Source organism: Setaria viridis, chromosome 1, assembly GCF_005286985.2.
Source record: "Setaria viridis chromosome 1, Setaria_viridis_v4.0, whole genome shotgun sequence".
NCBI lineage: Eukaryota > Viridiplantae > Streptophyta > Magnoliopsida > Poales > Poaceae > Setaria > Setaria viridis.
Genome location: NC_048263.2, coordinates 31396228 through 31533678, shown reverse-complemented (window position 1 = coordinate 31533678; position 137451 = coordinate 31396228). Strand labels below are relative to the sequence as shown.

Genomic DNA, 137451 nt, shown 5'->3' with positions numbered 1-137451 from the left:
TAATGCCATCCGTGTGTAGGCCAAACGGGCACCATGTGTATAAAACAATAAAAACTGGGCCGTACCCATCTTGTTTTGGCCCAAACCGAGAACGCCATGATAGTGTTGATGCCACCATCACCAGGTGTCCAGGTCCATTTGGAATGGATCGTTTCCCCTGTTTCGCAGCAGGTTCCCTCGGTACGGACGGAGATGACGATGCTGTGATAAAAACACGCCTTCGTTTTCGAAGGCACGCGGGATTTTCTATTCCGAGGCGGTGAGAATCCGTGCGGAATACGGTAAGAGAGCAAAAGAAAGAAAGAATAATCCGCGTAGCAGTTGAGGACAACCGGGCAGAGCCGGAACGCAGTTTGACACGGCAGCGCTGAGCCGAGGCCCGAGCGAACCGACCTACCAGCCCCTGATAAGAACTCCACGATCGCTCGGCGGCATCTATCGCGAAACGCACGTCTCCTCTCCGTCGCCGTCGGCTGCTGCTGCTGGGAGGAGGAGGGCCTGGGGCTCGAAGATGATCGAGGTGGTGCTGAACGACCGGCTGGGGAAGAAGGTGCGCGTCAAGTGCAACGAGGACGACACCATCGGCGACCTCAAGCGGCTGGTGGCGGCGCAGACGGGCACGCGCGCCGAGAAGATCCGGATCCAGAAGTGGTACACCATCTACAAGGACCACATCACCCTCGCCGACTACGAGATCCACGACGGCATGGGGCTCGAGCTCTACTACAACTAGTACTAGTATGGCAGCGATCTCCTCGATCCGGACCGATCCGAAGGGTTAGGGATCGCCGGATCATCGTTCCTCTCATAAGTTTCTAATTTTCTAATCTTAATTTGCTGCTTATTGATGGATTCTTCCGTCTCCAATCGCTTCGTTGTTCAAGTTATTTCTGATTTCTGCATGTTTTTTAATCGGGCCGAAGGCTTCCTGGATACGAAGAAGGATCGTACAAGAACACTCGTAAAGGAAAATGGATGATTGTTCATGATCTAGCTTGGCGAGATGGGGAAAGTGTCATCCTAAGACGAGTTCATGGTCCGCTTTTTATTGAAAGATTTTGTTTTGATGAGTTGCCTTTTAGGCCCGGCCTATAAAACTGCTGGCCCAGTCAATAAGGAGGATTTCAGTACTATACCCAGCCCATATAGGGCCTCTTACAGCAGGCCGAATTCCCAGCCCCATCTTTGGTGCCCACTCGTAAGCCATCGATGTTTCCATTTTGCCCAGTTTTGAACTGAAAGTTTTCACAAAAAATGAACTGAAGCCACGCCTTCGTGTGTTATACAAATTGCTCAGTATTTTTTTTCTGCGAAGAATTGCTCTACTACAGCGCTTGGCAGTGCACTCCCAGCTCCTTTGAAGCTCCGCCACGGCGCCACCTCGGGACCCTACGTCCCTACCTATGTGTTCATCGGCACTCCGCAGAACCACACCGCCTGGTGACACTGAGAACAGTAACTCAGTAGACAGTACTCCAATCCACTCACCAGAGCTCATGGGTGAGTTAGTATTAATCATCAATCATTGCTGTTGCGCGGCCCCACCAGTCAGCCACAGGCACACCAAACACATGCCCAGCAAACCTGGGATTCCTCCGTGGATTGACCACCTCCCTGATCCCGCGACTCCGCACGACAGCAGTGGAGAGAGCACCGATGCCCGAGGGCGCTCGTGGACGCACAGCTCAACAGGAAAGGAATAGACCTCTCCATTCCACTCCACCCTGCCCCCACACAAGTCCATGTCGCCATCCAACGGTCCAATTAAAATCCAAACCGAGGCGAAGCTTTGACCGTGCGGAACCTCAAAAACAAACCACAAGAGACGCCGTCCCCGGGAACACAAAACCCCGGAAAGCCGGCACGGGAGAAAGTGCCGGCGGGTTTCGCTGGCCGGCGCGGCGAGCTAGCCCGTCCCGGCCGGCGGGTCAAACAGACGTGACGAAACTAGCGGGGCCAAAACCTAGCCTCATCTGGAAGAAAATTAACCCGGTATGGCGGGCGGGCAGACAGGGCAGGCGTCGGGATTGGGGTCACATCGCCGATTGATTATGCTGCCTCCCCGGGCAGCTGTGGCTGTGTGTGCTTTGCCTTGCCCTGGGCACTGAAAGCAAGGAGATTTTCTTTCTCGCGTTATTGGCTGCCGTGCGAGTTGCGAGTACTAATAGCGGGAAATTTGGTGGCGTTTCTTGTTTCGGACGCGTACGCACGTGAGACGAGTCTGTATTCCACTGTGCTCCGCGTCTGTCTCGAGGAGGACGTGACGTGATCACGGGAGGAGGGCCTTGTCCGTTGAAGTTTCTCACTAGTACGTAGTCAGTAACTCAGTATGCAGCCCATGCTTGTCGCAAAAACGCTTAAAGTTCGAAACATGTCAGCGTCATGTTGTTTAACGAATTCATTTTCTCAGATGAATCCCCACTTCTTTTCAGTTCTTCCTTCGTCTCAGTTTCATTTCATCATCCTCACGTAGCATGCTGCTACCTGAAGGCCGCGCGGGAAGGCTGCCATGTGCCATCTCGAAAGGCAAAAAGGTGAGCACGCAAGTGGCCGCCGGCGGTGCCCCGCGGCGGCCGGCGCTGCCGTCACCGCGGAGGAATCACCCGCACGGACGGACGGGCGCGCATTGTTGCGTTCTCGATCTCTGCGCTATCATACTCTACTACTACCACTACTAAACAAATGGCACCTGCAATTATGCGATGCGTGGAGCCCGCGGTGGCGCTAACGCAGGGCAGGGAGACAGGCAGGCGAGCGGGGCCGGGGGGCAGGGCGGCATGTTGCAGCGTGCCACGCCGTGCGGCCGTGCCCACCGCAACGGGGACGGAACACGGAAGGGTGTGCTCTCGCTTCATTTGCCGCGCTCTGACCTCATTAACCCCGCTGCCGCCGCTGACTCTTCCCACCGCTCCGCGCTTCAGGTTCACCGGATCAGGGTGCCGCGACCGTCCTGATCGCTGCTGGCAGACTGCCAGGCTGCTCCGCTCCGGCGCCAATGCGCCATGCACCCGATTTTTTTTAATTTTAACCTTTTCAAATAATATTTTTAAAATAACCCCTCCATACTAATATTTCCATCTCATGACCTCTTGTTCGTGCCGGTCCGCGTGGCGCGACGTGACAAATCTGCCACGCCGGCCGAGGGAGGTGAGGTGGATTCTCTTGTCGTGCCGTGCGACGAGAGGCGTCCAATTTAACTTACTCACTTTGAACATCCAAATAAAATATTATTTGAACATTAAACATTATGAAACTTGGCATGTGCAACGTATAAGATGTAAACATTCCGTTTTTAGTAATATGCACGAGGCTAAGCGCCGCATATTATGAAATTTATAATTTCAAAATAGGCTATTTATTATCCCTCCATCCCACTTAGGGCTCCGGTTAAAACTTAACTACTTTGGACCATATCAATGAAATAGTATTTGAACTTTAAATACCACGGATAAGATTACTTCATATCCGTTGATCTAATTTAAAAATCAAATAAGATTAATTGTATAATAATTGACCTGAATATAGTTAAAAGAAACACATATATTTTATGATGTAGCCTTATTAGTGTTTGAAAATATTTAGAACTAACTAAATAATTAAATTGAAGTTGAAAAGAGATGAAGTGGAATTATTTTTTAACGCCCTTTTAAGGATATAGGATGATACATAGCTTACTTTGAAATTATATATTTCAAAATATATAGCATTTGACCTTGGGTACGTTGCTAAAATGGAATGTTCACACTACGCGTGCCAAGTTCCGTGGTATTTAAAGTTCAAATACCATTTCATTGATATGGTCCAAAGTAGTTAAGTTTTAACCGGAGCTAAATGGGATAGAGGGATAATAAATAGTCTACTTTGAAATTATAAATTTCACAATATGCAGCACTTAGCTTTGTGCATATTACTAAAACGGAATGTATACACATTATACATTGCACATGTTAAGTTTCATAATATTTAAAGTTCAAATACTATTTTATTTGGATAGTGCAAAATGGGTAAATTAAATTGGACGCCTCTCGTTGCGCCACCCAAATTGGCGAAAACTACATTATCGCTCCACTACATGTGGCGTCACAAGAGGAATCCACCTCACCTCCCCATCAGCGTGGCAGGTTTGTCACGCCGGTGTATGTGGCGCGACAATGTTATTCTGTCGTACCACGCGGACCGGCACGATCAAAAGGGTCATGAGATGGAAATATTTGTCCGGAGGGATTATTTTTAAAATATTACTTTAAAAAGGTTAAAATTAAAAAAAAATCCATGCATCCCCTCCCTCCTCGCCCCACAATTCCTCCTGGAGCATTTTCGCGTGGCTTCCGGATTTGTACGCCCCATGCCTTAACGGTCAAACGACCCGTCGCGTGATCACAGAAGCAAAGACGAGAGACGAGGCCAGGCAGGGCCATGCCTGGGGGTGAAGGGTGGTGGTCCACTGGTCCGTCTAGGCGAGCATTGCCACAAGGCGCAAATGCCCTAGACTAGTGGGGCGCCCTGCGCCCCTGCCTCCCTTCACCGTGCATCACGACACGGCTGAATTCAGAATCGTATGTGCCCAGCTAGCTGCTACGCAATCTCAGCACTGTGCGTGGTGCCGCAGCTAGCTTGGCAGCTCAGACGCTCTGCTCTGGGCTCTGGCGGTCGCCATGGCGCCATGCTACGATGCCGCCCATACACAACTACACATGCCATGCGTCGCCCGCCTTGTTTAAAGCGTGCTGTACTTGTCGAGCTACCAGCAGTTGCACTCGCGAGTCGCGACACGGGTAGTAGACCACACAACGAGCCTGGAGGGTGGCGTCAGTCGCCTGTCGGTATGATTTTTCCTTTTGAAACGGACCAGGATGAGTCACCAGATGCTGGCGCCTCCATTCCTTTTCCGAGAAGGTGAAAAGGGGAAAGGCCAAAGGGGCTGAGCTTGTGGCCGTGCCGCGGCCGCCGACAAGCCAGCCGCAATCATGGACATCTGAAGCTAGGCGAAAAGGCTGCGGAAAGGTGTCACGGATCAGTGCGCAGCCCATGATCCGATTCCGATCGCCACACACGAACTCTGAAATCCAGCAAACGGCACTACCAGCAAAGGTGGAGAAATGTTTCGCTCTGCGACGGTGCAATTATCGGCGCGTCGACCACAGGCAAAATTCTGACTTTCAGAGCATTAATGATTTTTCCAGGCGACCAATCAAGTGGACAACGTGGTTTTAGCAAAGACTTGGCCCCCAAATTAAAGCTAGACTTGGTCGGTCACGCATCAGATCTAGTACAACCCCCCACATTAGAAAAGAAGCCCAAGTGTCTTAAGCTAATCCCCCCGTACGCTTCGACAGGCAGGTTCCGACGATCCCAATAACATGCAGCACAATTAAGACGGTGCTGAGAAATTCCCAGCTCCCGCGCGGCACTGACCGAGCATGGCAACTTGCCGCGGCATCTCAGGGTCCCAAAACCAGCAGTGCCAGAGCCTGTCCTTTGACTCGACACTGTTCTCGCACGATTGATCGTTGCCAATTCCAGAAAGGCCCTGTCCAATCCTTTTACTATCAAGCAAGCACGCCTGTTCAAAAAATCCTTTTTACCAAACGCCGCCATCATTAATCTGTGTAGTTAAACATGCGCATCCGTCTGACTCACCACGCGGCACGCTCACGGCACCGTCGCGCGAAACGCAGCGCAGGGACAGCGACGCCTCCGGCGAGCCCGAGCGTGCGGCCGCGGCCACACGCTCACAATCTCACCCCCATCTAGCACCCTCCCCTCTCCCTGTCATGCGCGGGCGCAACATTCTCCCAGCGCAGCAGCTGCGCACGGGGACAAACGCCCCGTGACTGCGACCGCGACCGCGGCCGGAAATGATTCCGCCGGGGCGCCGGGCACTGCATCTCCCTCCCTCCACTCCGACGACAAAGCGCTGCCAGCCGTACGAAGCAGAAACCCGCAACCGAACAAAGCTGGTGAGGGACCGCGCGTCGCGACCACCATCGGTCCAGTAAAACGACTCGGGGAGAAGAAGATATGGTCTCCCGTCCTCTCCTATCTCGGTCTCCAGCTCGCATTGACGACATCTTAGCAGATCTCGCTCTCGGCCGCGAGCGCGGTGATAATGGGCGACAGCAACAGCCGGGCAAGCGTCCAAGGCCCCATGTAGCAATGGGGGGAGTAAGGATACAACGGACTGGCGCAAGGCAACGACGGAGCTCGGCGTCAGGGCGCGGTGGACCGACGGCGACGCGCATGTGAGGCAGCACCAAGCGGAGTCGCGAGCTGATCCGGGCGCTGCGCTGTGTGGCGTCGGCCTCGGGTAGCAGGGCCACCCGGGCAGGGCCAGGCCTATCCCATTTTCAGCTAGGCAAACCAGACATGGCAATTATTTCCCCGGCTGGGCGCGCGGGCAGGCACCCTGGGCTGTGGACTGGAGCATTCATGCCCCCGAAAGGCAGCGGGATACGCGGCACGATGCTCCGCGATCTCTTGGGTGACCTCACCTCACTCACCACCATCATCAGGCAGGACAGCCCGGCAGGGCAGGCTGCAGTGCAGCACGGCTGCACGGGCAGGCTAGAGAACAACCAAGCTGCCTGGAGCTTGAGGCCGCGGAGCAGAGAGCAGTGATGCCGGCAGCTGCAGCACCAGCACATTGATGCCGCTCCCGCTCAGACCTCAGATGCAAGGGGCATTCAACGCGCCGATGAGTGGTCACAGGGTTTGCAAACCGTTCCATCATGTGATCGAGCCAATACGTGCATCGGAATGGCCAAGGATACACAGAGATGGAGCAAGATGAGTACTAGGGTTACCCCCACGTTTTACATTTGATAGGGATACACTGGGGAGAGAGAAGGGGAGAAGTGCCTAATGATTGTGGCATTGCTTACGAGCTGCCACGGGGAGATCTCTCTTCAGAGCTGGAATCTAACGGAGATGAACAAAACCTCGCGGGTTCACCTGTACATGCTAGCAGTACCAATAACAGAATGCTCGCGGCTGGGATTGGTTTTACTGCTCCTCGTTTAGCTCCCTAGGTTGTCGCTCCCAGCGTCGGTTAGAATGGTGATCCTCCGTGCCGACTTGACGAAAACGCTGAAATGGCAGGGCAATGTGCATCAGCACGTATGATCCTTTACATTGTAGTATCAGTTGTCGAATTCAAAAGCATGTCGATGTGATTTTTACCTGAACGGCTCATCGCCGGCGTGCTTCACGTCGCCGGCGGCGCCGCGGTAGAGCACGCGGCTCCGCAGCTCCGCGCTGTCGATACAGAACATCTCGGACAGGCGGCCGTAGAGCTCGTCGAACGATCCCAGCGCCGAGAGGTCGAGGTTGCGGCCGACCGTGTCGGACTCGACGAACACCTTGCACTGCCCGGGCTCCAGCCCGGCAAGCTCGGTGAACCACGGAGGCCGCTCCGACGACGACGCGTTCTTGGTCGGGCTGTTCTGGATGACGCCGGAGCCCGAGCCCTCCGAGGCGTTGGGGCCCTTGTCGGCGTTCCAGTTCATGTAGCCGTTCCCGGTCGCCGCCGGAGAGGTCGCGCCGGCGGAGCCGCTGAGGCTCATCTGCTGCTCGGTCAGTATGGTTCGCCCGAACAGCACTAGCCCCGCCGGCTTGGCGCCGCCGGGCTGCTTCTTGTCGGCGCCGATGGACAGCGCGCACGACATGTCGTCGCGCGCCGGCGCGCCGCCGATGGTCAGGTCGGTGCTGATTCTTGCCGGGATGGGAGCCGCCCGACCGACGTGATCGGGACGGCGGAGGCCGGGGTACAGCAGGCTCGACTGCAGGTGGGTAAGGTGGAGATCTGATAAAGGTGGAACAAATTGCGCATGCCTGGCTCCCTGTATGGCTGCAGGAGCACTGCCGTCCGGGAACGGGAAGAAGGACGGGTGGGTGTGGAGGTAGTGGTGGCCGTGGTGGCCGTGCGACAGTGGGGTGGGCGGGAATGCCGGGTTGAGGAGCTGTCCCTCGAAGGGGAACTCCGGGTACGCCGGGATGCGTGGCTTCTTCCGCGGCGGCGAGAAGGAGGCGAGGTGGATGGCCGGAATGCTCGAGACGAGCTCCACCAGCCACGGGCTCACCCGCTTCACGTTCTGCAGGAGGTCCGGCTCGTCCCAGGTCACCTGCAGCGCGGTCGCCAATTCAACAGCTGAGCAGTGAGCACCGAGCGCTAAAGATTTGTGTTGGAGTAGCTGAGAAGTGGTAGCTGCTGCGTACCTGAAGGAGGCGCCATGGCGACTGAGGCCAGCGGATGGGGTCAGCGACCTGGACGCCGGCGACGGTGCCCATGAACCAGCTGATCCGGGTGGAGTCCTCGGTCTCGAACGCCATCTTGAACCGCATCCCCGGCGACCACTGAACCCGCATCGCCGCGCGGACCGACGCGACGCGCACGCAGAACTCCGGCGTGCTCGCGCGCGGGTAGTACACCACCTCGAACGGCTGGCCGGCGCTCGCCAGCCTCGCTGCCTCAGCCACGTCTTCCGGGCGGACCTTGCCCCGCGCCTTGGCGGACCCGCACGGGCTCACATTGCCTCGCATCATGCCCGCGTAGTGGTCCCACCCGGGCATCGGGAGTGCTTCCTCGCCTCCGCCCCCGCCCCCGCCGGCGCCGCAGAACCCACGCTTGGCGCGGCGGATGCCGACGTGGAGGTCCCCGCCGTCGCCGCGGAGGAACACGATGGAGTCGCCCGCGACGAGCTTCTTCTGGTTGACGAACGTGCTCCACCCCGTGGTGAGCAGGTGCCGGCGCGGCGTGCCACGGTAGATGTGGCGGAACTTCCACGCGGCCCCGTGCACGTCCTTGGCGACGACGGTCTGCACAGGCGGGTCGGCGGCGTAGTCGAGCCGCGGGAAGATGGTCTCCGCGCAGTACCTCGGCACGGAGAAGCCGCCGCCGTTGTTGGCGTCGGACTGCGTCAGCGTCTTGGCGAACGACGCCGGCTTCTCCTGCTCGTCGTCCGCGGCGGGGTCGTCCTCGAGGCCGGCGTCCGCCTCCCCGGCGCGGAGCGGGACGAGGCGGATCCTGGCGAAGACCTCGTCGGTGTCCTGGTCGGCCATGTATCGCACGGCGGCGACGCGGCAGGGGACCAGCGCCGGGATGCGAGCCGCGGAGAGGTCGGCCGCACCGGCGAGGCCGAGCGCATGCTCCGCGTGGCCCTGCGGGAAGTAGTAGACGCTGGCGCCCACGGGAGGCACGGTGCACATCCCGCCCGCGCAGGCCAGCCACAGCTGCCGGTCCACGCATCGGTCGGCGCCGGCCGCGGCCGGCTCCGTCAGGTCTGCGAACGTGATCATCGGGGACGCACGCACCGCGGCGAGGGAGAGCCGGTGGAGGAGGCTGAGCGGGGTACGGAGGTGGAGGAGACGAAGACGGGCGGGTCGGTGTCGTGTGTAACTGGCGCCTGTTCTCACGGTAACGAGCAGGAGTAAACCGACCCCGTTCCGGCTTATAAGTGCCCCGTTCGGCGAGCGGGAAGTGGGAGACAGGGCGCCGGGATAGCGTGAAGGGGCTCGTGTAGGGGACAGCGTCGAGATCCAGTTGTTGAGCGGCGCGTGGAGCTGCATCACGTGTGACAGGGTGTGAAGCCCGTGAGTTTCGGTGCGTGCTGTTGCGGGCTTGGTGCATGGTGATCGAGGAACTCCCGTGAGGAACACCGATCGGTGTTGTGGGGTTTTTGGTCCGTGCAAGTGTGGAACGGGATCTCACATAAATGCTTCGTATCCACTCAAAAAGGAGAAAATAATGCTTGACATCTCAACCTCCGTCTCAAAAAAAAGTTCGATATCTGGAAATGAGTGGCAGGATGCCAAGAAGTGAGGTGCTCCGCTAGTACGCCAAGATTTCTAACGTTAGATATATTTATAAGGTGTGCCGGCTTTAGCGGTTAGATATACATGAAATGAACGGTAGGATGCTAAGAATCAGAGTGCTACGCTAAGGGTATGTACAACGGCCGTCTGCAGCTCGTCTATTTGTAGACATGCTGACAAATTCATATGACGTGGCGATCATTTAACGAAGGGAGAGGATGGCGTCGTCGCCTCATGAGAGGACGGTAGGAGCTCGTGCTCCCAGGTTGAATCGCCCGCTCGCGCTCCGTTGTACGGCCAGTTCCTAGAGACGATGGCGCAGAGTGATCTTGTGCGGCGAGGCTTCCCGGAGATTTGGCGCGGAAGGGTGTGAGGTTGGCTCGGGAGCGGAAGGGGCCAGCATCGGCACGGGAGCGGAAGGCCACGGCTGCTGCGTCGAGGGACAATGGCGTGGCAGCGGCACTGCAGAGAAGGGCAAATGCAGCACGGCAGCCATGGCGGAGCTGCAGGGTGCAGGAACGGCGGAAGGTGCTGCCCCCTTTCAGCCCGGGTCCTGCTTCACTGGTGTCCCCACCTCAATCAGCCGTTTTCCACCAGCGATTCAACCTCATGGAGCTTGCTGAGGCCAAGGTGGTAGTCCGATGTCTCATTCATGGATGAATCCTCAAGCTTTGGATCCAACGACATGGTAAGAAATTATTGTCAATGTATTCTGAATTTGCTCTGAAAAATCAGAGATTACATTCAAATTAGAACCGATTCATTTTCTGAGATTGCAAAATGCTTGCTGGAGACCTCAAATCGCTTGGCCCCCAAAATGCTTGCATTCAAATTATTGTCGTGCATGTTCAAGTTCATTCTTGTCATAGATAAATAGTATCCCCTTGTGTATGTTTTGAGGCAGAACTGAAATTAGAACTTAGTCCTATTGTTCACTGGTCATCAAGAAGACACTCTGAAGTTCAGTTTTACACGTGATATGCAGACTCAACTAACAGGACAAATTACTTCTTGTGGAGTCACTAGGTCTTTGTAGTCATATGGCCCTTGTTTACTTCCCTCCAAACTCCCAACTTTGACACTATGCAAAAAGAAGATTCCCCATCACATCAAACTTGCGGTACATGCATGGAGTACTAAATGTAGACGAAATCAAAAACTAATTGCACAGTTTTGTTGTACTTTGCGAGACGAATCTTTTGAGCCTAATTAGTCAATATTTGGACAATAATTCACAAATACAAACGAAACGCTACAGTGTCGCATTTATGGTAAAATGCCAATTTTGCAACTCCCAACTTGGGAAGTAAACAAGGCCGTCGCACCTTTCTTACAGTTCTTGGCTTGTTATAGTTGTTACTCTTTGCTTTTGCTGTGTGTCAATGGCTTGCATCTCACTTTTTTATGAAACTATTTATGCGAGGTAAATTAGAACTTCAGACTGCAGTTAGGACTAATGTCAGGCTGATCATGCAGTACAATGAAGTTTTTGAAGAAGAAATTATTTGCTGAATAAACTTAAGGTATGTTAATATATATATCTGAATTTACTTAGTTAAAGTTAGTTTACTGAGGTTGTAAAATTCAGAGAACTTACTGATGGTGTATCCTTGCCAGGCTCTTGATGGAGTTACCTAAGGATCTTGATATGGCAGCTTGAGCTCGCTTTGGATGTAAGCTGAATTTAATCAGCTTTATAAAGTACAGTTCTATTTTAGTTTATTTGGACCTATCTAGTTTATTTAGACGGATATTTTAGGGGGTGTTTGGATACTGAGTGCTAAACTTTAGTAGTGTCACATCAGATGTTCGGATGCTAATTAGGAGGACTAAACATGAGCTAATTATAAAACTAATTGCAGAACCCCTATGCTAATTCACGAGGTGAATCTATTAAGCCTAATTAATCCGTCATTAGCAAATAGTTACTGTAGCACCACATTGTCAAATCATGGACTAATTAGGTTTAATAGATTCGTCTCGCGAATTAGACTCCATCTGTGTAATTAGTTTTGTGATTAACCTATATTTAATACTCTTAATTAGCATCCAAACATCCGATGTGACAGGTGCTAAACTTTAGTACGAGGTATCCAATAAACTTTAGCACACCCCCTTAGTTTATTTGGTACTGGACTATCTATATCTGGTCTGTCATGCTGTGAACCCGTGGTGTACCGGTCTATCTAAATATCTAGACTATCTGGAGGTGTTTGGATACTAGGTGCTAAACTTTAGCAGTGTCACATTGGATATTCGGATGCTAATTAGGAGGAATAAATATGAGCTAATTACAAAACTAATTGCAGAACCCCTGTGCTAATTCGTAAGACGAATCTATTAAGCCTAATTAATCCATCATTAGCAAATGGTTACTGTAGCACCACATGGTCAAATCATGGACTAATTAGGCTTAATAGATGCGTCTTGCGAATTAGACTTCATTTGTGCAATTAGTTTTGTAATTAACCTATGTTTAATACTTCTATTTAGCATCTAAACATTCGATGTGACAGGTGCTAAATTTTAGCGGGGTGTATCAAACACAAATATTTTGCTATCTCAACTTTACTGCTCATTCAGAGTTTACTTGTGCTTTCTGGTGTGAATAGATTGAACATAGGCTTGTCGTGTCAACGTGTGTGAAGTTGTGCCTGCTATTGCAGTATAAAAAATTTGCCACGGTTGGTACCAGGCATTGCTATTGCAGTATAAATTCATGGTCTTATTTGACCGGCAACCGTACATGAAATTCGTTTAATTTCCTATGATCCGATCCATCGTTTGCTTTTACGTTGCTTGAAACGTCGTTTGCTTCACTTTGCCACCGGACATTGTTAACGCGACACTCCATTTGGAACCTAGGATGCTTGTTTAAGACCGGCCGAGTACGTCTTCTTCCATCTAAATGGAGCGGTTGTTCAAGGTCAAGTACATTATGTTTAGATTAGATGGATGCCCTTGCGTCATTTCCTTGCGGCAAGCACAAGCACAGAGGGACAGGCCGGGTCGACGGGGTGATGTGGTGACAGTTTAACAAGTCGGGTGGCTGCTAAAAAAAAAACTCATGGTGGAAAGAACTTAAAAGGATGCATTGACTTTGATAATGCAACATGCTCATCATAAAAAGGTTTCAGAGTTGCCGTGTCTTCCACATGACGCGCGCGACACATACTTTCCCTTCCGCGAGATCTGCTTTCTTTTCTTTATCCGAGGACCCCTTGCATGATGTTTATTCGTTTCACTGGAAAATCCCCAATCACAGGCATGTGGCGAGTCAACCCGTTTCCCCCCTTGGCCCAGCTATACCGGGTTCCTAGTTCCTAGTTTCCTACCACCGTCGCGAGCGGCGGATCCCGTACCGGCGCCGTCAGCAACGGAGGAGGGAGGCCCGGCCCCGCTTGCGCTAGCGTGCGCGCCCGCGCGCCTCACGAGCCCACGCGGCTCGGCGGCGGCGGCGGCGAGGTGTGTGGCGGAGCCGTGGACGAAGCCAGCAGCCACAGGAGCGAGGAGGGCCCGATACCAGCGAGCGGCGGGGCCCGTGGGGGTCTGTGGACAGCAACCAGACAAGGCGGGCGGGCAGGCACGGCGCGGAGACGCCGCTGACGTGCGCCGGGGACGGGGCCGCGCCGGGTCGAGCCAAAGCCAAGGCGAGGCAGGCGTGCGCCCGCGCCTCGTCACGCGCGCGCGGATGGGCGTCCTTCCATTTCTCCTTTTGTCGCCGGCGATGCGTGCCGCGGGCAGTCGGCGTCGCCTTCTGCTGCCGCCGGGGCCCGCCCGCCTCCGATCCACCCACTGTTCGTGCTCGGATCGTAGTAGTAACGCAAATCGGAAAGGAATGTGCGCGCCGGTGATCTTGGTGGCCAAAACGCCTCTACCTCGCGGGCAAATCTTGGTGGGAAACGAAGGCGAATTCGCTGCTTATTATTGCCGTTTTTTTAGTGGACAGATTATAGTGTCTTCACTAGTACGAGATATGATACGATAAGTCTGCATCGTATCTCCTGCTCATCTAACAGCTCAACTGCTGCTCTTGGGCAAAGGGACGCAACGACCGGTGCCGAGCGCTTCTTCCCCCCGTGTGAACGTGACGTAACTTGAACACCGCAGCAGGAACACCAGTCGCCCGTGTCTTAATAAAACCCCGGGAGGGTCTAAAATAATCCAACTGCCTCATGTGACGTGATGAGCAGAAAATAGAAAAGGGAGACGTAAAACAATTCCCCGGCCCTTATTTTTTTGTTCAACAAGACTCGGCCCTTATTTACCCCTGTCCGTTGGTTGGCACTTCGCTCTCCAGATCGTCGTCGTCTTGCTCCCTCTCGAGCCTTTTTCATTGCGCTACATACCCTGAAGAGATCAAGAAGAGGATATGATCGATGGGGCAACAGACGCTGGAAAAAAGGCGTCTTTTTTGAGACACGGAGCATCTGCCAGATTGATGTCGTAGATTCGGACAGGCGAGCTCGCAGGGGTTTTGTTTGCCAGCCAGTGCATGCACCCTGGCCCCTGGGGGTGGGCGCGCAGGCTCACCATTAACACAGGAGCAGGACAGGGTGCTGCCCAGTTCTGTCGCCGGAGCTTTGGCTCCCTCTGGCCGGTGGCCCTACCTGCCGCTGCCGGCCTGGTCTGTTCTGCCCCCATCGCGCTTGTAGCCTTGCGCCTACACGCGGTGTGCGCTGGGTCAGTGCCGCAGCGCGTCACACCACCGTCCCCTTGGACCTCATCCGCCACACCGGATAAAAACAGTTGCTGCAAATGTTCGCGTATGCGATCGCTTGTACCGCGTCAGTGCGTTCCTGATGGGGAAGGGGATAAAAATGATGTCATGAGTGGATCGTGGATGTGTATAGTCTAGTCAACCACGCGCACGGGATGCGGATAAGCTGGCCCTGTCCACCTACAAAAGTAGCAAGTATCAACGAAAGAGCAGTGAGCAGCAGTAGAGGCTTGAAAGGTTTACCTCGATTTTTCTGCTCCGGGTGACACTGCAAGTTACCCTAAACCTAGGAGCTAGCAGGCGTAGTAAACGGGAGGGAGGGCCGGAGCCACACTGGCTTCGTCGCATGAACCGCGGAGCGAAGACCGCCGCATCGGGATCAGCCGTGCCTCAGGACCAGCGCAAACAACGCCAGAAACCACTTCGCTGCGCCCTCCTCGCCTAGCCTCTCAGTTCCAACACCCAGGTTTGACTTGCAGATACCAAGAAGCTGCAGCTGGGTCGCGTCATAGAGAATAACAAAGCATGGATGTGGAAACGAAGCCGGATTTTTATACAGCTGATGAAAACGAAGCGTATGCGTGCGTGGACGCGCGGGGCATTAACAAGTCTCTCATTTGGGGTGCGAGTACGATCGCCGGAGCGGGTTGCGGTGGATCATGTCGGCCTCGGAACAAAGATTCCGGGGGCCAGAGCATGGAAACGTGTATTCCGCCTGTCCCACGTGACCAGCACGAAGAGCGCCCCGCGCCGGCTCGCCGGCTGCTCCCACATGCCCGTGCCGTGCCTCTCCCTCCGCGCTCCGCCCCGCCCCGCCGCGCGCGCCACCCGCTGCCAGCCAGCCAGCCCAGCCCAGCTGCGGGATCCGAGCACGCACCCCGGCCGGCGGCGATCCATATGGGAACCATGCGATCAGTGCGGCGCGCGCCAGGAGTGTGGCTGACCTGCCGTTTTGTTTATGCGAGCAACGCCATGGCGGCATGGGATCGGAGGTCGTTCATGATGCGAGCTGGGAGGAGTGGTGATGCGTCGAGCACGCGGCGCGGGGATTGATGCACATGTTGATGCTGGGTGTGCTTGGGCACAAGTCAAACCTGCAAGTTAAGCAAAAGCGAATACGAGCCATGATGGGGATGACATCAAACGCCATGTGATCTTTCATTGGGATCTTGAGCGTGTAGCTGCGTCGATGCTAAGCTGTCCGTGTGCGTGTGCGTGTGCGAAGCGTGCTACTAGTTGTCTGTGTTCTGTATCATGCCATTGCCATCATGCTACGTGTAGCGTCATGGTGGTTCAACTCATGTCTTCATAAATTTTTCATTTGCAGATAAAATATTTATGTCAAGAACGGAGGCAGGACTGAAACAAGAGAGAATCGGGCAAATTATATCATACAAGTTTGTTAGAAATAAGGGCTAAACTAAATTTTGATCCAAACCAAATGAAATATAGTGGAAAATGTTTGAGCACTGGGGTCGTGGCCCCTACCAGCCCCTCCCTGCTCCGTCCTTGTGTGTTCTTTGTCGGTCGGCCTTTGCATGCATACTTACCATTATCTTTAGAATCCTGACAATGCAGATAAAAATATTTGGATTTTTTCTATAATCATTCGTTTTTGCTAGTACTATTGTTTTGGTGCTAGAGTGTTCTCAGCCATCCAACTTCAAGATCTATGGATGAGGTCAAATCTAACTTAGTGCTAAGGAAAAAAATCAAGTGTTTTTTTAGGGAAATCTAAACTGCACTCAAGTGTTTTAGGGAGACTGAGCATTCCATTTTCTCCCATCAGCCCGTGCTACTTACGTTGTCCGAGACCAGCGTCTTCCTCGTCTCCAACGGAACTCCGCCGGACTTGGTTAGGGTTGGGGGCTAGGGGTTGGGTTTGGGGCTGGGGGGGTTCATCTGTTTTTGGCAGGTTTAGAGGAGAGGGCCGGCGGCGACAGGCTGGCTCGACGGTGGTGGCGGGCATAGGGCGGCGAGGCAAGGTGGCAGTGATGCCGCCGGTGGGGCGGTGGAGGACATCCGGCGGACATGGTCGGGGCGGGAGCGACAACAACGACCATGGTAGTGGTAGGAAGCGGCGGCGGGAGGGGCGGCGAGGAGGCTGCCGCGGACGGGGTAGGGTCTTGCCGGTAGCCGGCGGCGAGGCTTTTTGTCGAGACTCTACCCCGTCGGGGCAGGGGAGGGGCACGCAAGGTGGGGGCGTGAGCAAGGCAGCAAGAACAGATTATAAATCGATCTGCTATGAGCTTGAAGGAGCAGAACATACAGAGGAAAAGAAATACCGTGGGCTTTGGATGGAAGATCAACAGCTTAGAAAAACCAAGTGTCCAGCCCCAGTGAAACGCTCAAGCGACGCATAGACAACCCCATTTTAGAGGTTGCTAACCCACGCATAGCGCAAGGCAAACTATGAGGCAAAAAAATCAATTGTTATGGAAGGTTATAGCACCCTATTTTTGTATGACAGCACATGTTCAAAAAACTAGCAAGGTGGCCCGCGCTAATAGCGTGCCTAGATTAGCTCTGTTTTTCATATTAACATTTGAACAATGTTTTTTCAAAAAAAAATTAGGCCAGTACAGTCCTTCATTTAGTGGAGGCGTAGAACTAAGACAAAAGAATATGTGTTATAAGAAACAATTTTATAAGAAAATAATAACAATCTTTGAAGTCTACATGCTGTGATTCTTTTGATGAGCAGAGTAATTTAGCATAGTTTTGTGAAGTCAAGACAGTGTAATTATTTTGGCCCGTTTGTTTTACTGCTCTCTTTGCCGAGGATGCTTTTGACGTTGTCTTCTCCCATTATGCTGAAGAGATCTCTGGCATGATTTATCCAGCTTATCTTTGCCGCCTTGCATTGTTTGAGTCATTTATCCACTGTATTTGTCCCATGATGTTTAATTTGTTATGCACCAAGAGTATTCTGTATAGCTCCTCACTGGAAACTGGAATACTAACAATCATTAAACTTTGGCTAAGCAGCCACCATAAATATGAACATTTTGTTGAACAATCGTTCCCGTTCCAGTAGTTGCAGGTCCGTCCGTCCAAGATCTTTCCCTTTATGTGTCTATAGGGGAATCCTCTTTCGCAATTTCAAAATTTTAAGGAGAAGTGCTACAGCAGATCTCCTTTCCCCTTCTTCTCTCTTGATATATGGGACCCACCTGTCAATGGGCAAAATCCTTTATTCTTCCTCCCTCCCTCTCTCTTCTCTATCTCCCTTCTCTCTTTGTGCTCGTGGAGGCAAGCCCGCAGCGACAGAGCTGCGCGGCGGTCAGGCGCAGCACATGGACGGCGCGAAGGAAGGCCGGTAGCAGGGGCACTCAACTGGGCCGGCGGTAGGGGCGTTCGACTGCGTCGGCAGGGGCACGCGGCTGGCAACAGCAATGGACGGCGCGAAGGAAGGCCGGTAGCAGGGGCACTCAACTGGGCCGGTAGCAGGGGTACTCAACTGGGCCGGCGGTAGGGGCGCTCGACTGCGTCGACAGGGGGGCGCGGCTGGCAGCAGCAATGGCGTGTAGCAAGCAGCGGTGCGGGGTGGGGAGCCAGTGGACAATGGTGTGCAGATGAGCAGCAGGCGACCGGCCGGCCGGCGGTGGCGCACGTGGAGGGTGGTCGTCGTCGCTAGGCCGGCGGTGCGCTCTGAGGGAGGCCGGCATGGACGCCGCCGCAAAGCCAATAGCACGTGCGAGATCGCCAATGGCCGACGGTGTGCACGGAGGACGGATGGATGTCGGGGGTGGCCGGCGGTGGCGCGGTGGCTGGCGGGGCGGATCGGGCGGCCAAGAAATCCCATGGTGCACAGACCGTGCGGCAGGAGAGGAAGGGAAGGAAAGGAAGAGGGGTGCCTTGGGGAGATGGGGTGGAAGAGAGGGGATTGAGATAAAAATAAAGAGGAATGTGAAGTGAATCTACTGGAACTGGTTTTTTCTCACTAAATCCTTTTATGGCTGAAAAGAAGAAAGGAGAAAGAACATCTACTGGATATGCTTTAATACAAGTTTTGAGATTCAAGTGCACGCCATGACGATAGCTTTCATAAGCCATAGCGAGTGCTTTTTTTCGAGATTCAAATACTTGCCATCAGTATTGGATTAAATTTATAATGTTTAATTCTAGATTTTGGTATATTTGTTTTTATACTTTCAATTTTATCTGTGTATTTTTATAATTGTAATCTTGATTTAGCTATTGCCTATAGTTATCAACAATGTAGATTCTTTTTTATTAATATGGTCAATTTTAGGCCTCATCAATGAACATGTGGTTTGTTTTAACACTGTTACTAAGATATAAATTACAAAAATAATGATTTAAAATACATTTCTGGACATAGTTAGGGGGAGTTATGATATGAAAGATTTCTTCATTGCTTTTGTTAATATTACGCTCATAGTTTGTCCAAGCATTTAAAAAGCTTTTTAAGGATTTGGGATCAATATAATAATCACTTGAGTACGGTGCTCAAGCCAACCAAAGAAAGAAAAATTGAAAAGAAGATTGCTTGGCTCGTTGGCAAACGAAAAAATGTTGATTTGGCTTTGCACTCTCTCGCTACTCTTTTCGTGACACTTTGGCCCCCTTGCCATGTACACAGCTTTGATGCGTGCTAATTTGCCACATCCACTCAGTTTCCCTACTTGTGGCTACAGGTCAACTTCATCATATCTCTACGTGCTTTTTTTTTAACGAGCCAGCAGGAGAGCTGCTACTTTATTAATAGAGAAGAATGCCCGACGGGCGTAACAAGACAGGAAACTTTACGTGCTGTACACTGTGAACATGGCTAGCAACCTGAAAAAAGGGACAAACACCCCTATGTACACTCAACTACGCCTTGCGGCGTCAAGGAACCGCTCCAGGTGCTTAGCACCTGCCGCCACCCACGTGATTGCCTCATCCTTTATCCGGGCCACTAAGCAAGGGAGGGATTGTTCCTGATGGCGGAAAACCCGCGCATTGCGTTCTTTCCATACCTCCCACAACACTAAGATGATAAGAGATCTCAAGCCTTTTTATCAACGGCTTGCGCGCCCGCTAATGAAGTCCACCAGTCATGCAGGGTGTCATGTGAGATCCAGCATTCCGGGTCTATGGCTGGACACCTAGTCCATGCACTTAATTGAGTCCAAACATTCCTTGTATAATTGCATTCAGTGAACAAATGCAGTCCTGTCTCTTGAGTTGCTTCGCAGATGACACAATTTGGATTGCTTGACCATCCCGACGCTGCAATCGGTCAGCTGTCCAAATTCATCTCTCTGCGTGCTTCTCCTCTATTCTCTCTTCCTACTCTTCTCATGTACTCAAAGCGGAGCAAGCGTGCATCCATTGCCCAACATGAGAGTGTGTCTTCCTGCTACGGTTGTTCGATGCAGAGCGCAAGCTCTAGCTAGATTTTTTTCAATGTAGCCTAGCTCGTCATCACCGGCCCAATCGACAGCCGTCTCGTTGAGGAGCATCACGTGCACTTGAGCTTTGGCATGGACGTCAGCAGGAAAAGGGCAGGAGTTGACGAAAAGTAAATTATTGCTCTTGATCATGTGTTAAAAACTGGAAACTCTTGTTGGTTGATTGCCACCGACTTTGAGGATAGACAGTGCCAAACTACGTCCCTAAGAATTTAGTTACGCTAGCAAGGCTTAATTTTTTGCCGATGTGCTTCAATTCCATGCGGAGGCTGTTAATTCTAACGCCATGAATGGATATTTTCGTTGCACCCCTCTACCATCGGTTTCTTCTTGTGGCCAGTTGACAATGCAACGACTTTGTCCTTCGATCAAAGTAGCCATGAAAAATACATCTTTCATCTCCTCACCCTTGGTCCCGTATATGTAGACTACTAAAGCAAATTAAAGTTCTAATCCCTCACGTATGTGTCCAAGGTTGCCACGTTGAGCAATATGTTTCTTTATTTTGCTTTCCTTAATATCTATTGAAAATATGTTAGCTCGTAGAACCCCCTTTCCGTATGGATTTAGTCCACGCTGTGGTTCTCATCCTTTTCAAATAGAATTCATGTGTTTTGGTTAGTTGAGATCTACCCGTTATAATCTCAACTCATCAAGATCAATGGCTCATATTTACTATTTACAGGTTCGTCTAGACCGTTAGATCATCTTAAAATCCAATTGTGCATATTCTTCTTCTTTTTAGATTAACGTAGGAATTTCTAAACCCTCTCGACGAACGTGGTGGCTTCTTTTAACACTGTTGTATTAAGATAATACATAGATTACGTCCCAAAAGTGAATATATGTATCTCATGTGTACATCAACTATAATTTCAAAGTAAAGTAACTCTAAAAAGCAATTAAAAAACGTATGTTGCGACATACTAGAAAAAAAGCACAAATCTTGATACAAATATAAGCCATTAAAATTCATGTGTTGGAATCTCTTAAAACACTTGGGTGAAAAATATAAGTTCACACTATGCTATACATTGATCCGATCTTGGACCTTCGCATTATCTCCGTGAGGTGACATGCGGGGTTTCCAAACCCCCCCAAGATGACATGCGGGGTTTCCAACACCCCCCCCCCACACACACCGTCGTATCCATGAGCAACGCCACGCCCAAATGTTGATGGCGACCCTTGCAGCAAGAGCCTGCGTGATTGACCCCAAGAGGCTAGCAACATGTTTCTCTTCTTGTCTCCCGTCTCACCTCCACTCTTTTATTTTGTTATTCTTGGCTTGACGTTAGATTGTTGCTTCCTGTGGCAATCGAATTTGGCATCGGGTGTTATGTGCCGCCTTGGTGAGGGCCTATGCCCCCTCCCTCTTCAAGTCTTCTCTAAGGGGTTCTAGTCATCGATCTAGGACAATAACACATGTGTCGATAGTTGCGACTAATTGTGTGTGGGGCTACTATTCACGTGTGCTGTTGGGGCTTACAAATGGCGATGATAGGCATTCACTAGTTATTGGCTTCGTTTGGCTTCAAATCCTCTGTCCCATTGTTGTAGTTGGCTATGCACGTTGGGTAGCCTGGAAGCTCTAGATGAAATTATTTGCTCAAACTCTCAGGACGATGCCCTTAGACGCCATCTTTGCTTACGTGATATGTTCTTTTTGAGTGAAACCCCTCATGTTTGAAATGAATCTATTGTTCTTAGTTTAATTTCCTTTAAGTTAGAGGATTATGCGCACAACTTTTGCCTTTGATTTGTGATCACTTCAAAACCATCTTAAGATATCACGCATTGGACTCGCACGGTCGCACCCACCCATGTGAGAAGATTGCTTGTTCTTCGTTGAGATTCTCTCTTTTTACACATGCTAGTTACGTGTCCAAGAAACTTTAAAACAAATATCCTTCATTTAATAACTTTTGCTTTGCCGCCATATTTTCCAATATTTGGCTGGCTTTGAAGAAGTTTCTGAAAAGAAAAGAAAAGAAAAGAAAGGGAAAAAAAGGCTGAAAATCGTTTCAGAAAAAGAAGAAGTTTCTGAAAACCCTTTACACCTGCCTCGGCTGGGCCGTTCCGTGGAGCCCATGGAGGGCCACTTTCAACTATGCACTATGCGGGCTGGGCCTGACTGCCATGCTTAAAACTACCTCAAAGGCCGTATTGGGCGCCAGAGTCAGCCGGCTCCACGCAAAAAACTTGGTTGCGGCGTGATTTTGGCTGGCGCCGCCGTTCGTGCATCTGCCCCCTGAGAGCCGTCGGCGTTCCGCCCCCGTCACCCGCCCGCGCGCTGTGACTGTGTTCCGTGTGGAACGGGGCCGGCTGTCTGCCGTCTGCTCCGGTTCGGGGACTTGATGGCGCGCGGCGACGGAACCTTGAGCTCCGAGAACACATCTCGTTATTGGTCGTAAACGCCTGAGTCAGCCGGCCCCGCGCCAAAAACCCAATTAGTTTCGACGCTCTCTACATCCACCATCCCGGCGAGGGGCGTGATTTTGGCTGGCGCCGGCTGAGCCGGCGGCATTTCGCCTCCGTCACCCGCCCGCGCGCAACGGGGCCGGGGGTCTGCGGGGGAACTTGGTGGCGCGCGGCGACGGAACCTTGAGCTCGGAGAACACATATCGCCCCGTATCAGATCCAGTTTCTGGTATGGTGTGATGGCCATTGCTGTTAGATGCCAGTACGTTCTTTGCTCGTGGTAAACGTGTAGAAAAATTCCTCGCAGAAGAGGAAAAACCAAGTAGCTGCTGGTGGTTCAGCACACTTCCATTCAGCGGAGCCGTGCGGCGGCCTAATTTAAAGAGAGGGAAATCATCGATCTGAGAACTGCTGCATCAAATTGTACAACGCGTCCCACTTCTGTAATACGAAACGAAAGGGATTTTGCTTCCCCGACCTCAGATTCAGAACAGCGCATAGTAAAACTAGATAGAGCTGGTGCTGGGCTATGCTACAAACGAGAGAAAGAAACATCTAGCAGTCGTGAGCTACGCCGTTGGCCTTCTTGGCGTCACTGCCGTCCTTGGCCGACACCAGCAGCGGCTCCGTCTCCTTGTCCGGCATCTGCAGCGGGCAGGAACCCATCAGATCAGACGCATCGAGTGGGGGCATAAAGCTCAGCTCTACCGATCGACGAACTCGAGCGGCGTCGTGCGTGCGTACCTGTGACACCGGGAGGGCGTCGCCCGCGGACTTCTTCTTGCCCTCGCGCACCGAGAAGTAGGAGTAGAGCGCCATGCCAAAGATGGCGACGAGGATGCCCAGGATGTTGCGCACGGTGAAGGGGTCGTGCAGCAGCGTGTAACCGAACGACAGCACCAGGCACGTCTTGAGGTGGCCCAGCACCTGGTACGTCACCGGCGACGTCGTCCCGATCACCAGGAACGTGCTGAAGTTCACCGACACCGCGATCAGGCACGACAGCACGATGAAACCCTGCGACGACATAGATCATTGATTGGGCCCTGCTTATTATTCTTATTCTGCATGCTGTCATCCATGATCCATCCAAAGCTGAGCTATGCTTGGAATGGATTTTTCAGAGATTGGCAGTACTGCCGCCGTTGCACAGAATGTGTGACGGAACTTACCACAACTGGGAAAGTGTACTTGTGGGCGAAGACGCTGCGGTCGGTGAGGAGCTGATCCACGAAGGGGCCGGTGGCGAACAGGATGGCTGCTTGGTAAGGCGCGGATTGGTACAGGAGCTGCGTGGAGGAGACCTTCAGCTTCCTCTGTATTGTGTTTGTGAGCTTCATTCAACAAGTTAAGGATACATCATACCAATAGTAGAAGATGTTGACAATTAATGACAAAAATCTAGAAATGTCAAACGTAGGATACAATCTGTCCAACACAAGTCGTGGCGATGGCGAGTCCAGAAAGGATAGACCCAAGAAAATTTAGCTTCAGGTCGGTGACTGAAGCAATTCCAACTCCAAGTAGCAAGACCAGTAGAGAGAACTTGATAGTCTCACTGCATTTTGTTGGTTATATCGTTGTCAGCATAGTGATGAACTATAGGAAGGGCCAAGCTTCCTAAAAACAAAATGTTTCTGTCCAGTACCAGGGGAAAAAAACAAAGCCAAGAACACTTTCGATTTATCTAATTTTTTGGCTAAACCTTTTCTATCTCACTTTATTTGACGAATAACTGTTCTTGACAGAATAGTTATATAGAAATGTTAGTCATCACAAAGAAAGAAAATGCGCAAACAGAAATCTTGGATGTAGACCATTGTACTTCAGGGTCTCTACGTTTCATCACTGTGTTGTCCTGAATGAAATACAACCAAAACATCTAGTTGACAGGCAGTAGTACTTATGATGTTTCTAACCTGAATCTTTTCTTCAGGAATATAGTCTCCAACAGCACTGTGAAGGGTATGATGGCCAGCTTTGTCATCTGCGGGACATACTGAATTTGAGCGTGCATTGCCTTCATTTTCAAGAAAAACAATTACTGAATAAAAGGGGACTGACCTGGTAGAACCCGATGGAGTTGAATCCTAAACTAAGATTGAGAAGGCCAATTGAGGTTCCATTCAGCAACCCGAACAAAACTACCGTCTGTCCATCAATTGCCTTGGGCTCAAAAAAGCGCAAGCGCTGCGCAACGTGAAGAGTGCAGAAGGTCACCATCAGGTGCCAGCTTGTCAATGTTGTAGCTGCATTGATCACAAATACATATGATTTTCCGTTAAGTATTGAACTGAATACATGTAACTCTGCATAATTCACTGTATGTAGCAGTACACGAATAGGCTGAAAGCCCATGATTTAATTTGTGCCCTGATGTTCATCAGGTTCCATTCATGCTTGTGGACTGCAGAGTTTGGGTCCTTACCAAATGGGAACCCTAGGGTGCTGATGAGGGCTTTGTTGCAGATGACAATGGCGACCGACGATGCGACGGAGAGCGTGAGAGACCCAATCACACCGAGCTGGAAACCGGCGGTCATCTTGGCCAGCTGCTGTATCTGCTGCCTTGTCAGTCAGTTGAGAACTCTGAATCTGCTACCTGAACCTGCAAATGTGATATCCACTGATAAATATCCGAGCAAGGTATCGACAGAAGAACAAAAACTATGCGAAATGTGTGCTGTGGCCACTTGTAAATGCCACGCGTAGTCGTAACCAGTTGATTCAGTCTAGGTGATTTCCAGTGCACGCCCAGTACACTGAAAATCTGAACCTGGGGAGGGGACAAAAGGAGCTCCCCACTGGAATGCCTGAACCGGCCTTATCATCAGCGTCAGCAACCGGGTTTCAGAGAAATAAAAAGGGATGACGTTGAACAGGTAAGACAGAAGATGTCGTCTGCCGTGACCCCCCGAATAAGCTACCGCCAAATGGCTGGCTAGCGTAAGGAGACCATAGCCGATATGTCCAAAAGATTCCGCTCCAACGCTGGCGTCGGATGCTTCCCCGACTCCCCCGATCGTCTTCTTGTCGTGCAATCACGCTGACGAACGAAGCTCTGGAGCATACATGCCCGCAGACGCTGCTGCCGCAGGCAAGTTCATGACAGCAACAGCGGAACAGGGCGTGTAGCGAAGCTGCGAAAGTGGCGTCCAGCTGAAACTAGGACGCCGACCTGGTCATCTGGCTGGACTGATGACTTTGGCCCCTTTGACAGACTAGGTCCAGCGAGTTTGTACCAGCGTGGCCAAGTGCTTCGACTTTCGATGAGACTACGACTTCGGAATCATGGCATCCAAGCACAATTGCACATCTCTGCCACTTGAGAACTATCACTTTACTTGATTGTTTGAACATGGCTGCACATAGTAGTTCACCAAAACAACACACGAGGACGGAGGACCTACAGATCGGTGGTTCACTCTGGGCCAAGGTGGTACAATGATTGGAAGAAATCCTAGTTGTTACGAAATGATTGACCACGTTGCAAAGAAGTTGATTGGTAAAGGAAGGTGTTTTAAAATGCTATATACATGCGTTTTTTTTTTCTTTGAGGGAAGCACTAAATTTTATTAGAAAAAAACAAAATGTCGATAGGAAATGACCGCACCTACCGTGTTAAGTGATCCACTCAATCTAAATAGATGTAGAAATGAAAATACTGCATGCCTTTTCGTTAAAAAAAAAGAGCGGAAAAGACATTGCATAGTATGAAACGGAGGGAGTAGCATCCACCGTTAATGCAAGTTGGATGGCCTGACCACTCGGTTCATTGCTTGCTTTGCATCACAGCATGATCCTTGGGCACCCAGCTTGCAGCCAAATGCACTCCAACCAAGCAATCCATCAAAAAAGTTAGAGGAGCAGGACAGCTGAATTCGAAAAAACCCAACCGAAAACGCAATTCAATGTTTTCACGGCTCCCGCCACCTGAAGAGTATTCAGGGAGTATTTATACACTTAGCCTACATATCTTTTAAGAAATCATGAGAATCGAAGAATAGCCCAAAATCCAAATTCACGAACAGCCTGACACAGGCAATCTTGGGGGCAAAAGAGACAGCATGAGTGGTACTCACTTCAAATTGACGTAATCTTTCCAATCAACAGGTGCTAGACTGCTCGCTCCTCCCTCTCTGTTGCTACCTCCTCCTGTTTGTATTGAAGGAATGGAGGGAGGCGTGGCCTCTAATGGCGCTGAACCTGTGCGGTAGCGCCTCGGAGGAAGGAGAGGAGAACGGCGAGGCGCCCCGTTTTTATGTGCTGGCTGAGGCACCTGTGGGCCGGGGGAGGGGAGGTGTTGGTGGCGTGGGCAGTTTGGTCCCGTGCTTTGACGCCGGTGCCTCGCGTTCGCGTCCTGCTGGTGCTGGCTAGAGAGAAAACAGCGTGCGTTCTAGGAGCTCAACAGCTTTCCTCCCTGACCTGTCACCAGCATGGTCGATCGACCGAGTCCATATCACCGACATCGAAAAAGATGGTAGCAGAACCAGGCGATTTGAAACTGACTTGGATCTCCAATATGATACTACCTGGCGCCCTCAGTAGTTCAGTTGAACTATTAAACAGTCTAGTGTTATGATTCAGCATAGGAGACTGAATCAAGAAATTCTGAATAATGGCATTGAGACTGATGTCGCCACAATCTGTACACTGCCTACAAAGTGTCAAAGTATCGAGGCATCATGACCAAACCGTGGATCTGTATACTCTTTTCTTTTTTCATGTGCTTACTAGTTATTTCATTGACAGAGAAGGTGTAAAAGCCAATTGCAGTGGGTCTGTATGGTCTAGACTGAAGATCTTGTTGCACATAGTGCCAAAACATGGAATCATGGATACCGGCCCAACCAAATGGTCGTCTGGACCATTTTGCCACCGCCCGAAGCGATCTTTCGCACAATTCACTAACATATTTCATTTCGTAAAAGCAGAGACAGATCTTCATTGAGGCCTATTATTGTCCAATTTAGCACTACAACTAATTTGTGTACTAAGGGTTGGTTGACGCTAGTCGCTACCACTCACCCTACGATATTCCAGCTTTAATAAAGGCCATGTGAAGAAGACGACATTTGATCTTCACTGACGCGGCAACAGAACTTTGTACTATACGCTAATCAGTGTCCTTCAAATGTTTAATCATACGACGTGAACAATAAATGAACTAACTTGCCCTTAAAAAAGACGAGAGATTAGCTGTATGATGATTAGATAACAAGAAAGGATGAGCTTTCTGAATTTGGGTATTCCTCTTGTGCTACCCTCCGAATGTACCATTTTCTGGTCATCTGTCCTTTTCTTTGAACAGGTGAAATGCAGTAAGCTGTTGCAAACCAGAAATCACCTGTAACTGCTATACTAGTATTGTAACATTTATTTTTCATAAATATATGTTTTTTATGAAACTTCATAAATATATGTATTAAGTTACCTGCGAATTTGCCCGATAAAACTGACGATCAGTACAAAATTCAGCTGGAGTGGCACCAGTCACTTGCTGTAAGCATGCATCCATGCACATAGACCCCTGCACCGACTAAAATATAGCCAGCTCGATCAAGTGCCGCATCTCCAAAGCCGATTCTTCGACCTAACAAGGGCACTAATCGAATAAAATTAAGCCCAAATGGTGAGCATCACATCAGAGCTTTCACCAATCCAATAATTGGTAAGGAAAACAAACAAGCACCTTCCCCTTGTCACTTGGCGCTCAAGGTTGGAGGGACACGCAGGTGGTTGCAGCAGCAGCAGCAGTAAAGCAAGCATCGGCCTCATTAGCTTCCCGTGAATGCAAGCAAAGGCAATCGCGCCCAACCCAACAGCACCGCGGCGATCGGAGCAACCGAACCAGCTCCATTATTCTGGTGGCCGCCGTTCGGTGAGACCTCACACCAGTCAGCTCGGCCCCGCCCGCCGTGCCTCTGAATCTCCAGCCCCCAGATCAGGAAAAGAGGCTCGCTTCTTATCATAGCCGGCCGCGGCCGGCCGGGTGCCGGATAAAATCAGGATTTCAAATCAGTGTGAGCTATGGAGGGGAAAGGATCCATAAACTACTGGCTGCGATGATTTAAGATGATGGTGCTTGCTAATGCTGCGTGCCTCAGGTTAGGTGCGAAAATGGCATGGGGTAGTGGATTATTGCTCCAAGAGTAGTGCACCTGTTTCGTTGTGTTCGACCTGCACCTGCTTGTCGATGGCACACGTGTTGTGTTTTTGTGCGTAACTGATTCGCAGAAATCTTGTGTGTGTGCTGTGTGCAGATGCAACTCGTTCGCAGGCACTCGAATACTCGATGTGGATCGCCAAACTGAAGCAGGCGCGCGTAGTTTCGGAAAAGGAAGAGGAGCTTCAGACCTTCAGGTCTCACCTGTGTTCCGCAGGAGAAGAATGAATCGAGAGATTATAACGCTGCTTCAATCCCCTTTTGCAGACGGACGCATGAACAAATTACACATCGATGGATTAAGGTTAACGCCACGCCCGCTGCTGAGCCTTCGTTGCCTTCTTCAGGTGCTCGCCAAGAAGGTCGCGCCGGCGCGGCATCGGATGCCACCGGCTGAGAGGGGTGGCGTCCAGCCATCAGCAGGCGCGCGGCGGCGGCGCTTTGCGGGTGCGTCTATACGTCACCGAGGCGACAAAATCCCGCAACATCACCTTCTATCACCGCCCGTCGTTCCGTGGTTGGCCTGGTTGTCCATTGTTGGGCCGGCCCAATGATAATAATAACGCTTGATTGGACTAGTTTGTTAGGGTTCCAGCTTCTTCTAAAAACAGTCGGAACTGGAGAAGCTAGAGCGTTTCTTCGTATAAAATAGCTCCGACTTCTCTAATATTTTAGACATGAAATTATTTTTAACTAAACTGTGTTTGATAGAGCTTCTTCAGCCGCATGAGAAGGTGGAGCCGGAGCCCTGCCAATCTCGGCTGACTGTTTGCCCGCTTCGCTTCGTGCAGATCACTGGTTCCCATGTGTGCATGCAGGAGGAGCCTAGCATGTGCGCGTGCAGCATGCAGGATTAGCATAGCAACGAGCACCTGCGCGCGGTGCGCTGGTTCCTATGCATATATTAAATGATAAAAATAGTATCATCATCCGCAGCATAAATCGTGGAACTAAAAAAGTTATAAATTCCAAATCGATTATCGAAATTCAACTTCGATTGCACCTCTGTGTTTCTAATGACAAGATTGGGTGATATTTTCAAAAAAAATATTTTTTTAATAAGGATTAATAATTTTGTCAGACCTTAGAACAAATTACACGACATTAGGGAGTAATAGAGTTACACACCTTGAACAAATTATAAGAATATTCAATAAATTATAAGAAATCAATGAACAAATATTTTTACACCTAAAATAAATTAAATAAACTTGCTGAACAAAACAAGTGCATGCCTTATTAAAAAAATAATAAACTTGCTGAACAAAACAAGTGCATGCCTTGGTAACAAAAATATGCTAATCTAGAAAACAAATTGTACGAACTCACAAAACAAAACAAAATACGTAGACCTAAACCAAACTATAAGAACTTGTACAATAAAGATTTGAGCACATAAAAGAAAACAAATTACGAATGTTAAAAATATTATAATTAAAACAAATACATCAATAAATTTATGTAACACGTAAAGAAAAGAATGAAAAATGAATAAGAGGACAGATGAAGAATTAAAAAGAATGGGATCATATTTAACAGAATAAAAAGAGAAACATGAGATGGGAAATAAAAAATAATAATTAAAATGAAATATTTAGAGGAAGAAGAGGAAAGCAAAAAGAAGGAAAATGACATAAAATGAACTATAGAGGAAGAAAGAAAAGAAATAACACTTTAGTAATGAAAAAATGTAGTTAAAAGTAATAGAAATGAGCATGGAAAACATGAAAGGAAACACGAATATGGAAAAAAAAAGGAAAAAGAAACAAAGAGGAAGAAGGGAAAAAGAGTTATTAGCCATGTACATGCTGTGTACATGGAGCAATTAACCTACTATGGGTGTGTTTGTTCCTAACTTTAACCCTGTCACATCGAATGTTTGGATACTGATTAAGAGTATTAAATATAAGTTAATAACAAAACTAATTGCATAGATGGAGGCTAATTCGCGAGACGAATCTATTAAGCCTAATTAATCCATGATTTGACAACATGGTGCTACTGTAACCATTTGCTAATGATGGATTAATTAGGCTTAATAGATTTATCTCGCTGAATTAGCCCAGGATTTTTACAATTAGTTTTATAATTAGTTTATATTTAATTTTTCTAATTAGTATCCCCACGTCAATGTGATAAGGGCGCCAAGCATCCCAAACACGCTCTGTTGCTACATTGAGAGAGATGTCGCTTTCAGCCTTTCACAGTCACGTACGTGTCTTGCAAAAATAAATAGCAGCCCATACCGTAAAAAAATAATTCGCATGCAGCACATGCTGTCGCATGTACGCGAAGGCAGGCCCAGCAAACGCGTGTCAAAATCTAGTTGGCCGAAATATTACTGGGCTGCCCGCGGCCGCGCGCATCATCATCCTTCAGCTACAAATAGTTTGTTGTCGCGTACACATAGTAGTTCGCGCGTTTTGCTCCGTCGTCCCGAGGCAAACTCCAAGCGAACTTCGAGGCCTTGTGAGGCGGACTTTAAGGTCTAGTTGGGTTCCACCGACTTGTTTATATACTAATTAGAAGTATTAAATGTAGACTATTTACAAAACTCATTACATAATCGGAGGCTAAACGGCGAGACGAATCTATTAAACCTAATTAGTCCATGATTTGATAATGTGTTGCTACAGTAAACATTTGCTAATGATGTATAGGCTTAATAGATTCGTCTCGCCGTTTAACCTCCGCTTATGTAATGGGTTTTATAAATAGTCTACGTTTAATACTTATAATTAGTATCTAAACATTCGATGTGACACGTGCTAAAAATAAGCAAAGGGAACCAAACGCCTTAGATCTCCTAAGTGTAGGTAACGATCACGATCTGTTAGGACGACGGCCCAAGTTTGGTTACGGTCTTGGAATTTTACAGGGGAGCCCACACACCGGCAGGTTGCTCAAAAAAAAAACATATCGGCATAGGATCAAGTTCATGAGATCCCAAACAAGCCTTCTAATTTTAAGTAATGTCTTTTTATGGACGAATAAAAAAGCTCTTTCTATTTTGCCTTCAAAGCTCGTCCTAAGGAAAGCAATTTGAACTTGCTTGAGAAGATAGCAATACCTAAGAAGGTCTCTCATGGCCAAATTCTTATTAAATCCTTCTCTACCATCGGCCTTAGGGTCAACCCAACCCTGTCCAATAATTCAAAACTATTTTGCATCCAAACAAGCCTAAAACTTTTACGTGCCGCTAAAATTATAGAGGCAAATTGACAATATAGGCATACAAAAAACAAAAAAATGGTATAGTGTGGTGCTTCTTTTTAATCTTCTGTGGACAAAAGGTAGTTGTCCTTCTATGAATGCTTCTTTTTTATGTTTTCTGAACATAAGCTTACATTACAATCATCAGTCTCAAGGATTTATTTTAAAAAAGGATCTTATGGTGATCAAATGTGATAGCTGGGTTCCAGATTTTTCAATTTGGCTCAATATATTTTATTAATTCTCTTTTTCAACGTGTCATTTCGTTGAACTCCACATCTTTATTTTTCTCATGCAGGAATTAGAACTTAGAAGCATGATAGAATGGTGACAAGCAAGATGACAGTTCAAAAAAGAAAAAAAAAACCACGTGCCTTGTGCTGCCTCAACAATTTTGGACGCAGAACACAAGCTTCTTTCTATGTTTATGTGCCGCAAGAAGGGGATAAGGCTTTTAGATTTGACATCTTTCTTTAAACACATGACATTTCGGTTCCATTTGTTTTCAACATTCACTATTTTACTGATTGAAACTAGCTTTTATTTTATTTCCCCACCCTATTTATATCCCTATGCTATACGTTCCCAAGGTCCCGAGAATGGTTTGCTGCGTCGAAAGTGAAATAATTTGGCGCGAGAAGAGAATGCGAAGTGGAAAAGAAAAACGCCTTCCAAGTTCCAACCGGGCGGAGTAGGCGCGGATCCGGCACGGAAGCCAAAAAAAAGAAGAAGAAGAGTAGCGCGTGAAAAACGTACCGAAAAAAGGAAAGTCCGCCCGTGTTGGAGATCGACCGTAGGGAGGGCTTCCTCCGGCCGACCGTAAATTTGCATCGCCGATAACCCTAGGTCGGTGCGGACGATGAGTGAGACTACGGCGACGAAGATTGGGATCCCAGGGGTCGGCGACGGTTGCTTATCCGGAAGCGTCTCTGACGGCGCCGTCCTCAAGATGCTGCGCAGCAAGGCCAATATAATTGCGTCGAATCGGAGCTGCCGGCTAGAAGGACTAACCCTCAGTTTCCCCGTAAGCGCTTCTCCAACCAGGTCGTGGAAGAGGACACGCGGGAGCTCCCGGCGAAGGGGTGCGTGAATGCTCTGCGTTCCTGCAAAGACGTCTCCGCCGGAGACGTCGTCGCGGTAAAGCGCCATTTGTCCAAGGGACACGGTGGATCTGAGCAGGTCGACAACTTCCATGTGAACAGTCCACGGCCGCTGGGCGGGTCCACTTATATTCAATGGTATTCAAATGAATACCCATTATTTTTGCACAAAAATTTCATATATATAATGTATACTAGGTATATGTATGGAAAAAATAAAAATAAAGAATCTAACACAGGCTTCTACGCCCTGCGGCGGCGGCGGGCGGCCTGCGCGTGGAGCGGCGGCGCCGCGACGACCGGCGGGCCGGCGGCGGCCAGCGCCTAGCGGGCTAGGCGCAGGCAGGCGCGCTACTAGCCGACCTCCGCGTCTCAACTCTCACGGCGTCACGGCGACTCGGCGAGACGGCGACAGGACTGCTCGGCGAGACCCCGTGTCTCCGACCCGACAGTAATGTTCTATTCTTCCATTTGTAGGCATAGCTTTTCCTTCCAAGAAGCTCGTAACACAGAAATACTATATTGAAATACTATATTTGACTGAAATATGTACTTCTCTGTTCATATGGAGAAATATTGTAGTACTGTTGAAAATTTCTTCCTATCTTTGATGAAAATATCATTGCTCAGCAAATGTGCTTTCCCTAAAATCATTTAGGAGAACAATTGTTTCAAGGAATAGTGCTGGAGAGATGAAAATCTCTGACACAGGTCAGTCTCTCTTTTTTCCTCGTATGTTTGCTAAATTGAGTGATTGAATTAGCTTAGATGTTTTTCCATTATATTGAGTCAGTCTCTCTTTAGTCTGTCAATTTTTTTCCTTACCATCTGCAATTTTGAATACCCATAGTCCAAATCCTGCGCCCGCCAGGCATCATCGGCACTCGAAAGTCTTGTGCCCCCGGTAAAAACTTTACTTTCGCTCCACGCTTTTCGTTGTACATAAACACTGGAGCTGTATTACATTGCATCCTCATGGTGCAGTGTTTTCTGTGATAATTGATGCTCATTTCATTTTCAGTTTTCTTTAGAAATTAAATAACGTTATCTTTTCTGGCATGACATATCGGGGCACCTTTACAGATGAAGGACGGGAGACGCTGATGCAATATACGAATGGCAAATCGTGTTGCGAAAAGCAAGGGGAGAGCAAAGCATCTGCTGACACTAATTCTGACCCAGCTGTTGCTGGTGTACTGTAGAGAATGAGAGTTCCGCAGGGTACCACACTCCTGGAGACAACAGGCCCGGGACAGGCCACATCAGTAACCCTCCGGATAGGAGCACGTCTATGGTATAGTAGTCTGACTCCTTGTCACACCCGATTTTGAGAACAAAACCAAGTGCTACCTATATGTATGCCAGAATCAAGTTTCATACATATAGGGACGTCATAAGTGAATAACAGCAACAGTATCACGTAAAAAGATACAAATAAAGACTTACAAACCATCAGAGATATACACCTTAATTATGGAAACGGAGGCTCCAAACTTCACAGGCAATCGACTGGGGGCTGCGTACGCCTAGGACTCAGCATCTTCTCAACTTCATAGTAGCTTCTTTTTCTGAGCAACGTTGGTTATAGTAAGGGTGAGCACTTGTCGTACTCAGCAAGTGTGAGGAGAATATGGATGCAAGGCTTAAACAAGGAAATGTTGACTGGTTGACTGCATTAAGCATTTTTAGTTGGTCAACTTTTATTAGCACCTGATTACTAAAGTATAAGTATATACCAACCCACAATTAATAGAAATATAAACATAAGCCATAAGCATATGGCACAACCATAACCATAGAATAAAACACGATTCAAATCCATCTTCAAGTATATTACTCATGTGAGGGTCCAGGCCGCTCTTAACCGTGAGAACGGCTGATCGATCAGTTTTACACTCTGCAGAGGTGGCACATCTTTACCCACGAGTCGCGTAAAAGTTCAAAAGAACTTTAGACCCAACCACGCTTGTGCTGATCAGGCACAATACCACACTTCCGAGGTGTGATTGTATAGGGACGCTACGAGGCCTTTACAAAGATTCGCTAGCAATGTGGTAACCCGCTAAGGTTTCAGGTCGAAGCGAAACATAGCAGTCCCCTAGAGGGTATAGTGTCTTAGCCAAGCCCACTTCCCAAGAGAGCGAGTGCTATATCCCATCAACGCCTCCCCTCTTGCCCTTTCGGTAAGGTTACCCCAAACTAGAGTTTCTAATTATTCAGCCAAGACCAGAGCCATTTAGTCTTGTGGTAGCACTGTTTTCCTGGGTGGTCGCTCCATGTTCCAATTAAATATGGTAATCTTGTATTAACAAAAGGTATATCATAAATATAATAAGTTCACCATGTTGTTCATTAGAACCACCATAACCCAAGTATAGCAGCTAAGCATAGCTACCCAACAGAAAGGTAAACCCAGGTTGGCAAGGAATAATCATAAAAACTAGGCAAACCTTAATAGGACCCATCAAATTTAATGCAAGCATATGCAATAGTGATTAAATAAAGTTATTGGGACAAAAGCACAAGGACACACTTGCCTTTCTCCAACGAAAAGTTACTCTTACTTCTCTTCGGCTCTTGCTCACTTGAAACTCGTACTCTTCAGAGCTTCCGAACGGCGATCCTTCTACTCGAAGCAAACACCGGTACAAACATACAAGCAAACAACAAGTACAACTAAGAACAATACACCAAATCAATGAAAAAGCTTTAAAAGAGCGTACTAAAAGATAGGGCTCGATTCTATGATTACGCGAACGCAGGAAACGCTTAAAACGGAACTATGGTTGACAAAACAAACTATCGAAAGATTTGAATTATAAAAGAAAGATAAGAGGTACAAGCTTTATTTATTTTAGTTGAGAAAAGCAATGTAAAGATATTTCATAGAAATATCCTTAGTTAGAATTAATCAAGTCATATTTATATTTTCATAAGAAAAGACGGTGTAAAGCTTAGTCCAATTTTATTTATAAATATTTGAGTACAATTTATGCAAATTAAACATTTAATTTAAAAATAAGATACATGTAGACATATAAGCGTATAGCTTTACATCTCGAGTTCAAGTAAGTAGATTAAATTAAAAACACATTTATATTTATATTAGTCAAATTAATATTTAATTATGAAAACTCGAGATATAACCTATACAGATTTTAATTTATATTTATATTAGTCAAATTGAATAAACATTAATCAAATTGAATTTAATTTATGAAACGCCGAGGTATAACTCTAAGTGGCTTTTAATTGGAAGAATTATTTAGATAGGCATTAATCCAATTAACTTTAGTTTATGAAAAACCGATATATAACCTAATTGGCTTTTATTTAGAAGAGGGTATGAAGTAGGTATTAATCAAATTAACAATTATTATGAAAAACGATGTTTAACACTAAATAGATTTTATTTAGAGAAGAACTCGTTTGTCATGCATTAATCAATTTTAATATAAATTTTATTTTCAAAAACATGTGTGAAGGAAAACATTACCACTAACGTGTAATTTACATTGTTATGCATCTAACACAACTTGAACGGATTAAAACGGAGCTAAAACGTGTTTTAGAATGTACGGGTTAAACAACGTTGCAGGGGTCTAAACGTAATTAACCGTAGACTTGGAGGGTTAGCAAGGAAAATTTGCAAGACACCAGGAATAGTGCTCGCGAAAAGGTGAAAACTCGGGGTTAGGTCTGCAAAAGGTGGATTAGATTGAAAGAATGCAAGAATTACAGGGCCTCACTGAAAGATTGACAAGACACAAGAATTAAGAAAAAGAAAACAGGAGAGGTCAGGGGCTAGATTGAAAAGTGGCGCCTCATCTTCTTCCTCACGCCAGGGCCATGGCGCAGCTTCTGGCCGGCGGCCTACCGGCGTTCCGGCGCGGCGGAGGCCCGGACGGGTGGTGCAGGCGGCGGTGGCCGGGCTAGGAGCCAGGGCACGGCCGGCGACTGGGCACAAGCAGCTGCGCGCGAACAGAAAGCCACGGTTCCTGTTTTCCACGGTTCCTGTTGCACAAAAACAGGAGGAAGAGAGAGGAAGATGGGAAAGCTGGAAACGAAGTCCGATCTCGCGCATGAATGGCAAAATGGAACGATATCGACGAGACGAACAAGATGGTGTGCTCACCTTCGGCCAGAGATGAACAATGGCGGCGGAAAAGCTCGCCGGAGTTGGGGAAGATAACGGAGCCGACATCGGATTCATGCAATCCACCACACCACGGCGTAGAGCTCGAAGAGAGGAACTCCATGGTGGTGTCGGTTTTCGCCGGAAGTCCACGGTTTTGCCGGAAAAGCTCGCCGGAGTTTGACGAAGACCGAACTTTGACTTCAGATCTACGGAGTTAGGAGATGCAACTCGTAAAAAAGGTTTGCAGATCTGAAATCCTCGCGTCGAGACGAACGCGGTGATATATATATAGGCCACACTCGGAAAAAGATATTTTCGAGTTGACTTTTTATTTTCGGAATTTCTGATTTTATTTATCTGCGCGAAAACAATTCCAAAAATAGCTGGACTCATTTTCTAAAGCGAGAAAAATACCTAGAAAATTCTGAAAAATCTGAGATAAATCTCAGAGATGAATTGGGATGCAAGGAATCCAAATAAAATACTTGGAGCTCGTGAAAAGGATTTTAGAACCTTCCAAAAATTAGATTTAGCTCTAGGGAAAGGAGAATTAATTCCAGAAAAAGCTGAAAAATTCTCACAAGGGTCTGGGTAACGTCTAAACATATTTTTCAAACTTTTGCACTCAAGAAACACCAAAATGCAACGACATGAATGCACAAACATAGAACAACATTATTTAATTTATAAAAGCAAGCAACTTTTTTTTTCCTATACTAAATTTCCTGTAAAGAAAAATAAATATTGGGAAAATTTTAAAATTATGAGAAAATTATTGTTTATTTATTCTTTTTATTCACATCCTGAAATTCGGAAATTTCAGGGTGTGACATTCCTCCATCGAACAATACTTGATTTCTTTACCTCTTTGGTACTTGCAATGCATGCCAGTTCCAGATGTACTCAAATAATGTTGTGAGAATTGGCTATGCTGTTGGTGTTTCGAGTTGTACCTAGCATTCGAGTGTACAATCATGCACACTAAATTCTACTACAAAAATGGTCTCTAATTAATACGATATGTTCTTCTTGAGTATTCTTACTGTTATACGACTCTCCTTATCATTTGATCTAGATTTTATCTGTCCTACTGATGTATTATAACAGCATTATATTCTCTCATTCATTCATTTTCCTCCTATATTAGGCTAAATGTGCGAATGTAAAATGCTGGGCATGTGTAAATTTTTCATGTTTACGTGGCCAGAAGTTATTCAGGGTTTACGTTCTCTTGTTAGAACGTGTGTCAACATTGGAATGGTAAAGTCCTGCTCTCTTCCCTTGACTAAGACATTCTGATAATCACATACTGACACATCTGGCTCTGCCTATCCACTCGGCAGGATTTTAGTGTGGATCCAACAATGTTGGTGCTTGATCCTTGTCCCACTGATATAGAGGACAGTCTGTTGAATGTGCCAATATTCTTCGATCATCATGACACGGAGACCGGCCTGTTCGCTTCAGCTTATAAGCCGGCTGAAAAGCTGAAATGGCTGATTTGTTGTGAGAGAAAAATTCTGTTTGATGGCTGATAAGCCGGCTGAATAAGCTGAAGCGAACAGGCCCTGCTCAGATGGCACAAGTGCAGGTATGGAAGGTTTTTTTTCTGTTATATTAGATGCACCTTTCTTTTTCTCTCCTGTGATAGTCACATGTGCAACTTTGCAGAGGGAATTGAAGATTTCTGTGAGGATATTGGAGTTGTACATCAGTGCTTGCCCCTGTATGATGATAATAGGATGGCAAAGGAGAAATACCTGAAGGATGCTGCTAATGAAATAAAGGCTAAGGTAATCTTTTTTATTTTTTTGTTTTATTATGTCTTTTTTTTACATAATTCTCGTGATTCGAGTTTCTTAATCAGGTCATGGAGTGGAATACTTTCTGATTCTCACAAGGATTTGAACAGAGATGAGATGGCAGAATATTATGGTTACAACTATGAAGAGATGGGGGAAGATTTCTACAACTACAAAGAGATGGGAGAAATTTTTTTTCTAGAATATGCAGGAGAGCTGCGTATCATTCCATTAAGAAGGAGAATAAACAAAGTTTAAAATTTTACAACGTGGGCCGACTGGGCACACGCACACGGGTAGAAAGGTGGATGCAGCTACATGGGTAACGGTACAACCAAAATAAAAGGAAAGGAAGATCACTGCATCACAACATGAGACAACCAACTGAGCACTAAGAGGCCCTTGGCACCAGCTGCAGGCCACAGCGTGGCATCTGCCGCAATAGCATTCGAAAGCTTTGAAGGGTTCTTCTTTGATCCTCTGCTAAATACTCAATCATTCCTCTCCTTCCAAATTCTCCAAGATACAAGCATGAAGGTGGAGTCTAAACCTTTTTTCTGCACCTTGTTGAGGCCATTCCTTTTTGTCAGCCACCAATCCAGGAGTGATACATTCTGTGCGAGTGTTGTGTTAAGGATCCCCAAAATCTGACTAACAGTGTGCCATACTTGCTGGGAGTACCTACATCTAGCAAACAAGTGCTCTGAAGTTTCCGACTGCTGGTCACATAAGGCGCACTCATCCCTGTCCTGCAAGCCATGGTGTTTACGCCATGTTGATGTCCACAGGCGTTCTCTCAGCGCTAACCACATGAAAAACTTAGTTTTGAGCGGAGCCCAAGCGCGCCAAAGTGCCTTTGCCACCGGAAACTTTGTGGATCCGTAGAAGAATACTTTATAGGCTGATCGTGCTGAATAAATCCCTGAACTTTCACCAGGCAGCTGAACCCCTCCGATCGCATGCCATAGATGGGAGAAGATGATGGCTACAACTACAAAGAATGGAATCCGTACAGCTCTGCAATTCCCACAATGAGTATACACTTCTGAAGAGAAGAACCCCAAGGCAAGAGACATTAGCGGCTCTCCAGATAGGGAGAAGAGTGAGCAGCAGCTATTGCCAGATGAGGATTTCACCACAATAACTGATGCCATCCCACAGGTATTGCAGACTGTTTAAGACTGCTTGTTACATTTGAGGTGCCAACTTGCTATTGCCGTCGAAAACAAATAGTTCCCGTCGAATGGTGTTTCAAAGTATCTTTCTGGAACGCTTATATAGTACAGTTGTCTAATTCAATTTAGCAGTACTTTATTTGCGTGCCTCTTTGATACTTGCTATGCATACCGGCGCCAGATGTCCTCAAATGGTGTTGTTAGAATGAGATATGTTGTTGTGCTTTTTGTTATAAAGGTTTTCCCAGATTTTTTATAGAAAGCGAATAAGAGTTCGTTGACTTCCAGACCCATACTGCTCAGCTTACAAAAGCTATTAGGGTAGTAGATGACAAACTACCAAACAACAGAGATGCTACAATATAGAAAACTGCTCAGCTTACAAAAGCTATTAGGGTAGTAGATGACAAACTACCAAACAATAGAGATGCTACAATATAGAAAAGACAGGAAACTAAAAGGTATCCATCCTCTGCCCACCAGGAAATACTAAATGAAGTATTCATCAGGATCACCCTTTCTTGGTGTCATCACAACTCCTACCCATCCCTTCATGTTGATCATCTAGTCATCTAGCCAGAGCCTGTCTTCCTCCTTTAGCAGGATCCACCGTCTCTGCATAGTTTGTTCACACCCAAGCGCACCACAAAGGATGCAATTAGGATTCCCATTCCATTTCATATGTTTCAATGCTTTAGATTGTATCTAGTTTGCAGTCACAAATGCTAAATTGTATTAAAAATGATCCATAATTTATGATGGTATGTGCTCGATCATTCTTACTGTTATGCAAACTCCTCCTTTATCAGTCGTAATAGTTTTTATCTGTCTTTTTTCTGTATTATAAGACCATTTTTACTATGCATTTCTCCTATTAGGCTAAAAGTGCAAACTGAAAACCCTGAGCATGTTTGAATTTCTCATGTATAAGTGGCAAAGAGTCACTCAGGTTCTTATCTAAGCTTGGAAATGTGTGCATGTCCATTGGAATGGTAAAATCCTGCTCCCTTCCCTTTACTTAAGGCATTCAAATTATCATATACATCACATTTGACTTTCTCTATCAATTTAACTTACCAGGATGTAAGTCCAGGGCCAACAATGATGTTCCAAATAAGCACTTCTCGTGAGGCTGATGTTGGTGCCAGTTTGTGGACTGTATTCAAATTCTTCGAGCACCTTGAAATAGAGAAAAGAGGGAACCTTGTACTTGTAATTTTGCCAAAAGCCAGATATTCTCATGGTATATTTTTTTGGTATCAGATGCACATCCCTCCTCCTTTTTTGATACAGTTGCATGTGCAACCTTTCAGCCGATGTTGAACGTATGTGCAAGAAACTTGAATTTGCATCAATTTTGTTTGCCCTGGCATGCTAGGAGGGCGAGGAAGAAATACCTAAAGTATGCTGCTAATAAAATGAAGACCAAGGTTGTGTTTTTTTTTTGTCTGATGTATTTTTAGTTCTTTGTTTTACATAGTTCTCGTACTTAGTGTTTCATAATCAGGTCCTACAGAGCAACACTCATCCTGAATCCTGCGGAGATATGAGTGATAATGACCCTGAAGAATTCTATGCTTCAGATATAGAGATTGGAGATGATAGTTCTCAGCAGTCGTTTGAAGACTCTGATGCGGAGATGGGTATAGAAAGAGTCAAATCACATCAGCTTTCTGGAAAGGGAGAAAAAGGAGAAGCTGCAGTTGCATGTCGCTGAGAGTTTCACTTCTTTGACCATGGTGGCCTGAAGGTAATGCTTGATGTTTAACACTCCTTTTAGTCACAAGAGGGTTTGGTTTCAGACATGGACACAATGCTCAAGATTTATGTTCTAATATATTTCCAGAACCTAAATACTATTTTTTAAGGAACATGTAGGGCAGAGCCCCTACTGATTAATATTTTAAAATAGGAAAAAATAATACAAATAGGTTCAATAAAGATAAAGATAGAAAATTATAAAGAGGTGAACACTAGTTTCAGGTCTTTGCAAGATGCACATATCACAAGTATAAGATTCCATGGCCATCCTTTTGCGCCTCAAGAGGTCCCTTGTGCTCACACGGTCTTTTAGCAGTAACAAAAAAAGACTTTATATTTTATCTGTCATTTAGACCTCCATATCCAACATATGGGTGAGTGCTTCTATGACCAATCAATGATTTATAAACTTTTGATGAGATGGTTCTATTTATGAGACATAATGCATACCATTTTCCATGTCTCTAATCTGAATATTTAAAAGATTAATTAACAAAAGTTTAGAATCTTTTGTGTTTGTAGACTTATTACTAACCCCACCTCATCCCCCCCAAACTGTTGTTCCTGAGTTCCCTCATTTACTTGAATTATCATTATATACTCTCTCTCTGTCCGTTTATTAAAAAGTTGTCATAATATTGGACTCAGAATCAGCCAAATTATATCCATGATTAGTGTATAGAAGTTATATCTACAGATTCATATTCCAAATATGTTTGAATGCGACATTGATTTTTTATTAGTTGATGATATTTTGTAAGAGAAATTGGTGTTCAAAGTGTACATCTATAGAGTTTCTCAAATCCTTTGATGCTAACTAAAATTGAATGGATCTATACTGTGGATCAAGTGAACTGATATGATATTTTGTTTTGGGAATTCGCTTCTTCAGTCCTTGCAAGCCTTGGGGAAGACTGGTGCTTCCTGTTCCACTTGTCTTCCCCAAGGCTTGCTTAGTTTTACCATGTTCAAATATTATACTGAAATACTATCAATTGGCATTTTACTTGTCATCAACATAACATCAAGCATGCACGAAATTAGGAAAAAGATGACATTTCAATTTCAACTCTTAACTCTAAAACACAACCTTCAACTGTGGAAATCAGTTCATACAGCTCCCTGAGCCAATATCAATGTAGTTTTAGTCTAAAAGTAACGTTGGACGTGTTTCTGGATCTGTTGCTCTCCTTGCTTAGATCGAGTCGAGTGACTGGCATGAGCAGTGCTACATCCTTGTTTCTCTAGTATATGATTATCTCTACTGTGAGTATGACGACACCAGTTTTTTTTGCCTTCCTAGATGTTTCCAGTTGAACTGAATTCGAATTGGTGTGACCGATTTTTAATGGACTAGGCACCTCAGATCCATTGGTATGGCAGCTGCAATCGTTGGGCCTACCCAAAATATCAATTGGTTAGTCCTTTCATACGACAACTTTCGGTCATTCTTTTCTTTGTGACTTGCAATGTCAGCAAATTAAAAAATGTAATTATTGCCCCCGCCAAACCCCCCTCCCCCCAATTTCTCCATGTGTGCATTTTTTATATGACTACAGCTAGTATTTGGTAACGTTCTCCTTACGCCTACTATATTGCATGATTCTTGTTGTACTTGTAGGGAATTTCTCCTTATCCCCTCGAATGAAGTCATGTTGAAAAACACATTGTGCCTGTTGATCAACACCCTTTCCTAGATATGAGAAGATGATGCTTATATTATGTCACCTTTTGCTTGGAAATGTGAAGATAATGCTTATATTGTGTCTATTTATGGGCATTTGTCTTTGATGCATTTAGCCCCTAGTGGCAGTACCTCTATGATATCATATTGTGGATTGTTAGCGATCTTTTATGGAGATGGGAAGATGTAGATATTCTCATTGTCTATCTACTCCCTCCGTCCCAAATTATAAGTCGTTTTGATATTTTTAAATTTATAAGTTCTACTATGTACCTAGATATATATTATGTCTATATGCATAGTAAAATACTTATAATTTGGGATGGAGGAAGTATTACCTAAAACCTTGTGCCTAACAAGAAAAACTCCCATATTATTTAAATGTGATGTTATTTAAATGTGTGTCTGTACAAATGTAATGCCTAATTGCCTATCCTAGCTATAATGCATTTTTTTCATGCTTTTAACTCGTAGCACCAGCTGATCAAAATAAAGAGACTCAGATTAACCAACGTAAGAGTTGAAGTAATAAAGGTACTCCAATCAATCAATATACTAGGGGTTAATCACCACGATGCTCGTCGTTCTCTCACCACACGTGCGCGTAGCGGTGTGGAGTGCAGTGATAGAGCAGGATGTCGACCGCGAATGAGTGGCGGCCTAGTCAGGTGATGTTTGTTTTATCTTTATTAAAAATGAATGACAAGAGTTCAAAAATCAATGTACGACAAAAATTATTTGGTTAACCTTTTTAAATAAAATTTTTGGATAACTTTTACTTTAACCTATCGCTCTACCCTATTGCTCTACAATTAACGTGGTGCCATGTAGGATGGGCAAACATGATGCCATGTAAGCTAAAACCACCGTTGAAAACACTTAGGGTATAAAATCAAGTGGTTTCAATAGTTTAAGGGTCTGGTACTGTGGTTTGAGGAAGAAATTCGGTTACACCACATGAAGGTAAAAGCTGAAAAGGACTTTGTGGACGTAAAATATCGATTGTCTGCACCACATATACAGCCGCGCGCGCTCAAAAGACACTTTTTGAGTTTAAAGACACGGTTGAGAAGTGAGAGGAAATTAAGAAACGTGGGCGAGGTCTCTTAGCACTTTGTAAAGCTTTGTTGACATACTTAAGCTATTACTTTTCTCTCACTCGCTTTGCTTAGAGGTTACATTCTTGTGAGATTAAGAACATCCTAGCGTGTTGCATCAAGAATTTGAGTTTTGTGGCACTGAGGTGTATTTAAACAAGCTATCAACTTGTTATTCTTGGATATTTCAAGAAGATTATGAAGGAACCCGGTTATTTTTATGCTTACCTCGCTCGAATATTCAGAACAATGAATCCATATCAATGTGAATTAGGTGTGCTCAGCAAGTCATTAACATCAGAAATTTATCCCTTATATTCAGTTATCTCTTTGCTCAATTTAATTCAAGTAATTTATTTTGAGAATTTACGTTAGTATAGATTAAATTGTACATTGTCATTACCTGCGAGGTCTTGCGACTTCGACGGTGAGGACTGAGAACAACGGGGATCTTTCTGGAGCTTTTGGAAGGCGAGGCGGCGAGGCCCAAACGGACATCCTATCTGAAAGCGCAACTTCTTATTACTTCTTCGTACCAAACCAATGCAATTTTTTTAACCCTAGAGCGTGGTGCATCAAGTGGGTGCTCTTTTGCCTCAAGCATTCCAGTGTCAAGAGTATCCATGCACTACCAATTTAGCTCCACTGATTTCGCAGTACAGATAATATTGGCTGATCTTACACGAATGACCAACCAGCAGGTTTCAGGATTACGCAAATCCTACCGGAGTTACAGGACACACGAAGAGGAGGATGCAGTGAGTGAGGTGAGACATTACATGCCAAATCTATCTTAGATTACTACTTTACTAGGCCTATAGCCTGGTACTACATCCACAGCCTGCTTCCGTGCTGCGCTTCCACGACCATGTTCCCCTCCTTCGGCCTGGGGATCTCGTAGTTCTGAGGGTAGTCCACCTGTTCCATCTCCCATTTCATCTTTGGTATGATTTCCTCATGCTGAGGTGAGTACTCCTGCGAAAAGCAAAAATTGTTCCAAGTTCAAGTCCTTCTTGCCGACATTGCTGTTTATCAGTGGTAATACATTAGGCTCAAGTCCTCTGCATTGTACCATGTGCATTGCTTAAAGGCAGCAATGCTTTATAACTACATTAGCACCTGAATTTGTACTTAAGCTATTCTTGCAGGATGAGTGTAGATCTTGACAGTGGACCAAGAACATATATGGATATTTTATTATTATGATATAATACTTCTTGGTGGTCTCATTAAAAAAGCCTTTTGCCTGATTGCTAAGTTTCTGTGCTGTTTGTACACTTGTACAGTGCTTCATGTTTTAAGACTAAACTGGACACTGCGATTTAGTGACAAGCAACACACACATGCTAGTATTGTAGAGATGTCAAGCATAAAACTTAACCTTTGCTTAGAAGCAAAGATTATGTGCAGTACAGAACAAATTGTGCTTGGATGTCTGTTCCTGAATGTTTTGGCCACCTTTCAAGTTTTGTGGCACATGGACCTTGTCTGTTCTGATATACGTTTGCAGAAAAAAAAATGATCTACGCACCTCTAACTTCTGGATTAATTCCTTGGGAGTTGGAGCCAAGACGATGATACTGCGGGCAGTTGGTTTGATGAACCCTTCTTCCACTGCTTTGTCGATAAAAGACAGCAGCGGGTTGTAGTAGCCGTCCACATTCAGCAGCCCAACCTGCAGGACAGCAAACATATTTGTTGATGAATTGTGTTGTAAAGAACAGCAGTCGTCACAGCAAAGAGTTGATGAATTATTGAAGACAAGTGAACTGTTCGGTACCGGTTTGTCATGAATGCCAAGTTGAGCCCACGCAATCACTTCTAGCAGCTCTTCAAGTGTTCCGTAACCCCCTGCAAGGTAAAGCTCAGCAACTCAAGGCATTCTTCAGTATACAGATTTGTATGGCTCACTTGCCTAAATTTCGAGTTCTTTCATAATTTTAAGATTTGCGTAGGTTCTTAATTCAGCATTCCAGGATCTATTCTCGGAACTTTATTTCAGATCATCACGGCTTAATTTCAATTCTCACTTAGTCATTGTACTTGTGCAGGGGGGAAAAAATGTCTGAAGGTTTGGAGCAGACAGCCTTCTCAGAGTCAAAGCATGCAACCTGAACTTTAAACTTTCACTCACACTTCCACTACCAGTCGATCATTGCAAAGGCTGAAGAAAGCGACCACCAAATTTACCAGTCACAACTACCGATTCATCACTTCCCTTTTCTCAGGTGACACACACACTCACCAGGCAATGCTATAAAGGCATCGGACCGCCTGGCCATCTCAGCCTTCCTCTGGTGCATATCAGCCACCGCTTTCACCTCCCCCACCGTCTCACCTGATATCTGCAACCATCACACGCGCGAGCAACAAGCATAAATATTTTACCAGAATGTACCGGCTTTTTGCTTGACCTAAAGAGGACCAACTTTCTAGAGATGGAGAAAGAAATGGAGGATGACTTGACTGTTTTCCACCACTAATTTTTTTAATCAGAAGACACAGGTTCAGGGGAGGCAATCATGGTGCTGGTGTGGGAGACAGGAGGAAATGTGATGGGTTTTTTTTTCATTGTTTAACTGAGCCAGCTTCTGCTGGAGGGATTGCGGTCAAGATCAGCAAGATTTCATTGATCATGTGGGGAACACAATTTCAGTGAGCATTTCCCCTGATCTTTCATCATACGTTTGCTTTATTTCCTTTCCCACTAGCGAGAAAGACAAACGAGAAGGATCCAAAGGCAGCATCGTGCATTTTTCCTTCTTTACTATTCTTTAATGTACGCACTAATAGACTGAAGATGAACATGAATTCATGATGATTTGCTTCTGCATTTAAAGATAATATCTAGGTTTATTACGATAGACAGCATTTTGTCAAGTAAATAGCCATGAGGCACCATGATAATACGAAAACTCGATATGCGCACCATGATAATTTAGAACTTAGTTACTGAATTTCTAAGTAATATTGTTATATTCTAGGAAATGATAGCATGCGGCAATAAACAATCAGAAGCTAGAGTAGTAGAGATGGGAGAGTACGAAGAATATGGGTACCTCTCTAGGCATGAGTGTCTTGGGAATCACCCTGCATAGAGGGACAACAGGATGACAAAATGTAAATTTTATGATTAGAGGCAGACATGATCGATCCAACACTTTTCGGCACGAGACTGTTTCATCAATCTCTAAGCTATCCTTTTGATGCACTATCAGCTAGTAGTATATTAGGACTGATAGTTCAAATGTGCAAAAGAATTATTGTTTTTCACATACCCGATGACATGCCTTCCTCCATTGTACACTGCTTGAGAGACCAGTCCCATCAACCCTACACTCCCTCCTCCATATACTAGATCAATGTTTCTTGCCACCTAAAAAAAAAGGGAAATAATCTCAGATGCACAAAATTATGGTTGCCAGGAAACCTTGAAGGTGGAGATTGGCACGTTATGCATCTTAAGCACCATTAGTATTAGATGGGAAAACAAAAACAATGACAAATGAGGCCATATTCCATCAAATGTATGCAGTGAACAAGGAACAAGGAAGTGCTGAAGATTTTGTGAATACAGTAACATGCATCCATGCAAAAACGTAGACTGTGCAGCCTCTTAAACTCTCATCACTGAAAATAACTCTCATGGGAAAGCATCACATAGGTGTGGTTGATGCTCTGATGGTCAAACAAGAGAGTATACTTCAATTAAGATTAAAGGTATGATATGATTAAGATGACACTAATGTATAGCTATCTATTTGACCAAACAGACAAAAGCTACAAGCACTAAAAGCCATAAAGGAACTAAAGAAAGAAGAAGAAGCAAGACAGGCTTGAATTACCAGCTCTTTTCCAAGCTCAATGGCAGCATCCTGGTAGCTCTTCTTCTTGCCATGGCTGCTTCCACAGAAGACACATATCCTCCTGAACCGTGACGGCACCGCCACCACCGCTGGTGCCTCTTCAACGACCTTGATCTCCATTGCTCCTCTCTTCACCTCTCCAGTTGCTTGTCGATGTCTGCAGGTGTTACCTGTTGTGGTGGTGGTGGCACAGCATGGAGACGGGATATCCCTCTACAGCAAGGCTTGGTCCGGTTGGCTGCACTTGAGTGCACACCACTACCTGTGGAGTCGTTATATATATAACTATTTGATTTGGTTTTCTCCCTTGAAACTGAGCATGTCTGGTCATACATTTTTTTAAAGGAGCATCCGGCATGCTTTGAACAAATTAAATTAGGCAGTCCATTTGAACAGTCAAGAATGTCCTGATTGGTTGATTCCTGAATGTGGTTTGTGAAAACTGCCCCTTTATTATTATAGATAAATTTTCTTTCAGCGTGTGCATTTTTTCACAAATAATGGAACATGCATCTCAATGGATCGAGTTCAGGAGGGGCATTGGCTGCCGGATGACAGTAAATTGCAGTGGCCTCCAGCTGATCTCACGCCAAAGAAACATGCAGAGCCTCTACAGCTGCACTCAGTCGACAACACAGGACAGGCAAACGTCATGTCAGCGCTCAACATCTATGAACTGGTTCTGCAGACCATTTAAGAGATGTCTTGAGTGCCTGATCGATTCAGTGCCGCGAAGCTAATAGGTACGTAGTTTGTTCATCCACATGCGTAATGCAGCCATTTTCCTGACCTTGAAGAATTACAGTTACAGGGGCACCTCCGAGAGACAGGACATCAACTATCCCCTTGGTCAGTAAATCTCCAACTCCAAACCTATGATGACAGGAAGGATGCAATGCCCGTGCCACAAGGTTTAATCGTGCAGGGCCGTATCGTGTACCAGCCCTGAAATCTGAATATGCACAATTGCACAGGCATATGCACGTCCTCGCGGAATTCGAACGTCGGCATGAACATTTTCTGAAGTTGGTCTTGACTGTTTTCAGTGGTATGTACTAGCATACAGTACATATTTGTTCTTCAGATGATATAGTATTTGTTATCGTCTCAATAAAGTACAGTGGAAGCGCGTCAAGTTGCTCTCTGCCTGACAATTTACTATTTTTCATCATGTATCTCCTATGTAATCTCCACGCAAGGAGGTGTTTTGATTGTATGAAACGTTATGTAAAAAGAAGGCATGGATAGTTGGATCCTCTGGAGACTGCAACTAAACTACCGCTCTTGTTCCATCCAAAATCTAGATAACAATTATTGTGTCCCGAAAGTCCATGTTGTGGTTCACAAAAGTAACATGATAGCTAGCAAACAACCTGTAACCATCCAATGTGCTTTCAAGCAACTAGTCCATCAACATGTGCTTCCGCACGAGCTAATATTTTTAGAAGTTATTATATTTAAAAATTATTTAGAAATTAAACTCCTACCTAATAATCAAAATTGATTACCGACTACTTTCTTATTTTTTCAATACGTCAACATAATACTTATATAAATATGTACCTATCTTTGTCCAATTGTGATTGATTTTTAATTAATAATTACTCTATGCACTTTTTCATCCATGTTCATACTTTTTCCAATTTGTATCGTACCTCCAATCCTCCATACATACAATATGTTTAGCATACAAATCAATATTTTTCATTGATTCCTCACATACATGTATAAATGGTCTAAATGGTAACATTCATCATGTGTATATACTTTAACTTAAAATTTCTATATTAACAATGACATAAATAGGTGTTGGGGGGAAATATTAACGACCTCCTAATGACCCTTAAAACAACAATCGTGAAGGCCTAGGCCCACCTGCGGTAACGACGATTGCCGCCGGCCCAGCATGAGTGGGGAACATCACACTCCGTCTCGCCCGACCCAGAGCTCCGGGGTCGGACACCCCCGACCCCTCGACGGGAAAACTCCGCCTCGCCCGACCCATGGTCCCAGGGTCGGATGCGCCCGACCCCTCGCCGCAAGGTTCCACCTCGGACTCATCCGGGCCCACAGGACAAGGATCCGCCTCGGGCGAGGACCGGCAGGCGAGGACGCGGATCTCGTGGGCCCCTCACCGATCTTGCCATAAATGCGCCGCGGCTCTGACGCGCAGAAAGGCGCCCGCGCCCCTCGACGTGACCGCCACAAGTACCCGAGCGGAACACTGTAGCCGCGACCGCACAGGCCACAGTGGCCGCGGCTCCCCCTGATTCGTCAAGAGGCACTCATGGCCTGCGCCGCCTGGCACAGGAGGGAGTTCTACCCGCTCTCGCGCCCCGCATATCTGGCGATAGGGACGCGACGTCCGTGTTCCACGGGCCGCAAGCAGGACAACAAGGGTCAGCCGTCTTCCCCGACGTGCACAACTGCCATAACCAAACACCATCATCATGCTTGGCGACAGCGGTCGCCAAGAGGATCGTCGATAGGATCCAAAGGCAGCCGCCCTCCTCCGGTGGATGCGCTGACAGGGGCCGAAGGCCGGAGCAGGAGGCGGCGACCCGGGAACTTGGTCCCTCTTCTTGTATTTTACTTTACTTAGCTTATCTCTTTTACTTCTCCACACACCTGACTCATCTGTAACCCCGAGCTCTCCTTGCGCTATAAAAGGAGAACCAGGGGTCCCGAGACCAAGAGGACTCTCAAGCCAACAAAACTCACACGCACTCTCCTCTAGAGCATCACTGCACACCCAAGAGACTTGGGATCGGCTCCCTCTCTCGTCCGTTTGTAACCCCTACTACAGACCCCGCGTGGGCAACACGAGCTGCCCCTCATACTGGACGTAGGGCCTTCCTCGCCCGAACCAGTCTAATCCCGCGTCTTCCCACGCCACCATCCGAAGCCTTACGCGTATAAAAGAAATTCACTAGCCGTAGTCTTGATCCGCTAATCTTGACAACGACAATAGGTAATTTAGAATCATATATTAGTTTATTTTTGATATTTCTGTATGATGCACATGAAGATAATTAGATTATGATTTAGGTGTTTAATTTAGGTTATTTTTAATAACAACGTACGTAGGTAATATAGATAAAATTTTAAAATGACATTTTAAGTTATGCTTTATAATGATATGTATTAGTAAATTGGATGAAGATTATGGGGTTACTTTAGATTATTTTTTATAATAGCTGAGCTCGGTAATTTAGATATAGGTTTAGAGTTCATTTTTGAATATTTTCACAATGATAGTGGTGGATAAATTTTTAGAGAATATAATAGATCAATGACTATGATTATTAGAGTTTACAGGATTGGTGTTTGATATTTTTGATTTTTATAAGAATTTGTCTCTTTTTTCTAGCTTGTCTCGTAGGAACTAATGTGTAGTCTCCAATGAAAAAAAATGAGACTATATTGCTCAAAAATATTATCATAAGCTACCTCTTGTTTGTTAAATATTCAAACACAATACTTATATAGATATATACTTATTATCTTCATCCAATTGTGAAAGATTTTAGTTAGTAATTACTCTATAATATTTTCATCCACATTTCTAATCTTTAACTTTTCACTTTGCATCGCAGGTATGCGCTTGAATTTGTTAATGAACTCTAAGTTTGTGATACAATTTTAACATAGAAATCTATATTCTCATCACTTCCTCCGTATCTTTATAAATGGTGACACACATCATGCGTATAGATCTTAATTATTATATCATATACCAATAGTGCAAGATATAGACGATTTAGAGTCATATATTGCTGTATATTTTTAATTAAGGTTATTTGATTCAAACGTAGGGTTATCATGTTATTTTTAATAATGGTATGTGTGGGTAATATAGATGCAAATTTAACGGGTTACTTTAAGTTTTTAAGTAATAGTGGTGGGCAATTAGGTTGCAAATTAGGGGGTTATTTTAAATATTGTTTATAATGGTATAAGTGGGTAATTTTGATGAAGATTAGGGGGTTACTTTAGTTTATTTTATATAATGGCAGAGGTGGGTAATTTATATATAAATTTAGGGAGTTACTTTAGCCTATTTTTATAATGGCATAGGTAGGTAATTTTTAGAAAATATAATAGGTAGGATGTTTTGCTTTTTTTGAGAATTTCTCTCTTTTTCTAAAATGTACACTTAGGAATCCTAGTTGACTTCACCTGGAGGCTTCAAAAGGAGTTTCCAATTAGTAATAGTAAGATACGTGGATAAATTTTACGAACCCAAAATCATCGTATGTCGAATGATTTATACCTCCTAAAGAGCTTCGTACCACACAACACGGGACGGAGGGAGTACCACGCAGCACAATGGTACAGAATCGAAATGCACAATATTATATCGATCGATGACAGTTAATGAGCTTGCCCCCCTACAAGACGGTCGTCCTGCCGCGATGGCAGAAGACAGTGCATGTCCCGTTCAAACTTTTACCCCACTCCCCCGTACAAAATCAGGCCAAGCATGCTCAATGCTCATCATTCTCCCTTGTCCCCAGGGTAGGCTCGCTCAACCCTGGGCATGGAGAGAGGTAGCAGACCAAGGCGCTGTCACGACACTCCCCTAGTTTATAGTGCTCGTGAATCGTGATGTCCTGGGCTTCTAAGATCCTTTCTTGTGGCCCCAGGGCTATATAATTGCGTACTGATTTACTCGTCCCACAGTAACAGCAACGAGCAGTAACTTTGTCAAGGCTGAAAAGGTTTTTGATTTACTCGATCATCTGGAGCTCATAAAAGTAGGCAGCATAATTAAAAAATGACCTGATGGCCTGATGCCCGCCTACTTCTTGGACCAGTGCCTTGCTACAGCAAGACATCAGAACATGTCAGTTGCTTCATTTCCAACCTTTTTGAGGAACTGATTGGACAGTGGGCATTGGCATTTGCCACTGAGACCATGTTTAGTTCACTCCAAAATCCCAACTTTGACACTATGCAAAAAGAAGATTCCTAATCACATCAAACTTACAGTACATGCATGGAGTACTGAATGTAGACGAAATCAAAAACTAATTGCACAGTTTTGTTGTACTTTGCGAGACGAATCTTTTGAGCCTAATTAGTCAATATTTGGACAATAATTCACAAATACAAACGAAACGCTACAGTGTTGCTACAATAATTTTGACACCCCAAAGTTGGACAACTAAACTAGGCCTGAGACCTTATTCTCAAAATTGGTGTCGCTGCGACAATACCTAGAGGGATCAGAAACTTCTCCGGTGGCGTCAATACTGAACAAGCTGTTGATGAGATCCTGTTTCTCCGGACGGATCAGTCCAGCGACATGGCATCACCCCTCTTGCGGAACCACGTTCTTTTACACGAGTTTACTGGTTTCGCTAACTGGACTAGGAACTTCCTTAGCTTTTACATACATACATGCATGCATGCATACACACACACATATGGGCATGTTTGGATGGACTAAAAACTAAAGTTTAACCATATGACATATGACTAAAGTTTGACTAAAGTTTAGACGTCTAAATTTTAGTTTACTAAAATTAGCCACGTGAGCAAGACCTAATTTTTAGCATATTTATTGGTAAAAGTCCATTCTATCCTTAGGGGGTGGAGGAGAAAATATGGTAAGGTTTTAGTGGGAAAGTATTTTTAGGTTTTTGCCATTCGTGTCTAAAATTAGCCCCATTAGCTGGACTTCTAAAGTTTAATTGGTAGGTTTAATTGGGAGGTTGGCTAATTTTAGCCCCACTATTTGGATCATCATGGACTAATTTTTAGCTGATTAAAGTTTAGCCCTTGGATCCAAACAAGACCTATATCAGATTTGGTGTTAACAGACAGTAGGCAAAAAGAGCAGGTGATTGGTGAACTTTCTCGCTCATATCTACCTCAAATTCGAGTGGCCTGGGGCGCGCACGGACCCTAAAGCAGAGTAGCGACCCAATTCCAACTCGGTCCATGGCTGTGGAAACGGAGCACATGCCTAATGTTTGATGTACTGAGCCTTCAGTCCCTTGACCCACCACATAGGAATAGTATGGGTTCGGCTGAGTTGATCCAGGTGACGTGCAGCGGTGTGCCTGCTCACGCCAGCCGGCGGTTGATGGCCCTCGTCGCTAGATCGGCGGGCATGTCATCCGTCGTGGACGGTCACTCACCTCGCACATCGCTCCTCTCGTCCAGGAGAAGATCGTGACTCCTGCGCCAGTGGGGAATGTACGTCACGATTCGCACCGCTGCGGGTCGTACCACAAGGAGTTCACCCCTAATGTGTGGTGCTTCATGGCAGTGTGACTGTGTGTGAGGCGAAGGATGTGATCCACGCGCAAGGGTGACCCCTATGTCCTCAGCCTCCACTCATCGAGGCGACCGAGGCCCTCGCCTGCTACTCTTGTTTTGGCTAGTGTGGAGGCTTGGGGGATTCGAGGGAGATTGGAGAGGAACAAAATGACATATGGGTAGAAGATTGGAGAGGGAAGGAATGACTTACAATTGACTATCTAATGAAAGTTAGGACTAGTACAATTAGCCGGTGGACTCGAATAACCTAGCTAAAAAATAGCTAGCCATTCTTTAGCTAGCTATAAAGAAAAGTACTAAAAGATTGAGTAAATTTTAGTTGGGTGGATGCATAAAATCTTTTCAATATGACTTGTAGCTTGCAAGGGTCTCCAAATATAGCAAGACCGACGACCAAAATTGCCCGCAGCAAAAGCCGACACGAGTTCGAGCAGTGCTATATGTCACTGAAAGCGACAAATCCACCGTTGTCGCCTTCAATGACACCCCCGCGCCACCTTCCTCTTTCGGCTCTGGCGGCCTCCACGACGCTCGCAGTCCTCAATCACCGCCGCGACACTCTCTCCTCTTCTTACCCCCGCGTCGCCTTCCTCTTTTGACTCCGACGGCTCCCGTCGCTGCATCTGCCACCACCACCCTCTGCCGCACTAACCCGGCTCCACCAGGAAGCTCACCTCCACCGCCATAACCCTCGCCTCCACCCGTCCCTAGCCCACCCTGACCGGTGGCGGGGTGGCCGCACCACCCCGCAACCCGCCTTCGATCCGACCCCACCCCTTTTTCTAGCACCAACGGCCATTAGACCTCCCAGCAACCCTGAAACCCGAAGCCCGTAACCTAGCAATGCCGGCGGTGACCGGAGGAAGAGGAGATAAGGAAGCGGCGGGGGAGGAGGGGAGGGGGGATGGGCTCGGGATGGAGGAAGAGGAGGAAGAGGAGGAGGAGGAACATGTCGCTGACAAGTGGGTCCCGCGGGTATGCGATAAATTGCGCTGTATCGCGTACGCGAAGTATAGCCACGGCGCACGAGTTCGCCGCCTCCGTCCATCGACGGCTGACGGAGCGGTCGGGCCGTCCGTTCCCGGGCCGGTCCCGCCCCGCCCCGCCCCGATCCCACAACTCGCCGCCGTCTCCCTCTCTCCTCCCTCCGCTCCGCAGCCGCAGCCATGGATCCTTCCAGGCCTCCGCCTCCGCAGCGAAATCCTAACCCCTCCCTCACCACCTCTATGCCGCCTCCGAACCCCACCTCCGCCTCCATGCCGCCCCCTCCGCCTCCCAATCCCTCGCCGCCTCCGCCGCGGCCGGAGGCGGAGTCCCAGGCGGCGTCATCCGCCGTGGAGGTGGTGGGGCGCGCTGGCCCTACTCCGTCCTCCTCTATGCCGCCGCCTCCGCCCCCAAAGCCCGCCTCGCCGGCACCGCAACCCGAGGCGGAGGCGGCGGGGGCGGAGGGCAGCGCTGGCCCTAGCCCCAGCGTGAGCGACTCTTCAGCGGAGGAAGCGCCGAACCCCAGCGGGGCCTACTCCGGCGACACTGAGATGGAGGAAGCGGCCCCGCCGCCAGCGGAGCGGCAGAGGCAGCAGAGGCCGCGCGCGCCGTACGTCATCCCTGAGTGGAGTGCTGCGCCGGACCATCCCTTCTTCCTCGAGGTGCTCAAGGACGGCATTATCGTCGACCAGCTTGACGTGTGAGTCTTCAGTACCCCTGCTCTCATCAGTTCCATTTGTTAATTGAGTTATGGGTGCCATTGTGGTTTCTGCTAGTTTTCTCTGCTCATGTCTTCATTAGGGATAATCTTTGCACTGGTGCAGTTGATTCGTAGTGTTCTTTTTAGCTCGTGATTAACTATTTTTTAGTCGTGGGAAATCAGTAATCCTCAGTACCCAAATGAGCTTTAGCTAAGTTTTCTTACCCTTATATTTTGATCCACTGCACTGGATATGGCTTGCTGAGACTCATTTACACTGGAACTAAGTATCTGCTCTAAAATCATGTTGGTTGCTGATGTTTCAAAACTAGGACTGGTGAATGACTGGCGTTCCTTATATGTTGCAGGGCCAAGAAAGGAGCTTACATGTTTGGACGGATTGATATGTGTGATTTTGTACTGGAACATCCAACTGTTTCTCGATTTCATGCCGGTATGTTTTAGCCACTCTCTTGTCAATTAAGACTTAGGCGTAGATTCAAAACCGCAATGTTAACCTGCCAGTTAAATGTTCTGCTCCAGAATGGCTGAATGGTTCTTAACACTTAGGAATCCTTCTTGTTATCTTGTAACTGTCTGCATATCGTATGGTTGGTTCCCAGTTTCAAACAAAAAAACACTGGAAATATGTTTGGACCAGCAAACTTGGTACATCCTTGCTGATTCCTGAAATAGCAGGCTGGAAACTGAGAGCTGGTGTATCACCACTTAATGAACCTTAGGAAGAACAACGAGCACGGTTGCATTCATGAACATATTAGAAATGGGATTGAATCATGAAAGCATGAACGTTGCTTTGAACGAACCTTCTATTGGGAGGGTAAACACTGCCTTGTAAACTGTTCATTTATAACCAAAATGATGTGGATGACATCATAATTCATAACCTTGAATAAAGTTGAATCAATACATTTGAGCATTAATCTTGGCTAAATAATTCTATGTCAGGTCTGTTGCGCACATGCTATTGGTAAAATCTCAACAGTCATGGCTTAGTGACCACATACAGTTGAATAAATAAAATATTCCAGCATTATTGATGATATTAATATGCCATGAACAATGCAATGCCATTTTGTTGAGGAGCTAACATTTACTAAGCATAATGTAACATATGACTGTCATTATTCCTATATAGCCGAAAGAACATGATATGGGAAACTTGAGAGACTGTGTTAGCTAAGTTATGCATTTGATTTTCCTTGATTAAATGAGCGCTTCTACTATATTTTCCTTACAAAAATTAGTAGTAGTAGTTGAGTTCTCTCTTTATGAGCAAATTGTTCCTCCTTATCTTGAATGCTTCTTTGATGCCAACTAATCTCGGAATACCAAATTTCTGACTTAATCGGAATGGTATTCTTTTTTTAGTGCTAAGGAAGTAACTCATGGGTTGATTTTATGTTATTTTAGTTCTGCAGTTTAGAAATGATGGGAAGGTTTTCCTTTATGACCTTGGAAGCACACATGGATCTTTTATCAACAAAAGTCAGGTAATATGAATTCCTTATAAATCTTCTGTTTTTTAATATCTTGATATCGTTAAATTACATGGATACATGCTGCCACTTTCCCTGGCATTTAAATTAGAAAACAGTGTGTTTGGTGTTGTTTAGCTGTTGCTTTTTTATGTCGTTGCAGTGCCAATTTACACTGTAAAACAATTCAGGTTGTGTTATTTGAATGCTGCTCCTTTGACTTATTTTGATCTCTAGCTTTTTATTACCATCCCTTTTTTCCAAAAAGGTAAAAGGGCATACCCAGTTCTGAAATCTCCTGCACAAGGTGGGGTCCTAGGCAGCCTTGGAATATATGGAGTATTTCGATCGATCGGTCATATAGGCCTAAGTCAGACGCCAAATAGCTTCCATTTGCATTTAGCCTTTTCGTTTTGGTTACCATCCCTTCTATTTTCTTAAAAGGTAAAAGGGCATACCCAGCACTGGAAGTCTGGAAGCTCCCACACAAGGTACGGTCTGGGGAAGGTATTTACAGACAGCCTTACCCTTGGTTATTTTGTAAGGAGGTTAATTCGAACGAGGATGCAACTGGAGAGACTCTACCACCGCGCCAGGCCCACCCTTCATTGTCACATGTTCATTCGCTGGGTTTAGGGTTTAGGGTACGAAGAATCCATTAGGGTATTGATCAAGGCGTGCCACATTAATGCTTTAATTTCTTTAAGTTAATCTTGTCAACTCTTTATTGGGATGGCCTGTGTTTCTGTCTGTTCCTTTGTGTTTTCGAATTTCCCTGTGTATTGTCTACTGTATTTTTTATGATATGTGCTGGATTTTGCAGGTCAAGAAGAAGCTGTATACGGAGATTCATGTTGGAGATGTAATTCGATTTGGGCAGTAAGTAAGCTCGTTATTAACTATCTGACCATTCTTTTTGTTTAGTTCTTGGGAACTCGTTCCCTTCTGTTAATCTTCCACTTTGTATGCAGAAGTTGCTTCATAAATTGCAGCACTCCGGTGCTGAAATATTCTCTGTATGATCTCTCTATAGCTTCTTTTCTTCTTACGTTGGCATATAGTGTTGCATAACCTACTTATTCCAGAGCTAATCATACCCCCTGGTCCAATTAATAACATACTGGACATTAGTAATTTAAGACATGGCTGCTTAGACATGGCTGCTTAATTGCTTCAGCAGAACTTTAGGTTTTACCAAGGTTTACAGTAGTTTTAGTTGACTCTGCGCATGTTAGATTCTATGAATCTTGGACTGCGTTATATGCTTGACAAAGTCCCCTTATGTAACAGACAGATAGAAAGGTTGCAGAAAAAATAATGCTGGTAAATATAAATGGCACTATTTTGGCTCCCTAGTCATGCCTCTGCTTGTTCTTGTGCAAAGCTAATTTTGTTTTCCTTCGATCTTTCTAGTATCGTGTCTCTTGGCAACCTGTTTACACTCTCTATTGGTCTGATGTCTTTATTTTCACCTGGTTAACTCTGGGACTTAACTTTCCTCTTATGCATTAACTAGATCATCACGTTTGTACATTTTTCAAGGACCATCTGAGCTGATGCCTCCGGTACGATTCTGAAACTCAATTGGCTCATTTACCACTACACAGTTCTTCTCATTTCTTTGCTTTCTTGCTGCTTCATCCACATTTTAAACAAAGTGAATTGCCGATGCAACAGGCAGCCTGCTGTTCTCTATTTCTAGCTTTCTACTTTATGCGGCTACAGCAACAACAAAACAATAAAGTATTTTAGTCTCAAGCAAGTTAACATAGGCTAGAGATGAAACCCCACATGTGCCGCCACAAAAAAAATGATAGGGTAGAAAGGCAAAAGGAGGTATTAGTAATAATAATGAGGTTATCTTCAGATGAAAAGACAAATGAGATTAAATCCGTTTCAGTATAGATTTTCTGATTCTTCTGACATTGTATCAGTTAGATTCAAATAGCAAATCAAGCAAAGTGCTACATGATTTGTCTGCCTTTGGATTTCATTTTGGCCTTGTTTATTTTAGATGTTCTTTCAGGAATGTTCAAGGTACAAAGGATTTTGACATACTTCCTAGACAAATAATTTATTTCAGTGGAAAGCAAAGATAATTTGTCAAAAAGTAGAACATCATTTATCCAAACTAGTTTAGGCCCTGTTTGGAACTGCTTATACAGCAGCTTCTCGGTGGAAAAAAGCTGTTGAGCAGCCAAACGTGAAGTTTCTCCGCAGCTTGCTGAGGAACTGCTTCTCGAAAAACAACTGCGGGACGACATCTCCAGTAAGCAGGGGCCAAGCTGCTTCTCAAGGCTTATCCCTGCGCCCGCACCGTCCTCCCCGCCCACGCCTCCCTCTCCGGCCGCACGGAGCTGCGGATGGGCCTGCACGGCTGCACCTCCCTTCCCTGCCCGTGCCTTACTCCCCGCCGACGGCCGTGCCTCCCTCCTCACCGAACACCGGCGCCTTCCTCCGCGCCACCCTCCACCACCGACGCCGGCGACTCCCTCCGCCTCAAGCTAGGCGCTGCGGCTGAGATTCCTCCGCCTGACCTCCCTCCGCCTCAACATCGGGCCACCATCAGCTGCCTCCTTCCCCAAGATCCCTTCGCCGGATGATGCAGGCTGGCCCTCAAGCTCCGGCTGGCCCAACCTTCAGCTCACGATGGCCGTCCTCCGCTCGGCACCACCCCCAAGCTCCTCCGCCCGCGTCAGCCGTCCTCCACCCGACCCTGGCGCCCTCCGCTCGCCCCTGCAGGTACCGTCCGCCCGACCGCCGGCGCTGCCTCGAGCTCCTCCGCCGGCGCCGACACCCCGAGCTCCTGATATCCAGTTGCCCTCAGGTCCAAGATCCGTCCATAGGTGGAGGCTGACAAGCAGGGCCCACACGTCAGTGCCCATGGAAAAGCCCAAAAAAGCTATACTGCCAAACACTTAGCCTTTTCCTTCCGAAGCTTTTTCAAAAAGTAACTTATGTGGCCAGCTGAGGAAAAGCTGACTTAAAAATAAGTTTAAGCTGTGCCAAACAGGGTCTTAGTTATCCTACCTTAACTGTTAGTTTCTATGCTTCTTGATTGTGCGAGACCAATTGTGTCATGACTCATGAGGAACATTTTTAAATCCCATAAGCTCCATCAACCTATCCTATTGTTTAAGTGTCTTATATTCATTCATTTGTTTCTTTTTCTTGGCAGGAAAAAGACATGCAGAAGCTCCAGGATGCTAAGATTCGGCAAGATATGCTTGATCGTGAAGCTTCCATTTTACGTGCAAAAACTCAAGTGGCTTTAGCTGAGGGAATCTCATGGGGTATGACAGAGGATGCAATCGAAGAATCTGCGGAGGTTAGTTGTTTGTTTCTAGAGGCTAGTGATGTTTTGTAGTCTTGGATAGAAGCTTTTGATGGAGCTATTCTCAAGTCCTGGCCACATCATATCATATTTTGCAGCATTTTCCTAATTGGTCTTCATATATTGCTTTGTGTTTTTACTGATCATGTTCTTGTATCTTAGGATGATGCGGATGAAATCACTTGGCAAACCTACAAAGGTCAGCTTACTGATAGACAGGAGAAAACACGTAGCAAGATAGTAAAACGAATGGAAAAGGTAAGCACTTGTTGTACAGAAATGCCATATTCTGATATTCCTTTAAATCATTGCACATTCTCATTTAGCCTAATACTAGGATGAAACATCTGATTTGATTTCATGTGAAATTGCCATTAGTTGTTAGGATTCATATGCAACTGTGTCCAGTTCAACTACTCTTTCAAGTGCCTTGTTGATATGTGATGACTGATGACCAGATCTTGGGAATATTATTGCCTTATTTCCAATTTTTTGTTTTGGTTTCCAATTAAACAAATGGGACTATTGGAGCAGCAATTTCCTTTTCAACTGCTTGTAGAGTATATTAATACTTAATATCAGTTCTATCATCAGTAGAGCTATGCTTGCATTCTGTAATGTTAGGCTCTTCAAAAGTGCGAAAATTAATTCTGAACTTATTACATGGATCCAGATGACATATATTCGGGTGTAGGCCCTATAGTTGACATATGGGGATGTGGTGTTGGAATACATGTAATTTACAATTGGCACCAATTATTGTTTCACTAGTTAGTTTGTTCCTCCTCCTTGTTGGTACAATAATCATGCCTGCTTATGGGGCGTGAGTAAATGAAATCCTCCACATAGAGTGCAATCAACCAATCTACAAGATCTTAAATGAAGCCCTATCTTTAATATACCAGAGTGATGCAACTTGAAAGAAACAAACCAGTAGACACAGTAAGCAACTAGTAGCGCTAGCAAGTGATGCTGCATGAACAGTGCCGACGCTGTAGTGCCATTGCGCTTCATGCCAGCTGTACACCCCCTTGCCATAAGGTAATCAAAGGCTTCAGGAATTAATGATTCAGAATTTCAGATGTTAGGAACTAAACTGGAAGCTAATTGTGGTTTTGTCAGTACCATGCTAGCTAGTTGGACTACTAATTTGGATTCACCTGCCACTTTATATTTGTACAAGACTACAGTAAGAATAACGTTGAGATAGTGGTGGTTGTCCATTGTTGTATTGGGAAATGCTTAGTTTATGTATGAACAACTGTTAAGTCCTAATAAGTGACATGTTCCCCAAAACTAGTGTCTAATTTTTTTAAAAAAAATAAAATATAATAAATAAAAACATGTTTATGTTTCCTCTGTGGTATGTCTTCTATAGTGAGGTTCCAGTTATAGATACGATTGTATCTCTGCTCATTATGAAGCTTTACCCTTTTTCTTTCGTCTTAATATAAAGATACACAGCTCTCCTGCGTGTATGAGAAAAATCATGAAGCTTTTACCTGCTATTTTGTTTCAGATTGCCAACATGAAGAAAGAGATCGATGCAATAAGGGTTAAGGACATTTCTCAAGGTGGGCTAACCCAAGGTCAGCAAACACAAATAGCACGAAATGAACAACGGATATCTCAGGTTAGTGGTGGACATATGCATTACATTTATTAATACGCTATCGCCATCCATTTCTCATCTGGTGAGCAGGACTAAACCTATTCTTCTTCAGATTATGGAGGAGCTGGATAATCTAGAAGAAACTTTAAATGACAGCATACGGGAAAGTGTTGGTGCTCGTTCTGGAAAGGCAAATCGTGGTAGCCATAAAGCAAGTCTGGAGGAAGAAGATGACATCCTTAGGTATGTTGAGATCTGAAATGTGTTTACTATTGTTCAGTATGCTTAAAGGTAGATCATTATATGGTTGATCTCATGTGCTGACTAATAAATTGTTAAATAATTCAGCGATGATGATGAATTTTTCGATCGGACAAAGAAGAAATCTAGTCAGAAATCCAATGAGCAACAGTCAGTTGAGACTGCTGATAGTCTTCTTGAGAAAAAAGATTCCATCACCAGTGATATTGAAAATAAAAGAAAGTTACTTGAAGAAGAGAAGCATAAGCTGGCTCAGGGCAGTACTGCAGATCTCAGGGATGACCTTGATGCTTACATGAGTGGCTTGTCATCTCAATTGGGTATGCTAGTATGCTCCAGTTACTTCAATTAATCATTCACTAGCCTTAGCATTTCAAAATATTTTATTTTTCATTAAAAACATGACATTTGAATCATTGAAAAGTACTGTATAGTAATTTTCTATGCTAAGAAAAACATTGAAAGAGGTGGACATATGGATGCTACTAACAAGTTATGAGCATATGGATGCTACATGAGCATAGGTTTGGCCTTTTTACATTGATGAACTAACAAGTTATGCATTTACTTATGCGCAATTATTCCAGCATTTTTCCAGTTCAGATGCATTTCACTGTCTTAGAATCTTCTGACTGGTTTGAGATATTCTGCAGTGCATGATAAGATTGCCCAAATTCAGAAGGAACTATCTGATCTTCAGGCTGAGCTGGACAGAGTAGTTTACCTACTAAAAATAGCTGATCCTATGGGGGAAGCAGCTCGCAAGAGGGATCTAAAGCCTCGAGAAGCAGGACCCCCAGCATCTAATGATAATCCAATACCAGAAGCCAAGAAACAAAATAAAGTTGTGAAGGCTACTTCAGCTGAGGAGAAGCCAAAGGATTCTTCTAATGAGACATCAACGAATAAGCCTGCTAAAGTAGAGACTGATACCTCCAAAAACCTAGAAAACGGGAGCAAACCTGCATTTTCCTTACCAAAACCTCAGTGGCTTGGTGATAAGAGGATTATAGAACCTGAAGAAAACTTCATAAATGAAGAAAAGGCGGATGCAGAGGAACCTGACAATTTTGTGGACTACAAAGATCGGAAAGCAATTCTTTCTAATTCATGCAGTGGAAAGGAGCTTGAAGAGGCTGCTCCTGGGCTTATTTTACGGAAGAGAAAGTCCACTGACCAGTCAGCTTCCAGCGAGGCAAATTCATCTTCAGTTGAAAGTGAAGCATCAGTTGCTGATGCTGTGGCCCTTCTGCTTAAGCATAAACGGGGTCTACAAACTTCAGAAGAAATGGAGAATGAGGGTGAACCACATGCTAGCAGGAAAGAAGGGAAGAAGTCAAAACAAAAACGGGTATTGGGTCCAGTGAGACCAGATTTCCTCGAATCAGGACCAGATTCTGAAACATGGGTGCCACCTGAAGGTACGGAAATTGAATTAATGTGCTATCACTCAATAGCATATGCGCTGATTTGTTCCTTACTAATAATATTACTGTATCTTATGTAGGTCAAACTGGTGATGGGCGCACTGCATTGAATGACCGTTTGGGTTATTGAAGCACCTCCATCAACTACACACGCCCTGTGGAGAAGAGGTCCCGTGCCTACAGTATTGCAAGCCTGTTTGGTGCCGTATTATGTGAAGGCAGTGCAATAGAAGCTGAGATTGCTCATTCTGTTGATTATGAGCTTAGAAAGGAAATTAGGTTTTGTTGAGCTTCTAGTGGAATTGTAAGTTGCTGATCCTCTCAATTTTTGCAGAGAAGATACATTATCTCTAGGTTGCAGAGATTCAATGTATATCAGCATAGAATGTAGATTATGTATGTTATGACGACTTCTTGTATTTACTGTTATTTCATACTGGCACGCCATAGTTCAACGGAAGTCAGCCTAAACCGTGAAAACGGGGTTGGCATGTCGCATATGGGGCTGAGAGTTATCTTGTCGCACATTCCAAACATCTCTTGTTTCTCTTCTGCTTGCACATCATAAGAAAAGTTGCTCTAGTTTGGGAAATGATTCCAAGAGAAGTGGACAGAAAAAAAAATTCACAACATAATGTTACAAAAAAAATAGAGTTCGGATGGCACCAAGAGTATGGGACAAGGTTACTTTTTAGCCACATATGCGAAGTCGATCACCCAATCTTTTCGGGCTCAAAACCTGGTGTTTATTGTGACTTCAGTTGAGGTTGACTGGTTGCGGGGTTTGATAAGCAAGCAAATTTGAGATTTCAGATCCCAGGGTCTCCAGTCCAGACAACCATGGTGAAATTGCCATCTGCATCTATACCATCATATGTTTGGACCGTGGATGAAACAATTAAATTGCACTATTAAGTTGTGATTATATACCTCAAGCGATTTACAGTGATGGCACGAATACGTACGATACGCTGTTTTTCAAAACAAAAAGTCTACGATACGCTAGGATGTCATGTCAATCCTGGAGATGTAACATTTATTTCTGCAGTCATCGCCTCCTTTTTCTAGGGCCGTCATCACTAATTTAACCACTGTTCGAACAAAGCATGGCAAAATGACCACTCCAGAGAATCATTCGCAAGCGATTTGCTATCCACCACCAGCCGACAGGTTAAATTAGTAAAAAAGAAAGGCCAATCACAGTGAAAAGAAATATTAAAACAAACAAAAACAGTGCAAGGACAAGTAATTTTTCAGCTGCGAATTGACGAATGGGTGTTTTGTTTGAGTCGCAATGCAGTTCAAGTAAACCCACACCACCCAGCACTACAAATGGGTGTGTTTTCTGAATCAAGAGAGTTATCTTCAGTACAAAAATGCAAGCATAGCTGGTAGCCTGGGACTTGCAAGCATGCATAAATTCAGCCTATTTCCTTCCATCATAGCAAGTCCTTCAAATTGAATAAGAAAAACATTTATTTTCTAAAAAAAGAAAAGAAAAGAAAATCGCATCATTCACCTGAAAAGAACCAGGGATGCTGCAAACAAAAAACGAGGTGACGATCTCTGTGAAGCACATTTGAACTGCAAGTTGCTGAAAACCTATGGGTGTATAATCTGGTTGGTTGTGTACGTGCCTTCTATACAACTGATGACGACTAAGGTAAAAAAAATGAAATGAAAAGATATGACCTGAATTTGGCTAGTTATGTATCACCCCAGCCCCCAGGGCCCAGGCCAGTGTGGAGAAATCCAGCATTAGTTATCGAATGTAAGGAAGCTTGTGAAGTTGCAGTTCATGTTCATGTTGATCGGCTTAATTGTCATAAAGAGCCTTGTGCCGACCATGCTGAAGGCCGAACCAATTTATGCCATGAACAGGGGCATCTCATGCTTTATGCTGACTGTCTCTGAATTTGCTGCACGGATACAACTCTGACCAACTATCAATCACACATTTCGGATTTTGCAATGAGTTTAGGCTCCATTAATGCCATTCAAGGGGTTCCTTTTTTTTAGCTTTCCCCTTTGGCCGACCAATCTGTCTGACACTTTTACCACTCAGAAGCTTCAGTGCATGCTCAAGCGTGATCTCCTTCGGGTCCATATTCTGTTATCAAACATTTTCAAGATATTATCAGTCTTGCAAGGAAAGTCTCCAAATTCACCAACCACGATAAAAAATAAATGCACATGAACCAATAAAAAGGTATCGAACTTTGAATATAAACATCTTTTATATTGCTCCAACACAAGGAATCAGACAATTATAGCTGATATGTTAATACATATATTAATGTTAGTTTGGTTTCTGAAATGAAAAAACTAAAATGTTATGATGGTAGCATTAGCATGTACCTTTGGAACTGCAGCAAGAGATCTCCTATGCTTGATGTTGTATCCAACTTTAGAATGTGTTATAAGTACAGGATGATCATCATCAGGATGTTTTCCCTGTAGGAAAATACAATATCATGGGACCCAACTCAACAAATAGCACCAACAGCTACAGTTCAGAGAAATGCATACCAGAATTTTGGGATATTGCAACAGCTCAATTGCATCTTCTAGAGTGACAGTGTCTATATCTTTGACCTGAAACAAGAGTTCAATAATAATTGTTTTGAGTTCCTGAAAAGGATGGAAAATTGTTGATTATGGGCTTCCTTTTCATTTAGAAAAAAATAAGGTAATAATTACCTCAGAAAGGGAAGCCCTTTTTGGATAGAGTCCCTTTTTATCCTCTCCAATCTGGACATAGTGACCATACGGACCTTGTTTCAAAAACACCTGTAGATTGAGCAATAAAGTTGTTACACACTTAATACACATGACAGATTTGCAAATAACAAACCTGAATGTCATAAATTGAGAATACCTTTTCATCGGAATCAGGCATGACACCTAGTAACCTGGGTTCAAAAGACTTAGGACTTTCCTCTGTGGGTTCAGTATCATCTTCTTGCTGTGACAATGAACGAGCTATGTACCTACAGTAATTAGACCAGTGCCAATGATCATCAACAATCAAGAAATAAACCTGGAACTCAAAAAATACATAGAAAGTGACAATGAGGAATATATGTATTCAATTTATAGAAAGGAAGAACAGGGTCATACTTGCATTTCGGATGTCGATCACAGCCTATAAAGTAGCCTTCACCATACCTACTTACTTTAAATCTCAGGGTTCCCTCAGAACAGCTGCAGGCATTGGAAACACACACACAAAAAGGATGTTGATAATTACAAACGTGAATGCATCACATAGTACAATGACATTGAAGGTTAGCCATAACAGAAACCTGAATGAATATTGCAAATATCTCGATTTCCAGTATTCAATATGTACGATCTATGGAAGATACCTTAAAAGTACATGTGACATGCATTACCTAGGGCAAATTCTACTATCCTTATCATCATCAGGAAAGAGGATAGGACCAAATTTTTCTTCGAACATTCTCTCTACCTGCAATAATGTCAAATTTGGTTTCGAAAGTTTAGTGCTTGCAGGTACATCAATAGTATTAAATGTTCATGTTGAGCTCAGCAATTCCATGCTCCAAAGAAGCTAAAGCAACCTAATGCTACGCTAGACCATTGTGAAACTATCTGGCCTCAGCCAGTTGACCATGTTCCCTTTTGCCCCCAAGAAGTGTTCAGTCCTCTCCCAAAAATATTTTGGAGCTCCCTCTGCACATATGTAGGGTTCAACCAGAACTGTGTTGTGTTGGGTGACACAAGTGGACAGTTTTATATATCCACTTAACCAATATGCTTCAGCAGAGACACAGAGAAATATTATAGCTTGTCATTTCTCATGTCTTTTCCTTCAAAGCAAATGCAGACGCAACCAGTTTCAGGCAATACAGGACTAGGGATAAAATCCTACCAAAGCAAAAACCCTAATCTATGAACCACTACTTCATAATTGAGAAATGAACCTGAGATAGTTGACTTCAGTTGACGTGTCATTAAAAAGATTGATTTGATTGTCACCCAAAACCAAAACTAAGAGAACTTGCATCATCAAAGCACCAGCATACTCAGAAATTAAAATAAATCTTACCTTTCTGCCATCCAGTTTACTAGCATCTGCACAATATTTACTGAATCGTTCCCAGTAATCTTTCAGAAGACCCTTCCATTCAGTTGAACCACCAGATACATTGTCTAGCTATTAATGTCAAAGAAAAGGAACTTCAATACGATTTAATAACCGATTAATTTTGCATATTACTGAAAGATGTTTTGTAAAGAATAAATTAAACGCTATTGGTAGCAATATAAAGTTCATTTTCTGATTGCAATAGTTTTGCAGATACCAGAGCTACTAGAAAAATCTTCAGAAATATATAATCATGAGGTAGTTTCTGATTGCCTTGCTTTAGTCCCATGCTTTTTATGGCTTCAGCTCATTACAGAAGTAGTGTGATTAAGAAATTATCAACTATACTGTTTTTTCCCAGGCATATCACACTGCAGTGTGAGCGCATTATGAGGGAAAAACAGGCCCAAATTTCCGTGTACTAGATATGTTTATATTGTGAACTTGTGACGAGCATTGTTTTCCTCATTACACTCACTAAAGTTTGTAGTTACCGTATTTTAATTCACATAGGGAAGCACAGAAAATAACAATGTGTACTGAAAATTTGACAGTCTAGGGCTAGGGCTAGTTTCAAGTTGCTGACGTGTCCTAAACAGTGCTGTGGATTCTCTGCAACCCTCAGCTCTCTGAATCTGCCCCTCTCAACTGCCGTTCACACTTTAAATTGTATTGGGTTGCCACACCAAACTACTACAATATTTATTTATCTTCTATTATCACTCTGAGAAACCTGGTACTTGTAATCAAAGTAATTAGACTTATGGTAACAGTCCTCTTCATCTTGGAAAATTAGATTAATTTGCAAAATAACGTTTTCCTGATGTAACTTTTAATTTGGTTCCATTCTAGATTTATAATCGAATTATGACATATGAGGCATATAGAAGCAATGCTATCTTAGTATAGTCTTCATCATCTAACTGATATCTAAGTGCTCCTGGCATCCCAGGGTTGCCGGCCAGAGCAGCATGAGTTCATGACTTATGTCTTGAATCATTTCCACAGTTATAATAACAATGTTGCTAATGTCTTGAATACAAGAATAATCATGAGCACAGTTAGAACCGTTCCAGTGCCCATTAGGATGTGCTGATTTCCTGAATTCTCATATTGGTTTAGTTAATATTTAATAGCAGTAGCCACCAACCAGCCAGCTTAAGCAGGTTTCTAGAACTATGGTATAAATCATATAAACTATAAAATGAGAAATGTTTACTACCTCTGTCTCCATGTTAGCTGTAAAGCTGTAATCAGCAACCTCGGAGAAATGGTGCAAAAGGAATGCTGAAACCTGAAAAATAAGATGACATTGAACACCAAAATTAGAAGGGAAAAAAAAAGCAAACTCAGATAAATTGAAACAGGGCTGAGACAACGAGGCCTATAAATAACTGGCCTTGATATGGGAAACATGTAATTAAGCTGGGAAAGGGAAAGGGGGAGTGCCCAGTGCTAAAACTTGCGGAGTCTAGGGAAGGAATTTCTAAGCAACGGTAAACGCCACAAAACGCACAAGAATGTAATGGCAAGATGTAATCAGGCATTTTGCTAGCAAAACCATACAATGTACACTCAGAGATCATTAGAGATAAAGGTGAACTTAGATGTTTTGGTGAAAACTTGCATTGTTTACAAATAATAATAAGAGACAAATGAAATAGTCAAACAAAGACACATTGTACAAAAGGGTATACAAAATGATATACATAGGCAGAATAGATTATCTAATACAACATGATGCATTTAGCTAGAAGTATTGTTCGAGGGAAAAAAAAGCTAGAAGTATTGTTCGAGGAAAAAAAAAGCTAGAAGTATCGTCTGTCTTAGACTAGATGTACAAAAATTTGAGATGCTAACAGAGCTAAAGATATTTTGATCATATAGGATCATTCCAAAGGCAAATCAGGAAAAAGAACAAACCATTCGACCACGGAATTCAGGGTGCAGAACTCGACTTTTTATTGTCACGTATTTCCGGTCCTGAACAAAACAAGTATAGAAAATACCATTATCCTTGTGGAACAAGTCAGCACTAATGACAACGAACGAAGATAAGATTTAGTGCATAGTAATTTTCTAAAAATTTGCAATTGTTTTTTACCCATATGTTGTTGCTATCCAAACTCAAAGGCATAAGAGCGCTAGTTCTGAATGTGATCTTTTGGCATTGCTAAAAAGAAGTAATCGTGCTGCACTACACAAGTAGATATCCGTTTGGGGGAAAAAAATAAGTGTGCCTTTTTTATTGCTTTGTCCTGTCATGGTATTAGCACCAAATGCCAGGGAAATGCCCTATAATCAGAACTTTAAACTTATAATATAAACTTCAGCTTTAAGAAACTGTTAGTGATCAGGGATATAGAAAAGGAAGAGCATAAGGGAATGCGAAGGAGGATAGTATTAGCAGAGGGAAATATGGATCTGTCCCTTTTTTTTCATCACTGAAAAGGGCTCTACTACCAGATCGCCAGTCCATATACTCTGGTCCACGATGATTGGAACCAAAAGACTATGCTTATCCTAGCTCAACATCAACCTTAACCAACTTACATACCAACTTGAGACCCATGTTCATAGGCACTAGGCAATAGCACCACCCTCCCACCCCGCTATGTCCTGTCCCAGCCTAGTGCCTAGCGCCTAGCACCTTTTAGAACAATGCTTGATACAGCATGCCCTAAAAAAGAACTCAAACAACCTAGAAGGAACTAGGTGGCATTGTAAATAAGAAATAGGCACCCAAATTTGAGTTGAAGACAACCCGGACATGGGTGGTGGGAGTGTACACCCACAAACCCACCAACTGAGCTAGGCTCAGTACTCTACAGTCTACACCCAGACCCATATGCAGACCAACATCATTCAATTTCAACTGCAAACCCAAATGTCAAGTGTGACATGCACCCATGACAGGACACTATGAGACAGTATGGTGTGTGCTACATTTTGTGGTGTGTGCATGTAGTCTTTCCTAGAGCACACCTATAGGTGCGAAAGCAATCATGCAGCCATTGTTGTATCAGCTCAGGACATGTCTCGGTGCAATAAGTTCAAGACATCAGGGGTAATTTTTTTAAGTTAGGGAAGTAAGGTATATGATTCTATTAGTTGCGCCTTCGCTGGAAGAGATGTGCGCAGATCCTCTGCTGTGTCCAGGAAGGAACAGCACTGTGCGCAAGAAGGCAATATAGCCCTTCACTAGCCCCTTGAAATAGACCAGTAACTCACGCCTCAATGTACATTCACGCCTATATTCCCACAAAATCCAAGACAATAATAGTGCACCACTCTGACGGCAACTACATGAGCCACCCAGCACAAACTTGGCGTCGAATACATATTAGCGATTAAATATCCAGCACAAAAATCAACAGAATATGTGTAAATTAAGAAAGGTTATCAGATATACTTTAGGCATACCTAAATAGCCTTCCAATACCATGGTAAAAATAATAGGGAAGTAGAATGTTATATCACCTGTAACACTTTCATTATAGATGCATAAGTAGATGGCCTTCCAATTCCAAGTTCTTCTAGCTTTTTAATCTGGAGATAACAGGCATAATATGAAAATCTTGTAGTAGTAGAAGCCAGTAGAAAGAACATTATTTTATTGCAGAAATGGACAATCCTCAGAGCAAAGAAGTGAAAATAAAACATAATAGATTATTGCTTACCAATGCACCCTCAGAATAACGTGATGGTGGCTTAGTAAAGTGTTGCCCAAGATGCACATTAACTGGAGACACCAAGTCCTTAACCTGGAAGAAAGAGATGCGTTAATAAGATACTGCAATAGTTGAATGATTGCCAATAGCTCAGTAGCTTGAGAAGTAAAAGGAAGGGAATCGTCAAGCGATAATTCAGCAGCTGCTAACCTTTAATTTGGACAAGGCCTCAAAATTAGCCTCATGCACAGCATCTCCCTCGGAGTTGTCGCTGGATGGACTTGCCTCACTGTCCTAAAAGTAGAGAAGTTTCTTGTTATTGAGTTTTAAATTCGTAGACTGAAAAGTTGGCACATTTCTTCATAAAGTGCAATTGACAACCATGCTTCCGTTCAAGCCAAGTCCTACTCCTAACCATCAGCACCAAAAGGAGCTCAGTCCAGAACATAAAAAGCCAAAGACACTGATAAATCAGAACAAACTCATGCATTTCAGTACACAAAACTTACATGGCTACAAAATAACACAAATTATGTACTATGCAACAATTCGTGAATTCGATATAAAAATGTATTTTTGTGCACATCTGAGGCCATGAAGTGACCTAAAATTTGTCTTTCCATGTCCTAACCCACATTAAGAAATAATGAATTGATACTGATTGAGTGCAAATAGATTACATCTAGATAAGTGAGTTCGTCAAGCAAAGCATCAACCCAATAGCTAAGTAGAAAAATAAACGGTCATCTGGTGATACGTTTGCAATAGTGCATATCATACATAACAAATTCATGATATGAATGCCAACGACTAAAAGTTGCTTTCGAGGACATGTGTGCTTATCTTTTTTTACTTTGTAAAAGCTAAACACATTAGAGAAAACCAGCTCAAACTAGCAGAAAACCTTTCAAAACAAGGCTGGTTCATACCATTAACAGTGCATTTGGCAGCTGAGGGGAAGGGGCATGGGAATTAGTGGCGAGAGTTGTTTTGGAGGGAATTCCCTGAGAGTTTGGCTTTTGGAGAGAATTAAGAGTGGGAGTTTAAGAGAGACTTCATATCCTTTCTTTGGTAGAAGTACATGATTAACAGTGTAGCTTAAAACAAATACCCACCCAATTACCACCCCTCCCCCAGGGAAGTGATTGATGGGAGTTTACCCCCTAAACTCATATTTCCCATCCCACTAAAACTCCCATGCCCACGAAACAAACAAGAGATTTTTAACCTCTAACATCTAAACTCCCATTCCCTCCCACTAATTACCTCCAACCTGTAAGCACACACTATTCCCTTTTATGGGCAGAAACATGTATTTTCCTTGAGTATTGAAATCAGGTTTTAAACCACTAAAAGGAAACCATTTTCTGAAAGAAAGAACAAAATCTTGAGACACCATCCAAAGTGCCAGTAGAAATGAACCACCCTCTGGTATATAGTTCTCCAACAATGAAAACTTTGATTCATAGTGAAAAGGGGTCCTTTAAAAAATAGAGGTACTACTGTTTCAAATAACGACACAGAGAATCACTTAACCTCATTTTCTAACCCTTATAACAAAAGAAAAAACAGAAAGAATAAAAAAAGGGGATGGGCTAGTCCAATATCCAATGTCATATTGGCCTAGGCATACTGATCCATATCTATATATCCCGTCAGAATCAGATATATATTTTCCATATTATATAAATGTCTGGGCAAAAATAGCAGCAGATCAGACAGATAGTATGTTATTTTTCTCAAACATGCAAGTGAGCTGTGTATCATTATATTAAGAAGGAAAAAGGGTGTAGAAACCATACAACACTACATACTCTCACCATATAATAAGCTTGCACATACTTGCCTTTTGATACATACAAAAACCGACCTCGACCAGAACTTAGCTATCATTTGGCATGGGGGCAAGGAGGTGAGATACACCTCGAGTCCCGGCCAAACCCCAGAAGTGCAATTCATCTTAAAGAGTAGCAACACTCCATTTAGGTTAGGCAGATAGTATCTGATCCGGTTATACTTGTACCCCGAAGTAAATAGCAAGTGATGTATATGATAAACGCTATACCAGAAAAGTAATTGGCCCCTGAACCATCAAACTTTATCATTGATACATTCCATAGATCAAAAATGTCATCAGGCAACTCGTAGGCTGAAAGAAGTAGCATAAGCTACGGTTGTAAGGCCACCTTAAGAGCCAACCAATGCATTTTCTTAAGAAATTCAAGTACAGCAAAGGAAGGACTGCAAAGGTAACTGCACCATAGAGGATTTCTAAAATCCATAGAAGATGCAGAAAGCGAAATCCATAGAAGATGCGGAAAGCAAGTGTACAATAATTATACTTTTAGAACTTACCCCATAGACGGCTTGGTATCCCTTGAAGTCCAGTCTTGATGCAGACGAATGAAAACTCATGTCTCCTTCAGGAGTTCCAATATCCACTTGAATCTACAAGCATGTAGTTTGATGGAACGGTTTAAAAATTAAAATTTACACATACCACAGTACAAAGTTCCATGCTAGAGAATGAGGATGTCACATTTGTTATGAATAGCAAAGGAAAAGCGGCAATCGTCGGCGAGAGTGCAAAGGAAAAGCGGCAGCGCAGCAGTTATTTTTTTTAACCCTTGCGTGCTGCTGGTACCCGGAAACCTGCCCGCGTGCTGAAGAACAGAGCACACAGAGAGGGTGCAAAGAACCAGAAAATACAAAGCAGCACGAGGTTTTTTTTTTACAGATGCCTTATCTCTTCACGTGAGGACCAGGCAACGGAGGCAACCATGAGCAGAACAGCACGAGCGAGTCCTCCTTCACATGAGGACCAGGCAACGGAGGCAACCACGAGCGGAACAGCACGAGCGAGTCCTCCATGGTTCCGCACAGCACGCCCGCCGAGTAGCAGATTGAGTTGATGGGCTGGCGGCTGAATCAGCGAACGAATCGACGGGCTGGCGGACGAATCGGCACGGGGTGGCAGTCCAGCGGAAGTCGATTGGTCGGAGGCAGTTGATGAAACCGGCAAAATCGAACCGATTGAGAGGCTGCAAGATGAGGCAACGCGGAATTGACGATGTGCTCAAAAACAAAGAGCAAAGCCAATTCAATGGGATGATTGTAGAAGGCACGTAAATGCTACGTGCGGAAAAGAAAATCGCCTAGAGCAGATTCTAAGAAAATCTAAACCCTAGTTTGGCTCTGTACCATGTTATGAATAGCACTTGTATTCAATATGGGGGCTCTAGGCCCAAATGTATGCATGTGCAGGTATTAGGAAATATGCACAAAACCCCTTATACAAGGGGGAAAATACAAGAATACATATACATCTAACAACATTTACTATCTACTACACCATATGTGTTTAAGCAAATGTTTTTATTGAAGACAACAGCTGAAATGAAGTTTCTCAGCTGTGTTCGTAATGGTAGATGGCAACAATTGTAAGCAGGGTCTTAGTTACACAAAACATATAAACTATGCAAAGAAACATGGCTAAATTAAGTTTCACAAACCAACCAGTTAGCTGAAATCTCATGGTGAAATCTCCGGCATGTAGCCTCAATTAGTGTTAGACAATCCGTGTACGTGGTGTATGCATGTGTGTATTGGGATGGGCCCAGGCGTCTAACGCCGGCCACCCCTGGTTGGTTAGAGGGATATGAGATCTTGATTGGTGTTGTTTCAATAAATCTCAAGATCTCATCACCCCTATATATATGTACACCTATTCCTCTATCAATCCAATCTACTATTACAAGCATCTTCATTGCTTTCATGGTATCACGAGTCCGGGTTCTTCCCGATTCACCTTCCGCACCCTAACGAGCTGCCTCCAGCGCCGCACCTAGCGCGCAGCCACCAGGCGCCGCTCCCTCCTTCTGCCGCGTGCACGCCATCCGCGCGTCGCCGCTCCAGCCCCATGTGCCCGTTCTTCGGCGCCACACCCATGGCTGGCACCAAGCCCGGCGCCTCCGTCCCCACCCCTGGCGCCACCTTCAACCTCAACGACGCTGCTCCCCTTGATCCCGCCGCCGCCAAGCGCGCCAAGGAGGAGCGCGCCAGCCAGGATTGACTCGCCCAGGAGGCTCGCGACGCTGCGATTGCTCGAGCCGAGGCTTCCGAGTGAGAGACAAAGGCTGCTAACAAGGAGCGTGACGCGGCCATCGCTCGCGCCGCCACTACCCGGGATCTCACCGCCCGCGAACGCGCCGAGGCGAATCCACCCCCACCCATGCCCGAGGGGAATCCCGACGATGACGGCAATGACATTGACTCCGTTGCCTCGGACATCCCCGTCCGCGAGGCTCTCCTCCAACACGAAGCTGCTGCGATCATCAACCTCCACGCTCAGGTCGTGGCGGTGCAGAACATCCGCGCGCTCGTTCCCCTCGTCCTCAACATCACGTCGACGTTCTTCCCCAACTGGCGCGAGTCCTTCCTCATGACAATCGGGAAGTACTCCCTTCAAGGACACGTTCTCTCCGACGTGGTCACGCCCGAGTCTCCGGATTGGGTTCGCATGGACTGTGTCGTGCGCTCGTGGCTCATGGGCACGCTCTCCAGTGAGCTCGCCGACACCGTCATGGAACGCGACGCCATCGCTCGCATGACTTGGCTCGCCCTTGAGTTCCAGTTTCTCAGCAATCGAGAGACGTGGGCTCTCTTCCTCGACGCCGAGTTCTGCAACTTCTCCTGGGGGGAGCTCTCCATCACCGACTACTGTCGCCGCTTCAAGGCCATGGCTGACTCCCTTCGTGACCTCGGTGAGCACATCACGGACCGAACCATTGTCCTGAACATGATTCGGGGCCTCAATGAGCGCTACAAGGATGTTGGCCGACACCTCCGGCGCAGTTGTCCCTTCCCCATTTTCCTTCAAGCGCACAACGACCTGCTTTTGGAGGAGCTCACCATGGCCAAGACGGCGTCTGCAGGTGCCTTCGTCGCCTCCTCCGGAACCGGGCTCCGCCTCTGGCTCTTCCTCGTCCACGCAGCCACCCAAGCAGCAGAAGCAGCAACCCGCCTCCGGTTCCGACTGCGGCAAGCGCAGCAAGATGGGAGGCAAGCGCGGCGGCAAGGGCAACACCGGTGGCTCCAACAACAACGGTGGTGGCGGCGCCGGCGGTTCTTCCCCAGACGCAGCCACCCCTGGCGCGGCCCAGACCGCCACCTAGCCCAGCTACCATGTTCCAGTTCAGATGTGGCCTGGCACTAAGGCCCCTCCCAGGCCGGCGTGCCCCCCCCCCTCCCGGGCCACCTCCGTAGCACCAGGCGTTGCTAGTCCAGCAACACCAACAGCAAGCCCTCGCCACCCATCAGCAGCAGCTCCTGGCAGCCCAGCAACAGACGATGATGACCCAGTAGCAACCCCACGCCCGGCTGGCCGACTCCCACGGCCAGTGCGCCATCCCGCTGTCGGGCTACTACAGCCTCGTGGCCAATCTTCCCGACTGGGACCAGCAGATGCTCGCCTCCAACTTCAGCACCATGTCGCTTCAGCAACCACCGCAGCAAGATTGGTACTTCGACTCCAGCGCCACCAACCACGTGACATTCGATGCCGGTATCCTTTCGCATCCCTTCACCTCCAGTTCGGTTTCTCCATCTTCCATTATTGTTGAAAACGGCAACCTGCCTGTCACTTCTACTGGCACCACCACCATCTCACATAAGCTCCGCCTTAATAATGTTCTTGTCTCACCGAATCTTATTAAGAATCTTATTTCCATTCGCCAGTTTACTTCCTATAATAATTGTTCTGTGGAGTTTGACCCTCTTGGCTGTTCTGTGAAGGATCCGCCCTCTCGGAGAGATATCATCCGATGTGATAGCTCCGGTCCCCTGTACCCGCTCCGTCTGCCGGCGTCTTCCTTCCTTGCTACCGCCACCTCCTCGCTTTGGCACCGGCGTCTCGACCATCCGGAACATGAAGTTTTGTCTACATTTGCGCGCTTGTCTGCTATCCCTTGTAATAAAGGCACCGGTGACTCTATCTGTCATGCTATCAGTTAGGCCACCACACTCGTCTCCCGTTTCATGTGTCATCATCTCGAGCTACTCATAATTTTCAGTTAATTCATTGCAACCTTTGGACCTCACCTATTGTTAGTGTCTTAGGTTTCAAATATTATCTGGTTATTTTGGATGATTGCTCACATTATCTGTGGGCGTTTCCTCTATGGCTAAAATCTGACACTTTCACCACCCTCGCAAAATTTTTTTGCCTATGTTGCTATACAGTTTGACGCTTCACCACCCTCGCAAATTTTTTTTGCCTATGTTGCTATACAGTTCGACGCCACCATGAAGGGAGTCCAATGCGACAACGGCCGCGAGTTCGATAACTCCAGCGCCCGCACGTTCTCCTCACCCACGGCACTCACCTCCGTATGTCATGCCCTTACACCTCTCCACAAAACAGTGTTGTCTACGTGTCTTCGAACCCCGTCCAACATCAGCGCACCAAACATGTGGAGATTGATCTGCATTTTGTTTGGGAGCGCATCGGTCTTGGTCATGTCCACGTCCTGCATGTTCCTACCACTTCTCAATTCGCTGATGTCTTCACCAAAGGACTGCCATCTTCGGTGTTCACGGAGTTCCGGTCCAGTCTGAATGTTCGACGCATCGACAATTCGGCTGCGGGGGCGTGTTAGACAATCTGTGTACGTGGTGTATGCGTGTGTATTGGGCTGGGCCCAGGCGTCTAGCGCCGGCTGCCCCTGGTTGGTTAGAGGGATATGAGATCTTGATTGGTGTTGTTTCCATAAACCTCAAGATCTCCTCACCCCTATATATATGTACACCTATCCCTCTATCAATCCAATCTACTATTCCATGCATCTTCATTGCTTTCAATTAGGTCTGTGAGAAGTACACATACTGGGCTGCGATTGCTTTTCTTATGATATATCAATGCGCCAGTAGGACCGCTTGACTAGATGGCTTTAATACCACACTGAATTTTATACATCATATTCACCCAAAAGCCTAGTGCTAATGATATTGGAAATGTAGGCAACATGAGAACAGAGGTGCCTCGTTAATCTACCAGAAATTAAGGGGAAAAAAGAATAAACTTCCTAAAACTGAAATATGTTTCCTCAGCTAGAAGCACTTGCTGGCTGCTGCAAATTTCTCATATGTTTCAACTTATTAAGGTTTTCCGTAGCCAATAGAACTTTGTTTACCATAACTTATAACCATCATAAAGAACAAAATCAACCATAGGGAAAAATGAAGTGCAAGAGTAACCAACCAGATCAGTCCTGGAAGCTTCCATTTGGCAAGCCATTGTCCTTTTCCATATCAGAGTGTACAGTTTTAGAGAATCATCATCAAGTACTCCAACCAAAGATGCTACAAGATATATAGTGTTGCAAACATATATTAAAAACAGACATAATAATGAGTGATATCATTTTCGAAATAAATTAGAAAACTATATATATGTAAGGTGCTCATGCAATCCATTGTCTTTTCCATATTAGAGTGTACAGTTTTCGAGAATCATTATCAAGTACTCCAACCAAAGATGCTATAAGAGATATAGTGTCGCAACCATATATTAAAAAACAGACATAATAATGAGTGATATCACTTCAAAATAAATTAAAAAAACTATATATATTTAAGGTGCTCATGCAATCGAATAGAAGATGCTGATTGGAGCACAGATATTGCCATTATCAAGTGGGGATGGTCATTTATAAAGCATGTTCACTACAGATTGCACAACACAGCAACCTCAATAATACAAACAAATTCCGAAGTGCAATTTTCATACAAGTATTATTCAAATCTCTGTTATATAATAAAGGAGTGTACAAGGCAGAATTACGAGGCATGAATTGTACAACATATTGTTCATTATGAAATGTGGACCACAAGAAACCAACCTATCATAGCACATCATGTACATTACTAACAACATTTTGGTGATGATTCTTGAATATGAGATAATAGAATTATAACCTCCAAAGGGCAATATGCATGTACCAAAGCTTACTCAAAATTGTTTGCTAGGAAATAGTTAGCAGTTGTAACTGAGAAAATGCAATAAATCAACAAAACTACAGGGTAACTCATTACATGGCAACCTCCTTATACTGGTGGGCCTAATGGCTTCATGGGCTTCTTGAGCATTCTTCACCTTCTTTAAATACTTCCTGATGTCCTCTGAAGCATACTCTTGACCATATCTGAAGAAAATTCTAATTAACAAGAAGAATGCTGGCCACAAACCATATTCAGATACACATCATTACATCAGGTGCTAGAATCTCAAAACTAGAGCGGAATACCATCAATCAACAACTTGAAATGAATCAATCAACATCTTGAACCCTCTTATCATGTCATCAAAGATCTTCAGAGTCCAGACCAATTAAAGATTTTTAAATTACTCGGCTATTTTTTGAATAATGTGTCTTACATTTGTAGGTTTCATCTAATAAGTCTTAAACAAATATGAGCGACTCTAAAAATTTCCACTAGTATAAACTAAATCCCATAGAAACTCAACCAAATTATTGGATTAAGCATTAATTACAAGTTAAAATGGAACAAGAGAAATTAGCACCCGTTAAAATTAGAAAGAGACTTAGCAGCTACTTTAGAGAGAAAGTTGTGGACCTTTCTTTGACTAATGAACGGATGTCTTCTGCAGCTCCATCAGAAATCTTCAAGGGGTGAAAGGAGAACAAACAAGTCAACACACTATTTAAACAAACAAACATCAAGTATACTGGACTTCAATAATCTCTTATTGACAACTTTTTGGAAAATCTCACATCAAAGGATAGACAGAAGCATCCGTCATGTAGCATTGCATCATATATTTAGACTTTAGTTATCTAACTTCAGTTAATTTGGCATGCCAGTCATGAAATGTTTCATACAAGAATTTTACTGAATTAAAGTTTCAGTGTAGTTATCATCTTTTACTCCTTCCATCACAGATAAGTGGCATTTTAGAAATTTACATGCTCTCTGATCTCCATAACGTAAATTTGAGCAGTATATCGTAAGATGTTAGGAAAAGTGCATGCTAGTAACATGAACTCTTTAGGCAGTCTAGTTTTGACTATGAACTCTGAAACTATCAACTTTGCAGGCTTAAACTACTTGAAGCCTATTAATAACACCTAAGTGCCAACAAATGCGTGGTTATGCAGTAATCATGCAAAAGAAGTGTTTTGCTCAAGTGAATGCATCATTTAAAGTTCCTACTGTCCAGCTTCCTACCCACTGATTTAATCAGAAGGCTTACACATGCACCTGAATGCTGCAGAATAGTTTTGATCATTTTAAAGTAAACGCACTAACTTTAGACTATGACCAAACTAGATGATCAATTTGAGATTTTCAAATAGAAAGTAAAGCAGAGGGAACAAAGACTTGTGGAACATACGCACACACCAATAAACAAGGTAAAACTACTTGAGTCAACAAAATGTTGGGTGTTACTTACATGGAACCCATCAGTTCTCATATATGTTATTAACCCAGTCGCTTCTTCCGAGGAAAGGTTGATACCCTCATAAAGCTTTTGGGCAACCTGCAGTCATATAATGAGTTGCGTCAGCCAACTGATCACTACATATAAATGCGCTATATAATGAGTCTAGCAGAAACAACCTTCATGGTATACCCTGCAGTAAAATGTAGTTTGTTTGCTGCATCCTGCTGGAGGCTGGATGTAATATATGGCATCGGGGGATTCTTGTGAATTTTACTTCTTTTAACACCTAGAACTTCAAACTGAGAAGAATGAATCCTCTTTTCTATAGCTCGCGCTTCTTCTTGAGAACATATGGAAAGTTGATCCAACTTTTTTGAATTCAGAAGCTTTATACGGGATGGAATGAATGTTCCATTTGAAGGATCTGCAAAGTGGGTTTTGAAGTCTGTCTGTACTGTCCAATACTCTTGTGGCTTAAACTGTTCTATTTCAGCTTCCCGATCACACACAAGGGCCAAAGCAGAAGATTGGACCCGTCCAGCTGACTGGCAACCAGGCAACTTCCTCCACAGAAGTGGCGATATGCCAAACCCAATCAGATAATCAAGAGAACGGCGTGCAAGGTAAGCATTAACCAAGTCCATGTCAATATATCTCGGGGCCATTAAAGCCTTTTTTATTGCATCCTCAGTTATTTCTTGGAAAGCAACTCTTGCAACAGTCACATTGCAGCTTAGTGCGCCTTGCTGTTCAAGCATTTCTTTGATGTGCCAAGCAATTGCTTCACCTTCACGATCAGGATCAGATGCAAGAATTAAATTTTCTGCTCTGGAGAAAAGAGAAGGGCATTGGTAAAAAAAACAGCCATTACTCGCAACACAAGGGGGAAAATCAATCAGCAATATGTGTGCAGAAATATCGAGCTTTCATACTACTAAATTAGTTGAATTCAGATTAATATAACTACCATTAGTACAAGCAGAAGTCGGGTCTTAAGGAAAAGTGTTAAATTACATAGTTCAGGTGGGCAAAAGATATGTTCAGATACAGTTCAAGCTACGGCTGAGGCCATTCTTTTACCATCCTAATGGAAGATATAAGTAAAAGATTAAAAATAAACACAACCAGATGAACCACCATCACAGAAAATTTTTACATTCCGCAACCACAGAACGTTATTCATACAGAATTTAGTTGATTTACTTTCACGACATGTATACTCATAAACATCAGACCAACAAGTAACACTCAAGTATATTGCGTCAACATACACATGATGACAGTGATAATCCAATAGTCCAATCACAAGAATAATGTAAGCATACAAAACTGGCGACAGTGATACTTACATATAAGAACATAAAAATAAGAAACCAGAGCACAAACTATCTGCAGGGAGTACTTAGCTATAGAAACTATATTACCAAATGAACAAACAACTAATTTTTTTCATATTTTTCTAGCAGCTGCCATCAAAAAGTCATAAAGTTGGGATGCAGCATAATAATCAGGAGATTTACTACAAATTAATTGTTGGTCCACAGAAATATATACGGCATTTGTAATTTGCAAATCTAGTTTATGCTAAGGTAAATAGTCTCCGTTAGGGTCTAGGCTCAGCGTTAAAAATAATACTTTCAAGAACCAGTAACCTTAATTCAATAAAGTTAAGAACCACATAATGCAAAAGGTTATTCTTTGTTGCCACTTGAACTGCAAAAATTATGGATTGGACATTGGAGCCATGAAAATGTGGCTTTTGAATACAATAAAAGATTTTGGAGGCAAACATCCATGCAAACTGGAACATATCAAGCATTACAGCAAACTTCTACGAAAGGCCTATGTGATATTGTTTTTGTCTATAACTCTCTATGATTGGAAACACAGTAACTAATGTGTGTAAACCTTTGAGGAAAACAAATGTGGCAGTGTTTCGACAGAGAGAATGAATATCAAATAACCAAAGAGTATCTATGTTTTATGTAAATAGAAAACATGTGAAATGATGCATCCATACTACACACTTTAAGAAACATACCCTTTTAGTGCTACTTTAATGCTCTTAAGGTGTGTCCAGGCAGCAGCAGGCACCTCCCAGACCATGCTGAAGTCATCATCAGGGCGGACGGATTTTGACCTACCTGCTAAATCTCTCACATGACCATAGCTTGGTACCACTTCATACATGTCCCCAAGGTAATTCTGAATAACTTTTGCTTTCGTGGCTGATTCCACAACCACAACTGATTTGGCCGTGGGAGGATACAGTGGTACAAGTGGCTTTGCCTCACTATGAGAACCATCATTAGAGGTTTTCATGCAAATCTCAGCTTCAGATGACACAGTAGAAGCAGCAGACACCTTTGCTTTTGACTTTGACCTATTATTCACTTTTTTCTCTTTAGAACTATCTGCACCCTTTTTGGATTTAGAATTATCAGCCTTCTTGTCTTCTTGCTTCACACTATTACTCTCGGTCGTCTTTGTTGCAGCGTTACGAGTTCTAGCAAATATCCTCTTTTTCTTGGTATGTACTTTCTTTTCTTTCATATCTCCATCAACTTCATTTTTGCTTCCTCTAGAACTCTTCCTCTTGACAGTGTCAGCCTTAGCATCAGTAACACTCTTGCTGCTGTTACTAGTAGATCTTGAAGCTTCGTCAGCAATGGTACTACATGCAGCTAATGTGCTTTGTCGTTTCTCAGATCTGTGAAACAAACTGTGTGCAACGCTTCCATCTTCCCTTCTCATATTTAGGTTTCCGAATGAACTCTTATTTTTAATGAGAAACCTTAGCTTTTTAATGCATGCTGTTGAGAATGGTCTTGAATTACCAATATTATTAGCCTTCAAAGCAATTCCACAGTTGTCTGTGGCTCTGAAACATATAGAACTATGCTTGCCAAGAAGTCCAGTAGTAAAAAAGGCACTACTCTTGGGCCGCAGGAAAACCCTGGAACTATTTCTTGAAAATATTTGCCCTGCTGAATTGCCCCTGAATGCAACCCCGCACATTTCACAAGGACGGAAAGGTGAAAAGGGCCGGGGGGCAGAAGAATATCTCTGAAATGCCCCGAATTGAAGCTGTAAAGGCAACAAATAGACAACACATAAGGAACAAGCAAAGCACAAATTAAACAATTAAACAAAGTATAACACTGTAGAGCCATTGTATCATTCCCTCTCATCTTCAGCCGTGTTCTTAGTTGAGCACCTGAGCTTAATCTTATATCAATGAATTGATGCAAACGAAAGAAAAACTGGTGACTGAAACAGTTGCGCCACGTTTCTGTTTCTTGCCCGTCAGGATTTTGCACATTTGGTTGCGCAAGGGCATGAGATGTCATTATTTGACATAGTTCCCGCAGAACTCAGCAGCTTGACAGAGCTATCCCATCAAAGGGAGAGAGAAAAACGAGAAAGCTTTGCATGTGCCTCACGGGCAATACAAGTATACAACGAACAAGTGGCGTTCACGCCTCACCCTCCAACGCCGCACCACCACGCACCACATAAAATTGCGCATTGGATAAATTCTCGGCAGGGTGGGAGTCGCTTACCATTGCGGGGGTCGGCGGCGGCAAGAGCGCGTGGGTGACGGCGCGGTGGCGCTGGGCGCAGCCGTGCGGGAGGAGGCGGCGGAGCTGGAGCGCCATGGCCAGCGAGGCCGTGGACGGGGCGGGCGGGGGCGCGCTCAGGCGAGGAGGGCCATTGGTTTCGGGTGGGGTTTAGCTAGGGTTTTAGGCGAGGTGGGAGTGATTGCTAGGTGGATTGGAGGTGTGGAAGGGAAGGAAGGGGGGAGCATGCGGCGGAGGCGGAGCTGTGGCAGGGGCAGCAGATTAGCGGAAGCGGCGGCCGGTAGCGGAGAGGCGGCGGAGGCCGACTATGGCCCTGTTTGGGGGAGCGGAGGGGAGGGACGTCGGCGGCCGGCGAGGAGGGGAGGGGCGGCGGCGGCCCGAGCGGATGGGATAGGGGAGGGAGTCGGCGCGGCGGGAGAAATTTGTTATTCCGCCATTATCATTATCAGTAGTGGGCCTCGCCCCAAATACGGTACTGCAAATGGGTTTCGTTAAATTGCCACTACGAAATGCTTCATCTTTTTTCTGGAGACAGCTGAAGAGGAGTTAGAGGCTCATAGATGGACTGGTCGAATTGGAAATCGAAGAGGGGATTGTGATCCTTGGCATCGGAGAGGGCATCGGAAGAGGAGGGCGCAGCAGGAAGAATTGCGCTAGCTGATACCGTGAAACATATAGAGAGCCAACGAATCTGGGCGCCTGAAGACTCGGTGCAGTCCGCGGGAGCCGGACTTTGAGGTAAAGCAAAAGAAAGAAAAACGATAGAAAACGAATTGTTCGAAGCAATCACTTTGTGCCAAAATCCACCAGGCAGGGCTTTCCCCAGCGGCCCGGCCCAAACCAACCTAGTGCTGCATGAGTTTCAGGGTGCGCTTGGAATTTTGGATGGGCCTAATAAGACAGTAAGCCAGGTCTTTTTTTCGCTGGCCCACAATAAATAAGCTCCATCATGACGTCCTTCCAAATTCCCGTCTGCCGTTTTGGTCGTTTTGTTGAGTCAGGTTGTTTCGGCTCCCCTGCTTAAAATTTGAAAACGGTCCACTTGATCCTCTCAACTTTTGTGATAGACCGTTTTTAGCTTCCTTGATTTAGAAAATCGGATTTTTAACATCCCTCAACTTTTCAAACCGTTCAAATACCCTCAACGTGATGCCATGTCTGCTGCAAGGGAGTAAATTGGACTGCATTTACTGTTTATGGGTAAAATTGATATATTTTTTAGAAAAAAGGTATCTAAATATTTTTTGAAAGAATATATAATGGGTCCATAGACCCGGGTCCCCAACAGGACTACTTTCCCGCGACACTTGGTCCAATAAAAGGCACAATAACAATGTGTACCTGAGCCTGCCCAACTACGCACAGCCAGGCCGGGACCACGATTCGGTCACCGACCGGCTCCTCCGACCAAGAGGCCTGGTTGGCGCCACAATCAAAGGGAGCCAGCCGGGGGTGGGACCATAGTCCGACCCCGACTGAGTACTTCCAACCAAGCACTCCCGGCTGAGAGCTCTCGACCTAATCCTCCGACTGGGGGACTTGTCGTACCACTTGCGCTGACCTCCCCGACCGAGGACGCCCGCCCGAAGTAGGCCCAGGGTGCACGTCTGCGCAGTGTGTCGTAAACCTACCCGCTATGACGTGGTGGCCTAATGAGGAGAACAGGGACCGAGAACGGAGGCTATACCGTATTGTGGCGGAACCGTCCAACTTAAACTAGTTTAAGTGCGCCTAATCGCTGTCGGAACAGCAATTATCCGAAACGCACTTAAAACAGTATAAGTTCGGTAGTCCGTCGAGTGTCCCTATGACTCCTCGGGATATCCACGACGTGTCCCATAGCCATACATCAGGATCGCTTCCACGATGGAAAGATATCAACAAATATTACATTTTTACACATAAACCGAGGTGCGAATTATTACAGACCATAGTTTGAAACAAACTTAATAATGCAGGTCAGAGCAGTTCTAAGAGTTTAAAAACATAAACCAGTCCAGGTGAAAGATAAACATCTGAGTTTTATTTCTAGGGTATTGTGATACTCGTAAAAATACCCTAGTTCCTCGGGGCTTCTTCCTCGGCGGACTCCTGTTGCGGCTCTGAAATAGCAACGAAGGATTCCCCTGAGGGGTACTCAGCAAGTAATAGTTTTTCCGAAACTGAATGATAGTTGTTTAGTGTACTGGCTGACTCACATTTTGCTAAAAGAGCTTACTAAAAATGAAACCTTAACTTTATCTTTTATTTCAGATTGAGTTGTTACCTAACCAGTCTAGATGGCGGAAAAGAAATATTTTTGCAATCAATAAGAATTAAGTCATACAACATATTAATTTCGGAAAAACATTACATTCACTAGATTACACTACGATGCTTAACGGTGATCAAGTGCATTCATAACCGAGAATTGCGGCGATACGGATCAATTTACATCCTGCAAGAGAGCACCCTGACCACCAGCTATGTACAACTGTCCAGGTTGTACATAACGACCTTTCGATTAGCGTACCCAAGGATTGGGAATAAGACTACCCGAACCCAGGGACGCACCCCCACATGGGACCCCACGTCTGGCCCGACTCCATGTGAGTTTCAGGCTACGCCCCTGCCATTCTCCAGCACGTCAAGCACGGGTACGAAATATTCCCGATTAGAGAGTCAACTAACCTACCGGGCTTTACTGGTCCCATACCCAGTAAGCAACCAGGTGATATTCACTTGATCAAAGGTTAAGACAACGATCGGGCCTTAACCAAATTAACTTAGCAGACAGAACTAACATCTCTAGCTTCTGTCGGCCTTTCAAATTCCAAGTTAACTTTCCTTAACTAATATGTATGACCCAACAATTTACCTTAGAGTTAAGTAATCAAGTTGTTTGAAGTATCTAAGCATTGCTAAGCATGGGTTAATTACTAATTATTAAACAAGTGGCAAAGATGTCCTCTAAACAAGGTAGGATCATGCACAAGAATAGGTTTCGATCAACTCCTAGACTTAATGCATTCATATGGAAAATAACCAATAATTGGACACATAAAATAATAACTCCAAAGTAGATAAGTATGAATGCACCGGGGCTTGCCTTGATCTGTAAAAATGTTAGTGTTGTCCGACGGACTGGCTTCACAGAGGACCAATTCAACAATCTCCTCAAACTCTGAAGGTCCTTCAGATAATTCCAAGAATTCCCCTTCTGGAGCTTCGGCGTCTACGATATAGTACATGCAGGGGTTAGTGATGCAACTTTTTGAATACAAGACTATACAACTTTCCTTCATGATAAAGTTGCAAGCCAACAGGTGACCACACAACCTATCATGATAAAGTTGCAAGCCAACACTACACTACCCAAAAAGATTAACCCACCCTTTTTATTTTCTTCACTAATCCTACCTTAGGCCTTTTCTTTTATTTTTAGAAAGTATTAAAATTATTTTCTAATCTAAAAACTTAATTCCTATGGGTTAATAATAATTTGTGAATATGAAAACATTATTCAATATTTTATGCATTTAATAAAGGTTAAGTATTTATTTAAATACCTTAATGAAAAGGCATTAAATAAATACCTAAATTTTATTATTTTTCCTAAGGTGTAAGAATTTTAATGCATAAAGGAAAATAAAATAATCCTAACAAAATTGGTTTTACTAATTTTGGACTTTCTAGACATTTCCTGTGATTTAAATGGTGAAAACCGAATTTACACTAATTATCTATAAAAGGAAAAACCTAAGATTATCCAAATACCCCCGACCCAACTTTTCTCACTCACATCCTCCCTACCCTCTCTCTCTTGCGCTGGGCCCGCTGAACCGGCCCAACTTCCCCCTCCCTATTCTACCCGCCGGCCCACCTCCCCTTCTTCTCTCCCTGGCGCGTGGGCCCCCCAGCGCCAGGCCTTCTTCTTCCCCGCGCCAAAAGCAGGACGCGACAGGGGCGGCGCGGCTCGATAGCTGGCGCCCCTCCGGCGATGGGGCCGGGCTGGTGAGGCATCCCCAGGCCACGACGCACCCGTGGGTAGCGGCGGCCCCCCGGGAGACGGCCGGAGCTGGCCTCTCCACGGCGGCGGGCGGCTTGACCGATGGCCGGCCGTGGCCAAGCACGTCAACGACACCTACATGACCTTTGACTCCTCCTAAGGCTTCCTAGCAACCTACGGACTTACCCAAGACTTACCACAAGGAGGGAAAGTGGTGGCAAGGAGGAGCTCACCGTGAGTAGGAAGTTGGCGGCGGCGGACGAAAATGGCGGCTGCTAAGAGCTCGCCGGTGGGAAAACTGGAAAACGGGTAGGCTCGGTTGTTGGCAAGGTGTTGGTGGGGATGTGGGTGAAAGGAATTGGTGCGAGAGGCAGTGGAACGGCGAAAATCGCCCGACGGCAGTAGCTCGGCCGTGTTCTGCTTGCGGGAGTAAAACTGGTAACGCGGTAAACGGATGAGAGCGGCGGCGGGAGCAGTAAATATACGAACTTTTCACTGCTTGCATGAGTGCCATCGTGGCCTAGCTGTAGGCTTGCGTGGGTGAGGAGGTGGCCCTATGCACCGCGCTGGACAACGGGCGAAGACGCCGGCGGCGACACGTCTCTGTTCTGCTCGCTTCCCTCCCCTTCTCTTACTCCAAAAGTTCAGACCTTCAAAACGGTTGATTTTGAATCCTACGGTCCGAGAGTTCTTTAAGCAAACCTGTAGATAAACTTGAGTACTTCAATTGATATATTGACTTTCACCCGAGATAAACACTCTAGGGTTGAGATCTTTAAGCTCTAAGTTCAGGCAGAACCGAACTGTTCTGAAATTGATTCAGTTCGACAATTACTGTAACAGGGCCATTTGCCCTCCTTTTGACTCGATTTGAGTAGCTCAATCTTACTCCATAGAGTTCAACCATCAACCATTCATGCTCTACAACTAACAAGGATTCCATTGCACATGAACTCATATACCTTTTGCACTACATTTCTCTGAAATTTGCCCCAAACATAGTCAATCACTGCTGTTTCAGACTTAGCAAAAATCCATTTCAGTGGCTAGGCCAAAACTGCCAGAGTGCTGATTTTGAGTCTCATTTTAAATTTGATCCCTCCACTTTCTCTGATCAACAACATTCTACTAAACTTGTCTAAAGATCATACTTCAGTGCTGTTTAGACACCTTTGCTCACTTACTTAGAAAATTAGGCAGAAACTAATTTCAAAGTTAGGTACTTATTATGTTTTTCTGAATTGCATATTTTCGGACGGGGAATAGTAACTTGATTGATTTCCTTTTTCAGCTGCATTCTTGAGGAGCTTAAGGCTTGATTTAGTTTCCAACTTCACTCCCTTGAGTTCTAAACATCCTCAAGCCTCAACTTCATATTTTTGCTAAATTTTTCCAAATTTAAAATTCCAAATTGCAATTTCGGTCAAATTCGGCTCGAATTGACTTTGAGTCAATTATTATCCTTTTACTCCAAAGGTCATTATTGACTTCTCAATGACACCTTTAGGTCGTCATTAACATGAGGTGTTACACGTATCCACCGACATGGGATTCAACAAGACTAGACAGCGCCCGTACATCCACTCTCTTATCCTTCCCCGACCTGTAAGGACCGTCCCCTTGTACTATAAAAGGGCACGGACCTCCCGCTTCTACACTTACGTGCTCTCAAACTCTTCAAACACTCTCTCTCACCGAAAGCTCTAAGACTCTCGGACGAACATTCCCACACGCACTCTCACACACTTAGCGCACATCTGAGCTCCTGCCACTATCTTCCACTAAGACGAGAACAAGGCAAGGACTTAGGCATCCCCCCTCATACTCCTCTCGTTTGTACCCCACTACAATCTTTGAGCACCTGGGCTCAGGAATAAAGTCGTCCGACTGACCCGACTGGACGTAGGGCGCGTTGCCCGAACCAGTATACATCCTGTATCATTGTGTGCTAGGCCATATCCAATCTAACGCACTGCAAAACTATAAATATTTACTTGTTGGCTAGATTTCACACCGACAATATCTAAATGTTTTTAAAAAGTTTTTGTAAAAGGTGGAAATTCTACGCATGAAGCCTCAAACACACCTCACAGCTAACGTGGCGCCACGTAGGGGCTGACGTGACACCACGTCGAACAAAACTGCTATATAGACTGTTGGGATGAAATTAGACGGTTTGAAAAAAATAGCGTTTTTCTAAATCATTTTCAATCAAGGATCACTCAACGCACTGCAGTATTGATACGAAGAGCTGACTGAGGCAACCTAGATGCAAGTCGGACTATCAGCAAGTGAAAAGAGTCAAATTGACATTTTCTTTAAAATTTGAGTGAATGGCTATATGTGCCACCATTGCCACTCAACACAATTTATCATCTCCCGCAGCTCTACGTGTGAATCTGACATCACTTGTGTATTCTTTCTATTGAATTTCTTTTGGTGTTGTAACGTACGGATATTTAGGTAATTTATGATTGTAATGTTAATGCATTATTTTTTGCCGCACATAACAAAAATACAAACACCAATACAAACACCTCAGATTATGCAAAAGTAGGGTTGCATTGGACGTCGTCTTTACACGGGACAGTTTATATACTAACAAAATCATACATCCAAGAAATGCTATGTCTCGATGATTAGTCCTCTTCTTGCACCGTGAAGTCCGGCTCCATGGGTTTCTTGATGAGCGCCTTGCCGTCGATGCTATGCCGGCGGGACCGCCTCAAGCTCCCCCCGGCCCGCACGCCCCCGCCCTCGCGCACCCTGATCTCCATGGACGCGCGGCGGCGCTTGTGCCTCCGCCACGCGGCCTGGATGAAGCACGCGGCCCACGTGCGCCACTGGTGCGAGTAGAACCGGAACCTGTGGCGGATCTGCGCGCTGTGCAGCCGCCGGAACTGCGACGCCACGAAGCGGAGGTCGTCGGCCACGAGCGCGAACGCCTCGACCTCGGACACGGCGCGCACGGTGCGGGTGGAGAGCGGCAGCGACGCCGCGGGGCGCGGGTCCAGCGCCCACGTCAGGAGCTCCTCCCCGCAGAACTCCCCGGCGCCGATGCGGCACGAATTGAAGAAGCCCGACCGGCCGCCCTGCGTCGTGTAGGAGTCGAGGTAGCCCCGGATGATGAAGAGCATCGAGTCCACGGTGTCCAGCTCCCGCACCAGCCGCGTGCCCCGGGTGTAGAGCGCCGGGCGCAGCCGCTCGCAGATGGCCTCCAGCATCCGCTCGTCCATCTCGTCGAACAGGGGCACCCGGCGGACGAGGTCGAGGCAGAGGTGGCGCTTGATGTCGCGGCGGATGTCCATGGGCAGGTCCTTGAGGAGGGCCTCCTCGTCGACGCCGCGGGTGGCCACCCACTTGTACTGGTGGTAACGCCTCACGCACTGCTTCAGCGGCTGCGGGATCTGCCGGTGGTGCATCCACCGCTCCATGTCCGTCCGCTTCGACCGCCACTCCTCCAGACGCACCATCGTTGCCTGGAGATAAGACTGTGGAGATAGAGGAGACACACGGAACAAGACATGTCAGATCATCACCAAGTTCCTTCACCAGATGACTGTAGAAATTGTCACGGATTTTAGCCCCTGCATGCAGTCTCTGCATGCCCAACAGAGTTACTAGTAATAGCTTACTTGCATATTCCCGATGAGCAGGCCAAACAACACCAACCCGAGAACGCCGATGACGATGGCGAAGGCTATTTCACCGATGAACAAGCTCGTCGACAGATTCTGGCCTAAGCAACTGTCCATGTTTTTTTGTACCGTAAGTTAAGAATTGACCTCAATCAAACTTCAAAAATTGCAGCCCCTTATATTACCTCAGGTTCTTGAGCCCCCACCAGAAGCAGTAGAAGTACTTCTGGGTGAAGGAGGAGGACGTGAGCTTGGCGTCCAGCGCCTCCGCGTAGATCCCGAACGGGTAGAACCCGCTGCCCGTGGTGCACAGGCTCGTGATGTTGCTCAGCTCGTACCAGATGGTCCTGTTGCTGCTCACCGCCTTGCAGTCGAAGAACATGGTCTGGCACGCCGGGCTCTCCAGCAGGCACGCCTCCCTCCAGCACGATTCCTGCCGCTGCACCGAGAAGAGATACCACAGCGCTCCCAGCACCTGCAATATGCATTCGTCCGGTGTCCGTGTCCATCCAAAAACGAAGAATTTCATCAAGGTAAAAGAAGAAGTTTGTGTTGCGACGAGGAAATTAAGGGTGAACCCAGATAGAGGCGATCGACGGCGTACGTGGCTTGCGAGCATGTAGAGGATCAGGTTGTACGCGGCGCCGGCCCACGCCGTCTCCGTCATGACCCCGGTCGCCATGACGATCTGCCGCGACAGCGGGAAGATCTGGAACAGCCGCGGGAGGTACTGGAAGATGATGCTGAATCGGAGGATGTTCTTCCGGTTCCCCGTCGGCGAGTCGTTCAGCCTCGGTACGACGATCCAGATGACGAACTGCGGCAGCGGCAGCGCGGTGACGAGGTCGAACCAGAACGTCCGGCCGAGGTACCTCCTTGCGATCTTGTAGGGCTGGATGACGAGCTCCCCCCGCCCGAACACCCGCGACGACGGCGCGATGAAGGCGGTGCGGAAGCGGAACAGGATGTGCGCGGCGTAGAAGAGGTCCAGCAGCGACCGGATCATGGACAGCGTCAGCGCCAGCGGGTACTTGAACTCGATGCAGGTGTTCCGCTGCGTGCCCGTCAGGTACAGGAACAGCGGGTCCACGAACAGCGACAGCAGGCAGGCGGCCAGGAAGATCTTGTTCCACAGGTGGATCAGGTGCCCGCGCGGGTCGAAGAAGAGGCGGCTCCCGGCGTGCACCAGCGACTCCAGCTCCTCCGAGAAGGCGCGCGACAGCACCCGATCCTTGAGGGTCGGGTTCCGGCAGGCCTTGTCCAGGCACCCGCCGCGGAAGCCCAGACGGCATTTCTTGGGGTCGTGGCCTTTGCCGTGCTTCCTGCTGCTGAGGTTTTCCCGGGGGCTTGTTCTGAAGTGCTGAACCTCGATGTCATTCTGAAACCTGAAATCAATTTCGCAGAGAAGAACCATGGCTTTCATTATTATAAAACACTGATCCTGCTGAAACCTCTATATGTTCAGTAATGTGGCATTTCAACCATCTGAAAGTGGATGGCTGAGATCAAACCCCTAACTTATTGAAGTGTTAAACTATAGATTGATGAAATTTCAACCTGATGAGAAGAGATGTGGAATTTGGTCTCGCGGGGTGGCGCTCACCTGACATTTCGTGAAGCACCGGATGCCATGGCGATCTCACACAGCTTCTGGAGACAAACATTAAGGTATTCATCGATACTACAACTTATAAGCAAACGCTGGTGCTAGGATGGATTGATGTGTAGACTGGCGCGCCAATAGATCTTCAACTATGGGACAGAAAGTGACTACAACATTGTGCTCAGCCATAAGAACCAAAAAGGCTATTTGCAACTAATTGAGACAGGGATCCTGTGATTACACTTAAAGGCCCCGAAGCAAATTGTAGTGAGAAGTTCCATTTGGTGACTTGGACGAGCAAACACCAGCCACATGATGATCTTCAAATGTATTGTTAGTTCTGCACTTCTGCTCCTCTCTGTTTATGCATGCAATAAAACCTCTCCGTCCATTCATGTTTTACTGACTGATTCCTAAATAAAGTTCAAAAGTTATAGTTAAACCAGAAAAATGAACATTATATTTACTATGGCAGAATAGAAAATATAATCATTTTGCCAGGGCAACTTAAGATGAGGAGTTGACTGAAGACCTCAAATAAGCGAATGTGTGTTGCCATGTTTCGCTTTCCACGGTGCCCTGAATCATGTGACCTGCAGGTTCTAGACTTCTAGTCGTTTCTTTGTAGTGACAAGATGGAACTTGAGAGAGCGCAGAATGATCTGAAGATCTTCCTTCAGTCATGCCTTCCTGGCATTCTTGGGGGTTGCAGCGTTTAAGTTCCGATGGTAAATATTCTAAGCTGATGGTAAGTACAGCATGGGATGGGAATTTCTTAGCTTAATCTCGGGGAGCTACCAATTCAGTTGAAACAATTTTGTGCTTGTGTCCTAACAGTTTGGCTCCTTTTGCCGTGCGTGGTTTTGGGGCTCCTATCTATGTTGTGGAAGATTGTGGAAGATAGATAGGAGTTGAAACTTATAGCCCACCAAGACCCATCTCAACCTTATTTTCTTCTTCCTCAACCCTCCCATTTGATGATGGCCCACTGAATAAATGTTGGATAAAAAATGTTATCCAACATTCTTTTCAAAAAGTTGAACCAACATTTCTTCAAAAAAAAGTTGAACCAACATTTATTCGAAAAAAGTTAAGCCAACATTTCTTTATAAAAAGTTGAATCCAACATTTTTCGAAAAAAGTTGCACCAACATTTTTTTCAAAAAAAAGTTGATCCCACCTTCTTCTTCGGCTTTGGCGACGGCCGGCAGGGTGGCGGCATGCGGTGGGGTGGCTGCAATGGGGCTCGCGCGGGGGGTGGCGGTGCAGGTAAGGGAGGAAGGAAAGGGAGCTAGGGTTTAGGTTTGATGTAGATCTGATGGATCTCATTACTTACACGAATCTCAAACGCTAGAAGGTTCATGTCTTCGTACTATAGGCTTTCCGGTGATTTTGCTTTGCTCACGGGCTACATTCTCAAGGGAAAAAGAAAATCCGGCCCAAAATGTAGCCCGTCAGAAGGATTTCGGACCTTCATTGGGCATAGCCAAGTTAACTGGGCTTCGCAACGGCACGCATCACCTGGGCCCCAGCATATCCCATCATCAAGCTCATCGCCTCCCCGTCGGCCGGTCTGTCCCCGTCCGCCGTCGACGGGCAGCCTCGCAATCCAACTCCAGCTCCCACCCCACTGTCTCCCTCTCCTATTCCTGAATCGAACAAGAGTAGAGGACAATGCCAGCGACATTGGCCTTTGGTGTGGCGGGATGAACTGGATCGAGCGCGAGGTCCTCTGACCTCATCTACCGTGTCGCCTTCGGCCTCCACGCGCTCGATTAGCAGGAGCACTACCTCTGCAGCTTCCTTCTGCCGCTTCTTCGCCGTTTTCCGGTCCTTCGTCGGGTACCTTTTTGTCGTCGCACTTTCTGTTGCTGTGCTGCTATTACCTCGTAATCTTGACTGACCTAGGCAGTTAGGGTTCCCCCTCTTCCCAACTGTGTTCCTATGTTTTGCTTTGCTTTCTCTTGGGGTCGAACGAAATTGGGAACGTGTCACATTGTTGGTCTATGAGGTTTTCACTATGTTGCCCTTATAGCTTTTTCTTGGGAAGGCGTCTGCTGAAAAGATAAACAACTATTTAAGCAATCTGGTTGTTTTACATCGGTTCACTATAGATATATGTTACACAATCTTTTTTGAAAGCAATTCGCCTTTGCATAGTTATCCAAAAGCTTAGAGTAATACAGGATATGTGTTGCACAAGCCTTTTGTTCCAACCAAATCTGGGTAGGCTAAAGGAATACTGGCAGGAGCTAAAAAGTGGCTATAATATGTATGGGAGAGTAAAATAGTATTTGTAGTAGGAAATAATAGTAAATGAAATATCAATTTTATAGTTCATGGTTCTGGCGCATGGATTGCTACTTTTCATGTACTCTTTTGCTATTGTCAATTATCTTGGATACATCCCATTCCTTCAAGTCCCTCTTTCGTTCTCCCTCCCATCTCAGATTGGCTGACCTTGCCATCTGAGTTCCTTGGATCATATTTAATTCCATCTGAATTTGTTTTTGATAAAATGGTATTCATATCTGCTCTTTTTTTAGACAAAAATGTAGATAGGATATTGAAAGAGCACTATGCATCCAGATTTTGATTTGTTTGCGTTCCTTAAGTTATGTATGGTATGTGAAAAGTCTTCCTAGCTTCCTTTTTTGTTTAATACTTTTGTCATGTAGTTGTCAACCCATAATCTGAAGCCAAGGTTAAATGTATCCGTACGTTTTCATGTGGGTAATATAGTTAACTTTCACACGCATCTATATTACTTACATGTTATTTCCATATATTCTTGGGTTTTCTGCGGAATGTATGGTTGCCCGGGGGTTTTTGGTTGAAAAACCTTGTGCCGCTTTCTCGGATGGCGTCTGTGGCATGTGCAGACATCGTATCTCGCCATGGACAATCGCTCCCTCTTGGTGGTTGTTTTGGTGTGCAGGGTGGCTCTTGGTTGCCAGTGCCGTGGTGGTCTCGCTGGCGGTTTCTTCGTTGTGGTGGTTGTATGGTCACTTGGTCGTGTGGGTCAGTGGTTTGGTTGTAGTTATTTGTTGTAATTGTGGTTTTTTTTTGTATTTCACCTTCTGTATACACAGACCAGCAGTTAGCCTGTCGGCTTCTCCTAAAAAAGATGTATGGAAAAGTAATATAGTATTTGTATTAGGAAATAATAGTAAAGGAAATATCGGTTTCATAGGTCATGGTTCTGGCACGCGGATTGCTACTTTCCATGTGCTTATTTTTTTTAACGTCAATTATCTTTGGATACACTCCATTCTTTTAAGTTCCTTTTTGTTTCTTCCTTCCATGTCAGATTTGGCAGACCTTGCCATCTGAATTCCTTGGATTCATATTCTATACTGTCTGAATTTTGTATAATGAAATGGTATTAATATCTGCTCTTGTTTAGGAAAAAATGTGGATAGTATAGAAATAGTAGTATGCATCCAGATTTTGATTTGTTTGCATTCCTTTTGTTAACAGATGTGTGGTATGTGAAAAATATGTTTCTAGCTTCCCTTTTATTTACTGCCATTGACATGTAGTCAATGGTAAATGTAGCGCTACGTTTTCATGTGGGGACATATATTTAACTTCTACATGCACCTTTGTTATTCACATATTATTTCCATATATTTTTGGGCTTTTTTGCAAAATATTGTGTCGCTGTCCATGGATTTATATGCAAGGGAAAGATTACTCCAAAGGAAAGTTCCCCAATCGCCCCACCGCCCCATGACACACCACCTCCGATACCATCGAAGAAAAGAGCGGTGGAATCGAGAAGATCGAAGCACTCCTTTGAGCCTGATCCCAAGACGGTTTTAGATTTGGTAGGTAACCTTCTCCCTATATTTGATTCGTACAAAATTGGTTGAATCCCTACTGATTCCGATCGGATTTATTTTTCATGGCATCTGCGCTACCGATTTCTTATTCATGTATTCGGAGTTCTGGATCGATCTAAATTTTTTGCACTTTTGTCACGGGGCGTTTGTTGGGGGAGTATTTCGGAGGTTGTAGCCAAAGTTGGTGTGAGGGTTAGGGATGGGATGTCGCCAGTCCCCTTGTCACCAGCGAGGAGGGTGGCGATGGCGTGCACAGGAGGTGGGGCTGAGGCGGCCGGTACACGGAGTGGGGAGCGGTGGGGGAAGGCATGTCATACTCTTCAGTTTGCAGTTTTAGAAATTTCAGAACTCAACTACTCAAGTCACCAAGTGAAGTCGTTGTCTTCAGCAACTTGACGCTGAAGTCAAGTCACAAACAGATCAAGCACGGAATACTGTTCATCATCCTTCCTACAGCTTTGTTTAGCTCACTTTGTTTGCTGCTTAAGTTGTATTGCGCGCTCGGAGCCCATTTTCAGACTGTAAACTGTGTTTGGTTTCCATTTAGCTTGAGTATATTTAAGCCTCTATATATTTGATGAACCCTAGTTCAATTGTAGTAGAGTAGGATAGGATGGCAGAAGGGATTCTGGGAACTGTGGAGATATTTGATAAACCCTACTTCAGTAGTAGTGGAGTAAAATAGTTTCGTTGTATCCTGAAATTCCTCTAGCCATCCAATCCTAACTCGATTTAGGCAACAATTTATTGTTGTCCTTCAGTTCTTGTTCTAAATTTCTTTGTCAGGCACCTCTGTTCCTGACAAGGCAGGGGGCAACAGATGAGGGACAAAAGGAAAGGGGTGCTGCACTCCTGTTGGTGGCATTGGCAGGGTAGCAGCAGCCCTGGCGTGGCTAGCTGCCACCTATGTGTCGTCTGGGCCAAGCCGCCCAGGCTCATAACAACACACACACACATATAACCCATAAAAGATGCAAGGCTTCTCTACGATTGATTATATTCATGTTACCCATTGAGTTTCTACTAACCATCACAGTCAAAAGAGTTATAGAACTCATGTACGCACGCTTACTAGATCATCATGGGTGATTGACATATATGTCATAATGGATGTCCATTCGTGAATCAAATGGGTTCACAGAAGACTAGCCTATTCATATTAGGGTTATATTTTGCTCTAGCTTTCTAGCTGAGTGTATATGGATACTGCTACAGTCATGTTGTAATTTTCTACTATTCTACTGTCAATCTGAAAATGGCTGATGGGCTATTTCAGAACAATGATCGAGTTTGGTTTCAGTTCATGCGTATGAAATAACCTGTGTCTCTTTACTACTTTGCAGATATTGACCAGTGTGGATTCATCCTTTCTGACCTGTTTGCAGTACTTGGGACCAGCTTCATCTTGGCTTATCACCCAGGTAGCACCCACCGTTTCATAGTTCTGTCCTTGTAAAGAGTTCCAGCATGGTTTTTTGTGCTCTGATGAGATCTACTTATTGCTTCTCTTTTGTCATATTCTCATTGCAGCACTGTTGCCGCACTCATACAACCCACTTCATTGTGTACGGTCCTTGCTGTTTCTCATGGGTACCTCAAAACGTTACCTGCTTATGACGGCCCTTATCTTGATTATCATGGTCATATCAGTTGCCATGAACGCTGCACTCATTGTGGCACTGGTAATTAAGGACTGCGGGTTAGCTGAGTTCGTGAGAATCCCTAACACATCTTTTGTGCAAATTGTGCTGGTTGCTCTTCTATCCTTTAACTTTACAATCTGTTTGGTATTCAAACTACTATGGTCTGTAAGAACTTCAGTAGATGAGAAAATAGACCCACAGGTCTTGTTGGAAAATGGTCATAATCACAGAGTTGGTCAAAAAAAGAACCCCTCTACTGATGCAACAGATATCAATGATCATGTACTTGGAGAATTAGAGGACACCATCAAGGCTCCGGGGGCTGGACTTGACCCAGTTTTGGGCTCTGAATGTGAAACTACACCAGAGCAAATCATGATCTTCAACGAGAATGATGAAACATTTGACGTTGGAGAGACACCCTTGTCCAAGATATCCCAAGAGCATTTGGGTCAAACCATCGGTAAAGAAATTCCCATTTCTAAGGATTTATGTGTTAAGCCTACTGATCCAGTTTCATGCCACAATTCATTTCCCCCCTCTGAGCATGAAGGTATTGCAAGGAGTCTGATTCTTCCCTCTGGGCAACCTTCAACTTCTAAGGTCCATTCAACAAAGAATATGCTTGACATGATAGATTATCTTGCTGTTGAAGGTTTTGCTAATGGAGAAATTGTAAGAAATGCTGTTTCTGATGCCTTAAGTCAACAAGTTGCTGAATTGATATCCACAAGACGTAAGGAGAAAAATGAAACCTTGAGATTCTGTAATGAATATGCTAGCAGTGTGAATTTTAGACAATTTCGAGAGCCTTTTTCTGCACACCTCCAGTTTGCTGACTTCCTTGATGTCTTCTGGGGAAATTTGTTTGACCTGCATGGTAAATTGACAGAAAAAGGAAAGATCATAAGGTTGGACCTTCTTATTGGGCTGGATATTGAGGAGAAAATCAAAAGCTGCCCGTGTTGTTTTGATGGAACACCTGAAGGACTATGTGGTCCTTTCAATCCAGTAAATTTAAGTATCATGAAGACACCACCTTTGTTTAAAATCAATAATAGCATATGCCCTGAACAGGGAAATTGCACATTGCCTGCTGTTGTGCATCTCAGAAAGTGCATCATGGACTCATTCCTTCAGGAAGATCGTAGTCTATTGGAGTCTGATGAAGTATCATATTTTGTTATGGAAAATGATCACATACAATATGAAGTTCCCATATACAAAAAGCTTCACAGGATTGCTAAATCCATTGGCATGGGAAGCAACTCTACATCTTACCGGGCCCCTTGTCCATTGGAGGAGCTGAGTGCAATGACAGTTTTGGTTAAAAAATGTTCATCACAGCAAGTAGCTCAACAGGCTTCCAAGACAAATGTTTATTTCTCCTACAATGAACTGAAAGGGCTACTCTTGAATTCTTTTCGGGCTTGTATTCTGAATTTATCGAATCTTGAGAAGGCTGATTGGCTGTTCCAGCATAGAGGTGGGCATGATGAGAAGCTTGTTGGCTTGGCTGCTGAAATGGTGATATTTAGAGATATATGTCCAATCGGGGCATTCAGTCCGAATGCAGTAGTTGATTCTGATGGTAAAATGTTCAACGTTTGCACCTCGGTCCTGGGTTGTGGAGATGCATGCATATGGCTACCTAGTCTCATTATTAGCTTTGGTGTTTGGTGCATTTCTCGAATATTTGAAGTTCTGCTTTTAGAGAAGCAACCTGTGCTTCTGGGGGAGTATAGTAGGGTTCTCAATCGCCTTCAGGTAAAATTCATCTTTTGTTTACACCTGTTCTTTCTAAAAAAAACACTTTCAAACGCTTCAATTCTGCTTGTATTTATGCATCACAAAAAACGGGCCTGTAACCTAGTGGTTGCAGTGCCTTAGTAGCACCCAGCAGGCCCAGGTTTGACTCTCCATGGGACTAGATTTTCGGGGTTGGGTTAAAAAAAGTCCCTCTTGCCTCTATGCAGTGGCATACGTGGTTGACTGCCTGTAACAGAGTAACACGCGGCCGCAGGCACGTCCTGGCGCCTGGCAGTCAGTAGCATGTCCTGGACTCCGGTAGCTGGCCCCGCGGACGAGTTGTTTCGCCTTAGATTCGTAGGCCCTGTTTGTATCTCTTGTCATGCATACAACCAGTTTAGAAATTAGTGCTGTTATGGTCAAGTAAACAAGCGAATCAAGAAAAACAAAATGAAAATGAAAACAAATCAAAATCCTAACTGTAACAACTGTTAATGGTTACCAATTCCTTTAGCAATGATTAGGATTTTTGAAATTCTGGCAAATTAACATTCATTCAGGCAATCGCTATTGTTTTCTGCTTCCAAAGTCAAGATCTCAGCATAGCTTGCATTTGTAACATTTTAAAGTTGGTTTGACACTAAATATACAAAGATTGATCTGAGCATTTTTTTAATTAGATGATTCTGGTATTGAAATAATTTTCAGCGGTCTCACTTTTTCATTCTAGAACGATGTTTCCTGTTACTGGCGCAATCAGCAGAACATTAAGTCACTCAATTACCAGGTCACCATTATGATATACTGTAAAAAGAGAAATACAGTGTAGGGTGACTGCTACCTCCTCCAAGCTGTCTAGATATTGGCAAACACCAGGAACAATAAGCAGAGGTCCTTGACCTCTCCCTAAGCTAGAAACTTAGCTAGATGCACACTAGGCCTAAACTACCACGTCTTTAATATTGTGCTAATTGCCTTGATCCTCACTCATCAAAATCCAAGTGCTTCTGAACCTATCTAATATTTAATGTGTTTATGCATTCAAATGGTTCAGAACACCCTCAAATGGTAGGACTTAGGGATACCTATAGCCTTAAACCTTCGAAAGTAGCTGTTGGGAGAACATGCTGAAAAGTTTAGCCATTTAGTAATTAGTAAACTTTTCCACCAGTTGAAAAAGTTAGCATTTACAGCCTTCAGGGCATTGGACCATTCAGTGATTGGAAACATTGAAAAATATGTCCACGGCATTTGTCCTGTGCAACAGACCATCCTGCTGACCCTACTTGACCACCTGCTCACAGAAGCTGCAGTCTGTAAAATAGTTATAACCTTTTGCTCCAGACTCCAATTTGAGGAAGCTTGTGCTCTACACTTGAGCTCAAATTTGATTTGATCAAATTTAAATTTCATGGTACAAGTCCAATTCAGTCCTCCCTCTTGGGACCCTTGGTTTAATAGAGCTGGAATCATGCTAATAAGATTCCTAGTGCAAGGCCAAGTCAATACTACACCCAAACTGCACTATTTACACTTTGCCCCCCTAAACTTTGCATTGTTTACCCACCTTGCCCCTATCTTGATTATTGGATTTTCTCACCATCTTATTGTATTTGCACACGGTAGTAATTATCTACATGTTTTGCCATTTGTATTCTCTATGCATGTACATATAATTGTTTGACTTGTGCCATTGCAATGCACAGGCAATTTTGCTAGTGAAAACTGAAATTTACTCACTGCTGTCCTGTTGGAAGGACTAATATCAGCTTGATAATGGTTATTCTTAAGAGCTTCAATAAGGGAAAAATTGCATTTGTAACTGACAGACAGAGTGCTGAACAATCTAGTTGACTTTCCCTGATGATAGCCATCGTCAATGGGGAAAATTAGTTCACTGGCACTACATATGTTACACATTTATCAATAACATTCAACATGAGGCTGAACTGTTGGCAAACGTCATAGTACTGTTCTGCTGACACACACATAGAATTTGTAATTTCACAAGTATTTCTGTCCTTCCATTTGATTTCTTTTTTCTTCCCTATGGACCCATTTTCAGCTAAACAGTAATTACCACTGTGTTGCTGGGCCACCTTACTGATTTCTACCGCTCTTGTTGTACATTGTGCAGGGTATTCTGGTTCCAGCATTCCTAAACCCAGTTCCACCTGTTTCCATATGTCCATGCGCCAAAGCTGTGGAAAATTCGAGGCTCCTTGATGGAAGCCAACGTATCAGTGCAGGAGCTGTGTTGGAGAAGCTGATCGAAGTTGAGGCCAGGGCTGCCATCTTTGGTCCAGAGCACGCTGGAGTCCATGACAAAGAGAAGGAAAACCTGGAGCTCGTGCTGAACCGCTACAGAGCCTGGTTATCCAAGGTGGTGTTTGGGGAGTAGATCTCCTTTCTATAATATCAATAGTAATGAATAAAATCTGGACTCTTCCAGCTGTGAACTGTGATGACAGGTTTGTGTTTTCCTCTATCGTCTAGTACCTGTAATGGGTACAACTAGGACAAAAGCTATGTGATGCAAACTGTGGCGTCGTTGGTTGTGAACTGAACCTTGTAATAATGTGGCAACTCCTGGACCTCTGGTTAATACTTGTGCTTCCTGAGCCGTGTAGATTCAGAGCCGAGCCGCCTGGCCTGATGTCGCGTGTTGCATCTTGCATGCCGGGGGGCTCTGGGGCTGTCGATGTTTTCCTGCAGGATTGTTCCATGCGCTGCGAGTCTGCGGCAGCATTGTTTGCTGTTGGAGCGCGAGACCACTCGTCGCTGCCTTATCAGTGCCGAATTCCTCATCATTCAGGTGGGACTCTGGAATCAGGATCTTGTGACTCGTGTAGTGGGCACGCACTGTTGTGTACTTGGTTGGAATGTAGGGCGGACGCCTTCTTTGTTGAACCAGTTGAGGTCCGTCGAGCCCTGCTGGAAACCCGCGAGCTGAAGAGGATTCGGGGCAACAAGATTTCAGTCTGCCGTGAAAAAGGAGCGGGTTAGTATCACTCCTGCAGTCTGGTCGCTCGATCCCCGATGGAATCCAGAGTTGAGACTTAGGGGGTGTTTAGTTCTTCGGACCTCCTAAAATTCCTGTCCCATTGGATGTTTGATACTAATTAGGAGTATTAAACATAGATTAATTATAAAACCAATTTCACAGATGGAGACTAATTTGTGAGACGAATCTATTAAGCCTAATTAGTCCATGATTTGACAATATGGTGCTACAGTAAACATGTGCTAATGATGGATTAATTAGGCTTAATAGATTCGTCTCATGAATTAGCCTCCATCTATGTAATTGGTTTTATAATTAGCTCATATTAGTTCTCCTAATTAACGTCCGAATATTCGATGTGACATGAATTTTAGTTCAGACTAGACGTGCGGACTAAAATTCATGTCACACCAAATATTCGGAGGCTAATTAGGAAGACTAAACATGAGCTAATTGTAAAACTAATTATACAGATGGAGGCTAATTGACGAGATGAATCTATTAAGTCTAATTAATCCATCATTGGCATATGTTTACTGTAGCATCACATTGTCAAATCATGGATTAATTAGGTTTAATAGATTCATCTTGCAAATTAGTCTCCATCTGTGCAATTGGTTTTGTAATTAGTCTATATTTAATACTTATAATTAGTATTTAAATATTTGAGGTGACAGGAATTTTAGGAGTGACTAAGAAATAAACACCCCCTAGCATTAGGGCTAGTATTTCTCCTTGTTGAGTGAAGCTCTTAATTGTTGGAGATAATTCCCTATTTGACATCAGAAAAATGACCCGTTCCTTTCTTAGCTCTGAAAATTTCTTCCTTTTCTTATTTGACACTCACTTCACCTTTCATCCCTAATATGACACCGCCGTCCATTCCGTTAGCCACCGCCGTGAGAGGCTCCTTTGAGACCTGTCAGTTATTTTGTCGGTGGATAAAATTGCCCCTAGCTCAGACAAATCAATACCCGCTCACGGTTCTTCCCCTCCGTCGGCGGATGCGGCGGGCGCGCTCCGGATCCGACCGCGAGCCCCGTCGGGCGGGTTGCGCAGGCGGTCACGAGCCCCGCCGGGTGGGCCGCGAAGGTGGCCACGAGCCCCCCTCCCCGACGGGCCGCGCTGGCGGCCACGAGCCCCGTCGGGCGGGCTGTGCTGGCGGCCGCGAGCATCGTCGGGCAGGCTGCGAGTCCTCAGCCTCACCCACGTCCTCCCGGACCGAGATTGAGCCGCCGCCACCGCCGCTACTAGACGACGGCCTCGTCGAGCTCTCATTCGGAGGCCCTGTTTGTCGACAGGGCCATGCTGATGCGGCGCCTCTTCTTCTACGAGGGTCCCGACGTCCCGCCCTTCCCGCACCTTGTCCGCTCCCAGCGGTCCTCCCTCGCCGTCATGCTGGCCCTCTTCCCTTCCCTCTCGGGGAAGCTCTCCCACCGCCCGTCCGCCGACGCCGGCGATGTCGTCGTGGACTGCTCCCCCGCCGCGGTGTCATCAGGCGTGAAGTTCGTTGAGGCTGAGTACGGCAGGCGGCAGGCCAGTGCGGCGTGCCAGCATCATAGCCTCAGACGGACCGAACCCTCTCATGAGTGACGAGGGGCAAAAGCGTCTTTTCAACTGTGCTTAATGCTGCTAGCTAAGCTAACGGAATGGACTGTGGTGTCATGTTAGGGATGAAAGTTGAAGTTAATGTCAAATAAGGAAGGAAGAAATTTTCAAGACCAATTTTCCTGGTATCAAATAGGGAATTATCCCTTAATTGTTTATGTGCAGTTTGAGAAATTTCCGTCCAATATTACTGTTACGAGTTAATATCACTCTGGTTAGTATGCTGGCTAGCTGCTTCGGAGCAGATGCAGCATGGTGGGACACAACAAGTGCTAGTGCGCCACAACCTGAAAACGAAGCCCCATCGCAAGTGAGTTTGGTATGTTACTTGTCGATGCCCATGCCATGTTGAGATCTGAGAAGGCTCGCTGACTGCTTGTGCGATAAAGTCAAACCCCAGGAGAACATAACGAGTGCCACAACCTTAAAATGCAACCTCGTTGCAAACTTGCAAATGCCGGTTGGCTGGTTCTCGCTGCTATGTCGAGAAAACTTATCGCACCCAAGAAGAAGCTGAGTTTATCTATTTTGTCAGCTCTCAGCTACGCCTAGCAATTTTAAAAATCAGGCTCAATATAGGTCAGACCATAACAATATATGATTTTGAGCTAATAATAGATAGAGCTGAGTTGAATTGTGAAGGAAGTATGAGGGTCATGAGCCATGACCACCCTAGCTACGCCTGTTTTAGTAAGCAAGAGGCTCATCAGAACGCTAAAAGGACTGAGCAGGATTGCTATGACGCTGCAGATGAGCATTCGAAGGAGGAGCCTGATGGAATCAGTTTACGAGCATAGCGAGAGGTTCTGAACCCAGGACATTCTCCTCCTACATGCTTTGGCCACCGAAGAAAACCTGGCATCGGATACATGTAGAGTGGATAACAGAGAACCATGCTCTTGCTCTATCTTGCTCATCTACGAGCTTGAGCCTCTCATCACGAAAGGAGGCTCTCGCCGCATTCAGTTCGGGCAAGAACTCTCATGCCCAACACGGAAACACCTAATGGTATATATTCAAGGTTGTGAGTTGAGACTTAACTGTCCGATGTAGTTTGAGAAATTTCCGTCCACTAGTACTGCTAGATTTCAGTTTCAGTTTCTGGGTGCTGGCTAGTTAATATCTCCAGTGGAACGCAAGTGGCGGTCTGCCACAGCAGAAAACGAAACCGCACAGCAACCGAGTTGTGCCAGCATGACACGACGTGTTGAGAAGACTTGTTGCTGATCACTTGTGAGATCAGCTCAAAGCGAAATCCCCAACACTTGTTTTCCCAACACTCTATCTGGTAACAAACCTACACTTGCTGCTGCAGCTGGATTTTTTTTAAAAAGGAATAGTCTCTAGTGTCTGCGGCCGTACCCAGCCATGCTGCTGCTGGATGGAGAATAGATCGTTAGAACTGATGATATTTTTTTCTGCAATGGAAGCAGCCGGTCGGCTAGAAAACTCCTCTTTTGACAAATCTTCGATCCAAAAGGAAAGGCCGAGGAGCTACTTGGGCCGACATTGTGCTGCGGCCACTCAACTCACACTTATCGCAGTCACTGTTACGGCCCTTACGGCCTGACGTTCACATCGAGCTTGTTGTCCTCGGCGGCCCAGTGCACGTGACGAACACTGTAAGTGGCGGTCTGCCACAGCCTGAAAACGAAACCGCACTGCAACCGAGTTGTACCAGCATGACACGACGTGTTGAGAAGACTTGTTGCTGATCACTTGTGAGATCAGCTCAAAGCGAAATCCCCACGGGATATCCCATCGAATTTGTTATCCCAACACTCTATCTGGTAACAAACCTGCACTTGCTGCTCCTGCTGGATTTTTTGTAAAAGGAATAGTCTCTGGTGTCTTCGGCCGTACCCAGCAATGGAAGCAACCGGTCGGCCAGAAAACTCCTCTTTTGACAAATCTTCGGTCCAAAAGGAAAGGCCGAGGAGCTACTTAGGCCAACATTGTGCTGCAGCCACTCAACTCACACTCATCGCAGTCACTGTTACGGCCCTTACAACCTGACGTTCACGTCGAGCTTGTTGTCCTCGGCGGCCCAGTGCACGAAATTATCGGCCTACCGGTCCTCCCGAACGCCGCAGCACGCGACGGCACTTATAACAACAACGCGGTGACGGCAGTGGGCGACAGGATGCGGGGACGCGACACCACGAGTGGCCACAGCGTGAGAGATGAGTGAGACGAGCAGAGAGAGCCTCACGGTTCTGACTCCTGAGCCCATGAACGGGCGCCACGAACACGAAGGGAACGTGACGCGACGAGCAAACAAAACCCCCTGGACCCGGCGCCTCCCACGCCGAGCGCACCAGCGCGGCCGCCCTTCTCGACGCTCTCTCGCCGTGACCGGGCGTCCGAGTGAACGGAAATCCGCTCGGTTCCCCACGCTCCGCTCGCGGAGGCCAGACAGGCCGTCGCGCCGACGACGCGGGCTCCGGGCCGATCGAGCGTGCGTGCCGCCGGGGCGCGGGGGCTACTAGAACATGTGGGCGATGCCCGATGCGGCATCCGTGTTCCGTGGCCCGTGCCATGCCGCTACAGTGAGTTACAGCAGGCCAGCAAAGCCAGCAGCGGTAGCTTTCCGGCGGTTGGGGGCCGCGGCTGCCGTGCCTGAGACTCCGGGTCCGGGGTGACGTTCAGCACTGCGCGCGCGGTTGCCCAACTTGCCCGTGTTTGGTAGGGCATGTGGTGGATGGCTGATGTGTCACGCCTCCACGTGGTCTGTGCGGGTGCAGAGCCTGGCGTCCGGCCGGGCGGGGCCGCGTGCGTTGGCCCTTGGCGTGAGCCACTCAAGTCTCTCGCTCTCCGATCCGCCATGAATATGGATGATCAGCGCTAGAAATTTGACACTGAACAGATTCAAGTTTCAATGAAAATGATACTCTAATTAGAAAAAACTGATCTCTCTTTACAATGGGATAGAGCTTCCCTTTTATAGTGATCAATAACCTACTTTTTACATTCCAAGAATGTCCTTACTCAACCACTACATTCCTAGGATGTGCCGTACATAAAGGTCATTGGAGAAAATGTGTACAAATTGAACTCTTCCACGTGGTCACGTTTCTCATGCCTTCCGCCCTCTAACCTCGTGACTTCATCTTCATTCAAAGTCGATCGTCCAACCTCGAGGTTTTGCTTCATTGAGTCTTGTCAAGAGGTCTTAACCTCGCATAGTTCTTCTCCGAGCATCATTTCTGAGTAAAGAGAAAAAAGAAGATTTCTAGAGTTGAGCTCTCTGGAGCTCAAAAGAACAGATGGGACGATGATTGGCTTGCTTACTGGTTTTATGTCAAGGTTGACATGTCCGAGGCTAAAGGTTTTGGTCAGCCAATTTATCCGTTCTATAGCTTGATATCTCCGCTTAATATTACATCGGTTCCCACTTTCGGGAGGACGAAAGCTTTCCAAACTTGCGAGGATGCTTTTGTTCTTGCATGTTCGGCTGTTGCCGGACAGGATTTGGTTGAAGAATTTCTTGCTGCGGACATTTGGCCTCTTTCTCATGGGTGGATGTCGAAGGAAATGATGATGAAAACTATAATGTGGTACCGCAAATTGATTCTGTTTCCTCTCTTTGGTTTGAGCTTGCCGGAGGGGGCGAATGCTGGTCTTTTTGTTGATGAGGTTGAGAGGTGTGCTGTTGATATCCTGGGGCCTTGTCACCAGAGCGAATATCTGTCGGCTGCAAGATTGTTACACATGGTGTTCGAGTGAATCGTGTATTTTCTGAGATCGGAATAGAAGTAGAGCCTCGAGTCAAGCCTCGCAAACCCTCGAACCAGATGCGCGTGGCTGGTGCTACTGGTTCTATTGATATTGGTGGAAACGGAGGGAAGGGGAAGAAGAGGAAGAAGAAAATTGAAGATTCAACTGCTTTGCCCGTGGTCGAGATTGTTTAAAAAATCCAAAACTCCTAGCCTCGAGGCTCTCAAGAAAAAGAGCCTACTTGGTGGTCGAGATTGTTAAAAAATCCAAAACTCCTAGCGTCGAGGCTCTCAAGAAAAAGAGCCTACTTGGTCAGGGTTCTTCTAGTGATCAGCTGTTGAGTTCTTCCAGCAAAAGACTCAAGGTTATCAAAAGTTCTGAACCTACGATACAGGAGGTGGTTAAGATTGTTAAAAAGAATCTAAAACTCCTGGCCTCGAGGCTCTCAAGAAAAACGGCCTACTTGGTCAGGGTTCTTCTAGTGATCAATTGTTGAGTTCTTCCAGCAAAAGGCTCAAGGTTGTAGTTCTTCCAGCAAAAGGCTCAAGGTTGTCAAAAGTTCTGAACCTACGATACAGGAGCCCGAGGTTAAGTTAGATGCCTCGAACTCAGAGCTTGAAGCTGCTGGAGTTTTAGCCGGGCTGAAATTAAAAAAGGCTGGCAAGAAAACTCGGATGAGAATTGTGTCTTAGATGATGATGATGACTTTTTGGATGAGGATTCATCTTTGGTTTCCCCTCTGCGGGGTTTGCTTGATGCCGAGTCTCTTGATCTTGTACTCAAAAGGAGCTGCACCCCGAAGCTGTCGTCGTTGCCAAGAAGGCTAATCCTGACTCGGTGCCTATTCAGCTAGGTAAAAATGTCGTCGAATTCCCACCTAAATGCTTCGTGGATGCTAGCAGTGCTTCCACTAAATTTTTTGATGGAATTGCAAAATATTATTTGCGCAGCTGGAGAGCCATATAGTGAACCCTTGTTGCTTCTAAGGGTGGACCCTCTGCCTGAGGGTCTTGCTCCGCCCCAGTCTGTGCTAGATTACAACAAGGCTTTCAGGACAGATCTTAAGGAAAAGTTACTGGCTGTGCATGTGCCCAGGTCAGGTGAGGATGGCGATCCTTTCAATCCTCCACTACTATGGGGATCGAGGGACTCACTTCGGGTTGTAGGTGAGACGGCAGAGGCAGCTTTAGGGACGTCAAAAATCAATGTTTCTTCCGAGGTTCTTGAGGAAGGCGACCTTGCCAAGGAAGAAGAGAAAAATACTCAAGCTCCTACAAGGGTTAAGTCTTCTTTTCAAAGCGATACTCGAGGCAGTTCTTTTGATCCCGAGGGTTAGTATTTTGGTAGTGTTTTTTGTTTTGTTTGATTTTTATTTACTAGCTTGCTTATAGGGTGCTCATTATTTTGATAGAGTATGAGAAGTCATTGCGCTGCTATGACCCTGATCACTTGGCGAGGATAACGGCTACCCTCAGCTATAAGGTATTGTTTCTGCGACTATTAAGGTTTTGGTTGTTTGGTATTGCAGGCTTTTTCTCAGTTTTGACTTTTTTTCATTTTCTTTAGGCTGTAATTGCTGGCAAGGTTACCATTGATAGGCTTCAGGAGAAGGACAGGGCTGCGCTTAGCCGCAGCGCTAGGATTCTTGAGCTTGAGGCTGAGGTTGTGAGGTTAAAAAAGGAGAACTCGGGTTTAGATGATCTCAAAGCCTCGCTTTTTTAGGAAAATATTGAGTTGAAGAAGAACAAGGAACTTCTTGTGAAAACATGCAATGAACTCGTCCAGAAGGTGGAAACCTTGGAGAAGAACTCTCAAAACAACCTTGAGGTTTTGGAGAAGTTGCGCAGCAGCATTGAGAAAGATTCAATGACCATTGTGTCTTTGAAAAAAGCTTGTGCTAAGAAAGATACAATGATCCACATAGCTCAGAATGCAACTCACAGCTACCACCAAGCTTCGATTTAAAAAGAAAAAAAAGGAAAAAATAACTTCAACAGGCAAAGAGCCACAACAAGCCGTGTGAGCATCTCCACACACAAGTTTACGATCTAAGCATGCCCAGCATTTTTCAGCTACTATCGAAGCTGCATCCTATACACAGTCAAGCATCACTTTAGATCGCTTAGCTGATCGAAGCTGCCTGAGAGCAAGACACTAATCAAAGCAAAGCAACATGCCATTTCAGAGTCACTTGGACGATACGGCTCCGAGGGCATCCGCGCTGCCAAGCACCACATACTTTGCATACTTTGTCTAGAGCCCTAGAGGGGCTACATTTAGAAACTCCTTTTCCTTAGAAATTTTTCTCACTAACTTGCGGGACTTTACCAATGTAAGTATCCCTATGCCAATATGGCCTAACTCCGACAATCATGTGATTATCCTTGCACTACACATATATCCAACTACTTGACCCTTTCCAACATGTCACTAACATATTAGACTATGGCTCATTTTCAATGAAATATTTTATCCCCCATGAGACTAAGTTCAAATTGATAGTCGAAGCAACCAAGAGTTGCGGTATCGACTAGAGCTTGACGCTTGAAAAGTAAGTCCACAAAAGCTTGAGCATGAGCAAACTTTTGTCGACTTATCTATCTATTTGTATTGTTACTATATCACGGTCAGACGAGGCATGCACACTCTGATCGAAACTTAAAACAATGCAAGTTACAACTTATATATTGAAATTTCCTTGCAGGTTTTCACCACCGTAAGTACCCTTCCACCCGCTTAAAGTTAACCCTTTCATATTAGCCCCTCGCACTGATTTTTCAAGTACATTGGTTTTCACCTCGTAACCAAGTCAAGAATTGGGGCATGATATATTGGTTTTAATGGCGTGTTGGTTTTGATCAAGCGATATATCTCACAGACCTTTGGCTCCCTTCAACTATTGGAATTATCTCTATTGGCTTTCATCGGTCATTGGCCTTCCACTATAATGGTTCTCAAAGCAACAAGTCACAACCTTCGGAGGTTGATTAAGGCAATTCAGAGCACTACTCTATTACGTGCTCAAGTTTCAATCGAAACTACCTTCTCTTACAGGGTTGATGATATGACAACTATAAGATATATCTTTGCATATGCAAGCATTTCATTCATATGCATCAAAGCATGCATCAAATCATCGCATTGCATGGACGCATTACTTCCGTGCATGAATCAGAAAAGCCTGAGAGGCTAGGAGGTTCGATTTCGTAAAAGAGAAATTGGGTGACGACCCACAAGTTTACCTTTTCTGCAATATTACTAAGCCTCAAAAGGCCACTACATTGCATTTCTGCGCAATTGAGACTTGCATTTCTATGCAAGCAGAGGTTTGCTTATCCCGATAGTGGATGCGAGCACTCAAACCTTGCGTTTCTGCGCAAGTAAAACCTTGCATTTCTGTGCAAGCAGAGGTTTGCTTATCCCAACAGTGGATGCAAACACTCGAACCTTGCGTTTCTGCGCAAGTAAAGCCTTGCATTTCTGTGCAAGCTCTGAGCCAAAAGCAACAAGTTGCGGCATCAGTTTTACTTTTCGTTCAAGTATTCAGAGCCAAAGGCAACAGCAAGTTGCGGCATCAACTTTACATTTCAATGTACACTTGTTTTTCCGCTAACCTCGCAGGGTTTAAAGTTTCGCGGTCGAAGCAACCAAAAGTTGCGATCTCGACCATACGCACCAAGCCACGGAACCTCGCAACTCAAGCTACCTTCCTTGACTTTTAAACCTCACAAGCACGTAGAAGGAACCCTTGAGGCAAGCACAAACCTCGCACGTTCCATGGGTACTCTATAACAAAAACTAAATACCCTCGAGCATCGTACGGGAAAAAACTCCTTTAACCTCGCAAGTTTCAAGTCAAGAGACAGAACTTAGCTAACCTCGCTAGTTCGGAGTAAACGAACAAAACCCGGCTAACCTCGTATCTTCACCAACCTCCACTCGATGTCATCGAAGCTCATATGCACCACAGTTGCAAGCTAGAGCACAGCTCGTTACAAGTGAATGCACGCTCAAGACCCTGAGGCTATGAACCAAATAATGTAACTGTTTTTGCTCAACTATTTGAATTAACGTACGATCCCAAGCATTTAAACCATCGAGGGTCGTGTCCCTTTTCTTTGGGCAAGACTCCTTAATCACGTCACCCTCGGTGATCCGAGTCAAGGTTTCAAAAATGAAATGCACCCTAGCTTTCTAATCACCTTGCTCCTGTGGTTTGTCCCTGGGCACTTCGCGAGGTTGTCTGGCAAGCGCGTCAGTGGCCATCGTGGGTGCATGCAAGGAAAGAAATTGGGCTGTCACTTCCACGAGGAAGTCGACGGCACCAGGGCAAAGGCGCTCGGCAGCTACTGATTATAGCGAGGCTCATCACCCTCGGCTTGTTACCCTCGCATGCAAGCGCCTCACATGCACTACCCTCGCATGCAGGCACCTCGCATGCATTACCCTCGCAGCTAGCACCAATCTTCGTGGCAAGCTCTGCCCTTGCGGCCAATGCCGACCCTCGCATGCAACCAGGTAGTTGGTCACCGCACGCATGTGCTAAACATGCACCAGCAAGTAGGCATGCATGCATGCGTTACCCTCGCATGCATTACCCTCGCATGCAGGCGTTACCCTCGCATGCAGGCGCAAGTATCGTTACCCCCGCATGCATTACCCTCGCATGCAGGCACAAGGAAGCTAGGCGTTAGGGATCGAAGCTATTCCTTGGCTTCTCAATCCCATAGAGCAGGAAGCTACATCCGAGGGTAATGCAAGTGAAACAAGTAACAGAGAGGTTAACCTTGAGGCTCTTAACCTTTGCATACTTTGCACTTTTGCGTTTCTGTAAAGCACTTTAGTTACTACTCATCCTTACCATATTTGCATCATGTCAATTTACCTCCGTGTATTGCAGGATGTATCCTTTCAAACCATTTCACTTAATATTTTTCTTCACCATTTTTTTGCACATTTTCAATTTCATTGGTTATTTTCCAGCCAAGTTATTGTGGCAGAATGAAATTATATTGGCCAAACCTGATTGAGATTACTCTACTCACAAAAATGATGACAGTTATTTGAGAATAGAGTGTGCAACTACTACACTTAGTATCCAAAAAGGTTAATGATCAAGAACAAGCAGTTTAGCTTCGATGCTTCCATATAAATTCTCTCTACGCCAGGAAAACATAAACATGCAGCTTACCACAAGTAGTCTACATGCACGCATCCGCCAGCAGAGAAGTCAGCTAATCTACCAAGATGAGCATCTACTGCTATATCATGTCATCGAGGTTGCTGGCATGCTTCTCCGATCCTCGGCGACAAGCTAGGCGACGAACTCCCGCGACAAACACGATCCTCTGCGACGTGTCAGGCTTGAACCTCGACTTCGTGTCTCCCGCTCCATCGGCTCGTGGGGCTCAACCTCGGCATCACCCTCGACTTTGCCTTCGCTACATCAGCTTTAGGGGCTCACTTTCAGCATCGCCATCCACCTCGCCATCACTACTTTGCCTCAAGGGACTCGCCGTCAACTTCAACGTCATCACCGAGTTCATGTGCGATTCAACCTCAGCCACCGCTACTACATCGACTACTTCCACTACTTCCACTACATGCGGAGCTTCTCTCACGAACACCAGCCAAGAGGGGCTGGGGGGTGTACTAGAAGACCAGTCCATCCTAGTTGCCTGGTGCTCGTGAGAGAAGGCTTGAAGGTGTTGGAGCTACCTTCGCTCACGACTACATTAGCTCTTGAAGTGAGGCCCGCTGATCGAGGCTTAGGAGTAAAGCCCTATGTAGATCAAAGCTCATCGTTCCAAGCACTTGTAGGCATAGTGTCTAGAGTTGGCACATGTAAACCCAAGAGTGTGCGTGCTCTTTTCTCCATGCCCTTTTTTCCCATTGGGTTTTTGGGATGGAGTTTTTAGCGAGGCGCACACGGGTTGGTTGCAAAGGGCATTCCTCGCAACCGGAGTCTGAGTTGTCAGCCTCTTTTAACAGGAGAAACTATTAGGTCTTGTTGGGCCGGCCAAGATAGAATAGTTGAGGGGCTACTGTTGGGGGTGCGCCTTAGGAGGCCTAAGGCTAAGGACCCCCTTTGTGTAAAAGAGCACCGAAATGGGGTCTAGGGACTTGTTTGTGAGGGTTAGGGACTGAGTTGTAACATCTAGGGACCTCTTTGTAAAGTCCAGGGACCTATCTGTAATATTTGACCCCACCAATGAAATTAATATAAACAACCACTTCCTTCTCCCTATAAATAGAGCCATAGGGCTTGGAGGAGAGCTCTCTTAGCCATTTGTTCATTTGGTTCACTTATTCACTTGACTTGTTTCCACCCTTCTCTCTCTCCAACATCTATTCGGGGTGCCAAATCCCAACAGTGTGCTTAGGACTAATGCTATCATTCTTGAGAAAGTTGACCCCGCATTCTTGAGCCCCTCGGGCATTCTTACAAAGCAGTATGTCTCGAATGGTGTGATGAAACTCGTCTTTTCCTCATCTTCTTTTTTTCATGCGTACTTGGTGATAGCCTGAGAACATATCTACTAGTGACAGCATTTCACTATTTACGGCATCATCTACCACCTTGTCAACCCTTTCTAGTGGGAAGTCATCTTTTAGGCATACCAGGTCAGTAAAATCTATACACATTCTCCATTTGCCATTTTTCTTCTTGATTGGAACTGTGTTTGCCAGCCATTCAGGATACATAACCGTGCGTATTACATTGGCATCAGCTAGCCTTTGAACCTCACATTGGCATCAGCTAGCATTTGAACCTCTGCTTTAATAGCTTGTATCTTGTCTTCTGATATTTTTCGAAGCTTTTGCTTTTTGGGTCTCACACCTTTGTTTATTTCTAACTTGTGTTCTATTATATCTCTCTATCAATTCCTTGTAGGTCACCTGTGGACCATACGAAGGCATCCTTGTTCTTGTTCAAGAATTCAATTAGCTGCTTTTCTTCATCGGGTTCGAGGTTGGCCCCGATGATTACAGCTCTATCTAGAATATGTTCATCTAGAAGCACTCTTTTGATTTCACCGTTGGCACTTATTTTCAACTGTTCTTTATCTCTTTTAGGCTCGATGTATGGCTTTTTCTTTTTTGATGGCTCAGCCTCGTTGGGGCTTGCTAGTGGTGTACATTTTTCTGCCCTGGGGTTGCACCTTTTTCAATGTTCCTAGCTGTTTGCTGATCGCCGTAAACTGTGATGACTCCTTTCATGCCTGGGATCTTCATACACAAGAATAGCTGCCTTATCACTGCATCGAACTTGTTGATGAATCCCCTACCAAAGATAGCGAAGTATGGATAGTACATTTCCACAACGTCAAACATTATGTGTTCTGTTCTAGCATTGTCTAAGTTTCCAAATGATGCTGGTAGTGTGATTTTCCCCAAAGCTCGTACTGTCTTTCCACTGAAGCCTAGTAGTGGCACTTCTGCTGGTTGTAGCAGGTGAGGATGAATTTTCATTTCTCTGAATGTGCTTGCGAAAATGATGTCTGCTGAGCTTCCATTGTCAACTAGCACTTTTCCGATTGTCCATCCTACAAGGATAGCTTCCATAGTCTTCTTCCATGAAAGAGATGGACATGTGTGCCCACTCTGACTTGGTTGGTGGTCCGTCAGGGATGATTGAATGGACTTGTCTGAAGTAATTTTGCCTTTGTCTTTTGTTCTTAAACTCTAGTGAGGATCCACCTGCTATTGTCATGATCATGCCGTAGGTGGGCAAGACGTTTGAATTAGTTTTTGGATTTTCAAGTTATTGCGAGGATCCCCCTGCTATTGGCATTATCATGCCGTAGGTAGGTAGGACTTTGGGGTTGCTGTTTTGGGCATTGTTAGGCTTGGCTTTGGGTATTTGATTGGGTAGGTTTGGTGGAGGTAGTGGTATCTCTTGTAGAGGCTGAGGTGGTGCGAAGCTTGTAGTTTGTGAGGCTTGCTGACTTTGAGATTGAAACTGTGGTGATGGTTTCCACATCATAGTGGGTTGGTAGTTGAAGGAAGGATTGGTAAATGAATTTGCGAGGTTAGGTGTATAGGCGGTATTGAGGTTCATTTGTGGATAAACTTGGCAGTATGGCTGTTGTGGACAAAAAGAGGTGTTGTGGACAAAAAGAGGTGTGGTGGATGGTTTTTGGCTCTGTGGCTGCTCTTTTTTCTTCAGCTATTCTTTCAAAAGTCTTTTTTGTTTCTAGGCAGAAGTCGGTCGCGTGATCTAGTTGCTTGCCATGAAATGTGCAATAGAACATTTGAGGTTGGTTGTTCTGATTGTGCCGCCTTGGAGGTTCTCTTCCTCGGCTCCTCCCCCTGCCAAAGTGACTGCCTCTTTGCCCATTGCTATAACTTGTTTGCTGTTACTGTTGGGGTTATCTATTGTGATTTTGACTTTGTTGCTGTGAGAGTTCAACACCCTTGATCGGTAGCACATGCTGAGCTGGATATCGCTGTTGATGTTGTGCGAAATTGTATTTTGGGGTTTGTCAATTTTGATCTTATTGAGCTTGCCTTTGGCGGTTTCTCTCCATTACTCTTTTTCTGTAGTCCTCATTTGACTTGCAATATTTTTCCAACTCGACGAACAAGGCTTCCATAGTTTTGGGCTTTTCTCTTATTAGGTACGAAGCTGTCGGGCCTGGTGTTAACCCTTTGATGCAAGCTGCGATGGCTACGCTTTCGTCCACATCTGAAGTTTGTGACTTCAATTGTACGAATCTTTTGACATAATTGGCTAGGGGTTCTTTGTCTCTTTGGATGCAGTGAAACAAGTCACCCGAGTCTGTTGTTGCACGATGGAAGCCTTGGAAGTTTTGTATTAGCTTTGTTTTGAGATCTATTGCAGCTTCGTAGTTCACAAGGAACTGAAGAGGGTCAGTTTGCCCATTAAACTTTGGTAGTGAAACTGTCTTGTAGGTTGGAGACCATATAGCTGTTTGCAGGCCTATGGACAATGGAGAGCTTTAGTCAATTGCTGCGTAGGCACCTGTCATCATTGGTATGTTGTGCCCAGTGAGGTTAGGATTTGCCTGCAGGATGTTTGCGTTGTTGCAACATATTGCTGCCTCGAGGGTGGTGGTTGTGTTTGCGGTTGTGGTGGCGTGTTATGTAAGTATTGCAGTTCATCCAATTCCTCTTGCAGTTCTGCCAATTGTTGTTTTGCTTGATTCAGTTTTGCTATTTTTCAGACTGCTAGTCATTGGGCTTTTAGCTCTTGAGCAAATCTTTCTTTTTCTTGTTTTAGAGTCTCGAGTTGTTTCAGCACCAAGGCCAATTCCTTTTCTGCTGCTCCGAGTAAATCATTTCTTGTGCTTGTCTTCAGCTGTGTTTTGTTTGTTGCTTCCGTCTCAACTCTTTTTTTTTCTCGCTTCTTGTTTGTAAGTTAGCCTCGACTCTCATTAACTTCTCTATGATATCTGTGTCATCTTGATCAACAGAAACAAGTCTTTCCTCTTGAGACGCAGGGTTCTCTCTTTCGCCCTCGGCGGCTTCTTGTGGTGCGGTCTTCTTCTTCTTCTTTGTTTGTGGCATTGTGGGTTGTTTTATCGCTGAGAAGACGGTGGGCGCCCTGTTGGTCTTAAAGGAAATTAACACCAAACAGATTCAAGTTTCAATGGGAATAATACTTATAATTGGAAAAAAATGATCTTTCTCTATAACGGGGTAGGGCTCCCCTTTTATAGTGATCAATGACCTACTTTACATTCCAAGTAGGATATGCCGTACATAAAGGTCATTGGAGAAAATGTGTACGAATTGAACTCTTCCACGTGGTTACGTTTCTCATGCCTTCTGCCCTCTAACTGTGGCGGAACCGCCCAAATTAACTTGGCTAAAGGACACTTAAGCCGCTTAACACGCGATCATGTACTTTAAACAAATCAACTTGGTCGTCCGTTGGATTTCATCTGATAAACCACTTAACTCAGGATCGAGAAAGCAAGACTCGCACGAAGGCGAGTGGTTACAGAGATTACAATAGTCCATCTCAATTAAACAAGTGCATCAACTTATTACAACCTCAAGTTCAAAATTCAAGCAAAGTTTGCAGAGTTCTCAAATAACAGAAATAACTGAGTGGAAGCTAAACGTCGTTGCGGGATATCATGACGAAGCCGATCATGACATCAATGATTCTGGTCCTCGCCGTCCGAGGAGGGATCCCACTCAACCGTCCAACCAGGAGAAAGTTGGGGAGGCCAAGTTCCACTTGCAGTGAGTTCAGGGGTATCAACATCACCTAAAAAGATATGCCACAACAAGGCTGAGCGACTATACTCAACAAGACTTAACCGACCGGTGGTACTACTCCAGCAACACCTAGACATGCAAGCTTTTTGGCTTTGGGGTTCGTTTTTGCCATAAGTGACTAGTGTAGGTCCTTACTTTTAATATTTTAGCCACAAGTTCTACTATTATTTTACCATTCTAAGTTAACAACTATACTAAACCAAGCACAGTTTCCAATCAAATAATATAGGTAACAAAATTAGATCCTCATCATCTTTCATTCTTACTCAGTGTAGCATAGCGATCAAACAGTCCCAAACTGTGAGAGGCAGACGAATCGATTCGAATTTCTTAACCATGCATAGCAAACCTAATTCCACGACATCCGCGCACCGTGAAGGGTCGCTTCATCTGTCAACCGTTCTCATCGATTCCTAGACCCGTGTCGAGCCCGCTTCCCTTGGTACAAGGCTCCATAGACCCGGTCTATGCCGTACTATGACCGCACTTGTCACCACATGCGGCCGCAAGGGAACTCTGTTCTAGAGACAGTGGAATGATCCGCTCACGTTCCGATTCAATCAGGTATTAGGCTTCCCCATCCCATACTAGGTATGAGATTAGTACTTTCAACACTTGATCATGAACACTGTCACATCTCGACCTTAGTCCAATTTCATGTAGACAGACGGGGCAATCCACCGACCACCAAAATAGTTCACAGAGCCTTGCCTCGTCCATCATCCTTATAGTTGTAACAAAAGGAAAGCAAACAACTCCTATAACTCGTGAATGACAGTCAATCACTCGACTTTTACCGAGTCCTATTAAGCATTGCAACTACTCATCCTATCATACTAGTGTTCAGATCAAAAGGGTACTAAGTTCATGCATCTACGGTTTCAATGAACTCCTAGAAATGTAAATGCGCAATCAAAGTAGTCAATCATATTGCATGTATTTAAAAATAGGAAATTCATGTTCTGAGGCTTGCCTTCACATGGGGAGTTAGCAAACTGGTCTTCAGCTTGCTCCCGTACAGGCTCGGCTCCGACTTGATGCAGATCCGCTACGGCTCCTTCTTCTGGCGCCGGGTGAAGCTCGTATGTTCGGTCAGCGAGGTTCAGCTCTACATAAAATGCAAATGCATCAAGTTCAACTTCTATGCTTTCTCATATAGGATGCAAAACACAAATTAGCATTGAAGTATAAATTACATTATGACCACATTCACCTAAAGAAGGTTCTACACGTTCTTTATCTGCATAAGGTAAGGTGTGTTATGGTGTAAATCCGGGGTTGACTTGATGGTGATTGTGTACATATATACAACTCAACTTTATTAAACTTTAGATCAGAAATTTATCCTATTTCTGAATGTTCTTTTGTACCTCTTCCGAAAAAGATTATTACCTTTACTTAAGGTTCTTTCTTCCATTTAATTTGGTTCGTCTCCCAAATTTTATTTCAAACTTCAAACATTAAGCTATGAAGTTGAAACTTTACCAACAACTTAACCTTGTCATGATTAAGCTACTGAACAAATTTGAGGCTTATTAGAATTGCACAAAAATAATGAAAATTGTTTCATTATGATAAGGTAGTGTGTGCTCAACTATTTTTAAGACATAAAACACAATGAATCTAGGTATGAAATTTTAACAGTAGGTTCCCGAGGTGAAATAGAGCCTTTGGTGAATTTTTCATAATTTTTAGTGAAGGCATCTTTTTGTCATATCCTACTCCTATTTATTTTTCCCCAAAAAGAAAAGTGGTTTTTCTTCTGCTTCTGATCAGGTTCTATATTTTTCCTACAAACTATACTATACCACTGACTTATTCCAATTTGTTTCACATTTTTCTCATCTTTGGTTTAATTGTTATGCAAAAAGAAAAAAGCAACCTTAGATTTCCATGACAAAACTAAAATAGAGATTTAAACATCTGAGCTAGACTCCACATCATTTTTATAAGCTTCCATTCTCTAAAACAAACACTTGAGAGTTGGATTTACCATTTTACCATTTTCTACAATTTAGAATGATTTAAATGGCTTAAACAAGGATTAAAACATATAACATTAATTCTAGCAGAGAAATGTGTCAACAACATTTTTATTCGAAACTACACATTATACTGAGTCTAGCAAAGTTGGTTTGACATTTTTCCTATTTTTGTACAAGTTATGGTGCATTTTTAAAGTTTGGATCATTTTCTGCCGAAATTAAAAGAAAACCGCGGCAAACTTACGGTTTAACCCCTAGGTCTATAGGTTAAACGCGTAGAGGTCCTTGATTTTTAGCGCTAAGGTTCCTGGAAGAAAGGAAAAGACACAAGTGTGTCCTTGGCGGCGCGCAAGGCGGCAGTCCGGCCAAATTCTGGCGGTGCGTCGGCCAATCCAGGGCAAGAAGTCACGGGAAAGGCGCGGGAGCTCACCGGGAGTCGATTGGTGGCGGTTGGGGCGCAGAGGGGGCTCGGTGAAGGCGGAACGGCGAAAGGCGGCGCAGCGGCTGCGGCGGAGCTGGGCGGCGACGTTCCGGCGGCGTCGAAGCTTGGTGACGGCAACGATCAGCGGCTTGAGCTGTGCGAGGTGGTGGCGGAGCGATTTGCGACGTCGCCAGAGAGCGAGGCTGCGTGGAAGTGGGCTCTCCACGGAAGAACCGAGCGGCGGCGCTTGGATGTGGAGCAGGGGAGCTTGGCTGGTGGCAAGGGCGAGCGGGGAAGGGGGCTCATGCGGTGTAGGGGCTCCATTTATAGGGCCGGGCGGAGCAGGCGAGCGAGGCGTGGCCGGGACTAACAGCTAGGGGTCGGAGGGGAGCCGGGGCACTGCACGGCCATTAATGGCGGCGACGCCATTGGCGGACGACGGGGGGGGGGGGGGGGGGGTTGACCGGCGGGGTGAGGCAGGCAAGGTGACAGGCTCGGGCGAAGTGAGCGTCCGCGCGAGGAACAGCTTTGCCGGGGTGTCGGGTTGGCGAGGCTAGCGCTCGAGGTGTCGCGGTTGGGGCGGCGGTTGGCGAAAGCGGCGGTGTCGAGCAGGCGTCCGCGGGGGTGCGCGCGGGCAGAGTAGCGACAGGAGGCGGGCGTGCCCTCGGGCGAGGCGGGGCTGACGAGAGCAGGGGGGACCGCGATGCTCACTAGCGGCGGGGCGCGTGAGGCGGCATCTTGCCAGGGCCGGAGATCGGGCGCAACGGCTTCGCCGATGAAGCCGTGCCATGCATCGGCGGCGCTCCAAAGCGCGGCGCGCATGCTCTGGCACGCTCTGGCCGAGGGATTGCAGGATCGCGTCGTCGGGCTGATCTTCAAACGCCATTAACTCCCTATTCTTGAACTGTGCAACATTTACTCCCTTTGCAAAATTTGTAGTTGTCAGATCCAAGTTCAACTTTCGTAATTGAACCGAGTTTAAATTCATAGCAGATTTGAAGTTACAAGGCTTCAAAGTTTGGAGGAATGTTGGATTTCCAGACACAGGCAAAAACGGCAACTTGGCTGATTTCAAGGTGTTTCACTGACTTGAGTCCCAATTTTGAAAAGCTTCTGATGTGAATTTGACCAGAGTCCAATTGAGGAAGTTGTTGTATAAATTTATTTCTCAAACTCTTATAAAGGGTTTTGTTGGGTTCTATTCAAGTTTTGTGCGATAAGCTTAAGCCAAGATGCTTGGTTGAACTTATTTCAGACTTAGCTTAGATTGCTGATTGGGGCTGGGTTGACCAAACTAACTGACTTTGACCGGGGTTTTGGAAGCCTTCTGTGCGGATTTAGACCTTACTCTGTTATTCAAAGTTGTTAAGGGCTTCAAGCTCTAAAACTTTTGTATAGAGTTCAGCTTGAGTTTATTTTGTAAATTTTAGATAAAGAGCTCCAAAGTTGGAGCTTTATTTGTTTTTCTTAAATTGACACAGTTTTGAACTTCGAATTTTTGAAGGTCTTCTGCTCAGATTCAAGTAAAAAGACAAATAAAAGTTGTCAGGAAAGTTGAGTTCTACAACTCTTAGTTGGACATATTTTTAAGTTCTTAAGCAAAAATTTGAGTTATGGTTTAAACAGTTGTTTATCTTGTGAGGGAAAAAGTGCCTTTTTACTTCTCTTCACAACTGCCAAATGTTCTTCTTTAAGCTCTAATGACTTTACTTAGGATTAAACATGGTTTAATTGGGCTAGGTTGTTACACTAACCTCGTGACTTCATCTTCATTCAAAGTCGATCGTCTAGCCTCGAGGCTTTTGGTTCATTGAGTCTTGTCGAAAGGTCTTAACCTCGCATAGTTCTTCTCCGAGCATCATTCCTGAGTAAAGAGAAAAAAGATAAAAGCTCGGTGTTCGGAACCGACCCCAAACACTCGAGGATTAGTCTGGTGAGAATTAGCTATTATTGTTGTCAATCACTGCCTTCAAGTCCTCCTAGGAGCAGAGGTGATGCAAGGATACGAGATTTACTATTAGAAGTGCCTCCGTATGGTGTGCGAGGTTAAAGGAGTTCCGCTTTCCTTGTTGTCGACGCGTAACTTGCGAGGACCTACCAACGACGTTTTTGAGGGTAACTGAGTTTTACTTCTAGCTCCACATCTCTTTATACTTGACGTAGAACTTGCGAGGTCAAATGATTTCTTAGGCTGTGGACGACACTCCTGGATGTCTAGGTAACAAGCGGCGCAGCACTGGTTGGTAACTGACTAGGCTGCTGCTGGCCTGCTGCTGCCAAGGGCATCCCGCGGCGCACGCGATCCTCGCGCGGGGAGATAACGACAGCTCCCGGACGGCGGTCCTGTTTCCATGGTTCAACAGTGTCGTGGTCAGGTGATCTCCGCTCTCCGACGCAGCAAAACTCAGGGGGTGTTTTCTTCCACTGACTTATTTTTAGCACGTGTCACATTGAATGTTTAGATATTAATTAGGAGTATTAAACGTAGACTATTTACAAAACTCATTACATAAGACGAATCTAAATGGCGAGACGAATCTATTAAGCCTAACTAATCCATCATTAGCAAATGTTTACTGTAGCAACACATTGTCAAATCATGGACTAATTAGGCTTAATAGATTCGTCTCGCCGTTTAGATTCGTCTTATGTAATGGGTTTTGTAAATAGTCTACATTTAATACTCCTAATTAGTATCTAAATATTCGATGTGACGGATGCTAAAAATAAGTCAGTGGAAGAAAACGGGACCTGATTCTACCTGTTCGCCGCGGCGCACGCGATCCTCGTGCGGGGAGATAACAACAGCCCCGCTCCGCCCTCACGTGTCGGGGGCATGGGCAGGAACAGAGGATGGGATGAGAGGAGTAGAGGACGGTCGGAGAGGATCAAGGCAATTCTGGTGATCCGGATCACTCGACTACTCGAGCGTCGAGCCAGGAGCACGGGTGAAACTGGAAATGTGTGGTTGATGCATGGCATCTACCTCTACCTTTGGTGACGCGACTCGAACCCGATTGATCCGCGGACGATGCCAACCGGTCGCGCGCGCGATATGATCGGCCAGCATGGGACATTGCGGTTTCAGTGTTTGGTGAGGATAGAAATGTGAGCAGCTACCTGCTCCCTACCATCATCTAGATCGGAGCACACTCCATTGGACTGGACCTTACTATGGACTTCCTTCCTTGCAAGCTGGCTTGCAAGGGTGTGGTGCTGGACAACACGCTGCATTCCAGTTTCCAGACCAGGCAGCGATGACTGGCCATGCGTTCGCCTTCACCTACCGCGAAGCACTATCACGACACGAGCAGCAGCCGTCGGAAGGTTGCTTTCGACGCGTGTACGTATTATAACCAGGCCACTTGGCCAACGACTCGCAGCCTAAGGTGCTCAATGTTTTTGCTGATTTCTTTTATTACTACCCTTTTTTATGTTTGAAACATGAACGTGGACCATGTTCAAAACAAATTTCGAGTGCTCCTCCAAGTTAATCTAAGAAAAGGTGGGTTGGTGACAACTGCCGTCAAAGATGGATGCGGGAGTTATAAAAGGAACGCAGCAACACGAGTGAACGATAAGGTCTTTGGATTGACTCCTGCACTGGGGCCAACCAAGCCTTTTCATAATCTACAAAGTAGTTGGCCGACCTCCAAACTGGGTATAGGATATTCTCACTGGCGTGACGGTAGGTGATGCGACTGAAAAAGGGCAAAGGATAGCGCAGCCTTCTTTTATAACTCTAATAACGCGCGTGGCCATAGGGTAAGATAAGGGCTATACGTTGGCATGGTTAAAAGTGGACGCGTTACAAATCACAAATGAAAAAGGTGTCAAAGTGGCCGAATGACACTAGAAATATAGCAGAAAAGTTGTTGGATAGGAGATCATGCATTTCTGAATCTTTCATGGTACACGATGGATGGTGTCAGACCCACTACAGTGATCGACATAAAATAAAAAGAAACCTGTAAAGACATCAGGGTAATTATACAACCATCAATCACAATCCCCTTGTGGGGATGATCCATGTTGTACTTTTCTTTGCAGGGGGCTGCTCGTCTTGAAGAATTCAAATCCCAAATACGAAAATACCCCAAAAGATATTTCCATACAAACACTTTCTAAACGTGAGAGGCGTATCGTGTATGTTATATTCTCTTTCTTGGCAGAGTCTTCAAGATTCAAAAACAAAATGGGTGCGTTTAGTGGTCAAAGCATGTGCTCGTGTTACATGACATTCTTATCTTGTTTAGAAATGGACGCAGCCACTTGGATAGTTGCTCGTGCATCTGACCTTATTTAAGGAAAAAAAGGCGTTAGGATTCATCAGAAAAAAAAGTTCCTTGCAGAATTAGAAGTATTTATGGTAAGTGCAGATATCTCCTGAGCTACTGCTCTACAGCGTTGAAAGTCTCAAAATGGAGCATGCATTGGAACGGACGTTGGTCAAAATGGGTTTGTTGGTGAGCAAATTTTGTTGACCCATAACTTGGAGAAGAGACGATTTTGTAGCCACTTTATGATGGGTTGGTGTCTTGCCGTCTCGGTGAAGAGCTTAGAAACTAGCCATACTAGAACCGGGAGGATTTTGTAGTCCACTTCATGATGGGTTGGTGAAGAGCTTAGAAAACTAGCCATACTATAAACTTGTTTTTTAACGAACTGCACAAGATAGTACAAGTTCATATTGATATAGCAGAAAAAATACAAGACTACAACCTTGGGAGGTAATGGGCAGGAAAAAGAAAAGAAAAGGAAAAAAATAGCTCGACTCGCCTGGTTGGATTGGGACGTCAACGCGGGTAACCACTCAACTCGAAAAAAACCGCTAAAACCGACCGGTTGGATTGGGACATCAACGCAGTCGTACCACTCCACTCAAGACAGCAGTAGCAGAGCACGAAACATCACTTGACTCACAACAACATAGAGCCGAAGCTCTTAACGCGGCACCCCCAACCATCTCACCCTCGTGCAGTCGCCGAACTCCAAGCGTGACTCCGTGTCAACGGGGAACCGAGAAAACATACCACACCTCACCGAGAAGGCCACCGTCATGTGGGATCCTTCGCTGTAGTGCCGATGCAACACCACACTCCACCCGACAGAGTGATACCACCACATCCATACCTCTCGCAGGCTGCCTCGCAGTCGCCACCACGAAAAACACAACGCACATGGGCCTCACCACATCCATCGTTGGACTCCACCTCACTCTCGTTGCCTCTGAGAGACACTGTGCATGGGGCTTCACCACGCTGCCACAGTACTCCATGTCTCAGATCTGCTTCTTTTGTCGCCATCCGAATGGTTAGCGATGTTGCCCCGCTTCCCAAGGTCACCATCAATCCGCCAAGCCGCCGCCGCAGGTCGACTTTGCCTCATTGCTCAACCCACGCACGTAGCCTCCGTCGTCACGCCAACAAGCCAAAGAAGTCACTTGCACCGTCTTCCGATGATGTACCACACTGGAGTAGCCCAGCAAAGCTGAGCAACCTGCCGCAGTCCGCTGCATGCCTAGTCGCCCCACGATGTCGTTGCTGCAAGCGCCATCCTCCGACGCAGTCCCACGCCGCACTGACAGTTGCCAAGCAACGCTAGCCGCTGCAGTCTACTGCAGCCAACTCGACAAACATGCGGCAACCCTTAGCCACCACCAAAAGTACAGCCGCCTCCACATGAGGTCAGCAACCCCTGTCAAGCTCGCCATCTTGCACCATGTCCTCTTGCCACGCCTCAAGCTCGTCACGGCAGGATCGCCACCACCAGTGGTAGCCTCCTCTGACCATCGGCATCACCAGCATTGCCAGAAGCCGAGTTGGGTCTCTTGAAACGACAAGGAGGGTATGACACCAATGGCACCGCCGTCTGTCGTCCTGAAAATGGATAGGGTTTTCACCCAGAGAACCCCGTGCAACAGGGATAGAGCTACATCATGACGCCCCCAACAGGAAGAGCGATTCCCTAGAGCGCCGTTGCCATTGCCACCAACAAGATTGCTAGCAAAGGCTCACCCCTCGCTAGGCCGCGGACCTGCAGCCACATCATCCCTTGCTGGGCTGCCTCCTCGCGGCCTCCTCACCATGCAAGGCAAGGTCGAGCCACCATCCTTGCCTCTGTGCCCGGTGCACCACCCCCATGGAGCCGTTGTTGTTGCTTCGCGCCCAGCGTGCCGCAGGTCGAGCCGCTGTCACGCGCCCGGCGTGCCCACATGGCCGCCGCCTCCTCGGCTCCACGCCGGCGCGCCGCAAGGCCGAGCTGCCGTCGCTGCCTCCATGCCTTGGCGCGCGGTAAGGATAAGCCGCCATCACCCTCCACGCCCGGTACCCATGCGGCCGCGCTGTCTCCTATGCACCTCCGTGGCCCCATGCTAGCCTCCGCCCTCGCTCCACTGCACCCCCGCGCCCCTCCGTCCAGGCACTACCTCCCACATCCCCAATCCCAGATCCAACCTCGAAGGGTCTAGATCAGGCTAGGGGATGGAGGATCTGGCACCGGCAAGCCGGAACTGGCTGGCCCGAGCCCGCGGACGCGCCGAGAGGAAGGAAGAGGACCTCGCCACCATTGGGGAAGAGGACCTCGTCGTCGCCTTCATTGCAGCCGAACAGGCTTCCACTGGCCTGCTCAGGTTGCGGCAAGGGAGAGGTGCCGTGGAAGGGGTGGCAGCGCGGGGTGCTCGTCATCCACCCGATGCTTCAGTTGAGTCTTATCCGTATCTCACGGAAGTATGATGACGTTATTGAGCCGATAGGGGCGTATGCGAGACCTTGCTGCTGCGAGCCTATCTGTTAAGATTAACGGGTCGAAGTTAATGCCCTCTCACCGTGTTACCTTATCTAAATTCAATTACACGATCATGACATTGATTAGATTTTGTTACCTTCATGGGCTTGTAAGCGGTAGGCAAGACGTCCTTGGTGATTGAGTTCTAGTCTTTTATGTTGCCAGATCGAGGTTGATATCCTCTCATTCGTGTTACCTTATCTCAGTTCAATACACTTATCAAGACATTAATTAAGATCTGATAATGTATCTGGCTTGCATACAGTCAGCATCGACTGGTGGTCCTTGCTGCTATGTTAGATTGATGCCAATGCCCTCTCATTCATGTTACCTTGTTTGAGTTCAATACACTTATCAAGACATTGGCTAGATCTGTTAGCTTATCTAAGTGCGTGGCTCCCCTTTTATGGCTATTGTGTTACAATGCTTTATCTTAGGCCGTTGGCTGACATAGCCAATGGCACATGTCGTTAATGTTTCATTCATTTACACCACATGCTTACATTAAAATATCTATCTATTGTGGTGTTTATTCCAAAAACGCCTACCAAGAGGCTTCGCCGCTGATCGGCTCAAGAATTTAATATTTACCTTATCAATTTTCAGGTCAAATTGACTGGCACGACTTGCACCACTCGCAAGCCAATTTGGAGCCAAAACTGGAGTTAAGCAGATCTTCCAGGTCCTCCGTGTTGTTCAACGTATAAGTCTGAGATCCAAATTTTTGCGTTAACAAATACGCATGGATCCATGGACCAACTCTTGGTCTGTTTCCTCTACTTTTCCTTCTTGTTACGTATGTTGTGACAATGCGGCCACTGATTATGAAAAAAGCTAAAAGAAAATCACAATATTATCCTGTGTTTTGTTGTTCTAAAATATGCAAGAGATTAGTGTCTCTTTTCAGTACGAAAAGAATTCTGCTTGAAGACAATGACACGACTTTGTACAATATAATCACGTGCAAGACCAACCATGACCGATACAACCACTTCTCTCGTTTTGAAGCATCTAACTAAAGTTATGGAATGTAAATGTGACAATAACGGAGTATATTCATGATGTCGACAAACATTGTTAGACATACTTCTCCTGATGAGGCTATGGACAAACATACTAGTTAATATTAAAATTCACGTTACGAGTCGTTGAGCTTTCTATGTTCATCGTTTATGTCTTATTACCCTTTTCCTGAATGTGAACCATGTCTGCGGTCCTTGATCGATCGATTATACCTTGGCTGTTAGGCATCAGTTGTTGAGGCCTTTTGTCAATTTATAGAACAGTGAACTTCGTAACAAACGTTTGTCCAGTCTCAAAATATGAGAAAAATTGTTATGTTGCATGTAGGGCGCATGTTTGGTCGTTTGCATGAACACTTGAACTAAATTAAACTGCAAATATGATTCAAATTCACAGTACTCCAAAACTTACAAAATGCTGCTTGCAATAACAACTCTTTCAAAGCATCGCAGCTGCACAACAAGAGTCCGTAGCATAACAACGAACATAAATAGGAATAAACCGCATTAACTAAAAATACAGTCTCGAGACACTCCCTTCACTGTTCAGGAGATGGGCAGGGGCTCGCCGTTCCACTCCTTGAGACATTCCAGCAGCGGGTCGATGTGCTTGCCCTGGTTGATGGCAACGAGCACCTTGTTCAGCTCCTCGCCAGGCGACCGGGTCTTCTCGCCGGTCAGGTACACCGCACCCAGCTCCTCGCGAACGAACCGGTAGAGCGGGTACGAGCGGCACTCGGTAATCCTGTTGGGTATCGCCGCCGTGCCGTTCTCGACGGCCGCCCGTGCGGCCTCCACAGCGTTGGGCAGCGCCGCGCGCAGCTCCTCCTCGAACTGCGCGACCTTGGCGAGCACGGATGTATCGGCGTTGAACTCGGCCGTGCCGTTGGCGAGGGCGCGTTCCACGAGCACGTTGCGCAGCTTCTTCATGAGCGGGTAGTTGGCGCTGCACGGGTCGTCGGCGTAGGCGAACACCGCCTCGCGCTCGATCTCCTGGAGCAGGTCCTTCTCGCAGAAGCGGGCGACGTGGAGGCCACCGGCGGAGTTGGTGCTCAGGGTCTTCTTCGCCACCGTCATCACGCAGCCCTTGACGGCGCTCTTGACGTTCTCCTCGATGTGGCGCAGGTCGACGGCCTGGCACAGCGCGATCAGGAACGAGGAGGTCATGAGCTTCAGGATCTCGATGGCCTCGGCCGTCTTCCTGGAGGAGATGAGTCCCAGCGAGTTCACGTCCTGGTTGTGCTGCTCCGCGCTCTGGACATGGTTGGTCACCGGGTTGCCCAGGAATTGCAGCTCAGAGCAGTACGACGCCATGGCGATTTCGGCACCCTTGAACCCGTAGTCCAAGCTTGGGTTGCGCCCACCGGACAGGTTGGATGGCAAGCCGTTGTTGTAGTAGTCGTTGACGAGCTCGGAGAACTGCGCGAACATGAGCTTGCCGATGGCGGCGAGGGCGAGACGGGTGTTGTCCATGGAGACACCAATAGGAGTGCCCTGGAAGTTGCCGCCGTGGAGCGCCTTGCTTCGGGCGACATCGATGAGCGGGTTGTCGTTGACGGAGTTGATCTCGCGCTCAATTGACTTGGTCGCAGCACGGATGACCTCAATTTGGGGGCCAAGCCATTGCGGCGACGTGCGGAGCGCGTACCTGTCCTGCTTCGGCTTCATCAACGGGTCGAGCTCGCCGAGCTTCTTGGCAAGCTTCATGTAGGAGCTGCCCTCCAAGATGTGCTCCATGATGGCAGCGGCCTCGATCTGTCCCGGGTGGTGCTTCAGCTTGTGGGTCAGGTGATCGGTGTATTCCGGCTTGCCGTTCATGACCTCACAGAACACCGCGGAGAGGACCTCGGCAAGAACAGCAAGAACGTTCGCCTCAAAGAGCACGGTCGATGCAAGACCAGAGCCCACGGCCGTGCCGTTGACCATGGCGAGGCCTTCCTTGGGCTGCAACTCGAAGAAGCCGCCCTGGATACCGGCAATCTTGAACGCCTCCGCAGCGTTCACCTTGGTGCCATCTGGGGCGACTGCCACAGAGTTCTCGCGCCCGGTGACGAGGCCGGCAATGTAGGATAGAGGGACGAGGTCGCCGGACGCGGTGACCGTGCCCCGGAGCGGCAGGCACGGCGTGACGTTGGCGTTGAGCAGCTTGACAATTGCCTCGAGGATCTCGAAGCGGATGCCGGAGTACCCCTGGAGCAGGGTGTTGATGCGCACGAGCATGGCCGCACGCGTTGCCTCGGCCGGCAGGACGTGGCCGTCGGTGCCGGTGCCGAAGGCGCCGGCGTTGAGGAACCGGATGAGCTCCCGCTGGAGCGCGCCGCCCTCCTTGGTGCGGCGGTGGGAGGTGGCGCCGAAGCCGGTGGTGACGCCGTAGCTGTCGGTGCCGTTCATCATGCTGTTCATGACCCAGTCGCTGCTGGCCTTGACGCGCTCGCGAGCCGACTCGTCGAGCTCGACCCGGGCCTCGCCGGCGCCGTTGGCTACGGCGGCCACCTGCGCGATATTGAGGCTCGCGCCCTCGATCTTCACCAACGGCTGGCGGTAATCCGCCACCATCCTCTTCACCTCGTCGAGGTGGCTGCCCATGAGCTCCTCCGCGGCCTTCCCCCAGTTAAGCGGGTCGGCGCGCGGCGTCGCCATGCACAGGCCATCGCCGTTGGCGGCGGCAACGCGGCCGTTCTCGCACTCCATCGCAATGGGCAAGGGGGATAGAACTGAAAGCACTAAGACTTAAACGATCAAAGATGAGGAGGAGGCGGTGGCCTATTAATTTGGAAGTAGCTTTGTGTTGGAGAAGAGCTTGTGATGATGCACTGGATGGTGCTGCTCTTCCTGGAGCGAAATGGAGTGGGAGGCCGCGTTTAAATAGGGGGACGGGGCGGGCTGCGCGGCACGGGGGTTGGTCGAAGGGAAAAGCGGCGGAGGGTGCCGGCCAGTCAGTAGCTGCCTGGCTGGCTCGCCCTTCCTATGATCGCCACTAGTGCCGCGTCGCAAGTACGAAATTTTGGGGGTCGGTGGCGTGGAAAGCGTCGAAATTTTTCTGGTCGCCGGCTCGGCCGTCGGGGCAGAGAGCGGCTCGGTCGCGCGGGCTGTGGTTGGTGCGCGGCAGCGTGGCACGGGGGGTTGGTGAGGGCAGGGCAGGGCTCTCCGTCGACCGTGCTCGCTTCTGGGGGCCCTGGCCCCTGGCTACAAAGCTATGCGTCTCTGCTCTCTGTTTGATCATGCTTTTGCACTGATTAGGGACAGGACGAGCCAGGACAGTTAGGCACACTGAACTGTCGTATTGTGGATCAGTGGATGCAATCAAGCTTTTGCATACAAGTAGGACACAGTGTTTCGAGGGACCATGGATCATCCATTTTTTTTAAAAAAAATCATTTTCATTTGTCACGGACAAGGCACACCATTTTTTTAAGGGCAGTTGGAAGAAATTTTCGACTGAGTACCTGGTTGTCAGCAAGCATGGTTATTCAAAACACATTCGTTTGAACACATGCCTGGTCTCTGAAATTCGGTTCAAAGAAAATCTTCAGTCAACGCCGACGCAGTTCTCCATTTGTTTGAACAGATCAGATGCTTATTGCAATTACGTACTCCATTGTCGCTTCTTGACGCTTCATAATTTCTGGACCTTCTTGACGCTTCAGTGACCACTGAGAACAAGATTGTGCCCCTCACCGTCAGGTGAAGTTCTAATTGTCAGACAACAACTTACTCGTCAGCTTGTGATTTACAATTCCCTTGAAATAGACATGGATCCATCCCAAACTTCTGTATACATCGTCACATGATCCCCTGCACGTGATATGCATGATGTGAAAATAGCATGAACTTGGTCCAGTCATCGGTCTAGTCCTCCTGACCCCAGCCGTTTGGTGTTCGGTCAGCTGCATCCACACTTCCCTGAACTGAAGAGATGGACGGAATTCTCACTTGTTTCTTTCATGTAGTAGCAACCAGCATTTTGGATCCATTTGTTTGAACAGATCTTGAAATTTCATAGGATTGAAAGATCTTCAGTCAACGTCGCTGCAATTCTCCATTTTGTTTGAACAGATCAGATACTTGATTGCAATTACGTAGCTTACTGACTCTAGCATAATTTTTCTTAGCTCAGCCTCATAATTTCCGGATCTTCCTGACGCTTCAATGACCACTGAGAACATGATTGTGCACCCCAAGCATCATGCGAGGTTCTAATCATCAGACAACTTATGTATTCGTCAGACTAGTCTGATTTACTATTTCCCTTGAAAAAAGACATGGATTAAGTACTTCTATATACAGCGTCGCAGGCTCGCCTACCCCCGTGTAATATGCATGATGTGAAAGAACACCTCGCACTCGCTCCAGTCTTCGGTCTAGTCCTCCTGGCTCTGAGTCGTCGTTTGGTGTTCTTATATCTGTTCGGTCACCTGCATCTACACTGACTGAACTGAAGAGAAATGGATGGAACTATCACTTGTTTCTTTCACGAAGTAGTAGCAACCAGCATTTGGATCCACCAGACTGACCTGACCATACCACAGAGCAGTGCCAAAAGCCCAAAACTGTAAGCGTGCAACCACCACCACAAAGCACAACTGACAAACCCGCAACAAACATAACAGTTGCAGCCACAATATTTCAAGCTTCAACTGACACTGATACCAGCCATGCTCAATAATGCAGGTTAGGCATTGCTGCTGCCGAATGAATAATCCTTAGCATAACTATAAACATGTAAAAGTGTTATGAATCTCATCAGCTAAAACCGGGAACAGATGGAATGCTTATTGCAATTACTTAGCTCACTGGCTCCATCATAATTTCTCTTTGGGAACATGATTGTGCACCTCAAGCATCAGGCAAAGTTCTAATTCAGATAACAACTAATGTATTCGTCAGACTAGTTGATTTACTATTTCCCTTGAAATAGACATGGATCAAAACTTCCGTATATATCATCACATTCTCGCCTCCACGTGACATGCATGATGTGGGAACACCAGGAACTTGGTCCGGTCTTCGGTCTAGACCTCCTGACCTCGAGTCGTCGTTTGGTGTTCTTATATCTGCTCGGTCACCTGCATCTACACTGCCCTTGTTCACTTCCCACAAAACTCCTAACTTTGGCACTATGCAAAAAGAAGATTCCCCATCACATCAAACTTGCGGTACATGTATGGAGTACTAAATGTAGACGAAATCAAAAACTAATTGCACAGTTTTGTTGTACTTTGCGAGACGAATCTTTTGAGCCTAATTAGTCAATATTTGGACAATAATTCACAAATACAAACGAAACGCTACAGTGTTGCTACAGTAATTTGGCACCTCCCAAATTCACCAAGTAAACAAGGGCTGAATGAACTGAAGAGAAATGGATGGAACTCTTACTTCAGTCACTTGTTTCTTCCATGAAGTAGTAGCATTTGCCATTTGGATCCATAAGACTGACCATACCACAGCACAGCGCAGTCCCAAAACTGTGAAGACCTCGCGGCCGGTGGTAAGCGTTCACCATCATCACAAATGCACAACTAACGAACCTGCAACTGAATATTCTTCCCCTGTCCCTTTTTTCCATTTGGCCATTGCACACACATCATATCCACACAAACTGATCCGACAATGGCCTGCAACGGCCATATCGTCGAGCCTGCCCCCTCCCCATCCATGTAAACCAGACCACAGATCCGGTGCGACCAATGCAATGGTCCACAGCCTGAGTCGTGTTCTTCGTATGGACGTTGCCCCTGTTAGGTCCTAGCCTAGGATCACTAGAGCACATCTAGTCGGGTTCGAGAGAGACATGAGGGGGCAAGGAGTTCCTGGTGAGTGCCTAGTGTGAGAGTGAGAGAATTGGGGTACCTTCACCCCTAGAGGTGGGAGCAGCAGAGCTGCTGGCCATCGCGGGTTCTGTTGACGGAGTCTGCGCAAGGCAGCGACGCGCAGTGCCGACTCCGGTCGGCGGTGAGGTGGCGGTGGTGCTTCCCGCCGCTACTGCGCAACCTAGATCGGTAGGTGTGTGTCGGTGGGGGCGGCAGGCTACGGCGAACCTCGTGAGCCGAGCCGGGTCCCCCACCCTGTTTATATAGCGCAGCGCGACAGGGGCCCACCACCCATTGATAGGGTGAGCGCCCCTGATCAGGGCGCAGATCAAGGTCCTGATTGGCCTTTGGGCTAATCGGGAAAGAGATCAATCTAACATTCTCCCCCTTGATCTCATCATTTACTTTTAGCTTTACACTTTTCACTTTTATTCGTTTCATCGTAGATTAATATGTAGAGCATGTTTCATGGTCACAGCTTGATTGCCGATAGAATCAACAGCTACAACACACCTCTCTATTTTGAAACAATTCTGTTTCTTTTGGGCCTTATCCAATCCAGGAATCATAGGCTTTCCCTTAAACCCATGCCGGCTAAGTGTTCTCTGAACACATTGGGAGGTAAGCCTTTCGTTAGCGGATCCGCAAGCATATCTTTTGTTCTTATATGCTCGAGACTTATAGTGTGATCCTGGATTCTGTCTTTCACAACATAAAACTTTATCTCAATGGCTTTGGAAGCATTGCTTGATTTGTTGTTGTGAGCATAGAATACTGCTGGTTCATTGTCGCAGTACATCTTTAGTGGTCTGTGAATACAGTCAACCACTCTCAATCTGGGTATAAATTTCTTTAGCCACATTGCCTGCCCCGTGGCCTCATGACATGCTATGAATTCTGCATGCATCGTTGATGACGCAGTTACTTTCTGTTTCGAGCTTCTCCATGAGATAGCTCCTCCTGCGAGAGTGAATACGTATCCAGACGTGGATTTTCTATCATCTTTGTCTCCCGCAAAGTCTGCATCTGAATACCCTTTTATCTCTAGGGAATCAGATCTCTTATATGTAAGCA

At 45.8% G+C, this 137451-nt stretch overlaps 9 protein-coding genes and 2 long non-coding RNA genes across 19 annotated transcripts; 5 read left to right on the top strand and 6 right to left on the bottom strand.

Annotated features, from left to right (window-relative positions):
- The first annotated feature begins 286 nt into the window (after nt 1-286).
- LOC140222945 (ubiquitin-like protein 5) lies at nt 287-1289 on the top strand. Its single transcript, XM_072294157.1, has 2 exons — nt 287-738; nt 924-1289. Exon 1 carries the CDS (start codon nt 512-514, stop codon nt 731-733), a length of 222 nt encoding a protein of 73 aa, XP_072150258.1. The 5' UTR covers nt 287-511; the 3' UTR covers nt 734-738; nt 924-1289.
- A 5488-nt stretch (nt 1290-6777) lies between these two features.
- Nucleotides 6778-9438, bottom strand: LOC117863124 (auxin response factor 8). Its single transcript, XM_034746725.2, has 3 exons — nt 8215-9438; nt 7180-8120; nt 6778-7086 (listed from the first exon to the last, which is right to left on the bottom strand). Exons 1-3 carry the CDS (start codon nt 9292-9294, stop codon nt 7017-7019), a joined length of 2091 nt encoding a protein of 696 aa, XP_034602616.1. The 5' UTR covers nt 9295-9438; the 3' UTR covers nt 6778-7016.
- A 356-nt stretch (nt 9439-9794) lies between these two features.
- Nucleotides 9795-12370, top strand: LOC117863682 (uncharacterized). Its single transcript, XR_004642281.2, has 3 exons — nt 9795-10498; nt 11243-11333; nt 11428-12370. It is a non-coding gene; the product is annotated as an uncharacterized lncRNA (long non-coding RNA).
- A 10378-nt stretch (nt 12371-22748) lies between these two features.
- Nucleotides 22749-26658, bottom strand: LOC117863434 (UDP-xylose transporter 1). 4 transcript variants are annotated; one of them, XM_034747248.2, is made up of 9 exons: nt 26454-26658; nt 26110-26304; nt 24800-24979; nt 24436-24620; nt 24291-24358; nt 23797-23929; nt 23544-23705; nt 23116-23388; nt 22749-23016 (listed from the first exon to the last, which is right to left on the bottom strand). In XM_034747248.2, the coding sequence occupies exons 3-9, from the start codon at nt 24912-24914 to the stop codon at nt 22927-22929; spliced, it is 1026 nt and encodes a 341-aa protein (XP_034603139.1). In that variant the 5' UTR covers nt 24915-24979; nt 26110-26304; nt 26454-26658; the 3' UTR covers nt 22749-22926. The 4 variants fall into 4 exon arrangements, with proteins under 4 accessions (XP_034603139.1, XP_034603222.1, XP_034603060.1 ...); XM_034747331.2 differs by having other exon boundaries at nt 26110-26202; XM_034747169.2 differs by lacking the exon at nt 26110-26304 and having other exon boundaries at nt 26454-26655.
- A 1396-nt stretch (nt 26659-28054) lies between these two features.
- LOC117863664 (uncharacterized) lies at nt 28055-29115 on the top strand. 2 transcript variants are annotated; one of them, XR_004642284.1, is made up of 3 exons: nt 28055-28478; nt 28635-28734; nt 28805-29115. It is a non-coding gene; the product is annotated as an uncharacterized lncRNA (long non-coding RNA). The 2 variants fall into 2 exon arrangements; XR_004642282.1 differs by having other exon boundaries at nt 28635-29115.
- A 16003-nt stretch (nt 29116-45118) lies between these two features.
- On the bottom strand, nt 45119-48639 carry LOC117843505 (probable cytokinin riboside 5'-monophosphate phosphoribohydrolase LOGL2). The gene is made up of 7 exons (XM_034724121.2): nt 48353-48639; nt 47786-47883; nt 47567-47597; nt 46753-46852; nt 46288-46358; nt 46039-46182; nt 45119-45482 (listed from the first exon to the last, which is right to left on the bottom strand). The coding sequence occupies exons 1-7, from the start codon at nt 48491-48493 to the stop codon at nt 45336-45338; spliced, it is 732 nt and encodes a 243-aa protein (XP_034580012.1). The 5' UTR covers nt 48494-48639; the 3' UTR covers nt 45119-45335.
- Nucleotides 48640-55731: 7092 nt separating this feature from the next.
- LOC117862986 (uncharacterized) lies at nt 55732-64976 on the top strand. The gene is made up of 12 exons (XM_034746550.2): nt 55732-56345; nt 56714-56799; nt 57780-57859; nt 58668-58723; nt 59361-59409; nt 61023-61172; nt 61341-61436; nt 62698-62811; nt 62903-63033; nt 63139-63371; nt 63705-64472; nt 64559-64976. Exons 1-12 carry the CDS (start codon nt 55828-55830, stop codon nt 64606-64608), a joined length of 2331 nt encoding a protein of 776 aa, XP_034602441.1. The 5' UTR covers nt 55732-55827; the 3' UTR covers nt 64609-64976.
- Nucleotides 64977-65778: 802 nt separating this feature from the next.
- LOC117862979 (uncharacterized) lies at nt 65779-85953 on the bottom strand. Of its 3 annotated transcripts, none has more exons than XM_072294147.1 (21): nt 85287-85949; nt 83765-84810; nt 81900-82551; nt 81733-81819; nt 80895-80941; nt 80352-80461; nt 79519-79619; nt 74616-74708; nt 72471-72554; nt 72270-72353; nt 72070-72138; nt 70513-70572; nt 69812-69883; nt 68551-68658; nt 67874-67950; nt 67599-67682; nt 67357-67468; nt 67179-67268; nt 67008-67109; nt 66837-66932; nt 65779-66588 (listed from the first exon to the last, which is right to left on the bottom strand). In XM_072294147.1, exons 1-21 carry the CDS (start codon nt 85380-85382, stop codon nt 66466-66468), a joined length of 3393 nt encoding a protein of 1130 aa, XP_072150248.1. In that variant the 5' UTR covers nt 85383-85949; the 3' UTR covers nt 65779-66465. The 3 variants fall into 3 exon arrangements, 2 of the variants coding, with proteins under 2 accessions (XP_072150248.1, XP_034602434.1); XM_034746543.2 differs by having other exon boundaries at nt 67008-67073; nt 85287-85946; XR_011898339.1 differs by lacking the exons at nt 65779-66588; nt 66837-66932; nt 67008-67109; nt 67179-67268; nt 67874-67950 and having other exon boundaries at nt 67403-67468; nt 85287-85953.
- A 5859-nt stretch (nt 85954-91812) lies between these two features.
- LOC117843030 (protein CNGC15b) lies at nt 91813-94802 on the bottom strand. 2 transcript variants are annotated; one of them, XM_034723598.2, is made up of 5 exons: nt 94534-94799; nt 93535-94315; nt 93116-93405; nt 92928-93039; nt 91813-92783 (listed from the first exon to the last, which is right to left on the bottom strand). In XM_034723598.2, the coding sequence occupies exons 1-5, from the start codon at nt 94560-94562 to the stop codon at nt 91932-91934; spliced, it is 2064 nt and encodes a 687-aa protein (XP_034579489.1). In that variant the 5' UTR covers nt 94563-94799; the 3' UTR covers nt 91813-91931. The 2 variants fall into 2 exon arrangements, with proteins under 2 accessions (XP_034579489.1, XP_034579481.1); XM_034723590.2 differs by having other exon boundaries at nt 93116-94315; nt 94534-94802.
- A 1247-nt stretch (nt 94803-96049) lies between these two features.
- Nucleotides 96050-104375, top strand: LOC117862964 (uncharacterized). 2 transcript variants are annotated; one of them, XM_034746533.2, is made up of 4 exons: nt 96050-96375; nt 99722-99799; nt 99909-101788; nt 103908-104375. In XM_034746533.2, the coding sequence occupies exons 3-4, from the start codon at nt 99965-99967 to the stop codon at nt 104169-104171; spliced, it is 2088 nt and encodes a 695-aa protein (XP_034602424.1). In that variant the 5' UTR covers nt 96050-96375; nt 99722-99799; nt 99909-99964; the 3' UTR covers nt 104172-104375. The 2 variants fall into 2 exon arrangements, with proteins under 2 accessions (XP_034602424.1, XP_034602415.1); XM_034746524.2 differs by having other exon boundaries at nt 96050-98363.
- A 26552-nt stretch (nt 104376-130927) lies between these two features.
- On the bottom strand, nt 130928-133415 carry LOC117836977 (phenylalanine ammonia-lyase). The gene has a single exon (XM_034716867.2). The coding sequence runs from the start codon at nt 133253-133255 to the stop codon at nt 131111-131113; it is 2145 nt and encodes a 714-aa protein (XP_034572758.1). The 5' UTR covers nt 133256-133415; the 3' UTR covers nt 130928-131110.
- Between the last annotated feature and the right edge of the window lie 4036 nt (nt 133416-137451).

Bases quoted from the DNA above. Each gene is read 5' to 3' on its own strand.
- LOC140222945 (XM_072294157.1), top strand. From the start codon at position 512: ATGATCGAGGTGGTGCTGAACGACCGGCTGGGGAAGAAGGTGCGCGTC.
- LOC117863124 (XM_034746725.2), bottom strand. From the start codon at position 9,294: ATGATCACGTTCGCAGACCTGACGGAGCCGGCCGCGGCCGGCGCCGAC. The intron at 8,121-8,214 runs GTACGCAGCAGC...ACCGCGCTGCAG, and splicing joins CGCCATGGCGCCTCCTTCAG to GTGACCTGGGACGAGCCGGA. The intron at 7,087-7,179 runs GTAAAAATCACA...CTGCCATTTCAG, and splicing joins GCCGGCGATGAGCCGTTCAG to CGTTTTCGTCAAGTCGGCAC.
- LOC117863434 (XM_034747248.2), bottom strand. From the start codon at position 24,914: ATGACCGCCGGTTTCCAGCTCGGTGTGATTGGGTCTCTCACGCTCTCC. The intron at 24,621-24,799 runs GTAAGGACCCAA...TGATCAATGCAG, and splicing joins CACCCTAGGGTTCCCATTTG to CTACAACATTGACAAGCTGG. The intron at 24,359-24,435 runs GTCAGTCCCCTT...TATGTCCCGCAG, and splicing joins ACTCCATCGGGTTCTACCAG to ATGACAAAGCTGGCCATCAT.
- LOC117843505 (XM_034724121.2), bottom strand. From the start codon at position 48,493: ATGGAGATCAAGGTCGTTGAAGAGGCACCAGCGGTGGTGGCGGTGCCG. The intron at 47,598-47,785 runs GTATGTGAAAAA...CCCTCTATGCAG, and splicing joins GGAGGAAGGCATGTCATCGG to GGTGATTCCCAAGACACTCA. The intron at 45,483-46,038 runs GTGCGTAGATCA...TGCTTTTCGCAG, and splicing joins AATTAATCCAGAAGTTAGAG to GAGTACTCACCTCAGCATGA.
- LOC117862986 (XM_034746550.2), top strand. From the start codon at position 55,828: ATGGATCCTTCCAGGCCTCCGCCTCCGCAGCGAAATCCTAACCCCTCC. The intron at 56,346-56,713 runs GTGAGTCTTCAG...TATATGTTGCAG, and splicing joins ATCGTCGACCAGCTTGACGT to GGCCAAGAAAGGAGCTTACA. The intron at 63,372-63,704 runs GTATGCTAGTAT...GATATTCTGCAG, and splicing joins TGGCTTGTCATCTCAATTGG to TGCATGATAAGATTGCCCAA.
- LOC117862979 (XM_072294147.1), bottom strand. From the start codon at position 85,382: ATGGCGCTCCAGCTCCGCCGCCTCCTCCCGCACGGCTGCGCCCAGCGC. The intron at 67,951-68,550 runs GTAAGATTTATT...ACATTATTGCAG, and splicing joins GTAAACTGGATGGCAGAAAG to GTAGAGAGAATGTTCGAAGA. The intron at 66,933-67,007 runs GTATGCATTTCT...ATTTTCCTACAG, and splicing joins TGCAATATCCCAAAATTCTG to GGAAAACATCCTGATGATGA.
- LOC117843030 (XM_034723590.2), bottom strand. From the start codon at position 94,562: ATGGCATCCGGTGCTTCACGAAATGTCAG. The intron at 93,040-93,115 runs GTAATATAAGGG...AAACATGGACAG, and splicing joins TGGGGGCTCAAGAACCTGAG to TTGCTTAGGCCAGAATCTGT. The intron at 92,784-92,927 runs GTAAGCTATTAC...CTATCTCCACAG, and splicing joins TGCTCATCGGGAATATGCAA to TCTTATCTCCAGGCAACGAT.
- LOC117862964 (XM_034746533.2), top strand. From the start codon at position 99,965: ATGGGTACCTCAAAACGTTACCTGCTTATGACGGCCCTTATCTTGATT. The intron at 101,789-103,907 runs GTAAAATTCATC...TACATTGTGCAG, and splicing joins GGGTTCTCAATCGCCTTCAG to GGTATTCTGGTTCCAGCATT.
- LOC117836977 (XM_034716867.2), bottom strand. From the start codon at position 133,255: ATGGAGTGCGAGAACGGCCGCGTTGCCGCCGCCAACGGCGATGGCCTG.